This window comes from Nicotiana tabacum, chromosome 14 (genome assembly GCF_000715075.1).
Source record: "Nicotiana tabacum cultivar K326 chromosome 14, ASM71507v2, whole genome shotgun sequence".
In the NCBI taxonomy this organism is placed as follows: Eukaryota; Viridiplantae; Streptophyta; class Magnoliopsida; order Solanales; family Solanaceae; genus Nicotiana; species Nicotiana tabacum.
In genome coordinates this window covers 72,363,762-72,507,940 of record NC_134093.1, presented here as the reverse complement: position 1 = coordinate 72,507,940, position 144,179 = coordinate 72,363,762, and the positions used below count along the sequence as shown (strand labels likewise).

The following is a 144,179-nucleotide window of genomic DNA, read 5'->3' as shown; positions in this document are numbered from 1 at the left end:
TTAGCCTAGTATGCCCGCACATCTATCTCAACATCCTCATTTCAGCTACCTTCATCTTATGGACATGGGAGTTCTTGACTGGCCAACACTCCGCCCCATAAAATATAGCCGGTCTGACCACCGCTCTATAGAACTTACTTTAAGTTTTGGTGGCACATTCTTATCACACAAAATACCAGAAGCGAACCTATATTTCAACCACACTGGCCCAATACGATGCGTAACATCCTCGTAGATATCCCCATTCCCTTGAATAACTGACCCAAGGTATTTAAAACTTTCTCTCCTAGGGATGACTTGAGAATCAAGCCTTACGTCTTCATCCACTACCTGAGTCACACCACTGAACTTGCACTCCAAGTATTCCATCTTGGTCCTGCTCAACTTGATACTTTTAGACTCTAGGGTCTGCCTCCAAACCTCTAACCTCTAGTTAATACCGCCTCGCATCTCCTCAATCAGTACAATGTCATCTGTAAATAATATGCACCGTGGCACCTCCCCTTGAATGTGACGCGTCAGAGCGTCGATCAAAATTAGAATTGACTATACATATTGTAACGACCCGACCGGTTATTTTATTTTCTAGAACCCCATTCCCCCAAATAAGACTCCTTGTATGTGCTTTTACTGTTTTATGACTTGCGGAGATGGTTAGTTCGGGTTTGGAAGGGTTCGGGCTGAAATCAGAATACTTAGTTCCTTAGTATTGGCTTAAAAGGGTTAAGTTTGACTTGGGTCAATATTTTTAGTAAACGACCTCAGAACCGGGATTTGACGGTCCCAATAGGTTCATATGATGATTTTGTCTTGGGCGTATGTTCAGATCGGGTTTTGGATGACCCAAAATATTTCGGTGCTTAGTATTGAAGATTGGCACATTGAAGGTTTTTCAAGTTCTTTAAGTTTGGTTTGAAGCAGGTTTTGGTGTTATCGAGGTCCATTTGAAATTCTAAGCCTAGAGATAGCTCCGTATGGTGATTTAAGACTTGCACGTAAAATTTGGTGTCATTCCGAGTAGTTTTAAGTACGATTCAGCGCATTCGGAGTAAGTTGGAAGAACTTAAAGTTCATAAGTTGAATCTATTTGACTTTGGGTGGTGATTCTTAGTTTTAATGTTGTTGTCTGCATTCTGAGGGTACGAGCGAGTCCATTTTACGTTTACGAATTTGTTAGTATGTTTGGTCGAGGTCTCGGGACCCCCGTATAGGATTCAGAGGGTCGACGGAGCTTGTTTGCTCTTTGGATAAGAGTTGTTGGTGCCTGTCATCTGGTAGGTTCACGCCTGTGGTGGAACGGCCGCTGGAGCGCCACCGCAGGTGCGTCGCCTTGCTCACAGAAGCGGAAAGAGAAGGGGTCAGCGAGCTCCGCAGAAGCGAACTCGCTTCTACGATGAAGGGGTCCGCAGATGCGGAGAGAGGCAGCCTGGCCATGGTCGCAGGTGCGCAAGGCGAGCCGCAAAAGCGGGCTCGCAGATGCGGGACTTGGCCACATGTGCGGCTGGTCATGGGTCATGCGTGTTCCGCTGATGCGGACAATCGACCGCAGGAGCGGTCCCGTAGAAGCGAAGATCCTTCCGCAGGTGCGAAAAAACCGTTGGGCAGAAAGGGTGCATTTAAGTCGAGACTTATGCTCATTTCTTCATTCCTCTCACTTGTTGGTCTAATATAGAGCTCTTTGAGGAGAAATTTTCACCTAGAACCTTGAGGTAAGTAATTTCTATACAATATGAGTTTAAAACATAGATTATGGGTAGATTTTAAAATGAAAAATTGTGAAAATTATGGGTTTAGTTGAAAAACCTAAGTTTTTATAAAAATGGGATTTAGTCATGAAAATGATTATGTAATTGGGTGAGAATTATACATTTGAGTTCGTGAGGTTATGGGTAACACTTATCTTCGAAAATATTTAGAATCCGGGCATGTGGGCCCGGAGGTAAAGTTTAAGAATCTACCAATTTGGGTTGGGTAATTACTCTAATAGTTAAATTATGAACTTTTGAACATGTATTGATTAATCTATATAACATTTGACTAGTTTCGGATTTTTCGGCACCGAGTTGAGGCTTTAGAACGAATTTGTGGGTCGGAAAGTGAGCTTTGAAATGAGGCAAGTCTCTTGCCTAACCTTGTAAGAGGGAATTTATCCCATAGGTAATTTTAATTACTATTTACTTCAAATTGTGGGGGCTACGTACTCACGAGATGACGAGAGTCCGTACATATCTACTAATTATGCTTATGTCCGGGTAGCTTAGGACCCAAATCATGAAATATTTATAATGTTTGCACCCTACTTGTTAATTAAAGTGGCTAAATTATATTGAAACTTGTTAAGGAATTGGTAAAGACCGAATTTCTCTTACTTGAGTTTTGGAGGGTTACTTGACCGTTAATCGAAATTGTGTTTCTTTGTGTTGGACTCGTGATAGCTTTAAATAAGATGTTCATAAATATTCTCTCTTCTTGTGGAGCAGGCCGAACGCCTCGGCAGTAGAATAGATGCATCTATGGTTCGTGTCGCCCGACTCGCGGTAGTGTACATATTATTCTGGATCGGGCCGTACGACCTCGGCATAAATCATGTGTGTTAATGTTTGAAGCATGAACATACTTGATATTATTTTTCATAAAGCGAGGGATTATAATTTATTTATTTGTTTGGAACTTACTTGGAATTAGTATGTGCTAATAGAAGACTCTTAGAGTTTACTATTTGTTGAAGAATTATTTAACCACTGTTATTATTGTGTTAATATTATAGTTCACATACTCTATGTCCATTTAGCATTCATGTATTTTATTGTTAGCCCATAGTAAGTGTCGATGTCGATCCATCGTCACTACTTCTTCGAGGTTAGACTGCATACTTACTAGGTACATGTTGTTTATCTACTCATGCTACACTTCTGCACCAATCGTGCAGGATCTGAGGCAGGTGAATCTGACAGTCTTACCGGTGTGCTCCCCTGATACCCCGAGGCCTAGTAGCGAGCTATTTTTCTGAGTCCGTTCGGCAGCACCCGGAGCCTCTCTTTTGCACTATTTTCTGTCTACTCTATTTTTTTTTCTAGAAAATATACCACTAGGATATTCACCTAGTAGCTGTTATATAATATAAATTCCAAATTTGGACAAAGTTACACACCGTTCAATTGAAGCACAAACAATACGAAAAATAAATCCAAAGGCCATTGCTACCAAATACAATGTAGCAGTAGTAAAATTAGGGGTATCAGGGGTGCACGCCGAACGGACTCAAATTTCTAGCTTTCTAATAGTAGCCAATGCATGCTGCCATTCACACCTGATGCTCATATGCATCATGATTTTGAGGAAGCAGTAGACAAAGCATCGTTTTATTATGTTGTCATAACCCTCACAGCTAGAGGAATCACAATCACAGTAGCCCAGGTATGGTGTTGCGCAGATACAGTCCAATTTAATTCTTCTGTGAAAATATGCTCTGTTGATGTGTTCATAGAAGCCCACGTGTTGTATCTTTGTTGAGAAATCCATATTGTGTAGCAAGATGTCGATGGGATCTATTGCAGGCAGAAGCATTAATAAAGTTAACCTATCTATGGAACCTGTAAACAGTAGCAAACATGTTAGGATTAAAAATTCTGATTTTAGCTTCTTGGTTTTTCTGGAAGGAGTCATTAATATTGGGATTAGATTGTTGGAGGAATGTTGTGGCTGATATCTTATTGTTAATTGGGTGATGTAGCCATAACATCCAAGAAGACTGAATAGCCATAATTCATTGCCCTTGTACATCGTTGCAGCTTTAGAATTAACCATCTTCCTCGAGCAGTTGACCTCCAGCAGCCCAACTATTGTCCATCCATCCCTTGAATATGTATAGCAGAAAGCAGAATACAATGTTTGTCCAAACTTTGTCCAAACTTCCAATCTGTTGCAGCTTGTGAAACTCAAAGCCAAATGCTGGTGTATGTGTATATGTAGCAGTTCAGTGATTTGATAGCTGAAGTAAAATCTGTCCTTAATCATGTTAGACGACAATTTAATATTGTCAATCATGGAAAGTATTTATGTGTCTTGTGACCCTAATCCTTATATTAAGTATTTGACTCTTATCTTGATTAATCAATGTCATTCCAACACTTGGAAATTTATTGAATGATTGGAATTCTAATGTACCTGTACTACAAAAAGCAATGTTAGCTAAATAGTCTGCTACTGAGTTCCCTTCTCTTAGGACATGCTAAAATGTCACATTAAAATGGTCCTTCATGTCCTTGATCTTCTTTATTTCTTTCCCAATACTCCAAGGTAACTCCCACTCTCCTTCAATTATTTTCTTCATTACCGGAGAATTTGTCTCAATTATTAGAGGATGTAGATTTATTAGCACACAGTATTTTAATCCTTCCTCAATTGCCTTTGCCTCAGCCACCAGATTAGTTGAGGGTCATATTTCTTCTGCCTTGGCAAAGACCATATCTTCAGTAGCATTCCTCACGCAGAATCCATAAGATGCTGGTCCTGGATTCCCTCGACAAGCCCCATCAGTATTACATTTGAACCACCTATGATAAGGCATCTGCCATTGTACTATTTTGGTAACAACCCTTGGCTTGTAGCATTCAAAGTATTGAACCATATCAGGCCAACTGAGTGGTATGTTATGCATCCACTAATATCTATTTTTTGCCAGGTAGTGCAGAGTTTTGTTTACCTCATGTACTACCCTTTAAACTGATACTACACTTCCTTCATGCTTCATTTTGTTCCTTATTTTGCATAGTTCCCAAGTTATAATTGCTGGTGTTGCCTGGTAGAGTGGCCTAAGTTTAGCACAACAATTTGCTCCCCACCATGATCTGATAACCTGATTGATTTGAACTAGGTTTACCACCAGACATGCAGCCTGTAGGAACTGCTGCCACACCTTTGATACAGTGTTGCTGGTAAGGAAAATATGTCTCAAGCTTTCCTGTTGTGTGGGTATGCAACACCAACACTTAGACACAATTAAGTATCCCCTTCTCCTCCACATATCATCTGTTGGCAGCTTTCCTCTCCATAGTCTCCATAAGAAAAAGGATATCTTGAATGGTAGACCCCTTGTCCATATCATATTGTACTCTGCAATTTCTGCATGTCGATGTCTTATTAATTGCCAAGCACTGTTTAATGTGAACTTTCCTGAAGTTGTTGGCATCCATATAGGTGTATCCCGGTAGTCATTTGATTTGTCAAAGTACACCTCCTGCTTTATATGGTTTGCAATATCTTCTAGGAAGTTATTGTGTAGAACCTGATCATTCCATCAATTTCCTTGTGTTAGTACTGCTACCTCAGTCAGGTCTTCATTGATGATGAACTGTGGGGGTAGCACATGGTAAAGTGATCTAGACCAGTCCAGTTATCATGCCAAACACTAGTGTTACCTCTGTTCATTGCCCATAATATTTCATGATCGACCTCCTCTCTAGCCTCTAATATTTTTCTCCACACATGTGATCCCTCTCTAAATTGTACCAAAGTTGGCTGCTCTTTTTTGCAGTATTTATTCCATAAGAAATTCGACCACAGTGATTTGGTTGTCCTAAATCTCCACCATAGTTTGGAAAATAAGGCCTTTGAAACATCAAATAATGATCTGAATCCAATCCCTCCCTCCTCCTTAGGTAGACACAGATTCTCCCACTTTGTCCAATGTCTGCTCCTCCCCTCTTCTTTTGTGCTCCAAAAGAACCTAGCAAAGATCTTTTGCAAGTTCTCCATGATGTTTTTAGGTGGGTCCAGAACTAAAAGGATATGTGTTGGTAAGCTTTGTAGTACATTGGATATGAGAGTTGATTTGCCTCCAAAAGATAACAGCTTCCCTTTCCAAGAATGTAATTTTACTTTCACTTTCTGAACAAGGTCATTGTAGTATTCTTTCGTTCTCCTTTTGTAGAAAATTGGGGAGCCTAGGTAAGTGAAAGGGAAAGTTCCTCTATGAAAACCAGCGACTGAACCAACTCTATTAACCAATTGTCTAGCCACATTAGTGTCACGACCCAAACATATGGGCTGCAACGAGCACCCGGTACCTTACTCAACCGAGTACCAATATACTTATCTTTCTTATCGTACTCTCATGGGTAAATGGGCCAAACGGGCCGTCATGGGCTAACCAGAATAAACATAGGGGAATACTAAATATAGGATGACCCACCCTGATAAAAAAACTTATAAATGTGACATACGGGCCTATAAGGCCAACATGATCATTTGTAAACTAAACATAGGCCGACAAGGCCATACAAGTATCTGTATACATGGCATCTGTCTACAAGCCTCTAAGACTACATAAGTATCATAAAGGTCAGGACTGAGCCCCGCCATACCAATCAATACATATCCTAACTATACTGACCAAATAAGCAACTGCGGAGCAAATGGAGCGCACCAACATCTTCCGGTGAGCTGATAGCCTACTTGGAGGACTCTCGACCTGTCTATCGGGACCTGCGGGCATGAAATGCAGCGTCCCTAGGAAAAGGGACGTCAGTACAAAATAATGTACCGAGTATGTAAGGCACTATACTGAAAGTTGAAACTGAACTGATAATATAATAACTGAAAGCAACAGGAAGTCAATGATAATATGAAGATATGCTTACCTGCTGATACTGACTCAACTCTCTCAGTATAGTAAGTAAAATTGTTGTCCGGCCCTATAAGGCTCGGTATATATATATATATAACTGCTCTGCCGTAGTAGGCTCGCTCATAGGCACTCGGCCATACTAGGCTTTGTATCTCGACCAACTGGGCTCGCTCATAGGCGCTCGGCCACAGTAGGCTCGGTATATAACTTACCATCTGATCAGAGGTTGCCCAATAGGGGTCTGCCCATCGATTATAACTCGATGGTAATAAAAATACTGTAATACTGTATATATAGACTCTCTGCTCTCTTGACTGGAAAAAGAAAATACTCAATTGAATATGAAGTCCCGATAAAGAGTATATTGTAACTTACAAGCCTAGGAAAATATACCTAACTTCCGGAATATGAATTTCTCTTTATTCCTCGTTATCAAACTCGTGTAATTACGAGATCATGCCAAAATGAAGGAAGGGCTTAGCCTTAACATACCTGAGTCGATTCTCTTGACAATCCCTCTAACACACGTCAATTGTGACAACACGTAATGGCAAGATCGGAGTAGGAAAACATCCGTATGATATTCTTGAGAAAGATTGCACCGTACTCCATTATAATCGCAAAATCCAGTTGCTAATATGTTGAATAAGTTGCTGAATCTTTCCTTTGAATTTGATCATAATATTGTGCGTGACTTTTGCTGAAACTTTCATCAGTAAGCCTTTTTTTAAGCTTATGAAATTTTCTCTTAACTTATGCATAATCATCCTTATAGGAATTGGTTGGAATGTTATGGATTCTATTTATATATTCTAACCGTAGGCTTTGTAATCTTTGCAATAGGAAAGCATCATAAGATTACTTCCTTAAATATTTAAAGTCCAAATGCCAATCTTTTATCTTTACACGTAGGAAGATATATAGTGTCTTGTACTTAACCTCTTAGTTTGCCACCTTTCAAACAAATGCATGAGTCACTTAATGTGAAGTTGGGGCTACCACGTTTTTTCCTCTTAGGCTTATCCAATCCAAGATCCTAATTAAGTATTCACTAATTATTAATCTCCCACTAAAATCAATAATTATCCGATTATCCACATAATTAAGAATTATCTCAAATTACATAAAATACTACTCACTTTTAATACACTTTATACACCTTACTATCATAGCCGTATGGTACCTTGTATGGTACTAGTCCATAAATACCGGATATTTTAGCTCGGGCCGTATTTTATCCCAATATATCAAACTTCGACGAAATTTATTTTCTTTGATTTGCTTACCCTCTCACCTTCACGAATTTACTCATCACTTGTTTGAAATAGCATAATATTTGTTACCTCAAAATAATCTAATTCCCGAGCTTGCGTCGATAAACTTACGATGAAACTCTAACGTCTGAAAATGCGGGATGTAATATCTCATTTCCGAGCTTTCATCAATTTATTTCTAGCGTACTTTCACGTATGAAAACATGGGGTGTAACATCATTCCCCCCTTGGAACATTCGTCCTCGAATGTTGACTGATGCACTTATCATTTTCATGACTTATGCCTTTTGAATACTTTAGTACTTTCCTTGCCATCTAGGCAACTGTTCTGTGAACAATTCCAAAGGCCAGGGCATTCCCCCCTTTAGGCCTCTTTCTCACACCATGATTTATGGTCGGAATCCTTTCAATCTCGTAACTGTTGTTACCTTTTATCACGCAGCATGTATGACTTTTACCTTGTAAGTGCGCCTATGCGACTCTTCTCTCTTTTTTTCCATCAGCTTTTAGCCAATCTCTAGGCCTTACTTTGTAAACATATACAGAGTTTAATAAGATGTCTCTCTGGGCATCTATAGGTATACTGAAGTTCTTTGCTCGGTACTTTGTAGAACTTGCAAATATTGCTATATCTTATTTCATAGACCTGGTTATCCATTTGTATGACTTTACTGCATCTAGGTAGGTCATACTATACCATAACTCTTACTTTGATTTATCATTACTGAGATCTGTTACCGAACTCCAGGTTACTTTCATTACTTGTCCCATATGTATAAATCTAAGTCCTTTAATGCTTCCTCATTACTTGTTCATCTTAAGAATGACGGCCTAATCTCACCTCACACTTTGTGACTTATGTCCATCCATTGTTAATTCACCTAAATATTAATCTATCATCTACCACTGCTAACTTGATCTCTTATGTAACACTGCCGCTAGGGCTCACATCTCATTGGGGACATCTGGAGTAATTAGATTGATCTACCTAGAGGAGATACTATACTTCCATAACCGTATTTCATAGTATCCCAATGTGATTCACCTTACGTGGGTATTTTAATCCCGTACAACTCGTGAAATCCTCTACAAGTCATTACTCAATCGAAGGCCCAAACTTTATTCTTTATCCATCACAATTACACCCTCATTCTACTACTTGGGCAACATTCCATTTCTGCTAAATACCATTAGTCTAAGACTCCTTTTAGTTCATTCAGGCTATACTGAGCTTTGTATAACTTAGAGAAACCATCAACTCTTCTTGTTTTCATGGGCTTAATCGTGAGGACCTATCTATTCTCGTCACCTTCTCACTCGCCCTTTCTTATCCTTATTCCTGACTTCCTAAAACCTTGTCGCTTTACCATACTTTAGTTTGACACTTACACATATCCATTTATACTACTCGCAACCTCCTTTCAACTTGCTTGCACCATAGATTTCTTTATGTTATTCTGGAATTTCAAGTGAGACATTACATCGTCTCTAACTCTGCTTTACTCTCTTAACTAGACCTCTCGATGCCTAGAAACCATAGGCTGGAAGATATGCCACTGATGATGCCTCTATTATTCCTGGATATTGAATCACCGCGCTTCTAGCCTTCTATCCGAAGTATGGACTATTCACAACCTTTTGCATTTGGGTACCTCGTATGTTGTTCACTTTTACCTTACTTACCTTAAAATCTCGTATCACATCTTCTATCTCTTTCATGACCTCCTTTCCACATAGGTATAATTCATATTCACAACTTAAAGCTCTATTATAATACTTGCACCTCTGGTGTATACACAATCCGGTGAGAGCTTCATACAACTTCTTATAAGGTTGGTACTTCTTCTAACTGGCTTCCTTATAGAGCCATTATAGAATATGGTTGTTGCATTATCTCTCTTGCACCTCTGATATTAAGAATGATCCTGCCATGTTCTCAAGCACAATTTCTATAATTTTCTAGGTCCAATAATCAGACTCCTGATTTACTTCGTTGTTGTAACTCTTCAGTTTCCTCTTCCTTCTAATCAACCTTTATGTAGGCTTAAGTTATCTTCCAGTCTGCGGCTCATGGTAGTAGTTATTACTTTAGCCCTTCATGGACGCTATGGAATATCCATGATACAATCTTATAACAATTCAATCTTTTGTCTATGACCTGGGCTCAATTCTTTCTTTTAACCTATACCGAAATCTTCTGCGGCTGTATGATTGTCAACATATATGCCGCATGGATAATACTCCGAAATCTTAGGTACATTCATTATGTAATTATCTCTGGATCATTGATCGAATAATTCCTTTCATTCCTTCTCAACTTTCTTTAAATGCAAGCAATTGCTTTTCCTGGTCGATCTGCCTTCTTGTTGTGTGCATACTTAGCTTATTTTAGTGCCCACATATATTGGAATTCCATACAACCCATATGATCTTGAATATCACCTTTTGATTTTGATATATATATTTTTCTTTCTTCTTCCTGTTCATTAGCCACGATAGGTGCTACCTGCTGATGGAGTGCATACAATGTTGTTGTGAGACTGTTGTTACATGACCATTTCATGTTTAGGTGACTAAGCTTGGTTAAAGCCTTTTTCCTTATTTCCTCCGCTAGTCTTTCATTGTAGTACTTAGGGAGGACCCTCTGATTCTTGCAAGGCTGCGATCTTATTATATCGTATACTCAACGGAATTTTTAATGTTCGTACTCACATATAAAATTCCTTAGTTACTTACCTCCACACTTATATGCTTGTATGATTGCTCCCAAACTGAAGTTTTGACTGTCTTCCCTTAACACTCATATGGTATCTTTAACTACCCCAACTCCTATCCGAATATTTCTCAAGGTCACGATGTCATATCTGCGAGACTGAATTCCCCATGTTGGGGTTCACTCCGTTTATCTTGTACGATCTATTGATTTGTCTGTATCCTCTTGTCTGGCCATAACTAGGATCTTCCTGAATCAACTACTAACTACTCATTGGCTCATTCTCATATCAATATTCTGCGTAATCTTTCATGGGTCATTTTCATTATCTTAACTTACGTCCCGCACTGGCTCCTTATCTATCGATAACATCTCAGGCAGGAACCCTTACCTCCTCTCCTTGATGCCGTGTTTGTATAATGTTCTGGAATCGTAGCGTATCTGCAAGACTTGAATAAGTGCAATCTTATCCCTTTCTCATTCTTATCATATTCTTCCTTTACCATTTCCATAGTTACTAGAACCACTTAATTCTGACCTAATGCCACATCACACCATATTTCCCCCTTTAGGGGAGCACTAAGATTTAGTGCTACAATGATCAACGTATAGATGTTTTACCCTCTCATCTTTGGCATCTTTTCACATCATCGATGATCCTTACTCGCCTCGCGGTAATCCTTTAGTACCAAGGATAACGAAATTCCTCACTCGCGAGGGTGACACTTAGTGTAACTGGCACATACAGTCCCTTAAGCTTAACTTTACTCACCTTGCTTGCTTTAGGGAAGCGTCTTCCTGAATGACCATTCTCTGAATTTCTCATGAATCTTCTTCTGTTGTCCACTCTATTATCGCCGGAATGAAATCTGAAATTCTCATGATGCTGACTATTATCCAATCACTCAATCCCTAATTCATGTTTAGTTTATCTTGTTCACCAGCCTATACTGATTTCTATTGTTCTGGGGTCTAACTTTTCCTTCTGGTAGTTGCGTTGGAGTCACGAACTTATTTCTTGAAATGAGGATATGACTTTATGGCCTATATTCTTTTGTTGTCTCAAGGCCTGTCACCTCTCGTCTTTTCCTTCAATTGACAATAGACTCTATAATACTGTCATCTTTTTGATCCACCGTTGTCATCCATGTATCATATCTTACTCATAATGCTTCATTAACTCTTTTCTTATTTCCCGCTAACATTTAAGTCTATCACTTTATTCTGAAAACTCGAACAAGACATTCTTTTGCTTTTAGCCCCTTTTGCTCCATCCACTGGCTCCTCGAATTTCATAACATTCTCTTTCTACCAGGGATGGGAGCCACACTAAGGTAATAGTTATCCCTTCCAGGCTTCCAGTGCTTATCTTTGTAGTACTCATATCTAGCTGTACTATTTTAGGGTGCACCATCAAGGTGCCTCACAAGGATATCTATTAGCACCTTTGTAATATACTTTAGAAATGCCAACTAACATAAACAATCCATTTACCATTTTGGGTTACTCTAACCCCAGCCGGATCCTAATATCCTGTTCTTTTTTAAAACTACACATGTTAGCCCCCATTAGGCATAACTGAGATGGATGTGGCTGATTGCACATACCTTTGTTACTGTTGAAGGTAACTTAGAATGATTATATCTCTCTTCCTGAATTGTAAATAATGATCATCTTTATTAACTGGGTACCCCGTACCCTTCTTCATCTTGCTTCTTTTACTTCTTCAAATTTTATTTATCTTCTGAATCTCTCATTGTCTTTCACCATAAAGGTGGATAAATATTATTGCCTTAAAGTTCCTTATCAAGAGGCTTACACATCTTAGTATACACATGATCTGCTGAATACCTCATATTTATCCATCATAAGCATGATGCAAAAATTGAGTTCCTCTGACTCAACTCTTCCACAACTATATCTCTTACCAATTGTCTTTCTGGATGTAAGCATCATTGTATTACGAATAAGATAGAGTTTAGAAATTGAGTTCTTACAACTGATCTCTACCACACGATCTAGAGTAAGAAGAAATAGTGATAGTCCTAAATGCCCTGTAGCCTCCTGCTTATAAGTGTGGTGCACGACACACCCATAAATAAAACTCTACTAGACACGGCTTGTAGACTCCCTAGGATAGAACTGCTCTGATACCACTTTTGTCACAACCCAACATATGGGCTGCAACGGGCACCCGGTACCTTACTCAACCGAGTACCAATATACTTATCTTTCTTATCGTACTCTCATTGATAAATGGGCCAAACGGGCCGTCATGGGCTAAACAGAATAAACATAGGGGAATACTAAATATAGGATGACCCACCCCGATATAAAAACTTATAAATGTGACATACGGGCCTATAAGGCCAACATGATTATTTGTAAACTAAACATAGGCCGACAAGGCCATACAAGTATCTGTATACATGACATCTGTATACAAGCCTCTAAGACTACATAAGTATCATAAAGGTCAGGACTGAGCCCCGCCATACCAATCAATACATATCCTAACTATACTGACCAAATAAGCAACTCCGGAGCAAATTGAGCGCACCAACATCTTCCGGCGAGCTGATAGCCTACTTGAAGGACTCTCAACCTGTCTATCGGGACCTGCGGGCATGAAATGCAGCGTCCCTAGGAAAAGGGACGTCAGTACGAAATAATGTCCCGAGTATGTAAGGCACTATACTGAAAGTTGAAACTGAACTGATAATATAATAACTGAAAGCAACAGGAAGTCAATGATAATATGAAGATATGCTTACCTGCTGATACTAACTCAACTCTCTCAGTATAGTAAGTAAAATCTGAAGATATGCTCATTTGTTGATACTGACTCAATTCTCTCAATATAGTGAGTAAAATAGTTGTTCGACCCTATAAGGCTTGGTATATATATAACTGCTCTACTGTAGTAGGCTCGCTCATAGGCGCTCGGCCATACTAGGCTCTGTATCTCGACCAACTGGGCTCGCTCATAGGCGCTCGGCCACAGTAGGCTCGGTATATAACTTACCATCTGATCAGAGGTTGCCCAATAGGGGCTTGCCCATCGATTATAACTCGATGGTAATAAAAATACTGTAATATTGTATATATAGACTCTCTGCTCTCTTGACTGGAAAAAGAAAATACTCAATTGAATATGAAGTCCCGATAAAGAGTATATTGTAACTTACAAGCCTAGGAAAATATATCTAAATTCCGGAATATGAATTTCTCTTTATTCCTCGTTATCAAACTCGTGTAATTACGAGATCATGCCAAAATGAAGAAAGGGCTTAGCCTTAACATACCTAAGTCGATTCTCTTGACAATCCCTCTAACACACGTCAATTGCGACAACACGTAACGGCAAGATCTGAGTAGGAAAACATCCGTATGATATTCTTGAGAAAGATTGCACCGTACTCCATTATAATCGCAAAATCCAGTTGCTAATATTTTAAATAAGTTGTTGAATCTTTCCTTTGAATTTGATCATAATATTGTGCGTGACTTTTGCTGAAACTTTCATCCGTAAGCCTTTTTTTAAGCTTATGAAATTTTCTCTTAACTTATGCATAATCATCCTTATAGGAATTGGTTGGAATGTTATGGATTCTATTTATATATTCTAACCGTAGGCTTTGTAATCTTTGCAATAGGAAAGCATCATAAGATCACTTCCTTAAATATTTAAAGTCCAAATGCCAATCTTTTATCTTTACACGTAGGAAGATATATAATGTCTTGTACTTAACCTCTTAGTTTGCCACCTTTCAAACAAATGCATGAGTCACTTAATGTGAAGTTGGGGCTGCCACGTTTTTGCCTCTTAGACTTATCCAATCCAAGATCCTAGTTAAGTATTCACTAATTATTAATCTCCCACTAAAATCAATAATTACCCGATTATCCACATAATTAAGAATTATCTCAAATTACATAAAATACTACTCACTTTTAATACACTTTATACACCTTACTATCATAGCCGTATGGTACCTTGTATGGTACTAGTCCATAAATACCGGATATTTTAGCTCGGGCCATATTTTATCCCAATATATCAAACTTCGACGAAATTTATTTTCTTTGATTTGCTTGCCCTCTCACCTTCACGAATTTACTCATCACTTGTTTAAAATAGCATTATATTTGTAACCTCAAAATAATCTCATTCCCGAACTTGCGTCGATAAACTTACGACGAAACTCTAACGTCTGAAAATGCGGGATGTAACATCTCATTTCCGAGCTTTCATCAATTTATTTATGGCGTACTTCCACGTACGAAAATATGGGGTGTAACAATTAGTATGCATGTAGTATGAGCTCTTGGACTTGTTAATTAGCTATCCAGATGTGTGTTCATATTGTGTCAGAATCTTAACAATTGCTCTCCAACTCTATGTGTCAGCTAAAGTGAAGATGATTGTATCATCAGCATATGCCAAATGGTTCAATGGATCAGTCCATTTTGGCATGCCATACCCCATAAATTTTTTGTCTTTGAATAGTTTGTTCATAGATTTTGTTAGAACTTCAGCAGACAAAATAAACAGAGATAGTGAGAGAGGATCTCCCTGCTTAACCCCTCTAGTTGATTTAAAGAAACCAGTTGACTGGCCATTAACTAGGATAGAGTACCAATTGTTAGCTAGCAAGTTCCAGATCATGTTTATGAAATGTTCAGCAAATCCCATCCTCCTTAGTATATGCAGAAGATACTTCCATGAAACTCTATCGTATGCCTTAGCCATGTCCAGCTTAATCACCATATTAGCTGGCTTCCCTCTCAACCTTATATCAGATACTATTTCCTGTGTGAGCAAAAGGTTTTTAAAAATTCTTCTTCCCTTCACAAAACCAGATTGGTTAGGTGATACCAATAAAGGTAAGATCTTTTCCAACCTATCGTGCATTAGCCTAGAGAACACCTTGTTGATAAAGTTGCTTAGTCTTATAGGTCTTGAGTATGAAAATGTTTCAACATTAGGTTTCTTAGGCAGGAGAAGTAGGTTAGTGTGTGTGACTGATTTTGGTAGTGAAGCTCCTCCATAGAACTGTTGCACCATATGGAATATGTCCTCACCCACAATATCCCAGCAATGTTGGTAAAATAGTCCAGTAAAATCATCAGGTCCACTGGCATTATCTCCACTTAGAGTAAATACTGCCTTCTTCACTTCTTCTAAAGTTGGATAGTTCCATAGGTACAGGTTTTCAGACAATGGTTTAGTATATTTTTTTGTATATTCTACTAGTAGCTCATACACTTGTGACACCAGGTCCTGGAATTATGATAGTAGATATTTGATGGCTTTTGAGTATTCACTTCACCACACTTGTTCTTATATTAGTTTACACTTTATTTCTATTAAATTTTTGACCTCTTACTTTCTTAACAAATAGAAATCAAATATTTCAAAATGGTTAAAATGAATAAACACATGACTAGTTCACTGTTGGCTTGCTTAGCGGCGACATTGGGCGCCATCATAGCCTATTGGTGAAATTGGGTCGTGACACATACCCAAAAACTAAAATCCAACTATCGTGAGTACTGATTGAAAAAAAATGGGATAATTTCATAGGCCTAGTCTCAAGTTTTGCTTTATCACACTGACCTCCCTTGTGGTTTACGATATTATATTTACCTCCCTTTTTCTTATTTTTTATAATAATTCTTTTAACCTATTTTTTATTAATATAAATAAAATACAATTTGATAAATCTACCTTTTTGTATAGTAAGCTCTTGCAAGTAATTACTTCTATCAAAATAATGTATTTAACCATTTCCGAGAGTGGACGCCGACTTTGGGGTATGAATCTAACCTCCAATCTATTGCTCGCTTTGTTGCACCAATGATTCTCCATCAAGTTAGGTAGCTAGGGTATTTCTTGAATATGGATTTGGAACAAAGAATTATTGACATAAGCTTTTTCACCTTTGGAGGAACCACTCTGGGCATTTGAATTCCCATTTGCTAATCTTCTTTTACATTTCAATCATGTAATTGTCACGACCCAGAATCTCAACCCATCATGATGGCGCCTAACACACCGGCTAGGCTAGTCGAAGCATAACAATCAAGAACCGGAACAATGTAAATTATAGAAATAGCATAAGTCTGAAACCTCAATGTAACGAAATACCGCCAATACAAGGTAAATCCACTAGAAACTGGTAAATATAGAGTCATGAGCTCTACATCAGAATACAAGTCAGAAAACTAAATAGTAATACTGTCTGAACTGAAACAATGGTACATTAGAAAAGACAAGTCAAAATTACGGCCAAGATAGCAGCTTTATCTCACCTCTCGAAGTTGGGTCCAATAAATAAATCTACCGCTAATAACTGGTCCCCACACCTGAATCTGCACAATTAAGTGTAGAGTGTAGTATGAGTACAACCGACCCAATTCAATAAGTATTGTAACTAACTTCGGCGAGGTAAAATAAGCAAGAACTGTAAATGATACTAGCTATAACCTGTACAATTTTATTATCCTTTTACAAGTAAAGAACAATAATGAAATCAAGTCATAAAGCACAGGAACAAGCATCTGTGTGAATGTGTACAGTTACTCAAATACTCTACTTAGTGAATGTTCAGCATATAGAGATGATATGGAGATAGGTCAGATAATAATCCATGGAAATTTGCAAGTAGAGATGAAATGCAATTCCAAACAACACTGGCCAGACTTTATTTAATATCCGTCACCATCAAGAGAGAAACATGAGAGGGTGACTAGGGGGATGGATCTGTATCCATACACTGCACGGATAACTCACGTGCTGCACGGACAACTCACGTGCTAATAATACTAATATCTGGATCTGCACGGATAACTCATGTGCTGCACCGACAACTCACGTGCCAATAATATCAACTGTACAGACAACTCACGTGGCAACAATCATAATCCGCCCGGCGTGATCACAGGCTACCTGTCCAGCTCAAAACACAGAGAAAGCAAATATACGAGAATACACGTATATGATCAATGATTACCAATTTCATACTCCTGGACTGGTATATCTAGCATGCTATAGTGTAGGCATGTGCAGTGTGTGCTATCACAACTAAAATAGATAATTTCATCATAGAATAGGAGTTTATCAGTTCCAACCGGGAAAATAACCTCAATAAAACCTCAACGTGGTACAAATAGATCACAAAGGGGTACACATAGGAGAAACATCTCAACTGAAGCTTAACAATCAATTCGAGGCATGACATAGCCTAAACACCACCCCAAGCATGTAAATAGTACCCTGGTGCATGCATATGGGCTCAACCCCACACATATGCGCCACGCATAGCACGTAGCTATCACAAATAATTCCGGCAACTAGTGCCTCAACTAGTTTAGATAAGATACTTACCTCAAGCGAACCAAATCACTCCGCTAACAAGCCCTTCCCGCGCGTATCAACCTCTGGAAGGCTCGAATCTAGCCAAAATAACGTAATACTATCAATATAAGCTATAGGAAATCATTCCAATATATAAAGCTAAGATCTTTAACTCAAGTCAAAAAGTCAACCATGGACCCGCACCTAGAAACCTGACAAAATTCATAAATTTCGAAACCTATTCAATTACAAGTCCAACCATACCAAAATCATCCAATTCCAACCACAAATCAACCCTCATATTGTCACGACCCCAATTTTTCTCCGTAGGATGTCGTAATGGCACCTAGTCTTTAAGACTAGGTAAGCCTAACATACATGCATAATATAACTGAGATAATGATAAAACTCTTGAATAACTCAACAAATATCATAAAAGAAACTCCACAACTCAATAGAAAATAAACTCCCCAAAATCCCGTGATATCAAGTCACAAGCTCTACAAGAAAGTACTGAACATCCCTATACATCAGTATCTAACAAAGGGAAAGAAAATGTTATAGAACTAGATAGAGGGTGACTCTGAGGCCTGCGGACACCGAAAGGTATACCTTGAAGTCTCCAAATCTGAACTCAACTCACTGGTGCCTGGGCTGGTAAGAGGTACCTGGATCTGCAGAAAAATATGTGCAGAAGCATAGCATGAGTACACCACAATGGTACCTAGTAAGTGCCAAGCCTAACCTCGGCAGAGTTTTGACGAGGTCAGATCAAGGCCCTACTGGAATAAATAAGAAACTGTACAGGTATTTAATAGTGTAATAATGATAAACAAATGAAATGAAACAATGAAGAAATATACCAAGAATAACTACACTAAACTAAGGCAAATAATGCATCACGAAAGAAAACAAGCAATGATATGCCAAGGAAACAAAGCAACCAAAACACAAATGATGTAATAGGAAAGTATCAACAAGAATCACTACCAAGGTACCGCCTCGTAGTCTCATATCACAAAACGATTCAAAATATTTCCTTATATCACCGTGGGAGCCTTGCATTTAGTTTTGAAAATCATTTTTCCCGAAATAGCTTCCTGCGTTTTAGCCCACCTTATCACATTGCGTGGCTTCAAGTAGTTCCCCTACTAGCAACACGCATATCAAGCCCACCTTATCTCATCGCATGCGTTTCAACCCCAATCCTTGTACCACCATATGTGTATCAATATCACAACGTATCACAAATTACACCTCAAGTACCCAATATCACAACTTTCCAAGGAAGTCAACAATAATGGTGTTTCCACAACAAATAGCCCATGGCTCAACAAGAATAGTATTTCATAACTTTACAACTTTGCATCAATGTGAATCACGACCTTTATAACTCAATACCAATTTCAACAATAAGATATCCCAAGAAATAACAATTTCAAGTAAGGAACTCATCTGTTAAATAATGAATAAGGAATTGAGAAAACAATAATTTCAACTAGGCATATAAAGGAAATTAACAAGTAAGAGGTAAGACAGTAAATATGTGAAGATAGACTAATGATGATGAATATAACATATTATGGTAACTCAATTAAAGGTATGAAAGGAATCTACATATATAGAACCGGTCAATTACCACATTTAGCCCGTGTATACATTCATCACCTTGCGTACACGACTTCCACATATCACAATTAACACAAAACAACACCAATCCTATGGAGTAATTCCCCCACACAAAGTTAAGCAAGACACTTACCTCAAAACATGCTAACTCAATCCACTAGTAAGCCTTTCCCTCGATTACCCAACTCCGAACGGCTCAAATCTAGCCAAAACAACTTCATACCATAAATATAAACTATAGGTACTCCGAACAATAACATTATGATCTTTAAAGAGAAACAAAAAGTCAACTCAAAAAGTCAACCCCGGGCCCACGTCTCGAAACCAACTTACAAAATTCGAATACCCATTCGATAACGAGTCCAACCATACAAGAATTACTCAAATCTGACTTCAGATTGCCTTTCAAATCCCCAAACTTTAGTCTAAGGAGTTTTCATAATTGTTCCCCAAATTTCCAACTCAAATCACTAATTAAATGATGAAAATAACAATAGATTCATGTAATATAATCAAATCCGGGATAGAATCACTTACCCCGATGATTTTCTTGAAAAACCCTTGAAAATTCGCCACTAACCAAGCTCTCTAGGTCAAAAAGATGAAAATGAAAATAAACCCTCGAAGACCTCTTTTTCTGCCCAACGATTTTGCATCTGCGGGCTCTCACTCGACCTGCGACGCTGCACCTGCGAAAAATCCATCGCAGGTGCGATTCCCACTAAGATTAGAGAATTCCTCTTCTGCAGACCAAATCGCGCACCTGCGCATCCACTCTTGCTGAATCTGGGCTCATTAACACTCTCGCGTCTGCGGAAGGGCCTCCGCTTCTGCGACCCCAGGCCTGACTTTTCTGCTTATGCGCTTCCTCACTCGCACCAGCGAGTCCCCTTCTGCAGAATACTGATAGCACCTGCGATCCCAGCTGGGCAGGTCCAATTCCTCTTCTGTGGCTCGAGGGCCACTTCTGCGGTGTCGCACTTGTGGTCCAAAGTGCGTAGGTGCGATTGCACCAGACACAGAAATGCTTCAGCAATCACACAAGTCTAATATTGTTTCGGATTCAATCTGAATCACATCCGGGGCCCCGGGGACCCCGTTCGATTATACCAACAAATTCCAAAACACATAATGGACCTACTCGAGGCCAAAAATAACATCAAACAACATTTATTCAATGAATTGCAACCCAATTCAAGCCTCTATTAAAACTATTAACATCTGACTTCCCAAACTAACGCTGAATCCTACCAAAACAACTCCGATTGACCTCAAATTTTGCACACAAGTCATAAATGACATGAAAGGACCTATTCTAACTTCTAGAATCACAATCTGACCCCTATATTAACAAAGTCAACTTTCGATCAAACTTCTCAACCTTCCAAACCTTCAACTTTCTAATTTTCTCCAATTCAACCTGAAACGACCTACGGACCTCTAAATCAACATCCGAACACGCTCTTATGTCCAAAATCACCATACGGAGCTATTGAAACCGTCAAAACTCCATTTTGGAGCACAGAGACAAACTACAATCAACCTTTTAAACTTAGGCCTCCAACTTAGGGACTATGTGTCCCATTTCACTCCGAAATTCACTTGAAACCAAAACCAAACACCCTGGCAAGTCACATAACCTCAATACAACATAGAGGAGGCAATAAATAGGGTATCAGGGCTAAAATACTCAAAACGAACGGCCGGGTCATTACATCCTCCACCTCTTAAAACAAATGTTCGTCCTAGAACAAGTATAGAGACATACCTGAAGTGGTGAAAAGATGAAGATAACGGCTACGCATATCATGCTCGGTCTCCCAAGTCGCCTCTTCGATTGGTTGACCCCTCCACTGAACCTTCACTGGAGAAATGCTCTTAGATCTCATCTTTCATACCTGCCTGTCCAAGATGGCCACCGACTCCTCAACATAAGACAAATCCAAGTCCAACTGGACTGAGCTGAAATCTAACACATGGGACAGATCACCGTGGTACTTCCAGAGCATAGAAACATAGAATACTGGATGAACTACAGCTAGACTAGGTGGGAATGCAAGCTTGTAAGCCACCTCACCAATCCTCTCAAGAATTTCAAAAGGTCTTATATACCTAGGGCTCAACTTACCCTTCTTCCGAACCTCATAACACCTTTCATGGACGAAACCCGGAGCAAGACCCGCTCTCCAACCATGAATAAAACATCACGAACCTTCCAATCCACATAACTCTTCTGTTTAGATTAGGATATACGAAGCCAATCTTGAATCCATTTAACCTTTTCCAAATAGCCTAACCTCACCTGGCTCAAACCAACCCATCAGAGACCGACACAGCCTCCCATACAAGGCCTCATACAGAGCCATTTGAATGCTCGATTGGTAGTTGATTTTGTAGACAAACTCCGCAAGCGGCAAGAACTAATCCCAAGAACCCCCGAACACCATAACACATGCACTAAGCATATCCTCCAGTATTGTAATAGTGCGCTTGGACTGTCCATCCGTCTGAGGGTGGAATGATGTACTCAACTCAACCCGTGTGCCCAACTCACACTGTACGGCCTTCCAGAATCATGATGTAAACTGCGTACCCCGGTCAGAGATGATGGATACAGGCATGCCATGAAGTCGGACAATCTCGCGAATATAGACCTGAGCCAGCTGCTCTAAAGAATAAGTAGTCACCATTGGAATGAAATGAGCCGACTTGGTCAACCTATCCACAACCACCCATACTGCATCAAACTTCTTCTGAGTTTGTGGGAGCCCAACAACAAAATCCATGGTAACTCGCTCCCATTTCCACTCGGGAATCTCAAGCCTCTGAAGCAACCCACCTGGCCTCCTGAAGAATTAACTCACGCAAACCATCTAGGTTGAGCACACATAGCCGGCCTTGCATCCGTAACACACCGTCATCCCCAATAGTAACCTCCTTGGCATCGCCGTGCTGAACCGTATCCTTGACGACAAGTAAATGGGGATCGTCATACTGACGCTCTCTGATACGATCATATAGAGAAGACCGAGAAACCACGTAAGCCAAAACTCGACTCAGCTTCGAAACATCCAATCCAACAAACTGGTTGGCTAAGTCCTGAACATCAAATGCTAATGGCCTTTCTGTTGTCGGTAGATATGCTAAACTATCCAAGCTCTTTGACTTATGACTCAAGGCATCGGCCACCACATTGGCCATCCCGGGATGATACAAAATGGTGATATCATAGTCCTTAAGCAACTCTAACCATCTCCGCTGCCACAATTTAAAATCCTTCTATTTTAACAGATATTGTAGACTCCGATGGTCGGTATAGACCTCACAAGGGACACCATACAAGTAGGGCCGCCAAATCATCAAGGCATGAACAATAGTTGCTAACTCCAGGTCGTGGACAAGATAATTCTTCTTATATACCTTCAGCTATCTAGATGCGTAGGCAATCACCCTACCATCTTGCATCAACACCGCGCCGAGGCCAACACGTGACCCATCACAGTACATAGTGTAAGATCCTAAACCTGTAGGCAAAACCAACACTAGGGCTGGAGTCAAAGCAGTCTTGAGCTTTTGAAAGGTCTCCTCACACTCCTCGGTCCATTTGAACGGAGCACCCTTCTGGGTCAATCTAGTTATAGGTGCAGCAACAGATGAGAAACCCTCTACGAAACGTCGATAATACCCTGCCAAACAAAGAAAACTCTAGATCTCAGTGGCTGAAGATGGTCTGGGCCAACTCTGCACTGCTTCAATATTTTTTGGATCTACCTTTATCCCCTCACTCGACACTACATGACCCAAAAACGCTAACGAATCAAGCCAAAATTCACACTTTGAAAATTTTGCATACAACTTCTTTTCCCTCAAGGTCTGGAACACGATCCTCAAGTGCTGCTCATGATCCTCCCGGCTCTGGGAGTACACCAAGATGTCGTCAATAAACACAATGACGAATGAGTCAAGATAGGGTTGGAATACACTGTTCATCAAGTGCATGAATGTTGCTAGGGTGTTGGTCAGCCCAAATGACATCACAAGAAACTCATAATGGCCATACCGAGTCCTGAAGGCCTTCTTCGGAATATCTGGATCCCGAATCTTCAACGGATGATAGCCTGACCACCAATCAATCTTTGAGAACACTCTAGCACCCTGTAGCTGATCAAATAGGTCATCAATGAGTGGCAATGGATACATGTTCTTCATTGTAACCTTATTTAACTAATGATAATCAATACACACGGGCATAGAACCATCTTTCTTCTTTACAAACAAGACCGGAGCACCCCAAGGTGACACACTGGGCCGAATGAAAACCTTATCAAGTAACTCTTGCAACTGCTCCTTTAACTCATTCAACTCCTCTGGGGCCATACGATATGGTAAAATATAAATAGGCTAAGTACCCGACAATAAATCAATACCAAAATCAATATCCCTATCAGGCGGTATGCCCGGAAGATATACCGGAAATACATCTGGATAGTCTCTCACTACCGGAACTAACTCAATGGTAGAAGTATCAACACTAACATCCCTCACAAAGGCTAGATATGCATCACACCCCTTCCCAAGCATCTGATGTGCCTTAAGGAAGGACACCACCCTGCTAGGAACATAATCCAAAGTACCCCTCCACTCTAACCGCGGCAAACCTGGCATAGCCAATATCACCGTCTTGGCATGACAATTAAGAATAGCATGATAGGGCGACAACTATTCCATGCCTAAAAGAACATGAAAATATACCATACAGAGCAACAATAGATCAACTATGGTCTCAAAACCACCAAGAATGACTAAACACGACCGATACACATGGTCAACAATAATGGAATCATCCACAGGCATAGATACATAGACAGGAGAACTCAAAGAATCACGGAATATACCCAAATACGGAGCAAAGTAAGATGATACATATGAATAAGTGGAGCCTGGATCAAATAAGACTAATGCATCTCTATGATAAATCGAAACAATACATGTGATAACTGAGTCAGATGGAACCGCCTCCGTCCTAGTCGGAAGAGCATAACATCTGGCCTGACCTCCCCTCTAAGGCGATCCCTACCTGCCTGACATCCACCCCTAGCTGGCTAAGCAAGTGGAGTGGCAACTGGTGCGGTAACCATGGCCTGAGAAGTCTGGGGACCCTGTGGAATACATGGAGCCTGAGTGGTCTGTGGAGATGCATGCCTCATGAGTCTGGGGCAGTCCCTCACCATATGATGAGTATCGCCACACTCAAAATAAGCTCCCGGAGGTCATGGCTGCTGAAATTGGCTCAGGCCTGGTCAGTTGGACTGACCGCTGAAAGCACCATGTGCAGGAGGTGCACTAGACAGTGGTGGTGCATAATGGGAAACCTGAGACTTGGGAGTATCCGGAACACCACTGGAAGCTGGAAGTGTTGAATGACCTGTAGGGCTCACATAGCCTCAACCATGATGGGTTGAAATTGCAGCACCGGCACCGCTATATGTGCCAAACTCTCGAGGCCTATTGACCTCCCCGTCCTCTCTTTCCCGGTCTCGCATACCCTACAATCTCCGAGAGATCTCTACCACCTGCTGGTATGGGGTATCAGTCTCTAACTCTCGAGCCATTCTAAATCTAATACCATAGTTGAGCCCCTCGATAAATTGACGGACTCTCTCTCTAACAATGGAAACTAATATAGGCGCATGTTTGGACAACTCGCTGAACCTGACAGCATACTCTAATATGGTCATAGCACCCTAGCGCAACTGCTCAAACTCCACGCGCCATGCATCCCGAAGGCTCTGGGGAACAAACTCTCTCAGGAACATCTCTGAAAACTAAGACTAGACGAGTGAAGCTGCCTCGGCCGTGCTATCCAACTTGTATGCTCGCCACCACTAATAGGCCGCTCCCTTTAGCTGGAACATAGAAAAAGAAACCCCACTCATCTCCACAATACCCATAGTGCGGAGGATACGGTGGCACTCCTCAATAAAACAATGTACCTCCTCTTAATCTAAGCCGATGAAAGTAAAAGGGTGGTACTTCTTGTACCTCTCGAGCTTGAGTTGCTCCTCCTCAGATGTTGCTACCCTAACCCCTGGCTGAACTGGGACAACCGGCTGCACTGGTATGACCACTGGGATCTGGTCAACATGGACCCGTTGCAATGGGATGCGGGCTGCAAGAGTATGTGCTCCTCCCCCAGCCTGGGATGTGGCCGGTGTAAGTGGGACCAACCCAGCCTGAGCTAGAGTACCAAACATGCTCAAGAACTGGGCGAGAGTCTCCTAAAGTGCGGGGGTAGTAAAAGGCGTCTCAGGTGCCTGGCCTCCAACTGGAGCTACTGGTGGCTCCTCTGAAGTACCTCGAGCAGGTACTCTGGCTACGTCACGTGCCCGTCCTCAGCCTCTGCCCCAGCCTCGGCCTCTCGCGACTCTAGCAGAGGGCGCGGGTGTCTGATCGTCAGATCCAGCGGTGCGTGTCCTCACCATCTATGAGAGAATAGAAAGACAAGATTTAGAATTTCGAACACAACAAATTCGCACAATAAAGAATCAAAGAAGTGAAGTTTTTCCTAACAGTTCCATAGCCTCTCGAAGATAAATACAACCGTCTTCGTACCGATCCGCAAAACTCTACTAAACCTATTTGTGACTCGTAACACCTATGAACCTAGGGCTCTGATACCAACCTGTCACGACCCCAATTTCCGTCTATAGGATGTCGTGATGGCACATAGTCTTTAAGACTAGGTAAGCCTAACATACATGCAAAATATAACTGAGATAATGATAAAACTCTCGAATAACTCAACAACTATCATAAATGAAATTCCACAACTCAACAGAAAACAAACTCCCCAAAATCCGGTGATATCAAGTCACATGCTCTACAAGAAAGTACTAAATATCCCTATACATCAGTATCTAATAAAGGGAAAGAAAATGATATAGAACTAGATATAGGGTGACTTCGAGGCATGCGGACGCCGACAGGTATACCTTAAAGTCTCAAAATCTAAACTCAACTCACTCGTGCCTAGGCTGGTAAGAGGTACCTGGATGTGCACAAGCGTAGCATGAGTAAGCCACAACGGTACCTAGTAAGTGCTAAGACTAACCTCGGTAGAGTTTTGACAAGGTCAGGTCAAGGCCTCGAACTAAAGAAAATAGTGCATCACGGAAGAAAATAAGAAATGATATGCCAAGGAAACAAAGTAACCAAAACACAAGTGATGTAATAGGAAAGTATCAACAAGAATCATTATCGAGGTATCGCCTTGTAGTCTCATATCACAAAACAATTCTCAATCTTTCCTTATATCACCCCGGGAGCTTTACATTTAGTTTTGAAAATCATTTTCCCGAAATAGCTACCCGCGCTTTAGCCCTCCTTATCACACTGCGTGGCTTCAAGTAGTTCCCCTACTAGAAACACACATATCAAGCCCACCTTATCTCACTGCATATGTTTCAACCCCAATCCTTATACCATCGCATGCGTATCAATATCACAATGTATCACAAATCGCACCTCAAGTGCCTAATATCACAACTTGCCAAGGAACTCAACAATAATGGTGTTCCACAACAAATAGCCAATGGCTCAACGACAATATGCACAAGAGTCTCAACATTAAAAACAGGAAGTGAGTAACTCAACAAAAATAGTATATTTCACAACCTTACAACTTTGCCTCAATGTGAATCACGGCCTTTATAACTCATTGCCAATTTCAACAATAAGATATCCCAAGAAATAACAATTACAAGCAAGGAACTCATCGGTTAAATAATGAATAAGGAATAGAGAAAACAATAATTTCAACTAGGCATGTAAAGGCAATTAACAAGTAAGAGGTAAGACAGTAAAGCATGTGAAGATACACTAATGATGATTAATATAACACATTACGGTAGCTCAATTAAAGGCATGAAAGGAATATACATAGCTAGAACCGGTCAATTACCATATTTAGCCGTGTACTCACTCGTCACCTTGCGTACACGGCTTTCACATATCACAATTAACACAAAACAACACCAATCCTAAGGGGTAATCCCCCACACAAAGTTAGGCAAGACACTTACCTCAAAACACGCTAACACAATCCACTAGTAAGCCTTTCCCTAGATTTTCCAACTCCGAACGGCTCAAATCTAGCCAAAACAACTTCATATCATAAATATAAACTATAGGAAGCTATTCTGAACAATAACATTACGATCTTTAAAGAGAAACAAAAAGTCAACTCAAAGAGTTACCACCGAGCACACGTCTCGGAACCAACTTACAAAATCCAAACACCCATTCGATAACGAGTCCAACCATACAAGAATTACTCAAATCCAACTTCAAATCGCCTTTCAAATCCCCAAAATTTAGTCTAAGAAGTTTTCACAATTTTCCCTAAATTTCGTGCTCAATTCACTAATTAAATGATGAAAATAACAATAGATTCATGTAATATAGTCAAATCCGGGTTAGAATCAGTTACCCCGATGATTTCCTTGAAAAACCCTCGACCAACTGAGCTCTTTAGGTCCAAAAGACGAAAATGAAAATAATCCCTCAAAGACCTCTTTTTCTGCCCAACGATTTCTCAGTTGCGGTCTCTCAGTCGCACCCGCAACGCCGCACCTGCGGAAAATCCATCACAAGTGTGGTTCCCACTAAGATCAGAGAACTCTGCTTCTGTGAAAGAAATCGCGCACGTGCGCGTCGGCTACTGCGGAATCTGGGTGCATATGCTTTCTTGCGCCTGTGAGGGCCTACACTTCTGCGACCCAAGGCCTGGCTAGCCTTCTCCACTTTTGCGCTTCCTCACTCGCATCAGCGAGTCCGCTTCTGCAGAACATTGACCGTACCTGCAGTCCCAGATGGGAAGGTATAATTTTGCTTCTGCGGCTCGAGGACTGCTTCTACGCTGCCGTACCTACGGCCCAAAGTGCACAGGTGCGATTGCACCAGACAAAGAAATGCTTCAGCAATCATACAAGTCCAATATTGTTCCGGATTCAATTTGAATCACACCCGGGGTCCCTAGGGCCCCGTCCGAGTATACCAATAAGTTCCAAAACACATAACGGACCTACTCGAGGCCAAAAATCACATCAAACAACATCGATTCAACGAATCGCAACCCAACTCAAGCCTATTAAAACTATGAACATCCGACTTCCAAAACTAACGCCGAATCATACCAAAACAACTCTGATTGACCTCAAATTTTACACACAAGTCATAAATAACATAAAAGTACCTATTTCAACTTCCGGAATCGGAATCCGCCCCCGATATTAATAAAGGCAACTCCCGGTAAAACTTCTCAACCTTCCAAACCTTCAACTTTCTAATTTTCTCCAATTCAAGCTGAAACGACCTACGGACCTCCAAATCAAAATCCGAACACGCTCCTAAGTCCAAAATCACCATACAGAGCTATTGGAATCGTCAAAACTCCATTCCGGAATCGTCTACACAAAAGTCAAACTACGGTCAACCCTTTCAACTTATGCCTCCAACTTAGGGACTATGTGTCCCATTTCACTCTAAAACTCACCGGAAACCAAAACCAAACACCCCCCAAGTCACATAACCATAATACAACATAAAGGAGGCAATAAATAGGGGATCGGGACTAAAATACTCAAAAACACTGGCCAGGTCGTTACACATATCCTCAAATTTCACTCTCCAATAACATAGTCCAAAATCTCCAAATTCTAACTTAGATTCAAAAAAATTAGGTGTAATAAGGGTATTCAATATTTATGGACAAAAGTGATTAAAAGCCACTTACCTCTTCAATCTAGGTGGAAAACTCTCAGAAAATCACCTTAGTCCGAAATCCAAAATTCCAAAAATGAGAGAAAAGCTCAAACCTACATATGCGGACACGATGATTGCACTTGCACTCTCATTTTTACGGAAAAGGCTTTGCTTTTACGAAGTTCACTTAAACTCCTACCTGCCGCTTCAGCGGCCAAAATCCCGCTTTTGCGGGTCTGCTACTACTGTCAAACTCGTGCTTCTGCGCGTCCGCACCTGCGGATACCTTCTGCATCCGCGGTCCTTGGTCCTGCTGCTCATTTCTGCTTATGCGGAAACTTGCACGCACCTATGATTCCGTAGCTTCCAGCCTTCGTCCACATATGCACTCCAGTTGGCTATCCTGCGGCAAAACCAACACAGGTGCAATTGCATCAGGTGACAGAAATTTCCAGCCAACTCCCAAGTGCAACCATGATCCGACAACCATCCAAATCACATTCGAGGCCCCAGGGACCCCGACCAAACATACCAACAAGTCCTAAAACACAATACGAACTTAGTCGATGCTTCAAATGACATCAAAATCATGAATCACACCACAGTTCACACCTGATGAAACTAATGAATTTCCAACTTTAAAACCAAATGCTGAAACATATCAAACCAACTCCGATTGACCTCAAATTTTGCACACAAGTCAAATGAAACAACGGACCTATTCCAACTGCTGGAACCAAAATCCAACCCCGATATCATCAAAGTCAACTCTCGGTCAAACCTCTCAACCTTTTAATCCTTCAACTTTCCAACTTTCGCCAAATAGTATCAAACCAACCTACGGACCTCCAAATTAACATACGTACGTACTCCTAAGTCTAAAATCACCATACAAATCTATCGGAACCATCAAAACTACATTCTGGAGTCATTTACACAAAAGTCAAACTCCGGTGAACTCTTTCAACGTAAGCTTCCAACCTTGGGACTAAGTGTCCCAATTCACTTCGAATCGTCCCCACAACCAAACCAACTACCCTGACAAGTCACATAACTACTAAGGAATATAGAATAAGCAATAAACAGGGGAACGGGGCTACAATACACAAAACGACTTGTCGGGTCATCACATTCTCCCCCTCTTAAACAAATGTTCGTCCTTGAACGGGTCAAGAATCATACATGGAGTCTCACATAGGTATGGGTGAATGATCTACATCTCCCACTCGTCCTCCCAAGTAGCCTCCTCTACTTACTGGCCTTGACGAGCTCAAAACACACACTTAAATTATTCTCGCTAATCAAATATAGTATAGTATAATATCGCATCCACAGGGATTGGATTTAAATAGTATTTTCATAGTTTCTAGCTTGGTTGCTATCCAAGATGATCAACAATTGAGATTTATATGAATTTTAACTAAAATTAACTAAGAGTCTAAAGCTATTGACTAATGACAATCGAAGTAAGGAATAAGCAAAGAGGTTATCACTGGGAGAAGATAGGGTTTTGATAGGATAGGTGCAAGATAATTGTTTGGGATCTAACTCTAGATAATTCACTTCTAATATTTAAGTGAGTCTCTCGAATTCACTAAATTATTAGTTCACACGCTCAGCAAAAACTCCTCTCTCGATTAAGTCTCAACCTCGCGAGATGAACCAATTTAAGCACGTGAAGATATGCAAGAATGCGTAGTGGATTGGTCTTTAGGAGAACCTCTCTCGATTATCCTCCTAACTAGTTTTAATCAATGATTCAACTAGCCTCTTTCTATTACTAAGAAGAATTAATGAACTCAACCAACAATGTAATGCAAAGATATCACAAGTTATGCCTCTCTCGATTACATGAACAAGTGAATATAGATGCAATGATTAAATCATCCAAAAAAGCTTCAATACATAAAACTAGAGTTATAATCCACAAACAATCATCAATACACCAAATCCATCAAGCCCTAAAGAGAACTACTCCATAGATATGGAGCAATTCATCACAAATATAATGAAAGTATAGGAAAACATAAATTCAATCCAAACCCGGGTCTTGAGTGAGGAAGGAATGATGAAATCCTTGTGCTTTTGCTCCTCCAACTCCTTCTTAGCTTCCTTAGGTCCAAAGTATCTCAAAAGTTCAGAAAATAATGTTTTTCATGTATTTATACCAAGTAGGGTCGAGCCCAGACGAAACCACCTTCTCCTAACCGAAATAAGATTTTCACTCTGTAAACATTGCACAGGTGCACTGCATGGGGCGACGCGTCATGCGGGGCATTAGTGGAGAAATCCAGAGAGCTCAATATCTGTCAGGCGGAAAGTTTTGTACAGCCGCAGCGCGCCACGTGCCGCAGCAGTGGGAAATTCTCAGAGTACGGATTTTGCTTGCGTTTATGACGTCCAGACTTGGTCGTCGACCCCCAAACACGATCCCGGATTAATCCCTTGGGCTTTTACTCAGACTTCAAAGCTCCAATTAGCTAGAATTAGCTCCAAAACATCTACATAGCTCGGAATCACCCCTACAAGACATAAAATACACAATAAGTGCAAAACACTACCAATTAAAGCTCAAACACGAATAAAGTGCAGTGAATTAGAGTGCAATAAGTGACTAAAATACGTAATTATAACCTACCATCTGGCCTCTTCTCTGAGCTTTCACTGAAGTTGTATTCTTTGATCTCATCTTTCTAACTTGCCGATCTAAAATGTCCACCGGATCCACATCATAAGTCAAATCTCCATCTAATTGAACCATGCTGAAATCCAACACATGTGACGGATAGACTAGGTGGCAATGCAATCTTGTAGGCCATCTCTCCAATCCTCTCAAGCATCTCAAAAGGACCAATATACCGAGTACTCAACTTGACCTTCTTCCCAAACCTCACACGCCTTTCATGTGCAAAACTCTAAGCAATACCTTCTCTCCCACTGTATATGCAACATCACGAACCTTCCGATCAGCGTAACTTTTCTCTCTAGACTGTGTTGAACAAAGCCGATCCTGAATCAACTTGACTTTATCTAATGCATCCCGAACCAAATCAGTGCCCAACAACCTAGCCTCTCTGGGATCAAACCAACCAACTGGAGAATGACACCGCCTCCCATATAAAGCCTCATAAGGAGCCATCTGAATACTCGATTGGTAGCTGTTGTTGTAGGCAAACTCTGCAAGCGGCAAGAAATGATTCCATGAACCCCCGAAATCTATAACACAGGCATGTAGCTTATCCTTCATGATCTGAATGGTGCGCTCGAACTATCCGTCTGTCTAGGGGTGGAATGTTGTATTCAACTCAACTCGCGTGCCCAACTTTCGCTACACTGCTCTCAAAAACTGCAATGTGAACTGCGCGCCTCGATCAGAAATAATAGACACTGGCACCATAAAGGCAAAGAATCTCGAGGATATAGATCTAAGCCATCCGCTCTAAAGAATAGGTAGTCACAACCGGAATGAAATAAGTGAACTTAGTCAACCGGTCCACAATCACCCAAACTGCATCAAATTTCTTCAAAATTCGTGTGAGCCTAACAACGAAGTCCATGGTAACACGCTCCCATTTCCACTTGGGTATCTCAAGTCTCTAAAGCAAACCGCTCGGCCTCTGATTCTCGTACTTCACATGCTGACAATTCAAGCACCGAGCCACATACTCCACTATATCTTTCTAAATTTTTGCTCCACTAATAGTGTTGCCTAAAATCTTAATACATCTTAGTGGTACCTAGATGAATGGAATACTACAAATTGTGGGCCTCCTCAAGAATCAACTCACATAACCCATCTACATTTGGCACACAAATCTGACCTTGCATCCATAACACCCCATCATCTCCAATACAAACCTCCTTGGCATCACCATGCTGCACCATATCCTTAAGGACAAGCAAATAGGGGTCGTCATACTGACACTCTCTGATGCGCTCATACAAAGAAGACCAAGAAACCACGCAAGCAAGAGCACAACTAGGCTCTGAAACATCTATCCTCATGAACTGATTGGCCAAAGCCTAAACATCCAATGCTAGTGGCCTCTCACCAACTGGAATATATGCAAGGCTATTCATACTCTCTGCCTTTCAACTCAAGGCATCGACCACCACATTGGCCTTCCCAAGATGAGACAAAACGGTGATAACATAGTCTTTTAATAGATCTAACCAACTCCGTTGCCTCAAATTTAGATCCTTCTACTTAAATAATTGTTGTAGACTCCGATAATCTGTAAATACCTCACAAGACACGCCGTAGAGATAATGCCTCCAAATCTTCAATGTGTGGACAATGGCTACCAACTCTAGATCATGAACGGGGTTGTTCTTCTCATGGGGCTTCAACTGGCGTGAAGCATAAGCAATCACCCTACCCTCCTGCATCAAGACACACCCAATACCAATCTAAGAAGCATCACAATAAACTGTATATGAACCCGATGTTGAAGGCAAAACTAGAACTAGAGTTGTGATCAAGGCGGTCTTGAGCATATGAAAGCTCTCCTCACACTCATCAGACCACCTAAATGGGGCACCCTTCTAGGTCAATCTAGTCAAAGGTGCAGCAATGGATGAGAACCTCCCCCCCCCCCACACACACATACATAAAACAACGATAATACCCGGCCAAACCAAAAGAACTCCAAAACTCAGTAGCTGAAGATGGTCTAGGCCAACTCTGAACTGCCTTAATCTTCTTCGGATCCACCTTAATCCCCTCACTGGACACCACGTGCCCCAAAAATGCCACAGAATCAATCCAAAACTCACACTTGGAGAATTTAGCATATAGCTTCTTCTCCCTCAACATCTGGAGTACAATCCTCAGATATTGCTCATGATCCTCCTAGCTGCGTGAGTACACCAGTATATCATCAATGAATACTATGACAAAAGAATCAAGATATGGCTGGAATACAATGTTCATCAGGTGCATGAAGGCTGATAGGGCGTTGTTCAGCCCAAAAGACATCATAAGAAGCTCTTAGTGACCATAGCGGGTCCTGAATGCCGTCTTCAGAATATCAGAATCCTGAATCTTCAACTGGTGATACCCATACCTCAAATCAATCTTAGAGAGCACTCTAGCACACTGAAGTTGGTTAAATAAGTCATCAATGCGCGGTAATGGGTAATTGTTCTTAATTGTAACTTTGTTCAACTAACTGTAAACATCTGCACAGTACCATACTTCGTCTACACGCTAGGCCTAATGAATCCCTTATCAAGTAGCCACTAAAGTTGTTCTTTCAATTCCTTCAACTCTGTTGGTGCCATACGATACGGAGGAATAGAGATGGGCTGAGTGCCCGGCACTAGGTCAATACCAAAATCAATGTCCCTGTTGGGTCGTATGCCCGACAGATCTACAGGAAACACATCTGGAAAGTCTCTTACTACCGGAACTGACTCATCGGTAGGAGTATATGCCCCTAGCATTCCTCAAAAAAATGCTAGACATCCCTTCTCAACCATCTGCTGGGCCTTCAAATATGAAATCACTCTACTGGGAACATAGTCTAGAGAACCACTCCACTCAACCCTAGGCAACCCTAGTATCGCCAATGTCACGGTCTTAGCGTGACAATCCAGAATAGCATGACACGGTGACAACAATCCATGCCAAAAATCACGTCAAAATCAACCATGCTAAGCAGTAAAAGATCAACTCCCATTTCTAATCCCCCAATAGTCACCACACACAACTGATACACACAGTCCACAATAATAGAATCACCCACCGATATATATACATGAACAAGCATAACTAAAGAATCACGGGGCATATCCAAATAATGAGCAAAGTATGATGATACATATGAATAAGTGGAACAAGGGTCAAATAATACTGAAGCATTTATGTAGAACACTAAAATAATATATGTGATTACGGCATCAGAGGCAACCGCCTCTGGCCTAGCTAGAAATGCGTAGCAATGGGCCTGACCACCACCTAACCGACCTCCCCTTCTAGAGCGGCCTCGAGCTGACTGAGCCCCACACCCAGCTAGCAGCGTGGGTGGTGTAGCTGCTGGTGCTAGGGTCATAGGCTGAGAACTCTACTATGGAAGCCTACCCAATAGTCTGGGGCAATCCCTCTTGAGATAACTCAAGTCTATGCACTCTAAACAACCCCTCCTCTGATGGAGCTGTTGAACTTGATGATCTGAATAGCTGCCTGAGGAACCCTGTGTAGATGAAGTCATGGTAAGATCTCCGTGCCGACAACACATTGAATAATGACTGAGTTGGGCGGCCACTGTAGGATGTGTGGCATACTGAAGAACCACGAGGAACATGACAAACTTCCTGAACAGGTCTAGAAGAACGACCCATGCTATAATAGAACTGGCCTTCTGATGAGGCACTTCTAAAGCCACCTGAACTACGAGGCCACTTGGCCTCCCGCTCCTCACGCTTCTACTTGTGAATCAGATCTAAGTGTCTAGAAATATTGACCATCTCGTCAAACCTCACACCTGTCGCAACCTCCCGAGCAATAATAAAACGTAATCCATAGTTGAGGCCATCAATTAACCTCCTAATCTTCTCCCTCTCAGTGGGAACCAACTATACCGCATGACGAGCCAACTCTGAAAACCTACTAAGTCACAGTCATATCCTCCTGGCGTAGCTGCTCAAATTGCCTACGCAACTCCGCTCTGTGAGTCTATAGGACAAACTTCTCTAAGAAGAGAACTGAGAACTCATACCATGTAAGTGGTGCTGCATCGGCTGGCCTGCTCAACTCATAAGCCTTCCACCATCAATAAGCTACCCTCGTTAGCTGAAAAGTAGTAAATGAAACCCTACTGGTATCCAAAATACCCGTTATGCGAAGGATCCACTGGCATCGGTCTATAAAGTCTTGAGCATCCTCTGACTCTACTCCACTAAACTCTGGAGGCTTAAGACTCCCAAATCGCTCCAATCTCTTCTGCTCCTCATCACTCATATGGGGACCAACTGTGGCCCTAGCGACAGCAACTGAGTGAACTAGCAAAACACCCAGTATTTGGAGTCCCTGAGCTAGCTGCTTTAGGGTATGGGAGGCAGGAGTCTGGGCACCTCCTCTAGAATGTGAAGTGGTTGGTGAAACTAGAACTGAAACCGTTTGAGCCAGGCTCGTGTACACAGTCAAAGTATGGGGTAAGGCCTCCTGAAGGCTAAGAATAACAATGGGCACTACTGGTGCTTGAGCTGGTCCCAACGGCTCAACCATATCTGGTACCTGCTCCTGAGCTGGAGCTACTGGTGGCTCCACAGGTGCTGCTCTGGCTGTAGTGCGAGCCACACCTCGGCCTCTACCACAACCTTGGCCTCTCGCGGCCTTAGTTGGTGGTACTGGTGGCCGTCCGCCTGATCCGGTCACACGTGTCCTCACCATATGTGAGAGAATAGAAGAGCCAAGTCTAACTTTCGAAAATAACAAGTTTGTACGACAAGAATACTAGAGTGAAGTTTTCCTAACAGTTCTGTAGCCTCTCGAAGATAAGTACAGACATCTCCGTATCCATCTGCAAGACTCTACTAAACTTGCTCATGACTCATAATATCTATGAACCTAGGGCTCTGATACCAACTTGTCACGATCCAAAATCTCAACCCATCGTGATGGAGCCTAACACACCAGCTAGGCAAGCCGAAACATAACAATAAAGAACCAGAACAACGCAAATTATAGAAATAGCATAAGTCTGAAACCTCAAGGTAACAAAATATAGCCAATACAAGGTAAATCCCCCAAAAACTGGTAAATACGGAGTCATGAGCTCTACATTGGAATACAAGTCTGAAAACTAAATAGTAATATTGTCTGAACTGAAATAGCAATACATAATAAAAGACAAGTCAAAACTGCGGCCAAGATAGCAGCTCTGCCTCGCCTCTCGAAGCTGGGCCCAATAAGTACAAAGTTTAGTATGAGTACAACCGAACCAATGTACTCAATAAGTATTGTAACTAACCCCGGGTAGGTAAAAGATGTAAGAACTATAAATGATACTAGCTATAACCTGTATAGTTTCATCATCCTTTTACAAGTATAGAACAATAATGAAATCAAGTCATAAAGCACAGGAAGAAGCATATGTGTGTGAATGTGTACAGTTACTCAAATACTCTACTCAGTCAATGGTCAGCATATAGAGATGATATGCAGATAGGTCAGATAATAATCCATGGAAATTTGCAAGTAGAGATGAAATGCAATTCGAAACAACACTGGCCAGACTTTCTTTAATATCCGTGTGTACACCATCAAGAGAGAAACATGAGAGGGTGACCCTAGGGGGATGGATCCGTATCCACACGCTACACGGAAAACTCACGTGCTGCACGGACAACTCATGCAGTAATAATATAAACCGCACGGACAATTCACGTGATACACGAGCAACTCACGTGCTAATAATATCAATATCTGGATCCGCACGGATAACTCATGTGCTGCACGGACAACTCACGTGCCAATAATATTAACTGCATGGACAACTCAAGCAACAACAATCACAATCCGTCCGGCGTGATCACAGGCTACCAGTCCAGCTCATAACACAGAGAAAACAAATATATGAGAATACATGTACATGATCAATGATTACCAATTTCATATTCCTGGACAGGTATATCTAGCATGCTATAGTGTAGGCATGTACAATGTGTGCTATAACAGCTAAAACAGATAATTTCATCATGGAATAGCAGTTTATCAGTTCCAACCAGGAAAATAACCTCAATGAAACCTCAACGTGGTGCAAATATCTCACAAAAGGGTACACATAGGAGAAACATCTCAGCTGAAGCTTAACAATCAATTAAAGGCATGACATATCCTAAACACTACCCCGAGCATGTAAATAGTACCCTGGTGCACGCATATGGGCTCAACCCCACACATATGCGAAACTCATAGCACGTAGCTATCACAAATAATTCCGGCAATTAGTGCCTCAACCAGTTTAGATAAGATACTTACCTCAAGCAAACCAAATCACTCCGCTAACAAGTCCTTCCCGTGCGTAACAACCTCTGGAAGGCTCGAATCTAACCAAAATAACGTAATTCTATCAATATAAACTATAGAAAGTGATTCCAAAAGATAAAGCTAAGATCTTTAACTCAAGTCAAAAAGTCTACCCAAAGAGTCAAACCCGGGTCCGCACCTAGAAACCCGACAAAATTTATAAATTCCGAACACCCATTTAATTACGACTCCAACCATACCAAAATCATCCAATTCCAACCGCAAATCGACCCTCATATCCTCAAATTTCACTCTCCAATAACATAGTCCAAAATCTACAAATTCTAACTAAAATTCATAAAATTAGGTGTAACGACCCGGCTGGTTGTTTTGAGTATTTTAGCCTTGATTCCCTAATTTGTGCTCCCTCTATGTTATATTATGGTTACGTGACTTGCCAGGGTACTTGGTGTCGGGTACGGGAGAGTTTCGGAGTGATATGGGACACATAGTCCCTAAGTTAGAAGTTTTAAGTCGTATGAGTTGACCGTAGTTTAACTTGTGTGAAGGTGACTCTTGAATGGAGTTTTGATGGTTCCAATAGCTCCATAGGGTGATTTTGTCTTAGGAGCATGTCCGGATGTTGATTTGGAGGTCCGTAGGTCATTTCAGCGTTAGTTGGCGAAAGTTGAAAAGTTGGATGATTTTGGAAAGTTAGACCGGGAGTGGATTTTTGATATTGGGGTCGGATTTTGATTCCGAAAGTTGGTTGCCAATGAATCGTGAACGCATGGTGAAGGTCGCATTCGCGTAGAGGAATTGGGGGGCTACAGGTTCACGCGCTATTCTTCATCGCGGTCGCGTGGTGTATTATGCGATTGCGTAGCTTGATGACGCAGTGTTACGTGTTCTCATGAGGTTTTCTGCGATCGCGGAGTATTATTTTGGGCAGCAACATTTTTGTGCTTCATGAACGCTAGGCATTTTCTGCGTTCGCGAAGAAGAAATAACTGGGCAGCATAACTTAAGTTTGAAATCGAGGGTTTATTTCATATTTCACAATTTGGACTTACAGAGCTCGGTTTGAGGCGATATTTGGAGGGATTTTCAGAGGGATTGTTGGGGTAAGAGTTCTTAACTCTATTTTGATTAAATTTGTCATGCCCCGAACTCGGGGAGCGCGATCGGCGCTCAACCGAGTGAACCTGCCCGAGCAATCCTCTTAGATTTTCTTCTACCCAAACTCATTCATAAATAAAGAGGAGATGCACTCCATTAATCAAACACTGAAAATATTTCATTAACTACTCCCATTTCATTCCAATGGTAGTTTCATTCATAAATTCCAAAATAATAAAAGTTTATAGATATAATGAAAAATATGTTTGCCATATACCAACATTTCTAGTTCAATTCCCCACATCAAACACCGCCCACAACCTATCTACGGAGCCTCTAAGTATAACAGAAGAGTAATATGGAAATGCCGACAATAAGGCCCCGGATATACCTCAAAACAAAAAGTACAACATCAAATGATATCAGACCCGGAATAGAGTAGGGCTCACCAAAACCTACGGAATATGGAGTAACTGCTAACGAGGACCAAAGTTGCCCGCTGTTGAACCGCCTGCATCCATTGAAGATGCAGCGCCCCGGCAAAAGGGACATTAGTACATATGGAATAGTACTAGCATGTAAAGCTAACTGTCCTCTTTTAAAATAGAATGCCCAGATAAGAAAGGGAAAACCATAGAAACAACAAGTCACAATCAACAATATGCAAATGTCCAACTAAAACATAACAATTTTTAAAATACAAAATTAATATATATTATTAGTTGGGAGATCATTAGCACCGATATATCACCGTGTTTGTAGCACGGAGTCCGATCACGCCCGATCAGCTAGGCCATCTCCCCACGTACAATGTGGTTCGACATGTGATGTGAAAGAAAAGTGTTACCAAGATTAGTACCACCATGTGCGCAACATGGCATCCGATCTCCACCCGATCAGCTAGGCCGCCTTCCCGCATATGTCGTGTGGGTTAACTTCTCCAATCCACAATTATTACCAGTTTCATCCCAATTTAGGGGAATAATATCAACCCATCAATATCATCCCAAATAAGGGAAATAATCATAATCCACTCCTACACCGGCACGTGTAGTTTTAGGTGTGGGTTGTTACAACCCACCCTTCCTCGGTTTGCTAATGATACTTCCCAAAAATATTATTTTTTTATTTCTTCACACAAAGGTAACATAGGTACAAATGTATTTACCTCATCATCTTTCACATTGTATGAATCTCCACTAGTATTTTCAACCAATAACAACAACAATATTCCCTTGGCTCTTTTGGCCATTCACAAGATTCTTTATTCAAGGCACGGTGGCCGTATTTGATATTCCACACTTTTATTTCTTCCCTCTCATGTATCATCATTATAAATATCAACATATATAATATTCCGGAAATCACAACTTTAAGTTCATTAAAATTGAAGAATTTAAACGATAGATTTCTTTCCAAGAATGGAGTAAAATGATTGGCAATCGATGTGCAAGTTAAAATCATAAACAAGTAACACACCATTTATTCTTGAAATACTTTTATCCAAAAAGGGCAATACATAATTTCCACTCACGAATATGTAAGAACACAAAACACATTGAAAATACTCACAAAGCATAGCATTAGTTAAAACATCCACATATGGGCATGACTTGAGTACATAAGCTTTTAGGCAATTCTATTTTTGAAATAATTTTGAAACAGTTGAATCAAAGCTCATTTCATATTCTTTCTCACATCATCTTATTTCATTGGCACCATTAGCCACAAGTATAACTTTCATTCTTGGCATGTTGGCCATACTCTATATCCCCAATTCACTTATTTCATTTTCAAGCATCTTTATAGATTATCAACAAGACATTTCCAATCAAGACTTTAGGTACACATATGAGCAATTAAGAGTCTTAGGCATATCAAGTTTTTCTCACACAATTTGGCATACTAGCTTTCATTTGAAACACGACTCAAAGCCATAACATTTTAATACGCAATCAGTATTTTGAACATATATATTTCGACATAAGGCTCATTCGGAATAGTCAAGTTTATAAGGGATAACCCGGACATAGGAATTAGGAACTTGAGACAACCATACTTGAAACTTAGGGGAACACTATGGAATTCAATTCTAAGAGAGTAGTTTAGCCAACATATCTCGCTTTGAGCTTTCCTTAAATTACTGCAACGTTTCGGAAATCCTAGAAACTTCAATCTATTTTGAGACATAACAAAATTGAATACAAATTAGGAAGATATTCATGGCCTCGGCTCATTTGAGCATTTTATCAAACACCAGATGTGCAGATTGGTTATAAGGTTCTTCTACAAGATTTCCTTCATTCCACAACCCAATCTTTACTTATTTGAACTCAACAATCTTCCCACAAACCTTATTGGTACATACATGTATAAATAATACTCTCATACCCAAGAATCATACTCCTAATCAACCATCTTCTACCCAAATTCGAAATTGAAAACTAGGGTATGGAACCTTACCTCTTAGATGAAGAACTTGAGGGATTTCTTGTTGGATTTCAAGGCTTGAGCAAGATTTGATGAACAAGGGCTTAGGAACTCCTCCTCTCACTCTAGGTCACTTTCTCCTCTCTAAAAATATCATATTATCCATCCAAAATGACCCTAAGATTGTTTTATAGGAACTAGGGTCGGGTTATGAAATTAGAAAAACAGACCCTCCAAAATCCGGACCGGGCTACAGACCAGGCTTCGCGAGCTCTATAGCACGGTCTACCATGCTATAGACCATGCACTGCGAGGTATATAGCCTGGTCTACCGCACTACAGACCTTGCGCCGCGAGGTATATAGCACGGTCATATTCTTCCAGCCTTTGGGAACTTGTAAGAGTGTCCAAACGACAAACGGTTTGAAGCGTTAGAAGCTAGACTCAAAGAGATTTAATTTTATAGGTAGGTCACCTCATAAGTCGTTATAGTTTGGTAGCAGCATGCATTTGAAGCGGGATCTTGTGCGAATTGAGATATCCTTTCCACTTAATGTATCCAACTTGTTTCACACGAATTCTTGCCATTCACAAAACTCCTTAGTATGTTCCAACACCCCTTAAACATATATTTTTCATTTCAAAATAATGTGGTTCCATCCCATGGGTCTCCTTTAATACTCGAACACGTTATTCCCAAATACCGTTGGCGCACTTTAAAATCTTAAATCATTAGGAATGTTTTAACGGAGCCTTACAAAATTCCACTAATCTATCATTGATTTTATCATGTAATTAGGGATTTGGGTTGTAAAAATTGAGGAAAAGTGATCAAACTTCTTAGGCTAAATTTTTGAGTTTTGAAAGGCGAAATGAGGTTGGATTTAGTTTCCTATAGTTATATTTATAGTATGAAATTATTTTGACTATATTCGAGCCATTCAGAGTTGGAAAATCGAGAGAAAGGCCTTCTACTTGATTGATTTAGCGTGGTTTGGGGTAAGTGACTTGTCTAACCTTGTGTGAGGGAAATTCCCCTTACGATTTGGTATTGTTATGATAATTGTGATTGTGGAGGCCGTGTACGCAAGGTGACGAGTGCGTACACGGGCTAAATGTTGAAATTCCGATTTTAGCTACGTATTTTTATTTGCATGCTTTAATTGAGTTACTTTAACATGTTATAGCTACCATGTTTATCCAAATTTCACATGTCTACTTGTCTTACCTCTTATTTGCAACTTGTCCTACATGTGTAGTTGAATTACTTGCTTTCTTAATTCTGTATTCAATATTTAATTATGGGATTCTTTACTTGAAATTTGTTATCCTTGAAATATCTTGATGTTGAGTTGCAAAGGTTGTGGTTTCTATTGAGGCAAAGTGTAAGTTGTGAAATATCATTTTATTGAGTTGTTATGTTTTGGCATCTTTGTTATTATTGAGAGGATTGTTTGGTTGATTGCACGAGGTTTCTGTCATGTTGTTGTTACTATTTACACGAGGTTTTTGCCGTGTCGTTGTTACTATTGATACGCATGCGGTGGTATAAGGTCTGGGTGTTGAAATGCATGCGTTGAGATAAGGTGGGCTTGATACACGTGGCTAGTAGGGGAACGACTAGAAGTCATGTGGTGTGATAAGGTGGGCTAAAACATGGGGTGCCATTTCGGGAAAATGATTTTTAAAACTAAATGTAAAGGCTCCCGCGGTGATATAAGGAAAGACTGTGAGTTACTTTTATGATTTGGGACTACGAGGCGGTACCTCGGTAGGGCCCCCTGTTGATCTTCTCTATTTGCTGTATTGCTTGGTTGTTGTTTCCTTAGCATGTAAAATCCTTGTTTTCCTTTCGTGTTGTATTAACTGCCTTGATTGCGTGTTGTTAACTTTCCATAAATTCTTTATTGTTTCACTTCCTTTGTCATTATCATTATATCATTATATTTTCTGTATTTTTTCTTTTTATCTCCAGTAGGGCCTTGACCTGACCTCGTCACTACTCTATCAAGGTTAGGCTTGGCACTTACTGAGTACCATTGTGGTGTACTCATAATACGCTTCCGCACATGTTTTGTGCAGACCCAGGTACATCTTATCTGTCCTGGTACTAGCGCGCTGAACTTGCTTTTGGAGACTTCAAGGTACACCTACCCTCGTCTGCAGGCCTCGGAGTCCCTTTTATCCTGTTCTTCCTTATTTCTTTATACTTTTATAGACAGTGATGTATAGGATAGTCCAGCACTGTATCTAAAGCTTGTGACTTATATTTCACCAGGTTTTGGGGAGTTGTATGCATTGTGTTTATAGATTCTATTTATGAAATTATTGGAGTTTTGAGATTCTAAGTTTTATTTAATGTTTTCGCATATTGTTAGGCTTACCTAATCGTAGAGACTAGGTGCCGTCACGACATTTTACTGAGGGAATTTGAGGTCGTGATATTAGGTATAATAATTAATATATATTCAATATTTATGGACAAAAGTGATTAAAAGTCACTTACCTCTTCAATCTAGGTGGAAAACTCTCCAAAAATCGCTTTGGTCCAAAATCCAAAATTCCAAAAATGAGAGAAAAGCTCAAACCCTCATTTTTAAACAACTGCCCAGCGAACCCGCATCTGCGGACACAATGATCGCACTTGCGCTCCTGCTTTTGCGGAAAAAGCTCCACTTCTACGAAGTTCACTTAAACTGAAACCTGCTACTTCAGCGACAAAAATCCCGCTTCTGCGGGTCCGCTAGTGCAGTCGAACTCGCACTTCTACGTCAGCACTTGCGGATACCTTCCGCATCTGCGGTCCTTGGTCCTCCTTCTCATTTTCTCTTCTACGGTTCCATCCTCGCAGAAGCGACTACCCATCAGCAGAAACTTGTACTCACCTGCGATTCCATAGCTTCCAGCCTCCGTCCGCATCTACGCTCCAGCTGCCTCTCCTGTGGCCTCGTACCTGCGGCAAAACCATCGCAGGTGCAATTGCATCAGGTGACAAAAATTTCCAGCCAACTCCCAAGTGCAACCATGATCCGACAACCATCCAAATCACACCCGAGGCCCCCGGGACCGCGACCAAGCATACTAACAAGTCCTAAAACATGATACAAATTTAGTCAAAGCTTCAAATCACATCAAAATCATGAATCGCACCCCAATTCAAGCCTAATTAAACTAATGAATTTCCAACTTCTAAAACAAATATCGAAACATATCAAACCAACTCCGATTGACCTCAAATTTTACACACAAGTCATAAATGACACAATGGACCTATTCCAACTTCCGGAACCTAAATCTGACCCCGATATCGATAAAGTCAACTCTCAGTCAAACCTCTCAATCTTTTAATCCTTCGACTTTCCAACTTTCGCCAAAAAGCATCAAACCAACCTACGGACCTCCAAATAAACATACGTACATACTCCAAAGTCCAAAATCACCATACGAAGCTATCAGAACAATCAAAACTACATTCTAGATTCGTTTACACAAAAGTAAAACTTTGGTTAACTCTTTCAACTTAAAATTCCAACCTTGGGACTAATTGTCCCAATTCACTCTGAATCGTCCCCAGAACCAAACCAACCACCCTGGCAAGTCACATAACGACTAATGAATATAGAATAAGTAATAAACAGGGGAACAGGGCTACAATAGACAAAATGACCGGCCAGGTCATCACATTCTCCCCCTCTTAAACAAATGTTCGTCCTTGAACGGGTCAAGAATCATACATGGAGTCTCAAATAGGTGTGGGTGACTGCTCTGCATCTCTTACTCGTCCTCCCAAGTAGCCTCCTCGACTGGATGGCCTCTCCTATGAACTTTCACTAAAGCTATATTCTTGGATCTCAACTTTTGAATCTGCCAATCCAAAATGGCCACCGGCTCCACGTCATAAGTCAAATCTCCATCTAACTAAACCGTGCTGAAATCCAACGGATCACCATAATACTTTCGGAGCATAGAAACAAGAAACACTAGGTGAACACCCGATAGACTAGGTGGCAATGCAAGCTTGTAGGCCACCTCTCCAATCCTCTCAAGCACCTCAAAAGGACCAATATACCGAGGACTCAGCTTTCCCTTCTTCCAGAACCTCATCACACCCTTCATGTGCTTAACTCTAAGCAATACCTTCTCTCCCACCATAAATGCAACATCATGAACCTTCCGATCAGCGTAACCTTTTTGTCTAGACTGTGCTGAACGAAGTCGATCCTGAATCAACTTGACTTTCTCCAAGGCATCCTTAACCAAATCAGTGCCCAATAACCTAGCCTCTCCGGGCTCAAACCAACCAACTAGAGAACGATACCACCTCCCATATAAGGCCTCATAAGGAGTCATCTAAATACTCGATTGGTAGTTATTGTTGTAGGCAAACTCTACAAGTGGCATGAAATGATCCCATGAACCCCCGAAATCTACAACACAGGCATGTATCATATCCTCCATGATCTGAATGGTGCACTCGGACTGTCCGTCTGTCTGTGGGTGGAATGTTGTATTCAACTCAACCCGCATGTCCAACTTTCGATGCACTGCTCTCCAAAACTGCAATGTGAAATGTGTGCCTCAATCAGAAATAATAGACACTAGCACCATAAAGGCAAAGAATCTCATGGATATAGATCTGAGCTAGTCGCTCTGAGGAATAGGTAGTCATAACCGAAATAAAATGTGCGAACTGAGTCAACCGGTCCACAATCACCCAAACTGCATCAAATTTCTTCAATGTCCGTGGGAGACCAACAACGAAATCCATGGTAACATGCTCCCATTTCTACTTTGGGATCTCAAGTCTCTGAAGCGAACCGCCCGGCCTATGATTCTCGTACTTCACCTACTGACAATTCAAGCACGAGCCACATACTTCACTATATCTTTCTTAATTCTTCTCCACCAATACTGTTGCCTGAAATCTTGATACATCTTAGCGGCACCCGGATGAATGGAATACCGCGAACCTCAAGAATCAACTCATGTAACCCATCCGCATTGGGTATACAAATCCGACCATGCATCTACAACACCCCATCATCTCCAATAGAAACCTCCTTGACATCACCGTGCTACACCGTGTCCTTAAAGACAAACAAATAGGGGTCGTCATACTGACACTCTTTGATGCGCTCATACAAAGAAGACCGAAAAACCACGTAAGCAAGAACCCAACTAGTCTTTGAAACATCTAACGCCACGAACTAATTGGCCAAAGCTTGAACATCCAATGCTAGTGGCCTCTCACCAACTGGAATATATGCAAGGCTATCCATACTCTCTGCCTTTCTACTCAAGGCATCGTCCACCATATTGGCCTTTCCGGAATGATACAAAATGGTGATATCAGAGTCTTTTAACAGCTCTAACCAACTCCGTTGCCTCAAATTTAGATCCTTCTACTTAAACAAGTGTTGTACTGATAATCTGTAAATACCTCACAAGACACGCTGTAGAGATAATGCCTCTAAATCTTTAATGCATGGACAATGGCTGCCAAGTCTAGATCATGAACAGGGTAGTTCTTCTCATAGGGCTTCAACTGGCATGAAGCATAAGCAATCACCCTACCCTCCTGCATCAAGACACACCCAATGCCAATCCAAGAAGCATCACAATAAACTGTATATAAACCCGATGCAGAAGGCAAAACTAGAACTGGAGTTGGGGTCAAGGCGGTCTTAAGCATCTGAAATCTCTTATCTCACTTATCAAACCACCTAAATTGGGCACCCTTCTGGGTCAATCTAGTCAAAGGTGCAGCAATGGACGAGAACCCCTCTACAAAACAATGATAACAGCAATGGACGAGAAACCCTCCACAAAACGGTGATAATACCCGGCCAAGCCAAGAAAACTCTGAATCTCAGTAGGCGAAGATGGTCTAGGCCAACTCTGAACTACCTCAAACTTCTTCGGATCTACCTTAATCCCCTCACTAGACACCACGTGCCCCAAGAACACCACAGAATCAATCCAAAACTCACACTTGGAGAATTTAGCATATAGCTTCTTCTCCCTCAACATCTGGAGTACAATCCTCAGATGTTTCTCATGATCCTCCTGGATGCGTGAGTAAACCAGTATATCGTCAATGAATACTATGACAAAAGAATCAAGATATGGCTGGAATAAAATGTTCATCAGGTGCATGAAGGCTGATGGGCTGTTGGTCAGCCCAAAAGACATCACAAGAAAATCGTAGTGGCCATAGCGGGTCCTGAATGCCGTCTTCCGAATATCGGAATCCCGAATCTTCAACTGGTGATACTCATACCTCAAATCAATCTTAGAGAGCACTCTAGCACCCTGAAGCTGGTTAAATAAGTCGTCAATGTTCGGTAATAGGTACTTGTTCTTAATTGTAACTCTGTTCAACTACCTGTAAACATCTGCATAGTACCATCCTTCTTCTCCATGCTAGGCCTAATGAATCCCTTATCAAGTAGCCACTGAAGCTGTTCTTTAAATTTCTTCAACTTTATTGGTGCCATACGGTACGGAGGAATAGTGATGGGCTGAGTGCCCGACACAAAGTCAATACCAAAATCAATGTCTCTATCGGGTGGCATGCCCAGCAGGTCAACAGGAAACACATCTTGAAAGTCTCTCACTACTGGAACTAACTCAATAGTAGGAGCATCAGTACTAGAATCTCTCACAAAAATACCAGACATCCCTTCCCAACCATCCGCTGGGCCTTCAAATATGAAATCACTATACTGGGAACATAGTCCGGACAACCTCTCCACTAAACTCTAGGCAACCCCGGCATCGCCAATGTCACGGTCTTAGCGTGACAATCCAGAATAGCATGAGATGGTGACAATAATCCATGCCAAAAATCACGTCAAAATCAATCATGCTAAGCAGCAAAAGATCAAATCTCATCTCTAATCCCCCAATATTCACCACACACGATTGATACACACAGTCCTCAATGATAGAATCACCCACCGGGGTAGATACATAAATAGGCATAACTAATGAATCACGTGGCATATCCAAACAACGAGCAAAGTATGATGATATATATGAATAAGTGGAACCAAGGTTAAATAATACTAAAGCATCCCTATGGCATACTGAAACAATACATGTGATTACGGCATCAGAGGCAACCACCTCTGGCCTGGCTAGAAATGCGTAGCAACGGGCCTGACCACCTGATCGACCTCTCCCTCTAGGGCAGCCTCGAACTGACTGAGCCCCACCCCTAGCTGGCAGCATGGGTGGTGTAGCTGCTGGTGCTAGGGTCATAGGCTGAGAACTCTACTATGGAAGTCTACCTAATAGTTTGGGTCAATCCCTCTTGAGATGACTCATGTCTTCACACTTTGAACAACCCCACCTCTGACGGAGTTGCTGACCTCAATGATCTGAATAGCTGCCTGAGGAACCCTATGCAGATAAATCATGGTAAGAACTCTGTGACGACAATGCACTGAACGATGACTGAGTTGGGCATCCACTATAAGAACTATGGCTAGCTGAAGAACCACGAGGAACATGACAAGCTTCATGAACAAGTCTAGAAGAACGTCACCTGCTGTAATGGGACTGGCCTCCAGATGAAGCACTTCGAAAGCCACCTGAACTACGAGGCCTCTTGGCCTCCCGCTCCTCACGCTTCTCCCTGTGAATAAGCTCTAAGCGTTTAGAAATATCGACCACCTCGTCAAACCTCGTACCTATCGCAACCTCCCGAGCCATAATGAAGTGTAATCCATAGTTGAGGCCATTAATGAACCTCCTAATGTTCTCACTCTCAGTGGGAACCAACCATACTAGAGGACGAGCCAACTCTAAAAACCTCATCTTATAATGAGTCGCGATCATATCCTCTTGGCGTAGCAGCTCAAACTGCCTACACAACTCCTCTCTGCGAGTCTGTAGGACAAACTTCTCTAAGAAGAGAACTAAGAACTCATGCCATGTAAGTGGCATGCATCAGCTGGCCTGCCCAACTCATAAGCCTGTCACCATCAGTAAGCTTCCCCCATCAGCTGAAAAGTAGTAAATGAAACCCTAGTGGTATCCAAAATACCCGTTGTGCGAAGGATCCACTGACATCGGTCAATAAAATCCTGAGAATCCTTCGACTATACTCCACTAAACTCAGGAGGCTTAAGACTCACACATTGCTCAAGTCTCTTCTACTCCTCATCACTCATATGGGGACCAACTGTGGCCCTAGCGGCAGCAATCGGCTGAACTGGAAAAACACCCAATGTTTGGAAACCCTGAGCTAGCTGCTCTAAGGTATGGGTGGCAGGATTCTGGGCACCTCCTTTGGCCTGTGAAGTGATTGGTACAACTAGAACTGAAACCGCCTAAGCCAGGCTCGTGCACACAATAAACATCTAGGCTAAGGCCTCCTGAAGGCCAGGAATCACAATGGGCACTGCTGGTGCTTGATCTGGTCGCACTGGCTCAACCACATCTAGTACCTGCTCCTGATCTGAAGTAATTGGTGGCTCCACAGGTGCTGCTCTGACGGTAGTGCGAGCCATACCTCGGCCTCTACCGTAACCCTGGCCTCTCGCGGCCCTAGCTGGTGGTACTAGTGGTCGTTCTCATGATCCGGTCGCACGTGTCCTTACCATATGTGAGAAAAAAGAAGAGTCCAATGTAAATTTCAGAAATAACAAATTCGTACAAAAAGAGTAGAAGAAAGTGAAGTTTTCCTAACAGTTCGGTAGCCTCTCAAGGATAAGTACAAATGTCTGTGTATACATCTACAAGACTCTACTAAACTTGCTCATGACTCGTAATATCTGTGAACCTAGGGCTCTGATACCAACTTGTCATGACCCAAAATATCAACCCGTCGTGATGGCGCCTAACACACCATCTAGGCAAGCCAAAACATAACAAAAAATAACCAGAAAAACGTAAATTATAGAAATAACATAAGTCTAAAACCTCAATGTAAAAAATACTGCAAAATACAAGGTAAATCACCCAGAAACTGGTAAATACAGAGTCATGAGCTCTACATTGGAATACAAGTTTGAAAACTAAATAGTAATACTGTCTAAACTGAAAATACAATACATAACAAAAGACAAATCAAAACTACGACCAAGATTGCAGCTCTACCTCGCCTCTCGAAGCTGGGTTCAATAAGTAAATCTACCGCTGCTAACTGGTCCCCATACCTGATCTGCATAATTAAATGCAGAGTGTAGTATGATTACAACTGACCCAATGTACTCAATAAGTATCATAACTAACCTCGGCGAGGTAAAATAAGCAAGAACTATAAATGATACTACCTACAACCTGTATAGTTTCATCATCCTTTTACTATAACGACCCGGCCGGTCGTTTTTAGAGTATTAGCCCCAAACCCCTATTTATTGCTCCCTCTATTTCATTTTGTGGTTATGTAACTTGTCGGAGGATTTGTTTTTGGTTTTGGAGAGAAATGGGACATATAGTCCCTAAATTTGGGAGTTTAAGTTCTAGAAATTGACTGTAGTTCGAACTGTGTGAAGACGACCTCAAAATGGAGTTCTGGCGGTTCCAATAGCTCCGTAGGGAGAATTTTGTCTTGGGAGCATGTTCGGATGTTGAATTGGAGGTCCGTAGGTCATTTTAGCATCAATTGGCAAAAATTGAAAATTTTGATTATTTTGGGGAAGTTTGACCGGGAGTGGACTTTTTGATATCAGGGTTGGATTTCGATTTCGGAAGTTGGAGTAGTCTATAATGTCAATTATGACTTGTCTACAAAATTTGAGGTCAATCGGACTTGATTTGATATTTTTTGACATAGGATGTAGAAGTTTGAAGTTTTAAAGTTCATTAGGCTTGAATCGATGTGCAATTCAAATTTTTAGCATTGTTTGATGTGATTTATAGGCTTGACTAAGTTCGTATGATGTTTTAGGATTGGTTGGTATATTTGGTAGAGGTCTTGGGGGCCTCGGGTGAGTTTCGGATAGTTAACGGATTGAAATCGGACTTAGAGCAAAGCTGGGATTTTTTTTCTGCCTTCTGGTGCAATCGCACCTACGGAAGTATTCTCGTAGGTGCGCTGTCGTAGGTGCGGCTGGCAAGGCGCAGAAGCGAATTTGGGGCTTGGCATGGGGCTGTGTCACAGATACATGAAGGCTTCCACATCTGTGAGCCCGCAGGTGCGAGCGAGGCTCCGCAGATGCGGAGTGAAGGAAGGGCAACCAGTGTCGTAGAAGCGACCGCAAAAGCGAGGCCGCAGAAGCGGACCTCTTGTCCGCATAAGTGATAGAAGTCGCAGAAGCAGGGAGGACCTCGCATATGTGAGATGGCAGATGCGGTTAAGTTTCCACAGAAGCGGAAGTTCTGGCAGAATACTTAAATACAAGGGTTCGCGATTTTGCTTCATTTTAAATATTTTGAGCTCGGGTCTTGGCGATTCTTTAGAGCGTTTTCGAGGGATTTCTTGAGGTAAGTCTCTTGTACTCATTTTTTATCAATAATCTTGTTTCCCCATTGATTTTCCCACCTAGTTTGTATGTATTTAAGGTGGAATTTGGGAGTTCGAGGTTAGGGATTTGGAGAGTTTAATTTGGGAATTTGAGTGGCGACTTGGTGTCGGATTTTGGTTAAATTGGTATGGTTGGACTCGTGGTCGAATGGGTGTTCGTATTTTGTAACTTTTACCAGATTCTGAGATGTGGGCCCGGGTCGACTTTTTAGGGTGATTTTTCAATTCTTTCCTAAAGTCATAGTTTTATTATTTAAATTAGTTCCTTGTAGTTATATTTATAGTATGTAATTGTTTTGGATATATTCGAGCTGATCGGAGTCGGAAAGTCGAGGGAAAGGCATTCTTATCGATTGATTGAGCGAGATTTGAGGTAAGTTACTTGTCTAACCTTGTGTTGGGGAAATTCCCTTGGGATTTGCTACTGTTGTAACAATTTGTGATATGTGAGCGTCGTGTATGCGAGGTGACGAGTGAGTACACGGGCTAATTACGGAAATTTTGGTTCTTGCTGAGTAGACTTCTTTTAAATTCCTTAACTGAGTTGCCTTAGCATGTGTAGTTATCATATTTAGTCTAGTTTCGCATGTCTACGTGTCTTAACCTTTACTTGAAATTCGTGCATCATGCTTAGTTGAATTTCCTGTTTCCTTGATTATTGTATTCGGTCTTTAATTGTAGGATTCCTTGTAGTAACTTTCTTGTTCCATAATTTATGAGTTGCATGTTTACTTTTGGGACTACGAGGCGGTATCTTGGGAGATCTCCTGTTGCATATTTACTTTTGGGACTACGAGGCGGTACCTCGGGACATCCCCCTGTCGTGTATTTACTTTTGGGACTACGAGGTGATACCTCAGGAGATCCCCATGTTGCATATTTACTTTTGGGACTACAAGGCAGTACCTCGGGAGATCTCCCTGTTGTGTATTTATATTTGGGACTACGAGGTGGTACCTCGGGAGATCCCCTAGTGTCGAATTTTGGTTAAAGCTTAGTATATTGTGGTACGTCACGCATTGGTCTCGGCGCGGTGTTGATGCAAGACGGTAGGGTGATTGCCTACGCGTCTAGACAGCTCAAAGTGCATGAGAAGAACTATCATGTCCACGACCTTGAGTTAGCAGCTATTGTCCATGCCTTGAAGATCTTGCGGCATTATTTGTATGGTGTCCCTTGTGAGGTTTTCACAGATCACCGGAGTCTACAGCATCTGTTTAAATAGAAGGATCTTAACTTGCGGCAGTGGAGATGGTTGGAACTGCTTAAGGATTATGACATCACCATTCTCTATCATCCCGGGAAGGCCAATGTGGTGGCTGATGCCTTGAGCCGTAAGGCGGAGAGTTTGGGCAGTTTAGCATATATACCAGTAGCAGAGAGGCCTTTAGCCTTGGATGTTCAGGCCTTGGCCAACCAGTTTGTCAGATTGGATGTTTCCGAGCTGAGCCGAGTTTTGGCTTGTGTAGTTTTTCAGTCTTCTCTTTATGATCGTATCAACGAGCGTCAGTATGGTGACTCCCATCTGCTTGTCCTTAAGGACACGGTTTAGCACGGTGATGCCAAGGAAGTCACTATTGGAGATGACGGTGTATTACGGATACAAGGCAGGCTCGGTGTGCCTAATGTAGATGGTTTGCCTGAGTTGATTCTCCAGAAGGCTCACAGTTCGCGGTACTCCATTCATCCGGGTGCCGTGAAGATGTATCAGGACTTGAGGCAACATTATTGGTAGAGAATGAAGAAGGACATAGTGGAGTATGTAGCTCGGTGCCTAAATTATCAGCAGGTGAAGTATAAGCATTAGCGGCCGGGTGGATTGCTTCAAAAACTAGAGATTCCAGAGTGGAAATGGGAGCGGATCACTATGGATTTCGTTGTTGGGCTCCCGCGGACTCAGAGGAAGTTCGATGCAGTTTTGGTGATTGTGGATAGATTGACCAAGTCAGCTCATTTCATTCCTGTAGTTACTACTTATTCTTCAGAGCAGCTGGCTCAGGTTTACATTCGCGAAATTGTCAGGCTTCATGGCGTGCCGGTATCTATCATCTCTGACCAGGGTACGCAGCTTACATCACCATTTTGGAGAGCCGTACAGTGAGAGTTGGGTACTCGGGTGGAGCTGAGTACAGCATTTCACCCTCAGACGGATGGGCAGTCCAAGCGCACTATTTAGATATTGGAGGATATGCATTATGCGTGTGTGATGGACTTTGGGGGTGCTTGGGATCAGTTCTTGCCACTTGCGGAGTTTGCCTACAACAACAATTATCAGTCGAGCATTCAAATGGCACCGTATGAGGCTTTGTATGGTAGGCGGTGCCAGTCTCCGATGGATTGGTTCGAGCTGGGCGAGGCTAGGCTATTGGGTACAGACTTGGTTCATGATGCTTTGGAAATGGTTAAATTGATTCTGGATAGACTTCATACAGCCCAGTCCAAACAAAAGAGTTATGTCGATCGGAAGGCTCGCGACATTGCATTCATGGTTGGAGAGTGGGTCTTTCTCCGGGTTTCGCCTATGAAGTGTGTTATGAGGTTCGGAAATAAGGGAAAGTTGATCCCTAGGTATATCAGGCCTTTTGAGGTTCTTAAGAGGGTTGGAGAGGTGGCTTATAGACTTCCACTACCACCTGGTCTCTCTGCAGTTCATCTAGTGTTCCATGTTTCTATGCTCCAGAAGTATCACGACGATCCGTCTCATGTGTTAGACTTCAGCTCAGTGCAGTTGGACAAGGATCTATCCTATGTTGAGGAGCCGGTTGCCATTTTGGATAGGTAGGTTCGAAAGTTGAGGTCAAAGAACATCGCTTTTGTGAAGGTTCAGTGGAGGGGTCATCTGGTCGAGGAGGCGACTTGGGAGACCGAGCATGATATGCGCAGCCATTATCCTCATCTTTTCACCACTCCAGGTATGTCTTTATACTCGTTCGAGGACGAACGTTTGTTTTAAGAAGGGGAGGATGTAATGACCCGGACGGTCATTTTGAGAGTATTAGCCCCGAAGCCCTATTTATTGCTCCCTCTATTTCATTTTGTGGTTACAAAACTTGTCGGGAGGATTTATTTTTGGTTTCGGAGTGAAGTGGGACATATAGTCCCTATATTTGAGAGTTTAAGTTCTAGAAATTGGCCGTAGTTCAAACTATGTGAAGACGACCTCGGAATGGAGTTCTGGTGGTTCCAATAGATCCGTAGGGTGATTTTGGTTTTGGGACCGTGTTCGGATGTTGAATTGGAGGGACGTAGGCCATTTTAGCGTCAATTGGTGAAAGTTGAAAAATTGGATATTTTTGGGAAGTTTGACAGGGAGTGGACTTTTGATATCGGGGTCGGATTCCAATTCCGAAAGTTGGAGTAGGTCTATAATGTTAATTATGACTTGTGTGCAAAATTTGAGATCAATCGAAATTGATTTGATAGGTTTTGGCGTCAGATATAGATGTTTGAAGTTTTAAAGTTCATTAGGCTTGAATCGATGTGTAATTCGTATTTTTACCGTTGTTTGATGTGATTTATAAGCTCGACTAAGTTCGTATGATGTTGTAGGATTGGTTGGTATATTTGGTCGAGGTCCTGGGGGGGCCTCGAGTGAGTTTCGGATGGTTAACGAATCGAAATCAGACTTAGAGCAAAGCTGGGATATTTTTTCTGCCTTCTGGTGGAATCGCACCTGCGGAAGTATTCTCACAGGTGCGCTTCCGCAAGTGTGGCTGGCAAGGCGCAGAAATGAATTTGGGGCTTGGCCTGGGGCTGTGTCGCAGGTACGTGAAGCCTTCCGCATCTGTGAGCCCGCAGGTGCGAGCGAGGCTCCGTAGATGCGGAGTGAAGGAAGGGAAACCAGTGTTGCAGAAGCAAAGAAGCGACCGCAAAAGCGAGGCCGTAGAAGTGATAGAAGCCGCAGAAACGGGGAGGACCTCGCATCTGTAAGACTGCAGATGCGGTTAAGTTTTCGCAGAAGCGGAAGTTATGGAAGAACACTTAAATACAAGGGTTCGCGATTTTGCTTCATTTTAAACAATTTGAGCTCAGGTCTTGGCGATTCTTTAGAGCGTTTTCAAGGGATTTCTTGAGGTAAGTCTCTTGTACTCATTTTTTATCAATAATCTTGTTTCCCCATTTATTTTCCCACCTAGTTTGTGTGTATTTAAGGTGGAATTCGGGAGTTTGAGGTTAGGGATTTGGAGAGTTTAATTTGGGGATTTGAATGGCGACTTGGTGTCGGATTTTGGTTAAATTGGTATGGTTGGACTCGTGGTCGAATGGGTGTTCATATTTTTTGACTTTTACCAAATTTCGAGATGTGGGCCCGGGTCAACTTTTTAGGGCGATTTTTCAATTCTTTGCTAAAGTCTTAGTGTTATTATTTAAATTAGTTCCTTGTAATTATATTTATAGTATGTAATTTCTTTGGCTAGATTCGAGCCAATCGGTGTCGGAAAGTCAAGGGAAAGGCATTCTTATCGATTGATTGAGCGAGATTTGAGGTAAGTGACTTGTCTAACCTTGTGTGGGAGAAATTCCCTTAGGATTTGGTACTGTTGTAACAATTTGTGATATGTGAGCATCGTGCATGCGAGGTGACGAGTGCGTACACGGATTAATTACGGAAATTTCGGTTCTTGCTGAGTAGACTTCTTTTAAATTCCTTAACTGAGTTGCCTTAGCAGGTGTAGTTGTCACGTTTAGTCTAGTTTTGCATGACTACGTGTCTTAACCTTTACTTGAAATTTGTGCAACATGCTTAGTTGAATTTCCTGTTTCCTTGATTATTGTATTCGGTCTTTAACTGTAGGATTCCTTGCCGTAAATTTGTTGTTCCATAATTTATGAGTTGCATATTTACTTTTGGGACTACGAGGCGGTACCTCGGGACATCCCCCTGTCGTGTGTTTACTTTTGGGACTATGAGGCAATACCTCGGGAGATACCCTTATTGCATATTTACTTTTGGGACTACGAGGCAGTATCTCAGGAGATCCCCATGTTGTGTATTTACATTTGGGACTACAAGGCGGTACCTCATGAGCGCCCCTGTTGTTTACCTGTATTTGTTGTGTTGTTACCTTTCTGTAATTTTTTATTGTTCATTTCTTAGAAATTTCATTGTATTATCATATTTTCTGCCTCATTTCCTTTTATTCCAGTAGGGCCCTGACCTGACCTCGTCACTACTCTACTGAGGTTAGGCTTGGCACTTACTGGGTACCGTTGTGGTGTACTCATACTACACTTTTGCACATCCTTTTTGTGCAAATCCAGGTTCTTCCTACCAGACCAGATACAAGTGAGCTGGACCGTACGTGGAGACTTCAAGGTATATCTACCAACGTCTGCAGACCTGGGAGTCCCCCTTTCCCCTATTCGCTTTAGACTTTGATGTATAGACACTTAGTATTTTCTCTTAGAAGCTTGTGACTTATTTCTACCGGGTTTGGGAATTGTATCTATTTTGAATCGCAATTTGATTTATGTTATATGTTGAGATTTGAGTTTCAGTTTTTATATTTCCGTTATTCCACAAAATTGTTAGGCTTACCTAGTGTTAGAACTAGGTGCCATCACGACATCCTACGGAGGAAAATTGGGGTCGTGACTAGTTAGTATCAGAGCACTAGGTTCATAGGTGTTATGAGTCACAAGCAGGTTTAGTAGAGTCTCGGGGATCGGTATGGAGACGTATGTACTTATCTTCTGGAGGCTATGAAACTGTTACGAAAAGCTTCACTTCTTTGGTTCCTTATCGTGCGAGATTTTGACTTCGGATTCTAAATTTCTGTCTTTCTATTCTCTCACAGATGGTGAGGACACGTACAGCTAGATCAGATGACCATACACCTGCACCCCCTGCTAGAGCTGCGAGAGGCGGGGGTAAGGGTAGAGGCCGAGGACATACACGTGGTGCAGCCAGAGCACCCGCACGAGCTACTATAAAGGAGCCACCAGTAGCTCCAGTTAGAGGGCAGGCACCTGAGACGCCTGTTACTGCACCAGCTCTCCAGGAGACTCTAGCCTAGTTTCTGAGCATGTTCAGCACCTTGGCTCAAGCAGGATTGATACCACTTGCTCCTGCCACATCTCAGGCCGGGGGAGGAGCACAGATTCCCATCGCCGGTACCCTAGAGTAGCGGGTTCAGGTTGACCAAGTTCCATATATCATACCGATAAAACCGGTAGCTCCAGTTCAGCTCGAGGTTAGGGCAGCATTTTCTGAGGCGGAGCAGCTCAGGCTCGAGAGGTACAAGAACTACCACCCTCCTAGTTTCAGTGGCTTGGAGTCAGAGGATGCCCAGGGTTTTCTTGAGGAGTGCCACCGTATCCTCCATATTATGGGTGTTGCGGAGACTAGTGGGGTTTATTTCACTGCGTTCCAGCTTAGAGGAGCGGCTTACCAGTGGTGGTGAGCATATGAGTTGGGTAGTCCGGCCGAGGCAGCTTCACTCACCTGGACTCAGTTCTCATATATGTTCTTGAGGGAGTATGTTCCCCAGAGTCTTAGAGATGCATGGCGCGCAGAGTTTGAGCAGTTGCGCCAGGGTTCTATGACCGTGTCAGAGTATGCGGTCTGATTCAGTGATTAGGCTAGGCATACACCAGCCTTGGTTGCTACTGTCCGGGAGCGGGTTTATCGATTTATTGAGGGGCTCAAACCCAGTATCAGATTCAGTATGGCCTGAGAGTTGGAGATGGATATTGAGTACCAGCAGGTAGTAGAGATTGCTAGGAGGTTGGAGAGTATGCTGACTCGGGAGATTGAGGATAGAGAGGCCACAAGGTCTCGAGAGTCTGGCACTTATAGTGGTACTCGTTCCCCAGTTGTATCTCGTCAGGGCAGGGGTTATATGGGCCGCCCTATTCATTCAGCACTTCCAGCCGACAACGGTGCTCCAGCCACTCCTAGGCCCCAGGATCGCTATTATGCACCGCCAGTGTCTAGTGTACCTCCTATATGGGGTGCTTTCAGCGGTCAGTCCAGCCGATCAGGCCTGAGCTAGCCACATCAGCCATGTCCTCTGAGAGCTTGTTTTGAGTGTGGTGACACTCATCATGTGGTGAGGAATTGTCCCAGACTCAGGAAGGGTACACCTCTACAGATTTCTCAGGCACCGCGTGCTCCACCGGGTCCTTAGGCTATGGTTACAGCACGAACTACCACCCCAACTGCACAGCCAGCTAGAGGTGGAGGTTGGACGGGTAGAGGTCTCCCTAGAGGCGGAGGCCAAGCTAGATATTATGCCCTTCCTGCTAGGACGGAGGCAGTTGCATCAGATTCTATCATCACGGGTATTGTTCTGGTCTATCATAGCGATGTATCAGTCTTATTTGATCCAGGCTCCACTTATTCCTATGTGTCATCTTATTTTACTCCGGATTTGGGTGTATCCCGTGATTCTCTGAGTTTACCTGTCTATGTGTCTACACTCGTGGGTGATTCTATTATTGTTGATTGTGTGTATTGATCATATTTGATTGTTCTTAGTGGTTTTGAGACCAGAGTCGATTTATTATTACTCAGTATGGTGGATTTCAATGTTATTTTGGGCATGGACTGTTATCGCCCTATCACGCTATCCTTGATTGTCATTCCAAGATGGTGACATTGGTTGTGCCAGGTCTACCGCGGCTAGAGTGGAGAGGTACCTTAGATCATGTTCTTAGTAGGGTTGTCTCATTTCTCAAGGCTCATCGAATGGTTGAGAAGGGGTGTGATGCATATCTGGCCTATGTGAGGGATGTTAGTGTTGATACTCCTACCGTCGAGTCTGTTCCGGTAGTGAGGGACTATTCAGATGTATTCCAGGCGGATCTTCCGGGCATGCCGCCCGACAAGGACATTGACTTTGGCATTGATTTGTTAATGGGCACTCAGCCCATTTCTATTCCACCTTATCGTATAGCCCCAGTAGAGTTGAATGAACTAAAAGAACAGTTGCAAGAGTTGCTCGATAATGGCTTCATTCGGCCCAGTGTATCGCCTTGGGGTGCTCCTGTCTTGTTTGTAAAGAAGAAGGATGGTTTTATGCGAATGTGTATTGATTATCGCCAGTTGAACAAGGTTACAGTGAAGAACAGGTATCCATTGTCATGATTGATGACCTATTTGATCAAATTTAGGGTGCCAGAGTGTTCTCTAAGATCTACTTGCGTTTAGGACATCATCAGTTGAAGATTCAAAAGCTCAAGACTTCTTTGACTACAGCCCCAATGTTGGTGTTGCCTACTAGTTCGGGGTCCTATACAGTATATTGTGATGCGTCTCGCATTGGTCTCGGTGTGGTGTTGATGCAGGACGGTAGGGTGATTGCCTACGCGTCTAGACAGCTGAAGGTGCATGAGAAGAACTATCATGTCCACGACCTTGAGTTAGCAGCTATTGTTCATGCCTTGAAGATATATTTGTATGGTGTCCCTTGTGAGGTTTTCACAGATCACCGGAGTCTACAGCATCTGTTTAAATAGAAGGATCTTAACTTGCGGCAGTGGAGATGGTTGGAACTGCTTAAGGATTATGACATCACCATTCTCTATCATCCCGGGAAGGCCAATGTGGTGGCTGATGCCTTGAGCCGCAAGGCGGAGAGTTTGGGCAGTTTAGCATATCTACAAGTAGCAGAGAGGCCTTTAGCCTTGGCCAACCAGTTTGTCAGATTGGATGTTTCCGAGCCGAGCTGAGTTTTGGCTTGTGTGGTTTATCAGTCTTCTCTTTATGATAGTATCAGAGAGCGTCAGTATGATGTCCGCTATCTGCTTCTCTTTAAGAACACGGTTCAGCACGGCGATTCCAAGGAAGTCACTATTGGAGATGACGGTGTATTACGGATGTAAAGCAGGATCTGTCTGGCTAATGTAGATGGTTTGCGTGAGTTGATTCTCTAGAAGGCTCACAGTTCGCGGTACTCCATTCATCCGGGTGCCGCGAAGATGTATCAGGACTTGAGGCATCTCTATTGGTGGAGGCAGATGAAGAAGGACATAGTGGAGTATGTAGCTCGGTGCCTAAATTGTCAATAGGTGAAGTGTGAGAATCAGCAGCTAGGTGGATTTCTTCAGAAACTAGAGATTCTAGAATGGAAATGGGAGCGGACCACTATGGCTTTCGTTGTTGGGCTCCCGCAGACTCAGAGGAAGTTCGATACAGTTTGGGTGATTGTGCATAGATTGACCAAGTCAACTCATTTCATTCCTGTGGTTACTACTTATTATTCAGAGTAGCTCGCTCAGGTTTACATTCGCGAGATTGCCAGGCTTCATGGCGTGCCGGTATCTATCATCTCTAACCAGGGTACGTAGTTTACATCACCGTTCTGGAGAGCCGTATAGCGAGAGTTGGGTACTCGAGTGGAGCTGAGTACAGCATTTCACCCTCAGACTAATGGGCAGTCCGAGCGCACTATTCAGATATTGGAGGATATGCTTTGTGCATATGTGATGGACTTTGGGGGTGCTTGGGATCAGTTCTTTCCACTTGCGGAGTTTGCCTACAACAACAGTTATCAGTCGAGCATTCAGATGGCACTGTATGAGGCTTTGTATAGTAGGCGGTGCCGGTCTCCGGTGGGTTGGTTCGAGCTGGGCGAGGCTAGGCTATTGGGTACAGACTTGGTTAAGGATGCTTTGGAAAAGGTTAAATTGATTCTGGATCGACTTCGTACAGTCCAGTCCAGACAGAAGAGTTATGTCAATCAGAAGGCTCGCGACGTTGCATTCATGGTTGAAGAGCGGGTCTTGCTCCGGGTTTCGCCCATAAAGGGTGTTATGAGGTTCGGAAAGAAGGGCAACTTGAGCCCTAGGTATATCAGGCCTTTTGAGGTTCTTGAGAAGGTTAGAGAGGTAGCTTACAAACTTGCACTACCACCTGGTCTCTCTGCAGTTCATCCAGTGTTCTATGTTTCCATGCTCTGGAAGTATCACGACGATCCGTCTCATGTGTTAGACTTCAGCTCAGTCCAGTTGGACAAGGATCTATCCTATGTTGAGGAGTCGGTGGCCATTTTGGACAGGCAGGTTCGAAAGTTGAGGTCAAAGAACATTGCTTTTGTGAAGGTTCAATGGAGGGGTCATCTTGTCGAGGAGGCGACTTGGGAGACCGAGCATGATATGCGTAGACGTTATCCTCATCTTTTCACCACTCCAGGTATGTCTCTATACTCGTTTGAGGAAGAACGTTTGTTTTAAGAGGGGGAGGATGTAACGACCTGGCCGATTGTTTTGAGAGTATTAGCCCTGAATCCCTATTTATTACTCCCTCTATTTCATTTTGTGGTTACGTAATTTACGTAACACAGCTGGGATTTGTTTTCTACCTTCTGGTTCAATCGCACCTGCGGAACTATTCTTGCAGGAGCGCTGCTGCAGGTGCGGCTGGCAAGGCACTGAAACGGATTTTGGGCTTGGCCTGGGGCTGTGTCGCAGGTGCATTAAGGCTTATGTATCTGCGATCCCGCAAGTGCGAGCGAGTTTCTGCAGATGCGGAGTGAAGGAAGGGCAACCAGTTTCGCAGAAGTGAAGAAGCAACCGCAAAATCGAGATCGCAAAAGCAGACCTCTTGTCCGTAGAAGTGATAGAAGTCGCAGAAGCGGGGAAGACCTTGCATCTGCGAGACCGCAGATGCGGTTAAGTTTTCGCAGAAGCGAAAGTTCTGGCAGAACACTTAAATACAAGGGTTCGCGATTTTGCTTCATTTTAAACATTTTGAGCTCGGGTCTTGGTGACTTTTGAGAATATTTTAGAGAGATTTCTTGAGGTAAGTCTCTTGTACTCATTTTTGATCAATAATCTTGTTTCCCCATTGATTTTCCCACCTAGTTGTGTGTATTTAAGGTGGAATTTGGGAGTTTGAGGCTAGGGATTTGGAGAGTTTAATTTGGGGATTTAAGTGGCGACTTGGTGTCAGATTTTGTAAAATTGGTATGGTTGGACTAGTGGTTGAATGGGTGTTCATATTTTGTGACGTTTACATGATTCCGAGACATGGGTACGGGTCGACGTTTTGGGACGATTTTTCAATTCTTTACTAAAGTCGTAGTTTCATTGTTTAAATTAGATCCTTGTAGTTATATTTATAATATGTAATTGTTTTGGCTAGATTCAAGCTGATCGGAGTCGGAAAGTCGAGGAAAAGGCATTCTTATCGATTGATTGAGCGAGATTTGAGGTGACTTGTCTAACCTTGTGGGGGGGAATTCCCTTAGGATTTGGTACTGTTGTAACAATTTATGATATGTGAGCGCCGTGTACGCTAAGTGACGAGTGCGTACACAGGCTAATTGTGGAAATTTCGGTACTTGCTGAGTGGACTTCTTTTAAATTCCTTAACTGAGTTGCCTTAGCATGTGTAGTTGTCACGTTTAGTCTAGTATCGCATGTCTATGTGTCTTAACCCTTATTTGAAATTCATGCAACATGCTTAGTTGAATTTCATGTTTCCTTGATTATTATATTCAGGTCTTTAACTGTAGGATTCCTTGCCGTAAATTCATTATTCCATAATTTATGAGTTGCATATTTACTTTTGGGACTACGAGGCGGTACCTCGAGGAGATCCCATGTTGCATATTTACTTTTGGGACTACGAGGCGGTACCTCGGGAGATCCCCCTGTCGTGTATTTACTTTTGGGACTACGAGATGGTACCTCGGGAGATCCCCCTGTTGCATATTTACTTTTGGGACTATGAGGCGGTACCTCGAGAGATCCCCATGTTGAGTATTTATATTTGGGACAACGAGGCGGTACCTCGGGAGATCCCCATGTTGTGTATTTACATTTGGGACTACGAGGCGGTACCTCGGGAGCGCCCTTGTTGTTTACCTCTATTTGTTGTGTTGTTACCTTTCTATAATTTCTTGTTGTTCATTTCTCAGTCATTTCATTGTATTATCATATTTTCTGCCTCATTTCCTTTTATTCCAGTAGAGCCCTAACCTGACCTCGTCACTACTCTGCTGAGGTTAGGCTTGGCACTTACTGGGTACCGTTGTGGTGTACTCATACTACACTTCTGCACATCTTTTTGTGCAGATCCAGGTTTTTCCTACCAGACAAGATACAAGTGAGCTAGACCATACGTGGAGACTTCAAGGTATATCTGCCAGCGTCCGCAGACCTCGGAGTCCCCCTCTATCCTTATTATGTTGTTTCCCTTATTCTCTTTAGACTTTGATGTATAGAGACACTTAGTATTTTCTCTTAGAAGCTTGTGACTTATTTCTACCGGATTTTGGAAGTTGTATCTATTTTGAATCGCAATTTGATTTATGTTATATGTTGAGATTTGAGTTTCAATTTTATATTTCCGTTATTCTGCATAATTGTTAGGCTTACCTAGTCTTAGAGACTAGGTGCCATCATGACATCCTACGGAGGGAAATTAGGGTCATGATATTTACAAGTGCAGAACAATAATGAAATCAAGTCATAAAGCACAGGAAGAAGCATCTGTGTGTGAATGTGTACAGTTGCTCAAATACTCTGCTCAGTCAATGTTCAGCATATAGAGATGATATGCAGATAGGTCAGATAATAATTCATGGAAATTTGCAAGTAGAGTTGAAATACAATTCCAACAACATTGGCCTGACTTTTCTTAATTTCCGCGTGTACACTATCAAGAGAGAAATATGAGACGATGACCTTAGGGGAATGGATCTGTATCCACACGCTGCACGGACAACTTTAAAATTGGTCATTAGATTTTCCTGATTAGAAAGTCCTAATATTTCGGACTTTAAAATCAATCAAAATTTTACTTATACAATTTTCTTTTTCTCATTTGAATTATGTAAGATAACTACAATACCTTCCATATAATCTTTTCTAATATTTAGCATTTTGATATCGACTAAATTTTTTAAATACATATTGACATAACTTTACTGAGTTTAACTACAACTCTACACGATGCCAATGTAATGGTACCTACTACTGAAATAATAGAAGTGTTCATCACTTAGTAATTAGCACAGACTAAGCGCCTAGAGTTCTATTAATAACAACAGAAATCTTTGTTCATAAAATGAGTTTAGAATTAATATTTTTAAAGATATAACTTTGTTTACCCTAAAAATTGAGTAACAATTAAACTTATATTGTAGTTTTAAGGATATGTGATTTAAACCGGCACAAATTGATAAACAGCGAATTAAATAGATAAATTGGACAATAAAATAAATCAAACCAGTCTGCAAACAATGCCTCGATCTCGATTCGAGATAGTCTCGAGGTTTAGTTAATAAGAATAGCAGAGGATGGAATAAGTAGTGATGAACAGTAAGTAAGACAAAGAAAGCAGCGTATATGTATATTCTTATCAGTGAATCATGATGCCCTACAAATGATTGGAACTCCTCTTTATATAGTAGAGGAAACCTAATTATGGTATGTCTCTAATTACATAAGGAAATTGTATAAACAGCTAGTTAACCGCTTCTGATTTGGTCTGTTCCGAGATTCACGCCATGATCTTGGACCAATCATGGATATCTGTCCCGAGATTCACATCGTGATCTTCGACCGGTTACTGATATCTCTCCATTCCGTTATTATGCTCCCCTCAAAGTCGGTCATACTTGATCTCGATTGTTGTTGGCCTCGGTCTCAACGTACACTTTGATCTCTAGGCTTGATGTCTCATCTTCGAGCTCGGGTCTGATTTATTACGTGGCTACCCCCGATGCAAAATCGGGTAGGCCTAATTTTGACCGTATACAGATAGTCCCCTCGTTTCTTGGTGTGTAATGAGAAGAAACGAACTGAGTCTTTGATTTAGTACCTCGATCAATTATGACTTCAACATCATGACGTAAGCGATAGAAGTGATTGAAGCGTTGTGTCTGTGTAGTTCCCAAGGTCATTAATTAACGCATGTTGATGGTCGGCCACTAGTGCTTTCAAACCGTCAAAGTGGATATAATAAATAGACCACCTTCATAATCTTTTCAAACTTTACTTTCAAACTTCTTCAAATCTTCAAAAGCTCTTCTATTCTCTTCAAGTCCATCAACTTTGTTGGTTTCTGTTTGCCAATATCTTATTAAAACACAAATTCCGCCTTTTCCTTCCTTAAACCTCATATAGCAATGGCAAAAATATCAAAGACCATTCCTCAAGATGAAAAGGCCTCCTCATCGCGGCCGGTCGGTAGCAAAACACCGGTGGAGCCACGTATCGAAGAGTGCATCCACGGGCCATGTGAACTTACTTCCGACTTTAAAGTCGAAAACCCCTCTTTGGTTCTTGGCCGATGCGAGCCCATGTCTAAATACATCTGCTCGATATCTGAAGGCAATCTCGAGCAGGTGAAAAAGGACTGCCACTGGGAGAATAAAGAGGTGGTGATTCCTACCCCCGAAGAGGACATCACCACTCATGTGAAAGGGTTCTTAAGTGTGTATACTTACCCTTTCACACTAGGTTCCGTCGATCCCGTCATAATCGACTTCTGTCTCCAATACCGGGTACGCCTAGGCCAGATCTACCCCTCTTTTTGGCGTATTGTCAGTTTGCTCAGATTCTTCTCGAGAAAGATCGAGGGGATGTCTTTCACCCTCGATCATCTCATTAGGCTGTATAGCCCCCATATTTATCGGGGCGGATTGATAAGGCTTCAGCACCGGGCCACGAAGGTGCTATTCTCGAGCATAGATGAGGATAGGGACCGAGGATGGATGTGCCGATTTTTCTGGGTCAGGACCTCCGATTTAATCCCCGCCACCGAGAAGATGTCATTCCCCAAAGAATGGAACATGAAGCGTAAGTAGAACTTCACTGATAACGTTTGCCTAATTGTTATGTTTCCTTTACCTCTTCTCATCTATATTCTTCTTCATGGTGCAGCTTCCCCTGGTTTCCTGGTGCAATCCCGGACCTTGCAGGTTGGGTTCGACAACTGGTTTCAACCTCTTCGTATGCTGAGCGCTCGTGGCGTGATTTGGCCAAGGGTCGATGGGACGCCAAAAATCATGGCAAGTTCTCTTGTCCGTGTTTGATGCTTTCCTGTGAAATACTTCCTTTTAACTTGATTTCTTCTCATAAAGGTCTTGGAGATAATGTCATTTTGAGGCCGCCTCCCCTCGGGGAAGAGGAGGTCCCGATGCTGACCGAAGATAAGAAAAGGATAAGGGCCTCGCCACTAGATACCCCAAGGCCCAAGAAAAGTAGGGCTTGAAAGTCGAAGACTGATCTCACCGTTCAGCCTGCCGATGTAGTCCAAATGCTACGAAATGAAGACGAGGAGGGAGAAGATACCGACTGCCTGCTGGTGGCTCGGAAGAGGGAAAGCATCAAAGCTTCGAAAGTTGTTGAGCCGGTGACGGTCGAGGAGGTTCGGCCGTAGACCGAGGTGGTCTCGGGGGAAGGTCCGAGTAGAGTCCCTGAATCATCGGGTGTTGATGATGCCTCCTGTTGTGAAGAGCAACCGGCGGGTGTACCCGAAGAGTCTAGTTCTGAGGCCCTTAAAAGAGAAGAGAATGCCCCAAGTGACTCGCTCTGGGAAATTAATATTGACGATTCGTCGCCCGGTCCCACGTTCTTTGAGGGGCAGTTTCGGGATGCCCGGTCCATGGGGACCCCCGACGTGGGGACGGCCCCCGAAGGGGATGATATATTTTGTGGTTGCTTCGCGGGGGTCGATGATGTTTTCGACCTTGACGTATCACTCATTTTTGATGACGCTCAGTGGCTTCTGAACCAAGTGAGTTTTAGCCTATGCTACCATGCTTGCGTTTGTTCTTATTTCTCTAAGTCTGATTTCCTTTCTTTCTATACAGGCTACAGCGCTCCATCGAGAAGCACCTTTTAAGTACCGAGCTGAGAAGCCCCGATGTGAGGCTGATCTTAAAAAGCTTACGGAGGAGAGAAATGCCCCCAGACTCCTCTATGTGCAAAAATAAGAGGAGATCATGAGCATTCGAGCCGAGCTGACAAGAACTCATCAAAATCAGACCGAGCTCATTGAACGGGTAATGTAAATTTTTGGGAGCTTGTTATGTATTAACTTGATACTGGAAACTAACACATTGATCTTGGAGGTTCAGCAGAAGGCCGAATTGGTTGAGCAGCTTTATGAGGAGGCCAAGATGAAAGAGGCAGAGACTTTGGGTTGGAAGCAGAACATGGACCGTCTTATCTAATCTTGAAAGGATTTTTGGAAAAAATTACTGTTTTCAAACTTACTCATATTTTCGGCAACTTCGGTAAACGACTTGGGTTTTCACTGATATACTTGAAAGGCAGAACTATTTTGAGAAATCATGATTAAGCTGAGCATTTTATCTCTGAGTTACTTCTTTTATTACTTGCTTTACGTTGTTATGGACAGTTGTTGGCTATTGATGTTGGACCCGACCTTTGTTCCAGCTCGTCACTACTTTCAACCTAAGGTTAGGTTTGTTACTTATTGAGTACATGGGGTCGGTTGTACTCATACTACACTTCTGCACCTTGCGTGCAGATGTTGGTTGCTGCTGTTGCTGTGATCGACAGGAGCTGGAATTGAAGACGTACCTGTGTTCCGGTTGTAGCTGCCTCTTGTTCATGGTAGCCATAGATTCATAAAAATCTGTGTATGTACATTTCGAACAGATGATGTATTTATTTCATACCATCTTTGTAAATTCTAATCTTAGAAGCTCATAATTTGTACTACCAGTCCTTGGGAAATGTATAAGATTCAGATAATTTCTTTTACTTAATTGTCTTATTAAATATTATTGGAATTGGATAGTTATTAGTTGGCTTACCTAGCGGGTTGGGTTAGGTGCCATCACGACTAGTTGGATTTTGGGTCGTGACAATACACATAGGACAATTCATTTGTGTTCTACTTGGACTCTTCACAGAACCTACTAGAAGTTAAAGCTACATTGATTTTACTTGAACAATAGCTTGTGCAACTCCATATGGGTTGGGAAAACTTTTCACCGCCTCTAAGAATATAATCCCTTTAGGAGTCCGGCTATTAAATTATCCCACGTTGAGCATAAACTTCCAGTAGCCACCCTTAGGAATCTATATAAACCCCTTACTCTCATGTAGTTTGAGCATTAATCTGTGGTTTTTGGAAGCCGCTCTGATAAGTAGTAACGAGAAGGTAAATTTTTTACTTCTTTTCTTCTGCGTTTTCTTTGCTTGTGCTTTTCCCTTTTTTTTATATGTCAAACGAGAAGGATATGTTCTTGCTTAACAAGATGATCCATGCACGACGAAGACAATCATGGGGTGTGAGGGGATGGGTACTCATCCCTGCCCGAATATCAGAGAGATTACTCTCAAGGTGGCCCGACTATCGGAGAGATTACTCTCAAGGTGGCCCGACTATCGGAGAGATTACTCTCAAGGTGGCCCGACTATCGGAGAGATTACTCTCAATGTATCCTGACTATCGGAGAGATTACTCTCAAGATAACTTGACTATCGGAGAGATAACTCTCAAGGTGGCCCGAATATCAGAGAGATTACTCTCAAGATGAACTGACTATCAGAGAGATTACTCTCAAGGTGGCCCGACTATCGGAGAGATTACTCTCATGATGTGAAGGGATGGATACTCATCCCCGCCAAAAACCGGAGGTCATTTCAGGACGCAAAGGTTCATACGGCATATCGAAGCACAAGTCCATGGCAACAAATAGATGGAGAAATCCTCAACATCATATGGAGGACAAATCCATGGCAGTATATAGAAGGGTAAATCCATAAAGAGGCCAACATAAGGTGCAAATGGACTAACATGTCCACCTTAAGATTGAAAAATTATAGTTCCTTTTAAAAATAAACCCGTGAAGAAGCCAACTTAAGGTGCAAAGGGAGTAACATGTCCACCTTAAGATTGGAAAATTAGAAAGCTTCAACTCGAAGACTTGGTGGACTTGATGACATCAACTTGAACACTTGGCGGACTTTGCAGACTTCAACTTGAAGATCGACAAACTTGAAGATTTGATGGACTTGAAGATTCAGCGGACTTTGACACTTTAACCTGAAGACTTTGAGGGCTTAAATATTTCAACTTGAAGACCGGCGAGTTTGTGGACCCCAACTTGAAGACTGACAGACTTGAAGACTTTAACTTGGAGGTTTAAATATTTCAACTTGAAGATCGAAGAATCTGAAGACCGGCAGACTTAAAGATTTGGCGAACATGGCATAGCGAATTCTCGAACTTTAATGCAAATGCTTGGTAGCCTCCTAAAAGATATTAATCATTTCATTGAAGACACCAATTTACCATAGGGGCTTGCCCCCTTTAAATCAAATGGGATCCAAAGTTTAACAGAAGAATGGTATCTCAGCTCGATTTTCAAGTGATGATTGAATGGATTACATTCTATCGTACTTCATTAGGACAATGATTGGGGGATTATGTATCTTTTGAACTTATGCGTCTGAACATAGAGTGAAACTCTAAGATGCCTACGTACCTCGGTGAAAAGGATCAAGTCATACCGTAGTTCAGAATGGGTGATTGTTTTCTTTTATTTATGTCCTAACTTTTTTCCTAGGGCACCTCTTTCGAGGTTTTTAACCTAGCGGATTTTTTTGTGTGGTCCGTACATAGTTTAGACTCATGCGGGCCAGGAGTGTAGGAACATGCAGTTTAGGCTCGTGCGTCAAGAAGCGTAATGACTTGTAATTTAAGCTCGTGTTTTGAGGAGCTTTGCAACTTGAACACTTTTCTCGAATTTGAAGAGCTTTACAACTTGAAGACTTTGCTGAATTTGAAGAGTTTTACAACTTGAAGACTTTGCCGAATTTGAAGAGCTTTAAGTCTTGAAGTTTGGCTCTAATTTGAAAAACTTTGCAATTTGAAGTCCTTGCTCGACTTTGAAGAGCTTTCGACTTGAGTGTTTGATCGTATTTGAAGAGCTTTGCGACTTGAACACTTTGCCCAAATTTGAAGAGATTTATAACTTGAAGAATTTGCTCGAATTTGAAGAGCTTTACGCCTGAAAGATTTAGTTCAAAATTGGGGAACTTCGTGACATACAATATATACTCATGTATCAAGAAGCATTATAATTTGCAGTTTAGGCTAGTACGTTGAGGAGCATAATAACTTGCAGTTTAAACTCGTGCATTGAGGAGCATTATAACTTGTAGTTTAGGCTCGTCCGTTGAGGAGCATTATAACTTGCAGTTTAGGCTCGTGTGTTGAGGAGCATTATAACTTGCAGTTTAGGCTCGTGCGTTGAGGAGCATTATAACTTGCAGTTTAGGCTCATGCGTTGAGGAGCATTATAACTTGCAGTTTAGGCTCGTGCATTAAAGAGCGTTATAACTTGCAGTTTAGGCTCGTGCGTTAAGGAGCGTTACAACTTGCAGTTTAGGCTCATGCGTCATTGATGCATAGACTCTTAGGTTTCATTCTCGGGTGAAAACTTGCCCCAATACTTGCCGTCTTCTTCTTCTTCTTCATCGTAAGGCTCAAAGACAGGTAGCTCTTGGTCTCCACTTGTCGCCATACTTAGTTCCATATCATGAGCATGAGTTGCTAGTTCTTCAAATGTTTTGGGCTTTATGCCTTGTAAGATATAGTGAAGACCCCAACGCATGCCTTGAATGCATATTTCGATGCTAGAAGTTTCGCTAAGGTGAATTTTGCAGTTGAGGCTTAAGCTCCTCCAACGGTTGATAAAGTCAATAATTGGCTCATCCTTTCGTTGATGAGAGTTTGTAAGTTCGATCATGCTTACGATGCATCTTGTGCTATAGAAATGATTGAGAAATTCTTGCTCCAACTATCGATGGAACCAGATTCGAGATCTGTGTACCAATCAAATGCATTACCTTTGAGAGATCGCACAAACTGTTTGACAAGATAATCGCCATACGTTCCAGCATTGTTGCAAGTTTCAACAAAGTGTGCTATATGTTGTCTTGGATTTCCCTTTCCATCGAATTGTTGCAACTTAGGAGGTTGATAACCAACATGCATCTTCAAGTTATCAATTCATTACGTGTACGACTTTGCATATGCGAGAGATAATTTGGACGACTCAGGCTATCAAATTGATAGCCTCCATGATGAAGTTTTTTAATTTCTCAACGGGAATCAGACCTTCAGCGGAGACTTGAATCTCCTTGGTTGTTATTGCTTGCTTTTCGGAGGAGTCCCATTTCTCTTGTAACCTTTGAAGATTTAAAGGTGTTTGCATGGATTCTCCTTCTACTATGCTATCCAACTTATTTGTTAAATTGGAAAGTTTAGCTTCTTGATCTTGCACGCGCTTTGACAAGTCTTCAACTGCTTTCGTCAAATTTGCGAGTTGTTCTTGTATGGTAGAAACTTCAATAACCATTGCTTGCACGATGTCCGTAGAGGATGAAGAATGAAATAGATCATTATTGGGATAGAGCTTGGAGGTCGCACTAATGGAGACTAAAGTAGATCCAGCGCTCAAGTCATCATCATAAGCTTGCATGAAAGGTTTCTCAAACTTAGATAAACTAAGTTGGGCAAGAACCTTTTCGATCCTTATGGCGACATCATTCCATTTTCGGGTCATGCTTGTAGAGGATTTTGCTCCTTTTGAAGATGAAGATCCGAAAATAGGGGTTGACGTGGACGACACTTGGAGTGCTTGTTGTCCTAAAGAGCTTGCTTTGCTCCTTGTAACTGGCCCAAAACTTCCAAAGGTAACATCGAGGATGCTTTCCACATCAACATAGAACTTAGAATTAGCAGCCTCACTAGAAGTTGATCTGGAGTTAATTTTTTGTGAAGGCATTTCGATATTCTTGAACTTTGGTGATTTAAAAGTTGAGATGAGAGGTAGAGATTGTCCCACTGGGCATGCCAGAATTTGTAGACAATAAAATTGCGTCGAGAAAATAATCGAGATCGAAAAATATTACAACAATTGTAGTATTTGATTTCAAATAATATGAGTGTATAATCTCTATGAATCCTCTGATTCTTCTTTTCAATAGTAAATAAATCCAAGGGCCTTTGAGTTTGATCTTGAATATGTAGTTGTCGCCATGAACGATGATCTTGAATTCGACTAGCACGAACTTTGATTTGAACTCGCACTCCTTGAATCTTGATTTGTTCTTCGTTCTTGAGTTTGAACTTGATTTCTTGAACTTGAACTTGATTGCTTGAAGCTTGAAACTTGTAGAGAAATTTGCGGCGTTTGATCCACGAGCTCTCTCTTGCTTCTTGTTATAACTTATGGTGTCTTTTCTAGGTTATGAAGACCCCTATTTATAGTTGTGAGATGGAAGAGTTATGATAATAACAAACTCTTTCCGACCAATCAAATCGAAATGTGACAAGGCCGCATTTGATTGGCCAGAACATGTCACTTGCACACGTGGCGCGATTTCATTAGCCTTTTAATGAGACTTGGCATGCCTTGTCATTTTGACACGTGGCATGATCCTATTGGCTCTTCCGCTTGACTTGGCGTGCCACGTCATATGACACATGGCACCAAATTGGGCCTCTAGGAAGATGACATCTTGGGCTTAATGAAGCGGGCTCATCACTTTAGCCCAATTAAATGGGTTAGTCCAATGCATTTGGACCTTATATATTGGACTTATATAATTAATCTAATTAAATTAGCCCATAATATTTATTTGGATAAATATGTTTAATATATAGTCCAAATTATTTTATTGAATTTAAATCCAATAAATTTTGTATGCCTACAGTAATCATGTGAGATTCCTAACGTGTAGTATTATGTCCTAAAACTGATAGGATTATAAGGCTAATATATAGAATTTCGATTATGTCCTTTTATTACGAGTTATTATGCTTAATATTATAAGGTTATTTTTATAAACCGACATTATATTCATACTTTTATAATAATATATATATATATATATATATATATATATATATATATATATATATATATATATATATATATATATATATATATATGAGAGAGAGAGAGAGAGAGAGAGAGAGAGAGAGAGAGAGAGAGAGAGAGAGAGAGAGAGAGAGAGAGATACACATAAATAGATACAGTTTAACACTTTTTTTAAAAAAAAAATTTCTTCTCACTTTGCTTGCTCAAACAAAATGATATGGACAACAACATTAGAGAAAAAATTATTAAGTTAAGAGGAAAAAACCACAATAAAGGGGAGACAACTTTGGACCTGGAAACGGCAGTTAAGTTATGAGAAAGCGGGCAAACGTGGTGTCGTCCAAAATTGAACTTTTCATGGGTTAGCAATTCCACGGCCCATCCCTGAACTTGACTTATTAGTCGTACCTACTCCAATTCGAAGAGGAAGATTGATTGATTGATAGAATACGAAGAAGGCAACTGCGATCGATTTCAAGAACTTTTGATAAGTACACACGCACACACATACACACATGGGGGCGGACAAACAACTGATCGTAGCCGTTGAAGGCACTGCTGCTTTGGGCCCTTTCTGGCATACCATCGTTTCCGATTACCTTGATAAAATTATCCGGTACACTCTCCCTCCACTTCATCTTTGGATCAAATAAAATGTTTAGTTTAGGGCTACCAATTAATTCCGTATTAGTATTACGACTATTACTCCTTTGCTATTTATTGCTGTTTTGTTTTGGTATTCACGTTTTGCTATCAAAGTTGAGTTGTTGATTCAGCGATTTAGGCAGTCCGGTGCACTACGATCCCGCTAAGCGGGTCTATTGTACGCAACCTTACTCTGCATTTCTGCAAAAGACTGTATCCACGGCTGCTTGAACCCGTGACCTCCTGCTCACTTGGCAACAACTTTACTAGCTACGCCAAGGCTCCCCTTCTTGATTCAGCGATTTGGCGTATATATAATCCACAAGCTGGTCGGTTATGTGGTATAATGCCCATTTTACTAGAATCAGATTTACTTAGAAACGCTTTTACAAGCACCATTCCAATCAGGGGCGGATTTACCTTATTAGCCCATCTTAGCTCACTGGTCAGTGCTTCACCTTTAGGACGGGAGTTAGAGCCTCAACCTCTACCTGTATTTTAAAATTTTGGTTAACAACATGAGGCCAGAAGGGATCAAACTCCTGACCTCTTTTATGGTGGGTTTAAACTAAACAACTGAGCCTAGAGTTGGTGCTTGTATCAACAAAAACTTATTTATAGCAATGCATCTTTTTTTTTTATGACCGAGAAATCCGTCTTGAAATGACCTTTGGGCCAACCGCAGCTTTTGAAGCTCGAGGATGATAGGCGTGTCCCTCTACCCTTCTCCACTTAAATTCCAGAGTTAGTTCACTTGGCGCATGGCCTGAACCTGTGATCTAAGTTTAAAGCAATGCATCTTAAATAAGGCTATTATGAATACATTTTGGGAAGTGAAAATTCATCGACGTGAGTTGTAATAATGTACTTGAATTATCATTTATTATTATGATCGGAATTGTGCTTTCTAAGTACAATGTCGTTGCAATGATTTGTTAATGTGAGAAAGCACGGGAGAAAATATGTTATTGATATTGGATGATAAATATAATACAAGAGGTCCCTATTTATAGCTATACACTACAATGAGATATTACTCCTCTTCCAATGTGGGACAAGACTACACTATACATATCTGTAAACTAACACTCCCCCTCAAGCCGGTGCATACACATCATATGTACCGAGCTTGTTACATATGTAGCTAATACGAGAACCAGTAAGAGACTTAGTGAAAATATCTGCTAGTTGATCATTCGACTTTACAAACTTTGTAACAATATCTCCTGAAAGTATTTTTCCTCTGACAAAGTGACAGTCGATCTCAATGTGTTTAGTCCTCTCATGGAACACCGGATTTGACGCAATATGAAGAGCATCTTGGTTATCACACACTAGTTCCATCTTGCTGATTTCTCCGAACTTTAACTCCTTGAGCAACTGCTTGACCCAAACTAACTCACACGTCGCCATAGCCATGGCCCGATATTCGGCTTCGGCGCTAGATCGAGCAACTACATTCTGTTTCTTGCTCTTCCACGAGACCAAATTACCTCCTACTAGAACACAATATCCAGACGTAGAACGTCTATCAAAAGGTGATCCTGCCCAATCAGCATCTGTGTACCCAACAATCTGCTCGTGGCCTCGATCCTCGAATAGTAATTCTTTGCCTGGAGCTGACTTTATATACCGAAGAATGCGAACAACTGCATCCCAGTGACTATCGCAGGGAGAATCCATAAACTGACTGACAACACTCACCGAAAAAGAAATGTCAGGTCTAGTCACTGTGAGGTAATTCAATTTGCCAACCAACCTCTTATATCTCGTAGGGTCTCTAAGAGGCTCCCCCTGTCTAGGCAGAAGCTTAGCATTCGGATCCATAGGAGAGTCAATAGGTCTACAACCCATCATTCCAGTCTCCTCAAGAATGTCTAAGGCATACTTCCGCTGTGAAATAACAATACCCGAGCTATACTGAGCGACCTCAATACCTAAAAAATACTTCAATCTGCCCAAATCCTTAGTCTGGAAGTGCTGAAAGAGATGTTGCTTCAGATTAGTAATACCATCCTGATCATTGCAGTAATAACAATATCATCAACATAAACCACTAGATAAATACATAGATTATGAGCAGAATGCCGATAAAACACAGAGTGATCGGCCTCACTACGAGTCATGCCGAACTCCTGAATAATTGTGCTTAACTTCCCAAATTAAGCTCGAGGGGACTGTTTCAAACCATATAGTGACCTGCGCAATTTGCAAACACAACCATTAAACTCTCCCTGAGCAACAAAACTAGGTGGTTACTCCATATAAACTTCTTTCTCAAGATCACCATGGAGAAAAGCATTCTTAATGTCTAACTGATAAAGAGACCAATGACGTACAACAGCCATGGACAAAAAGAGACGAACAAATGCTACTTTAGCCACGGGAGAGAAAGTATCACTATAATCAAGCCCAAAAATCTGAGTATATCCTTTTGCAACAAGACGAGCCTTAAGCCGATCAACCTGGCCATCCGGGCCGACTTTGACTGCATAAACCCAACGACAACCAACAACAGACTTACCTGCAGGAAGAGGAACAAGCTCCCAAGTGCCACTTGCATGTAAAGCAGACATCTCATCAATCATAGCATGTCGCCATCCTGGATGAGATAGTGCCTCACCTGTAGACTTAGGGATAGAAACAGTGGACAAAGAGGATATAAAAGCATAATGAGGTGACGACAGGCGATGATAACTTAAACCGACATAGTGGGGATTGGGATTTAGTGTGGATCGTACACCTTTGCAGAGTGCAATTGGTTGACTAAGAGGAGACAAGTCTGCAGTAGGTGCAGAATCTGATGCGGGGCGTGAATCACCTGGGCCTGATGCTGGATGTGGACGACGATGATAAGTCAAGAGTGGTGGAGCTGCAGAAGGTTGAACTGGATTTTGTGGAGGAACTGGAGCTATAGGTGGTGGAGCTACAACTGGAACTGTAGGCGGTGGAACTGGAGCTATAGGTGGTGGAGCTACAACAGGAGCTGTATGTGGTGGAACTGGAGTGATTGAATCTCCAAAAGATGAAACTGGTAGTACCTCAGAAATATCTAAGTGATGACCTGAACCTGTGAAGTATGATTTGGTTTCAAAGAAGGTAACATCAGCAGACATAAGGCACCGCTGGAGGTCAGGAGAGTAGCATCGATACCCCTTTTGTGTTCTCGATAAACCTCGAAATACGCCCTTTAGAGCACGAGGAACTAACTTATCTGTTCCTGGAATAAGGTTATGGACAAAACAAGTGTTTCCAAAGATACGGGGTGAAGAGAGAACAAAGGTAAGTGGGGAAACATGACAGAGAATGGAACTTGATTCTGGATAGCTGAAGATGGCATACGATTAATAAGATAGCAAGATGTAAGAACTGGATCCCCAAAAACGTAATGGAGCATGAGATTGTATGAGTAGGGTACGAGCAGTTTCAATAAGATGTCTATTCTTTCTTTCAGCTACCCCATTTTGTTGAGATGTGTACGGACAAGATGTTTGATGAATAATCCCATGAAATTTCATAAACTGCTGAAATGAGGAAGACAAATACTCTCGGGCATTATCACTACGAAATGTGCGAATAGAAACCCCAAATTGATTTTGAATTTCAGCGTGGAAGGTCTGGAAAATAGAAAATAGCTCAGATCGATTTTTTATCAAAAATATCCAAGTGCACTTGGAATAATCATCAATGAAACTGGCAAAGTAGCGGAATCCCAAGGTGGAACTGACCCGACTAGGACCCCAAACATCTGAATGGACTAAAGTAAAAGGTGACTCTACTCGATTATCAAGACGCCCAGGGAAATGGGAGCGAGTATGCTTACCGAGCTGACATGACTCACACTCTAGAGCTGACAAGTGAGATAAACCAGATACCATTTTCTGAAGTTTTGACAAACTGGGATGTCCCAACCGTTTATGTAATAAATCTGGTGAATCAGTAACGGGACAAGTTGTAGAAGCAAGACAAGATGTGAGTCCATGTGATTTAGCAAGGATAAGGTAATAAAGTCCGTTTGATTCACGCCCGGTACCAATGATCCGCCCCGTACTGCGTTCCTGTATAAAAACATGGTCATCAAGAAATAAAACAGCGCATTTAAGTGATTTGGCTAAGCGACTAACAACTATGAGATTAAAAGGACTATTGGGAACATAAATGGTTGAATCTAAAGGTAAGGAAGGAAGTGGACTTGCTTGACCTATTGCAGTTGCCATGGTTTGAGACCCATTGGCCATTGTGACTTTTGGAAGAGATAGAATACGAAATAGTAGTGAAAAGAGATTTGTTATCGGAAATATGATCTGATGCACCTGAATCAATGACCCAAGACTCAGAGGATGAAGATTGGGAGAAACAAGTCACGCTATTACCTGTTTGAACAACAAAAGCTATCTCAGAAGATGTCTGCTTACATACTTTGTACTGAAGGAACTCAATATAATCTGCTAAAGAAACCATCCGACTATTCAAAGCATCGGTTCCCATGTCGCTACGAGATGTCTGCTTACATGCTTTGTACTAAAGGAACTCAATATAATGTGCTAAAGAAACCATCCGACTATTCAAAGCATCGGTTCCCATGTCGCTACAATTTGTAGTAGTAGGGTTAACTTGAAATAGTGGAAATAAGTAACTCCTGTGAGAAAATTGAAGAAATAGCTTGAAAAACACTGTTTACAGCAGGAAAACAGAACACTGTTCACGCTAGGAACACTGTAGCTCGCCGGAATCTACTGTAGCTGACGGAAAAACTCAAAGTGGTCGGAATGAAACAAAACCAGTGAGGGTAGGATCGGAATTACCAGGCGATCCTATTGGTCAACTGGAACTTTTTCAAAATCTAGCCGGAACAGTGCTCACGCGACGACGCATGGGTCAGATCTCGCCGAATTTTTTTTTCTTTTCCTGGCGCGTGAGGACGCGTGGACGTGTGTTTTCCGGTGGGGTTGACTGGGGTTTGGTCGCCGGAGTCTTGTGGTGGTGTTGATTTTTGCACAACATCAACAGAAAGTGATTTGCTTACGGACAACCTTCTAAGTCGCCGGAAAATTGCACGGCGAAGAGGTCTTTCTTCCCGGAAGTCGCTGGAATGATGCACAACGACGGGTTTCTCACTAATGCTCTGATACCATGTTAGAAAGCACGGGAGAAAATATGTTATTGATATTGGATGATAAATACAATACAAGAGGTTCCTATTTATAGCTATACACTACAATGAGATATTACTCCTCTTCCAATGTAGGACAAGACTACACTATACATATCTGTAAACTAACAGTTAATTTTTTCATATTTTTAATGTCGACACCTCTAACAGGAACTTAGGCATGCCACTGATTACAATGCTAGATCATCATTAAGAAAACACCATTCTAGGGAAGTACCACCTGTTTATGTGATAATCGTGTGCGAACATGGCGTTTGAGGTTCTCTAAGAATCAAAATAATAAATTTGAATGGCAAACTTTGAGGCCTTGATACCAAAGTTGAACTTTGAAAAAGAACGTAACAAGAATGAATGGCTTACGTAAATTTTGACGCCTGAGGCATGGGGGTTAAAGAACTCATATTTATCTCCAACGACTGGAATTCCAACCGCTACATTACCCCCACCCTCCCTTCTTTAAGATGTTTTCTTTACATGATTCTCTCAAACCCCTAAAACTATGTAAATCCCACTTGCAATTTCATATTGACGCTAGTGTTATTTCTCCATTAATTTTCTTGCAAGCTTCTCAGATCCCATATCTCTCTCATCTTTCAATTTTTAAGGCTCTCAATCAGGGATTCTACCATTCAAGTTTCAACTGCCTCCATCTTTGTTTAATTTCGGCAATTTGGTTACTCTGTTCTATCTCTTTTGTCTTTACTTTAACTACTTATCTTATTTATGTTTATTTGTTTATGTTTTGTATTTATAGTGGCACCATCGTCTTGCTAATCTGCTTTCTTTAAAAGAGACTGTAATGCTGCAACAATAGAGATTGAGGATGCTAGACAACTTAAATATAACACATCAATACATTCTAGATACGCAAATCCAGTTATGGTGAATTATTTGGACCGATGGATTTCCCCTCTTATTTTAGAAAAATATTATATGGGCCAAGCCCTTAGGTATACAAGAAGCATGAATAAGGGAATGTGACCATTTTTATAAAAAAAGAGACCGTTTACCTTTTTGTATAACTTTTTTGGTCGCATATTAATTAAGTCTGCGGAGCTTGGGATCAACAATGCATTTTGATCTTTTGCATGGATGGAGTGATTTCTTTAAGTAGATAAGTAAACTAGGTTAATGTTATTTTAGAAGATGCATTTCAGCGATAAAGTAGTTTATAAATAGGCTTTTTGGGGTACAAACTGGAAAACGACTTTCTACTTTATTATTTTCTTTCTTGGGTTGAATGAAATTAGGAGAAGATACATTATGTCAATTGGAAAACTTATGTTGTGTACGACCAAAGGCCAGGATTTCAAGACGATGGATGTACTATTATGGATAAGCGAATCCAACATTTAAATTTGACTGCCCTCAACCTTTAGGTTCTTAACATTGAACCCATTAGACTTTCGAATAATAGATTCAAAAGAAAACATTGAGATTTTTGTGATTTCTCTGTCTCTCTCTCTCTCTCTCTCTCTCTCTCTCACACACACACACACCGTGTCGAAAATGTTGGGATTGGTTATTGAATCCATTGACTATATGCTACATCCTTTATTGGTTTTAATATAGACATTTGCTTTACAACAACAACAACAATCCTAGTGTAGTCCCACAAGTGGGGTCTGAGGAGGATAGTGTGTACGCAGACCTTACCCTTACCTAGAAGGTAGAGAGGTTGTTTACGATAGACCCTCGGCTCAAGGAAAGATAAGAGAAAATAATAGTAACAAGTAGTAACAACAACAAGATAATAAGAAAACGAAGCGGAAGGAACAACATATAATAGTAGAAATCTTACAATAATAGAATATAATACTAACACTAGTACTACTGGTATGGGAAAGAAACACTCTCGGCTACTTATTAGCCTTCTATCTTAATTCTCGATCTCCACACCTTCCTGTCAAGGGTCATGCCCTCGGTAAGCTGAAGCAACGCCATATCCTGCCTAATCACTTCTCCTCAATACTTCTTTGGCCTACCTCTATCTCTTCTCAGACCTACCAAGGCTAACCTCTCACACCTCCTTATTGGGGCATCTATGCTTCTGCTCTTCACACGCCCAAACCATCTAAGCCTCGCTTCTCGCATCTTGTCCTCCACTGGGACCACTCCCACCCTGGCCCGAATGTCTTCATTCCTAATTTATCAATCCTAGTATGCCCGCACATCCATCTCAACATCCTTTTCTCTGCTAGCTTCATCTTCTAAACACGAGAGTTGTTGACTGGTCACTCTGTAGAACTTACCTTTAAGTTTAGGTGACACATTCTTATCATATAAAACACTGGATGCGAGCCTCCATTTCACCCACCCCGCTCCAACACGGTGTGTAACGTCCTCGTCAATCTTCCCATTTCCTTGGATAATAGACCCAAGATACTTGAAACGATTTCTCTTAGGGATGACTTGTGTATCAAGCCTTACGTTTACGTCCTCTTCATTGGTCTCGTTACTGAACTTGCACTCCAAGTATTCTGTCTTGGTCCTACTCAATTTGAAACCTTTGGACTCAAGGGTCTGTCTTCAAACCTCCAGTCTCGCGTTGACACCGCTTTTCGTCTCGTCAATCAGTACAATATCATCCGCAAATAACATACACCATTACATCTCCCCTTGAATGTGGCGCATCAGTGTGTCCATCGCCAATGCAAATAAAAACGGGCAAAGAGCTTACCCCTGGTGCAACCCCTTCATAACTGGAAAGTGGTCTGAGTTCCCCCCACTGTCCTCACTCGGGTTTTAGCTCCATCATACATGTCTTAATCACCTTAGTGTAAGCAAGAGGAACACCTCTAGCCTCCACACATCTCCATACCTCCTTTAGGACTTTGTCGTATGCTTTCTCTAGGTCAATAAACACTATATGCAAGTCCCTCTTTCTCTCCCTATACACCTCCACCAACCTCCTTACAAGGTGAATGGCTTCCATAATCGAACGTCCCAACATGTATCCGAACTGGTTTTCGAAAATAGACACTCCTCCTACCCCTCGCTTCCACCACTCTCTCCCAAACTTTCGTAGTGTGGCTCTACAACTTGATACCCTATAGTTGTTGTTTGAGATTGTCTACCAACCTTGAACCCTTGACCTAGTAGTTTGGAGAGAACTCCCAAACCACTATGAACAAGGATGGCAGTTGTTGCAATTTTGGATGTCACCCTTGTTCTTGTACGACGAATTATTGTACTCCACCTCTATTCTACATGCATGATCTTCGTCCTAAAAATAGTGTTAAACAATCCAGTGAGCCATTCCAAGCCTGCCCTGCCCGCGCTCTTTCAAAATTCCACTGGAATTTCATCTGGCCTGGTCGCTCTTCCCCCGCTCATCTTACGCATAGCCCCCTCGACCTCCTCAATTTTAATACGACTACAATAACCAAAATCTCGACTATTCTTGGAGTGTTCCAAATCACCCAATACAATATCCCTATCCCCCTCTTCATTTAGGAGTTTATGGAAGTATATCTGTCATTTATGTCTAATATGTGCCTCTTCTATCAATACTCTGCCTTCCTCATCTTTGATGCACTTCACTTGGTCCAGGTCACGGGCGTTCCTTTCTCGCACCTTGGCCAGTCATGTACAACTTCTTGTCCCCATGTTTGTCCCTCAGTTCTTCATACAAACGTCGAAACGCTGCAGTTATACAGACACTTGCTTTAATTATATAAAATTTTGTTATTACAAAAGGAGAATAAGGATTTCAATACACTTGCGAATTTTGAAAGAATAAATTAAACAAACAAAGAAAGACAAAGAAAAAAAATACTTAATCAAAACGCAAAGTGGATGTGAGAATTAGATCCTTGACCTCACTTGTAGAGGTGCACCCATTGATTATTGCACCATAAGACCTTTTAGGCCTCATTTGTTTTTTTAAGATTAAGACGTGTGAATCTGAATGCACATTTCATTATTAAGATGTGTGTTAAGATTAAAGCGTCTGAATCTGAATACACGTCTGAATATTAAGATGTGTATTAGTATCTGAAAAATAAATGATTAAGATTGTTTGTTTTTTCAATATCTGAATATTTAAAAATTATCTTTATTTAAAATTATTAAATAAAAAATTTAAATAAAATACTAATTAATTTAATATTCTATTAACAAAATATTTTTTTTTTAAAATAATATGGTAGTTGGTGGTGGTAATTGCTAACGGTGGTGCATGTGGACGCCGACTGGAGGCGGTGACTCGTGGTGGTCTGGCTAGTAGTTAGTGGTGATTGGTAGTGGTAAGTTGTGGTTGAGGAAGGTGGTGGTGGGTGGTGATAATTTATAATGGTGGATTGTGGCGACTATGGCTGATGATGGTGTTGGAGGTGGTTGGTGGTGGTAGTTGAGGTGGATGGATGGGTGGTTGTGATTGAGGATGAAGGTGGTAGTGTTAGTTGATAATAATGGAGGTGGTGGATGGTGGTAGTCGATTATGGTGGGGTGGTAGTGACGGCTATGGTTGAGGATGGTGGTAGTCGCTGGTGGTGGTTAAGTATGGTGATGGTCGTTGGTGGTGGTTAAGTATGGTGATGGTCGTTGGTGGTGGTTGAGTGTGGTGGTTGTTGTTTGATGGTGGTGGGTAGTGCATGGTGGTAGGTGATTACAGTGGCCGATGGCTGCAGTTAATAGTGAATGTGGATGATAGTATCTTAATGAAATTAAGTCTTTGTTATAGATCTTAATCATTCGGACCTATGCAAACCCATTCAGTGGTTGTGAAATAAAAAAAACAAACACACTTAATGATTAAGATCTGAATAATTAAGATTCAGACTTAAAAAACAAACACAGTTAATAACTAAGATCTAAATAGTTAAGATTTAGACCTTCATTGAGTGCAAACAAATGAGGCCTTAAGTTTGGGTGCGCACACACTCACACACACACACATATTATATATTTAATTAATTTTGAAGAAACATACCATTCAAAATTTACCATTACTATACTTGATTTAGGGAGCGGAGCATGGGTTGCACGTGAACCCACTCCCTCCACTCAGATTCACCCCTGTTTATGACATTATTGTTTTGTCAACTATTTATGCATGCTTTAAAGTTCTGTTTCTGGCGCATTATAAACTTATTGAGACCTGCAGTTTCTTAGATTGATTGTCTCCTCTCCCATTAGTTGACTTGCTGGCTTACTGCATTCCATGCTTAGTGAAATATATAAACTTTGAAGAAGTATTAAATGCAGATTTTACTTTTAAATGGTAAGATTAACTATTCAGAAATCTTAAATTTGCATAACTATTAGGATGTTTTTAGAACATTTCCACATTTATATGGGAGTATCATCTTTCCAAGATTACCAGGAAAAAGGCTCTAGCCATATGGTGTGGAATGTGGATGCAACTCAACGTTTAGGAGTTTGCAGTTACTTCCCTTCATTTGAGATGCTTCTAAGTTCTTTCTTGTACTGGTATTTCTAAAGGGTGAGATTGTCCAATTTGAATTGATGTTAGTTTGTTTCTCCTCAAATATACAGAGCCGCATACATGCAAGCAAAAACATGTGTATTGTTGAGGAAATGGCTGAGAATTCCACCTCCTCCACCTACAGGGCTCTTCATTTTGTCTAGCTTTACTGTGGCTATCATACGTTTGGCTTTTTTCGCATTTAGCTTGGATAGTTGAGAGATTTACTTTAGCTTGGATGGTTGATACATATACCTCCGCCTTGTGGTTGTACTAAACTTTGATGTTTGCTTAGTATTTGAATCAATGCTGATGAAACATTGTTATCTGCCAAAGGTGGTTCTATACAGCTTGTTCACGCTTGTTCCATCCTTTCAAAGGAATAAAATCCTTCTTAAAATCTTTATATGATGATTGGACGGTTTTTAACTAGTCATCCATTTCATTCTTCTTTATATTTTATTTTTCAATGTTTTTCCTGGAAGAGGTTTTGGTTTAGGTCCTCTGATGCTTGGTTTTGGAACTTAAAAGTGGTAATAGAGAGCATTGCCCCTGCAGCCACCAAACAGAGAAAATTGCAGTGCTTCCAGTTTCCCCTAAAATTTAGATTGATATAATGCAGTTATATCTTTTATAGCTTCTTAACAAGTATCAAAGCTGTTTTTAATGTTGATCATATTAAATCCTGCAAGTAGTTTTCAAGATAAAAGTTTTACTGAGTAAGAGCCTTTTGTAATTTGCGCAGTTGCTTTTTTGGAGCTGAGTCGACTTCACAGGTTTGCATATCTAAATGGCTCATTTACTATACTGTTTATTCTTCTCTAGTGTTATATGATGGTTATTTTGTATAAGCTTAATATCTCAATATGTATCATGACCAATGCAATTTATAATTCATTTAAGCACAACATTATATTCCATACTACTGATAAAAAACAGTATATTCCATACTGTCTGAGTTGAGACTTGAGTGCAATTAATTGTATGATTTCTACCTAAGCTAATTTTACCTTCCACTGTTGAAATTCCAGAAGCCATCTGCCGCCAATGTGGAGGTCTCCTTGGTCATGTTTAATGCACATGGTTCTTACAGTGGTTTGTATTTTTCTTGTTCTTAATCCCTAGATTTGTTTGCTGATTCAATTGCAAATTTAAGTACGAGGGCTTGTTGAGTCATGCACATAGAACCATATTCTAGCCCTATCTCAAATTTCAACCTGGGAAAACAAATGGAAGGAGCAAAGGAAAATAAAATTTTCAGTACTGATCTCCAATTGATTTTGTGGCATGTCCACATGAAATTGGCATCATTCCATGATTTTAGGACCTTTTTCGCATGATTCCTACAATAATGTGATTCTTTACGTGGAGAATTATTTAATAATGTGGAGAATTATTTAATAATGTGATTCTTACATGCCAATTCTACCTATGCAGCATACAGTTCCGTAAATTAATTGCGACTCTCTTGATCCATGATTTAAAAATTATAGTTTCTGATTTTATGAGTCTGTCTATGCTCATAGGATTGATATCCTCTTTGACGGTGTCTTACAGTCAATTTGGATTTTTTTTTATAAAATATCCCAGCTCTTTGAAATTGATTTTTCCAGTAATATTCTAGTGGATTTGATGGTCTGTTATAATTTCTGAAGTAGCAATATCCAATGTACTAGTAAATGTTGTGTGGTTGTTGTCACTTGTTGGTTGTTGAAGCGTTTGTTAACCTATATTTTATACGAGATCTCCCCTCACTCTTGAAGTTGTATTTCAAGGCTGCCTCTGACTTCTCTTTGTTGTTAAAGACACAAGACACATATTTTCTCTTTCTTTTTCTTTCTGCCTGACGTTTTTATTTTTATTTTCTTCTTCCATTTTACTTCCTTTTATGCAGCTTGCCTGGTTCAGCGCAGTGGCTGGACAAGAGACATGGATATCTTTTTCCAGTGGCTTTCGGCTATACCTTTTTCAGGAGGTGGTTTCAGTGATGCCGCAGTTGCAGAAGGACTTGGTGAAGCATTGATGGTGCGTTTTACTGTTTAAGATGTTCTAAAGACGAAGTTTGCACCTCTGTTGTTGTCAAATTGTGATATTATAACTAATCAAAATGGGAATCACGCGTTATATGCATTAGACATAGAATAATACGTATAAATAACATTTTGGTGAATAACCCACCAATTCATGTAGATAGCTCAGGGAATTACGGTGAAACCCCATTTTGAAATAATAATGTAGGCAGAATGAAGTTACTCTTAAAAAAAATATAGGCAAAATCAAGCTATGATTCTCTGTGTAAGAGTGCATCTCGTGATGTGTGGTTCGACACATATCATGGGTTCGAAAGCTGCCGCAGACAAAAGCCTGGTTTTTAAGAGGAGAAGGGTAGAGGCGGTACCATAATCCACCGAGTTTAGAACTGTGCGCCACTGCCCTATGCTATTTCTCGATTATCAAACAAAATATATTGGCAAAATCAAGCTATGCTTCTACAAACAAAATACTAGGAATAATTTAAAAAATTGCAAAACCTTTGAATTAACTAGATTATCCAAATTAACATCAATATCATCATTAACATGAACCAACCAAGGTCAAACGTGACCCAAGAAATTTTCAAATCACACGAATTATACCTTTCATTCGAGAATTGTAGGATAAAGTTGGAATTGTAAGATGTCATTGAAATTCTTACATTGAATAGATAGGATATATTTTTTCCAGACTTCCTTAAACTACAAGTGTGTTCCACCAACCCTATCATGTCTTTAAAGCTGCCGACCTCTATTCACATGTTCTTAACTTTGAAGTATGAGTTTCTTTTTTCTGAATCCCCACATTGCAAAAGTAATGGAGTATGATTAGAGGAGATCCTCAGAAGTGTTGATTTCTTTATGTATTTAAGCTCTTCATCTCACTCCATGGAGAGAAGGAACCTGTCAATTCTAGATGTTGCACAATTTCTGTTCCTTCTTGTTCAAATAAAATTTCTTCCAAATAGGAGTCAATCAACCTCACTTCCTTCATGCAGTTCTTTTTTTTTTCTTCTAAAAAGAAAAAGAAAGAACTGTACCTTGTCTTTGAATCTCTGGATCTTCTGCTACTCTTTCTTCTTTTCCCAGCACTATCTTGTTATGTTAAAGCGTGGCCCATGACATAAACCTCTAGGCACTGCCATTTGGAACCATAAAACTACTCTGCCTCTTTCCGTATTGGTCTATGTATTCATGTCAGATTCCAAATTGCCAACTGCAGTAACATAGGAGCCCCTTGAACTTTACTGTGACACTGCACTCCCCTTGTGGATTTGTTTCCCCGGTTCACATTCGGTTGTGCCAAAGGATCAGTTTACCCCCCACCCCAACCCTCCCTTCAGCATCCAAAACAATGTGGCTGACCCATCTACTGGCCCATTTCTTTGTTTGAACAGTGCTGGAGTAGTGTTATTTAGATTGGTCTCGTTCTCGTAGAAGCTATAAATATCAGCATTCTACTTGTGTACTTGAATCTTCAAAAGCCTTCTTTCCTTCTACTGTTTAAGCTACTGTTTAAGCTCCTTACATTCCAGCTGACTATTTTCAATTTCACTTATATCATTGTCTGACAGCTATCTTCTCCTAAACCTTTCACACCCCTCCTTATAAATGATGTTGAACTCAAGAGTTCTGAATTCCCTTCTGGAGCTCCTGGGACATTCCATGCAGCTCGTTTGTCACCTTTCTTCCCTCTTTTTGTCATTTATGAAAATAACTTAATGCTTCCCCTTCACGGCCTTCAAAATCTATTCCCATTTGCTTACTCATTTTTATAATGTTCCTTCAAACCCAGGCTGCTTCTTCCGTCTGATTCTGTTCGAATCCTTGCTCATCTTCTTGCCATTCAGTGAGGAGATTTCGTTGTCTATCTCCAGAGGTTATGCTTCGAAGCTGACGATTTCCTCCCCCTCTTCCGGTCTTGCTTTTATCAACTTCGGACTCAGTGGAGTCTCGCGTCCCTCGTTGCTATAAAAATCAGAGTCAGCAGTGGTGGATGCGAGCAATTACTAGGCTGTCTGAACTCCGGAAGCTTCGACTTCGAAAAAGAAAGGATTCGTGATTTTTTTGATTTTGCACCGGGTGTCCGAGTCTCTTTGAGACCCGACTAATCCCGGGGGTGCACAGGCCCTCGGCAAGGAGTTTCCCGCAAGTGCACCACGGTTAATTCAGGTTTTACCCAGTCCGATGGCCCTCAGAAATTGTTTGCACCCAGTGGGTTTCGAACTTGAGACCTTGAAAGGGAGCAAACCCCAAGGCTCAAGTCAATTGCCACCAGGCCAACCCCTGAGGGTTAAGAAAGGATTCGTGATGTGTCCTCACTGATATAAACGAGGCATTAGTTGGAATAATGTTCGCTGGGTCTAACTGATTTATACTTCTATTTCCCCCCTTCTCTGTTTTGCTCTATGATAGCTGGCCCAATTGTTTGGTTTCTTTTTCGCTGAACGGAGTCAGTCTTATCCGCCATTCTAGGCCCAGGTATGACTGGCAGATTTGTGTCATCTTGGTTGTTATAAAGAAAGAAGAGGCCCAAGTGTTTTAAATCCTTTTCCATGTGACTGCCATGCGTTCATCTCTAGAGATTCAAAATTTGAACTTCCCAGGTGAGTGGCCTTTCCCGAGAAAAGGTTGCCGCTCTATAGCTTGTTGCACCAGGCTTACGCGAAGGACTGGTCTGTATTGCTTGCCCACAACAGCAGCTGTCCCTGATCTGGCTTGGCAAATTTTATGATGGTTACCCTTTCAACTCAAACAGGGACATTGAATACCATATCCTCTTTTCTAATAACAATCGCGTTCCCCTGACTCTGATTCTGATTCTGATTCTTGCCCAGCGAAGGTGGTTCCTTAGGGTTGTTTCTCATCTGTTTCTGGCCACCCTCCACATTCCTCACCAATTTCCTTGAATACCTTCACAGACCAGAGATGTAATGACAACTCTAGTAGTCGTACTGATATCCAATTTGATTCGAAACTAGCCGGAAGCCGTTCTAGAGCTTGTGACTATCTATCCAAAGTTCCAAGTTTTTCCATTGCCATTTTCCAACGTTAATTCTAGCTGCCTCTCCCTTTGAAGGAAGCTCGAAAAGAAACTACGTGCTGTTCATCTTGGGGTATCTCCCCTGATTTCCTTCTGCTTCGTACCTATCTTCTAATTTCTGAGCATGTGGGTATTTCTTTGTGATTACCTTCAAACTTCCTGATCAGACAATTTTGTTGATTTTGTAGGAGCTTTGTTCTGTGCCCCGTGATAATCTGACATCTTTTTGCTTTCGTTGGTTCCACATAGCTTATTGCTGGGACTTGATTTGGTCCATCACCATTTCAATTTTGCTTTTTCTAGATAATTTTTACTGTAATATTTTTCCCTCTAATGACATATTAGAACTCTGATACTATTTTGTTGCTTTTCCTAACCATTTTGCTTTGCTGTAACTGCGATGAATCTTATGTGGATATTGAAGTTCTGAGCAGTAAGATATTTTTCGATCTTAGCTGCCTCACATCTTCTAAATTTGTTCCTTGTGTTATCCGATGCCACTATCATTAGCTGTCCTACCCATAGTAATACCCGTCTGCTTTTTGTCAATCTCCTAATGAAGTTTCTTCTCCTCTCTACCCATTGACATCGATTTGTTGAATCGTTTATTGTTTATATTATTTCAGAAGACTTGTTCCCTGCAATCTTTGTAGCACCTAGGTTTTTCCTTTGGTTAATTTTGACTATGGTTGACTATTTGGGTATCCGGCTAAGTTAATTCGAGTTAGTAAAGTTGTTACTTTTTCCCCCTAAGTTCATATGTGAACACTTTGGTCTTTCAGTTATTTGCAGAGTAGTCCTTTAGTTTGTTAGGGAAGGGGGAACACATGTCTCACTTAGTAATTGCTAGCTGTGTTGTTGTTGCTTTTTAATTATCTCCGTATTGGACAAACGGATTATGCTGAATGAAGAATTTCGTTTTGTCCTATTTCTTTCTAGTCATTTTTAGCCTAGGCGTTTTACTGTTGCATTGCTCATTGACGAGCTTTGTAACATTTTGGAATTAGAGCCTACCGATCCTGCTGTGGTATTGCTACCATGGTGGAATCTAGTCGTCACAAGATACTGAGGATGGACTGCAGCGCTTGGGTGCTCAGCTGCAGGCTTTCATGGAGGAAACCCCGAAACATGTGGCTTAGATTCGTGAGAATCAGGAGAGGGTCGACACATTGAATGTTCGATTCGACTTGTCGAAACGAAGAGGCTAACAGGCATATTGTAAATATGCTGTTGCAGTGGGAGCCTGGAAATAAGGATGAACCCGCTTTTGCAGTGAGGTCGTACGCCACCATAGCTGCTGGTGGTTCTTCAGTGCAAGGTAATTTTAGATCTCCTTTACCATCTTCTCTATCACCGACCAGCCCTTTACCAACACCTACTCTTAGTGGAGTCGTGGTGTCCTCTTCCCCTTATACTCAACCATTGGTGTTACCTTCACAACAAACAACACTCCCTGTACAATCTACAACTTTTTCAACCCTACAAACCACTGCGACGGTCCACCGCACTTCATTACCAGCTCACACCTTTTCACCACCAACCCAAACCTTCTCGACCCAGCTCTTTTCGTTCAATCCTAATGCTTTCCAGCCAAAATATGGAAGATCATGTGGCACATTTGAAATTGGTCTTTGAGGTACTAGTGCAGCATAAGCTATTTTCTAAAGGCTTCCAAGTTTAGTTTTGCCAAGCCTAATATCGAGTATTTAGGCCATATCATTTGAAGGGAAGGGGTCAGTACTGATTCAACGAAAGTAGAGGCAATGGTGAATTGGGCTTAGCCCAAAATGGTGAAAGAATTAAGGGGATTCCTAGGACTGACTGGTTATTATCGCAGATTCATTAAATTTTTTTGAATAATAAGCAAGCCTTTAACTTCTATGCTCAAGAAAGAAGGTTTTGACCGGAATGAGGAAGCTACAACAGCTTTCATGGGCCTTAAAAATGCAATGGTCAAGTCCTCGGTGTTAGCTTTCCCAGATTTTACTGAGCCTTTTGTAGTGGAGGTCGATGCAAGTGGGAAGGGGATTGGTGCAGTCTTAATGCAAAGACAAAGGCCCATAGCTTTTCTGAGTCAGGCTTTGAGACCAAAACACTTGGACCTGTCTACCTACGAGAATGAGCTAATTGCACTTTTAGTGGCTGTGGAGAAATGGACGCACTATCTCCAGCCAGCCCATTTCATTGTTAAAACAGATCACCATAGCTTGAAGTTTCTTAAAAATCAAACGGCTACTACAGCCTTGCAGCATAAAGGCATAACTAAACTTCTTGGGCTACAATATTGCTGCTAATGCACTGTCCTGTAGGTTTTGATGAAGAGGCATAAGGAGAATGCAAAGGCTTGTCAGCAGTTCAGCCCAAATGAATGGAGCAGAGGAGTTTTCTCTGTGAAGTCAGCCTATGGGGTGCTAAATAGATACGATATTCAACACATTGTGCCATGGCATTGGAAACACATCTGGAAGATAAACATCCCTTTCAAAGTGGCATGTGTTTGCTGGTTAGTGGTTAAAAAGGCTGTCCTGACACATGATAGTTTGGTGAAAAGAGGAATACCACTGCGCTCTGGATGCTTTATGTGTGATAGGGAGATGGAAACAAACAGTCACTTGTTTCTACACTGCAGAGTAACCAGCAGGTTGTGGCAGCTGTTTATGAGTTTGAACAGCCTAAGCTGGACAATGCCTAGGACAACTGCAGAAATGATAACATGCTGGAATGATCCAGGCAACTTATTAAGGAACAAGTGTTGGTGGAACATGGTACCTGCAGTCATCTGGTGGACAATTTGGAATAGAAGGAGCTCTAGATGTTTTGAAGGGATAGCAAATTATGAGCAGAAGGTCATCATGAATTGTATATTTCTGTTTCATTTTTGGTGCAAAGAAGCTCTTGTAGAATATGTAGATTCTGTAGTTGACATCTTGGGATCTTTGTAACTAGCACATGACTATCTTTTTGTTTCTTTTTTCTTTTGGGGTCCTGTAACTTTCTTTGTAACTTTCTTTTGGGGTCCTGCGATCGTGAGAAGTGTCTGGGAGGATGTTGGGTGAAATATGACTGGGTCCCAGCAGCGGGAAGTGCCGGGGGCATTCTTCTTATGTGGGATGATAGAAGCTTGGAGGTAAAGGAGATTAAAAAGGGAGTTTTTTCTTTAGCAGCTCTCGTCAAAGATAGAGTGAGTAGGGTGGAGTGGGGATTTGGGGAGTGTACGGACCGGTAGGGGAAGGGTCCAAGGTGTTTTTCCGGGAGGAACTGGCCAATATTATGGGGAAATGGGACATTCCATGGGTTCTAGGGGGAGACTTTAACACTATTAGATTCCCGGAGGAGAGATTAGGGTGTAGTCTGATTTCGAGGGCCATGGAGGAGTTTTCTGACTTCTTCAATGATCACTTTCTCATTGATCTTCCTCTATCAGGGGAAAGGTTTACTTGGGCCAGGGCGGAGGATTCCAACTCAAGGTCTAGACTTGATAGATTTCTGATATCGCCCTCCTGGGATGAGTTGGTGCCGAATATGCTGCAGATTCCTTTACCTAGGCTGACTTCAGATCATTTGCCTATCTTGCTAGATGGATACAGAGGGAGGGGGGTGCGTGCTCCCTTCCGATTCGAGAACATGTGGTTGAAAATGCCAGGATTTGGTGACAAAGTGAAAGAATGGTGGACAAGCTACGGGGTATCAGGGTCACCTTCATTCTGTCTTTCGAAGAAACTCAAATTGCTCAAGGGAGATATTATTAGGTGGAATAAGGAGGTTTTTGGGAGGGTAGAGGTTAAAATGAGGGAGCTTATGTATGAATTAGGGGAATTAGAGAGAGGGGAAGGGGCGAGGGAGCTAGATGAATCTGAGAAAGCGAGATTGGGGAGGTTAAGAGGGAAATAATCGAGTTAGCAATAGCTCAGGAGACTAGCTGGCGGCAAAAATCGAGGGCGCTTTGGTTAAAGGAGGGGGATTCGAATACCAAGTTTTTCCACAGGGTTGCGGTCACAAATTGAAGGAGAAACTTCATAGAGTCCTTAATTGTGGACGGGGTGAGGATTGAGGGAGAAGAAGAGGTAAAATGGGCGATAGTGGGGTTTTTTGAGAATTTATACAAAGAGGAAGTTAGTTGGAGGCCTACTTTGGGGGATAGAGTTCAACCACATAGGGGAGGGAGACAGTGAGTGGCTAGAAAGGGCTTTCGAGGAGGAGGAGGTGCACGAGGCTATGTCGAGTTGTGCTGGTGATAAGGCCCCCGGGCCTGATGGTTTCTCCTTGGCCTTCTTCCAGCTCTGTTGGGACACCATTAACGAGGAGTTGATGGAAGCCATTGAATACTTCCACGTGAATGGTGTTTTCGAGAGAAGTATCAATGCTTCTTTTATTACTATTGTGCCTAAGAAAGAAGGCGCATCTTGTATCAGAGACTACAGGCCTATCAGTCTCGTGGGGTGCATTTACAAGATTATTTCTAAAGTGCTCTCCAACAGACTCATGAAGGTTCTTGACGTGTCTGTTTCGTCCTTCCAAAATGCGTTTGTGGAAGGTAGGCAGATCCTGGATACTGCTTTGATGGCAAATGAACTTGTAGACTCCAGAAGGAAAAATAGAGAACCCGGCTTACTGTGTAAGTTGGACCTTGAGAAGGCTTTCGACCATGTCAATTGGGAGTTCCTGGATTTCATTATGATGCGAATGGGGTTTGGGGAATGATGGAGGGGATGGATCAAGTTCTGTATTTCCTCAGTCAGATTCTCTGTCCTGGTTAATAGTAGCCCGTGTGGTTTCTTTGGCAGCTCCAGGGGTATCGGGCAAGGTGACCCCCTATCCCCCATGCTATTCATTCTAGTGATGGATGCTCTGAGTAAAATGATGGATCGTGCGGCGGGTGGAGGCTTCATAAGAGGATTCTCAGCTACGATCGGGGTGCTCAGTGCCCGAAGTCTCTCATTTGCTTTTTGCGGATGACACCCTGGTTTTCTGTGATGCCGATATGGACCAGTTGACGTGCCTGAAGCAGGTCCTACAGTGGTTCCAGATAGTATCAGGACTCAAAATCAACCTCGGCAAGTGTGAGATTTTCCCGATGGGTGAGGTCACTAACATTGATGCTTTGTCTCATGTTCTCAGATGTAAGTTGGGCTCTTTTCCCACTACTTACCTGGGTCTACCATTGGGCGCTTTGCATAAGGATACTACGGTTTGGAATCCAGTCATTGAAAGGGTTGAAAAAAGATTAGCAGGCTGGCAGAAACGGTACTTGTCAAAAGGCTGTAAGGAAGTGCTTATCAAAAGCACTTTGTCGAGTATCCCTACCTATTACTTGTCCCTGTTGCAAGCTCCTGTGAGCATCACAGAAAAACTGGAGCGGCTTCAAAGGAATTTTCTTTGGAATGCGGCAGATGGAACTAGAAAGTTTCATCTAGTGAATTGGCAGACAGTCACTTCCCCAAAGAAGTGGGGTGGACTTGGAGTAAAAGATCTTAGGGTATTCAACAGAGCTTTGTTGGGGAAGTGGCTGTGGAGATTCGGGGTAGAAGAGCATGCTCTATGGAGGGAGGTCATAGTAGAAAACTACGATTCCACGGGGAGGGGTTGGAGGACCAAGGCAATCACAGCACCGTTCGGGTGTGGCATGTGGAGGAGCATCATGAAGAACTGGGAAACTTTCTATGGAAACATCACTTACAGGGTGGGAGATGGAAGGAGAATCAGCTTTTGGAATCACAGGTGGTGTGGAGAGGATACTCTGAGGGTCTCTTTCCCCCACATCTTTAGAGTTTCAAACCAGAAGGAATGGATGGTCCAACAGATTCGCAAGGAGCATGAAGGGGTGTAGTATGAGACCTCTCTTTTAGAAGGAACATGCAAGATTGGGAGATTGTGAAGCTCTAGAATTTGTTGGCACTGCTATATGGGCAAGACAGGCCCCATCCATCTTGCGATTCTTGGAGATGGGGGTTGCGTGGCGATGGTTTGTTCACCGTAAAGTCCTTTTACTAGAGTATGTTGGTGAGAGAGGAGGCTACTTTTCCATACTCCTCGATCTGGATTCCTAAGGCGCCCACGAAGGTGTGCTTTTTTGCATGGCTAGCGGCGAGGGGAGTGATCTTGACAGCTGAAAATCTGCGAAAGAGAGGAATTACACTTGTTAGTTGGTGCTACATGTGTAAAAGCTCAGGGGAAGAAGTCGATCATCTTCTGTTGCATTGCCCTGTGTCCTCGGGTTTGTGGAGGGCAATCCTGAATCTTTTTGGTGTTCAATGGGTGATGCCAAACACTGTAAAGGAAATGCTTTATAGCTAGGCCGGTTTCCGTAGAAGAAGCAAGCAAAAGGCGTGGAAGTTCGCCCCGTTAGCTCTTATGTGGAGGAGAGAGAAATAGGAGAGTTTTTGAGGGGATTGAGTTTCCTTTTTTACATCTTAAGAATAGTCTTTTATCCTTGATCGCTTTTTGGTGCACCCATATAGCCCCTACTTGTGTAGAAGATTGGGCGTCTTTTGTAGAGAATCATGTTCTGATGTAAATTCTCTACTTTTTGGTATACTTCTTGTATACGGAAGTTTTTTTTCCCTTTTGATTAATACAATTTACCTTATCAAAAAATAACTTTCTTTCTCCCTGGTTGTGCTAAGGACTACTTTAATTGTTAATAAAATACCAGTTACCTTGCTTAAAAAAAAACAGAAGTTGGCCATTGATTCAGCAGCTGGGAACATCACTGCCGTACAAGGAGTCTTAAGGAATGATGGGAAGATTTGGGGTGGGCTCTCATGAAAATTTGAGGGCACAAATTATTTCTGGAATGTACCTTTCTCCATTGGGGGGGGGGGGAGGGGGAGGGTGGACATTCAGGAGTTTTGGCAACTCAACAGAGAATCTGGAAGCTACTCTATTGGCCTGGTATGCTCAAAGATATCAAAGAAAAAGTAGTGGAGTGTGATGTTTGCCAAAGAAACAAACATGAAAATGTGGCTTATCCAGGTCTCCTACAACCTTTGCCTTTTCCAGAGAAGCCTTGTGAGTTGTGAGCACATAGCTATGGATTTCATAGAGGGCCTACCAAAATCACAAGGGAAGAATATCATCTTGGTGGTAATTGATCGTTTCACTAAGTATGCTCATTTCTTCTCTTTAACTCACCCATTTTCAGCGGAACAGATTGCCCAGCTATCTATAGATAATATCTGTAAATTGCATGAAGTACCTAGTTTTATTGTGTCAGATCGAGATCCAATTTTTACTAGCTCTTTCTGGAAAGAGCTTTTCAAGTTTCTTAAGGTGCAATTAAGGATGAGTTCAGCCTATCATCCTCCATGAGAGGTTGAATCACTGCCTGTAAACCTATTTAAGATGTATGAGTGGCCAAAAGCTATCTGACTGGATTAAATTCTATGGCGGAATTCTAGTATAATTCTAACTTCCATTTTGCAATTCAAATGACACCTTTTATGGCTCTCTATGGATACGACCCTCCACAACCTACATTTGAGCTTATTGCCCAGACCAAGCTAAATTTAGTAGATGAATTTCTAAAGGAAAAACAGGTAATTACAAAGTTATTACAGGACAATTTGAAGAAAGCTCAGAATAGGATGAAACAATTTGCAGATAAGAAAAGGTTAGACCGCCAGTTTGAAGTCGATGATTGGGTATACTTAAAAATCCAGCTTTATTGGCAATCTATAGTGGCGGTCCGCAAAAATCTTAAGCTAGCAGCAAGGTTTTTTGGTCTTACCAAATTGTGAAGAAAATTGGTTCAGTGGCTTATGAACTGAAGCTACCCGTTAGATAGAAAATTCACCCAGTTTTCCATGTCTCTCTCACTTCAAAATGGTGGGAGAGCAAGCAGTGGCCATCGACCCTATTGCACTGACGACGACCAGATCAAGGTGGAGCCAGAGGCGATTCTGGATCGACGTTTGGTCAAACGCAAGAATGCTGGGGTGGTTCAGGTCCTAGTTCAATGGACTAATCTTCCGCCGGAAGAGGCGACCAGGGAAGACTTCATCCAATCACAGTTTCCGAGCTTCGAACTGAGATAAAGCTTGGATCTTTGAGGAGTATGGAATGTTGCAGCTAGGATTTTCCTTTTGTTAGTTTTGACTATGGTTGACTATTTGAGTATCTGGCTAAGTTAATTGGAGTTAGTAGATTTTTTACCTTTTTCCCCTAAGTTCATATGTGAACACTTTAGTCTTTCAATTATTTGCGGAGTAGTTCTTTAGTTTTTAGGGAAGGGGGGACACCTGTCTCACTTAGTAATTGCCAGCTGGGTTGTTGTTGCTTTTTAAATATCTCTGTATTGGACAGATGGATTATGTTGAATGAAGAATTTCCATTTGTCCTATTTCTTTCTAGTCTTTTTTAGCCTAAGCATTTTACTGTTGCATTGCTCATTGACGAGCTTTGTAACAATCTTTATCAAAAGACTTGTTTCTGGCGATATATATGTCTTTCTCTCCATGATGTTGACTCAGTTTTGATCCAATAATTTTTTGGAGAGTGATTGTCTGAAAACTCAGTTTGATCGGATTTAGCTTGAGTGTACACCTTCTCTCTCTTGATTTTTCATGTGGGCCATGATAAGTTGGCATTTTATCTCTAATTCCTGATGTTCAGGTGTACTTGAAGTTCCTCTAGTCTGTTCTTAAGCCATTCACTAAAGGAGGATGTTGTTTATATAGTTCACACAATAGTAATGGGGTGTGTTGAATCACATTAAAAAATGAGTTGCTCCTGGTTTGTTTTATTAACTTAGCCTACAAAATATGTTCTGGGTTTCTTTTTTACTTAAACACACACACACACATATATGTATATATATAAAACTAAACTGATGCTTTATTCAGATGTTTTCTTCTCCAAATGGAAACCAAAGTCAACAAAACATGGAAGGAAAAAAACATTGCCTACTTATTTCTGCCAGCAATCCTTATCCGTTGCCTACACCAGTTTATCGACCACAGATGCAGAAACTGGAGCAGAACGAAAATACTGAAACACAAACAGATAGTCGACTATCTGATGCTGAGACAGTTGCGAAGGCATTCCCTCAGGTACTGATCTAAAGCCTTTTGCATTTTCATAATCTTGGTCTTCCCCTCACATATTTCCTCCTTCACTGACAAGTTACTCTTTCCCTTGCAGTGCTCTGTTTCCCTGTCAGTTATATGCCCAAAACAGCTTTCAAAACTAAGAGCAGTATATAATGCGGTAATTGTGGCCAACTTCATTGAATTCTTTCCGTTTCTTTATTAGGGTCAAAGCCTGTCTTTATTGTGTTGAAACTTGACTTCTTTTTTTTTTTTTTTTTTTTTTTTGTTTCTGTGACCTACAATAATTATTGTCTTCAACTTTACCTAGTTGCGGATTAACTTCCTGCGTGCTCTTTCCGACCTCTCTAGAAATTATATTAGTACTCTGTTGAACTGGGAAATTGCTAACTTTGGTACTCATTTACCATAATACTGTGTTCAGGATTGGGGCAAGTAACATGATTTTGAATGATTTCTGTACCACATATAATATATTCTTGGAATGTCGTTAACGGAACAATCTTTGGTGTGCTTCTCACTCTTTCGATACTTATGTTGTGGCAAGCATTTCACTAGTTAAAAACTATGAATTTATGACGGAACTCTCTAATTTGATTCAGCCTTCATGATTATCACTTGGTCTTAAATAGAGAAAAGTGATGCATGTGGACTTTATATTTCCATTTGTTTCAAACTCTATGCTTGTTCATTAGAAGTAAGAATATCCATGAGCTCCACAATAACATCCTCCTATTAACTTATCCGTTTAAGGTTAGTTAAAGGAAGACGCAGGTCATGGGATGTTGTTCCTCTAGCACTCATGTGGGTTCTTTGGAGTGAGAGGAATAGGAGAGCTTTTGATGGAGTAGAGAACGATCTTGTACACTTGAGGAGTAGCCTCTTTTCCCTTTTTTATTTTTGGTGCACCTTTGAGGTTCCTGTTTGTATAGAAGATTGGGTGTCATTCGTAGAAAACCATGTTCTCTTGTAAGGTTTTCTACTTTTGGGTATACTCCTTGTATACGGGCATCTTTTTGCCCCTTTTTAATGAAATTTATTACCTTATCAAAATAAAAAACTTATCCCTTTAAGGTTGACTGTTGCAAAAATACTTCTTCATTTTCGGAGTCCAAATTTGAGAATATGCAGCATACTATAGCTATGGAGAAACATTTAGCTTTAGTAAGTGCTTAAAAATGATCAGCCTTTTAATCGTGGATAATGTATTTATCGTCTTAAATTATCTTTGAATCACCCATGATATTATGTTCTTTCATTCTATTAATTCAATGGTTCTCGACAGTAGGTTCTGTCTTCCATGAAAGGGAGATGGACATTTAATCCTCCTCACTCAGCACACACTCCTATCCTGCTAGTCTTAGTGCCGGAGCTTTGAAAAATGGAATGCCCCATTTTCCAACTTCTCATTTAGTTTTTTACTAAGTGTGAATTTGTATGGATACAGGGAAAACGCAATCCACGAGCAGCTGACCCGCCAATTGATACAGCTAAGAATCCAAACTTTCTTGTTTTGATTTCTGAAAATTTCATCGAGGCTCGTGCTGCTTTTAGTCGCCCTGGAATGACCAATTTGACGTCAAACCAAAGCCCTGTCAAAATGGATGTGTCTTCTATTCCACCAGTTTCTGTGCCACCATCAATTTCTAATTCAGCAGGTTTGTGTAATTTTTTTGAACTTATTTTCCGGCTTTATCATCCTATAGGAACGTTTGCTCAGGCTAATGTTACCTTATTCATAGATTTGCATGCTTCTTTTACTCTTCCATGTTGGACATGGTATTTTGGTGAATAGAAATTGAGGAATGCACACCAAGAGGATATGTTCGAATGCGCAAAAGAGGAAAATGAACAATTAACAGAAGTATCCCTCACTTTCTTTGGAAGTTGGCACACTTAATTTGGTAGTTGGCAGGGTCAAGCTGTTGAATAGACTAACCACTTAACACCATAGAAAAACAAGTAAAACCACTGTATAAACTTTTTTATGAAGAAACCCACTGTGTAAACTTTATTCAACCTGATATATCTTGGGAACAGTTCACATTGCTGTGCATTTTCTTTGTGTTAACTTGCTTATGCTTGATTAGTTCAATTTTTAGAGTTCAAGCTTGGCCTGTTGGATAGACAACTGATTGCTAAACTATTCAACTCTCAGTTCAGCTGTAGTATCTTCTGTCTATTGCTAAAATGTCAATTTATACTCTCCTAGTCGTTCCTCGATTAGGTTGAGGTGTACATGTGGGCATGTGGTGATGATACTTTTGGCTTCTTTACATTTATCTCTTTTTATCTTTTCTGAGGAATGAGGATTAGTAAGTTACATCATCTTGAATACTGTTTAAAATTACAGTTTTAGCTAATAACTTAATATATGTCCAAAAAATCGATCTCCTCTGGTACGACATGCATACTAGATCAATTTTTAAAGTGATACTCGTGTATTCTAATATAGAGCATCCTGGGATATATGGATTACTCCCCAATGGTTTTGTTGAAGGATACTGATTTTCTTTTCTATTTACCTCTCAGCAAATGGATCTGTTATGAGCCGACAACCAATTTCTGCTGGAAATATTCCTCCTGCAACTGTAAAAATTGTAAGACTCAACAACTTGTACACCTGCTTGGTACCCAGACATTACTGTAGATGTTATGATCTTATAACATATGTTTTCAGGAGCCCACCACCGTGACCTCCATGAATGGGCCTGCATTTTCACATATTCCATCTGTTCGTCCTGCTCTTCAACCTGTTCCAAGCTTGCAAACTTCTTCTCCTCTTTCTGTTTCTCAGGAGATGGCATCACATAATGAGAATGTTCAGGAGATGAAACCCGTAGTCAGTGGCATGACACAGTCCTTACGTCCAGTTGCTGCAGCCGCAGCAAATGTCAGAATCCTGAACGATGTTGCTCAAGCACGCCAAGCAATAGCTGGGGCAACTTCTATAGGCCTGCAATCTATGGGTGGCACCCCTATGCTTTCAAGTATGATATCTAGTGGAATGGCATCTTCCGTCCCTTCTGCCCAAACTGTATTTTCATCTGGGCAATCAGGTGTCACAACAGTAAGTGGGTCAGTTCCATTAGCAGGCAGTGGGCAGAATACGCAAAATTCAGCTCCTGCTTCATTCACTTCGAGTGCTCCCAGTATGTCTGGGAATCCAAACATTAGCATTTCACAGACTTTGAGTGGCGTTAGTATGGCTGGTCAAACAGTTCCTGGAATGTGCCAAGGTAATCTACCAGGCACACAAATGATGCCAAGTGGGACAGGGATGAACCAGAATATGCTGACTGGGTTGGGTGCAACTGGTATGCCTTCCGGAACCGGCACAATGATGCCTACTCCAGGGATCTCTCAACAAGGACAGCCAGGCATGCAACCTGTTGGTAATAGCACAGGAGCTAACATGCCTCTATCTCAGCAGCAAACACCTGCTGCATTGCCATCAGCTCAATCAAAATATGTAAAGGTTTGGGAGGTAAGACCGATTAATCTGTAGAAATGCTGAAGTTGGACAGTGACTCCGTTCTTATAAAAACTAACTCATCCTTTTAATTTTTCCTCGTCTTAACAACAGATAAAATAGGAATCATATTTAGATCTTCTTTAAGTATGTCAGGTTAAATTTTCCTGATGGGTTCTGCTGGCAGTTTTTGTTTTGCTTTAAATGAGTTAGTCTCTAATTTAGAAATCCTTTGGCAGTACAATCTCTGCTGAGATTTCTATATCCGACTCTTCAAAAAATGGAATTTTATGCTTTTTTCCAACCATTAAAAGGCCAATATAAGCTTGATTTAACGTATGTGTTTTTATGACAAAGAACTCTATCGATTTCTGTTCTGTTATGTGGTGTAACAATATAGTGATTTTAGTATAACAATTCAGGGCCACAATGCCAAAGATTTTGTATTGTGGTGGTAGCAGTTTAGGTGCGATATTTGGTGATTATGATTTAATGGGAGCTTGTAAGGGCTCTCCCTTGGTCTTTGGTGGGTTGCTGTGGGCTGCAACCTTTTCCGGGGGAAACCAGCTATTACGTATCACAACCAATCTTCATCCTTTTCATATGCTGTTGGATTTACAACTGTAAATTCTAAATTTATGTTTTTGGGGTGTTGTACCGAAAATATTTTGCACCATTTCCCAGGATACCAGCCATGAAGTATCACAACCGATTTCATCCTTTCATATGCTGTTGGATTTGCAACTGTAAATGTATTGATGTTTTTGGGGTGTTTGGTACCCAATTGCCTATATTACTTGATTATTATACTGCAGCTCTATTCAAGAGGGGTATTTGAGTAGTTTCCTTGTAATTATGTAAATTGGCAAAGACAACTTTAAACTTTATTTAGAAATGAATGTATGCTCTACTAAAGTAGATTTTGTGGAAAATCAGCTTTTCAATCTTGGTTGGCTCTTCACCCCTCCACTACCGAGTGTTTAGTCTTTGGATTTCTTATCCGTGACTCGTTTCAGATGTTAATCTTAGAATCATGTACCTAATATGCCTGATGTAAATACAACAGAGAAAATCAAGGATGGCATATTGAAGGTAGGATGGAGTTTGATTTTGCGGATAGGGTGGGGTGGTTGGTAGTATGTGGGTTGTTGAAAATAGTATAATTCATGCTTTTCATAAAAAAATTATATATTTCATGCTGGTGCTTTCCAGTTGCATTTTTGGGAAACTGAAACAAAAGCTTTGACATGCAAAAGTTAGTCTGATTATGCTTCCAAATTGATGGTAAATGTTGAAGAATGCTTACACATAAACTTGCATATGAGTAATCTTTTAGAATAGTTGACAAGATGACGTCCAAAGTGAAGTGCTAAACATGCCATCTTGAGATGCTAAGTGTGAGACCAAAATTGTAAGCTAAAAAACCATTTGGGTTTGGCATGTCATCAAACACTTCTACCAGGAGCATTTGCTTTCGTTGATTCAGTGATATGCATATTGTTGAAAGGGGCTGTTAGAGTTAGTTATGTATAAAGTGTGTTGCCTTTATAAGTCACATTGATAGTGAAGGTTTTAGGTATATGTACACACCTTATATAAATAGGGCTCCTTGTATTATAGTAAATTAACAAATATCAATAATATAATTTTCCCGTGCTATTCTCACATGGTATTAGAGCTACCATGAGAGATTCATCGTTGTGCAAAAATACCAGCGACTCCGGGAAGAAGAAATCAGTTAACCGAATAATTTTTCGGTGACGTAGGTCTGTCTGCATGGAAGTCCTTTTTTGTCATTGTTGTGCAAAAACCAATACCACCACGAGGTAGATCAGCTTCCTGCGACCAACAACAACAAAAAACCCAGTATAATCCCACATAGTGGGGTCTGGGGAGGGTAGTGTGTACGAGAGGCTGTTTATCAGCTTCCTGCGACCAAACCCTAAAAGTTCCTTCGGCAGAACTCCTCTCATGTGCTGGCAACATGAACTTTTCCAGCGAGATTCCAACTCACGCGCCGGCACGTGAGGCATCTAACAACTTTTTTTATTTTCCGGCGACTTGTTGCAGATTTTGGCGACTGTTTCAAGTTTTCGGTGGCTACAATGTCCTTTTTCTGCTGCTTCTTGACTTTCTACGAGTTACTGCTGCTTCTTGATTATTTGGTTCAACAATGTCTTTGGGAGTTATGTTTTTGGTTCTAAAAGCGCGTGTTCTGGAAATTCAAGCGCGATGATTGCTTCGGAACCTTTAATGGGAGTTGTGGTGCAAGGGTCAAGGTGTTCAAAATCACCTAACCAAATAGGCGGGTGACAGAGATGAAAAGGCCAAAGCACTTTGGGAGAAAATTGATGCTCAATTGTATAGTCTCCTATGGCGATCTATTGATCCCAAGATAATGCCTTTCTTTCGTCCATTCCAGACTTGTTATTCAGTTTGGGAGAAGGCTCATACTTTACACACTAATGACATATCCCGTTTTTATGAGGTAATATCTCGGATGACAAACTTAAAGAAACAATAATTGGATATGTCTACTTATTTGGGACAGGTGCAGACAGTCATGGAGGAATTTGAGAAGTTGATGCCAGTTGCTGCTAGTGTTGAAAAATAACAGGAGCCGACAAAAGACTGTTTCTAGTTCTTACACTTGATGGACTTCCTAATGACCTCGATTCGGCAAGATCACCTTCTGATAAACGTTCCACATCTGGATATTGTGATGTTATAGGAGGTAATTTGGTCTCTTGGAAAAGTAAGAAATAAAATGTAGTTGCTCTATCTAGCGCAAAAGCAGAATATCGAGCCATGGTTATGGCAACATGTGAGCTAGTTTGGATCAAGCAGTTGCTCAAAAAATTAAAATTTGGAGAAGTCAATCAGATGGAACTTGTGTGTGATAATCAAGCTGCCCTTCATATTGCATAAAATCCAGTGTTTCATGAGAGGATTAAACACATTGAGATTGACTGTCACTTCATCGGAGAGAAAGATACACTCAGGAGATATTGTTACAAAGTTTGTGAAGTCAAATGATCAACTTGCAGATATTTTCACCAAGTCCTTCACTGGTTCTCGTATTAGTTATATATGTAACAAGCCCGATGCATATAATTTAGATGCTACCAGCTTGAGGGGGAGTATTAGAGTTAATTCATGTACAAAGCTTGTTGTGTATAAGTTTCCCACATTGATAGTGAATGTTTTTGATATATGTACATACCCTATAAAAATAGGGCTCCTTGTATTATACTCCCTCCGTTTCAATTTATGTGAACCTATTTCCTTTTTAGTCCGTGCCAAAAAGAATGACCTCTTTCCCTATTTGGAAACAATTTACCTTTATGTAATGATTTATAACCACACAAAATATATGTGCCTCATTTACACCACAAATTCAAAAGTCTTCTCTCTTTTCTTAAACTCCGTGCCCAGTCAAGCGAGTTCACATAAATTGAAACGGAGGGAGTAGTAAATTAACTAATATCAATAATATAATTTTTCCGTGCTATTCTCATAGGGGCAACAATTTAGAATTCAGCAACGTCCATTACTTTACATGGTAGAGCTAGGTCTATCCCTGTTTGAGCCCCTGTGTTATATTGTTCACGCTCCAGTTGGCAGGTCTGGGTTTGGGGAGGTGGGGAGGGAGTGAGGTTGTAGAGTGGGTTAGAGTCTCAAAAATTGGTTGGGGAATGGGATGGTTGTCTCATTATATGAACTTGGGCAATTCTCCTCTCTTGATATAACTTTTAAGGTTGAGTTAGCCCCAAGGTTCATTTCTTCACGAGCTCTTTCACTTTTCTTCTTTCTGGTTCAGTTATCTCGATTAGTTAGAAGACAGCTGAGGCCTATAATGCTTCTTAAATCGTTTTGGAAAAGGAAACTTGCACTATTTTCCAAAGCAATTTGCAGTTTAATTTGCATGAACGATAACAAAATATTGCTGAATTACTAACTATGATGCTCTGATATTTGGGGGTGGGGAGGGAACTGATTTGTGATGCAGAACCCAATACTATAATTCTTTTGAGACAAAAAATAGATTGAGACCTTGTGCAGAACCAGCAAAATCATACTTTGAGGTTGTAAGAACACAATTTGAAACTTAATAGTGTTTACCGAGGATATTGTGTACACTTGAATATTGATGTTATGCAAGTTATATATGATGTTGAGAAATTAGGTTGGTATATGCTGATATTACTGCCCGTTCTTTTCTAGAACTCTGATTATTTTGGTATAACTTTTTAGTCATCCCCATAATTTTCATGTTTTCCCATATATTGTTTTTTCTTGGAAACTCCTACAGGCGACTATATTTTCTGTATGATCTTAATGATGTACTCCTGATATTTTATTATGAAAATGTTGCAGGGGAACTTATCTGGTCAGAGACAGGGCCAACCTGTATTTATTACCAGATTAGAGGTATGGTTTTAACTAGTCTAATCAGATTTTCTAGTTACTACAAGTTGTTTAAGTGATAGTGTTTTAAAGAAGGCACTCCGCTTTCGTGTTGACGGATGAAATATTGTGTAATTATGTCTTCATATTGTAAAATGGTTTGCTGAATCCCTACTGATTGTGTAAAATCTTCTGATCTAATTTCTTGTGGCAGGGGTATAGGAGTGCCTCAGCTTCTGAATCGTAAGTTTTCATTTTCATGAGTGCTTGGTTTAGTGATTTCCCAATGAATAACTCTTACAAAATTCAAGTTGTTGCAATGGCGTTATCCTGTATGTTGGCTTGTGAGGAGAATATACTTTGTCCTCCATAAGTTGTAATGCGAGTATGTTATGTCACGACCCAAATCCCATCTAGTCGTGATGGCACCTAACCTAACCCGCTAGGTACGCTAACCAATATATAACATCACCCACCTGAAGATCAATAAAATAAATAAAGAAATAAGAATGCGAAATTCAATACAAACTACCTCAAGATATGGTAGTACAAGTCATGAGCTACTTCAATGTTGGTATGAAAAAATATTTTATCTATTTGAATATATATAAACAGAAATACGAGTCCTAAACTACCATGATCAACTAGTAGCTTGCAACTGGAACGCTGGCGCATCTTCAATGCTAGTCTTCGGCTTCCACAAGGCTCAGCTCTACACGTGAGATGCAGGAGTTTGGTATGAGCACAATCTACCCCATGTACTCGGTAAATATCAAGACTAACCTCATCGAAGTAGTGGCGAGGTAATCTAGATAACTCACTTATATAACCTGTGCAGCTCATAAGCATATACGATAACAGAGAGTAGCCAAGTAATAACAGATATCAATAATAAGGTGCACAATCAAATATAAAGGTAATAAGCAATGCTTTTTCAAATAATCAAATCAAAATCATATACAAACGCACCAAATCCGCATATAAAGGAAATATACACCAAGTATAATTAACTCGAACACTTCTACGTGAATGTTGAGTGTCTATGCAAGATAAATATCTAATTTTAAATCAATTCCCAAATAGCATTTATACGAATGCTCCTATATGAGTCTAAAATATCTATGTGTGATGAAGACTCAACCTTTACATCAATCCGACACTCTCCAAGTGTCCAACAATTCACAATCAAGTTCCATGCATGTGTAAAATGCATGCATGTGCATATGCAGATGATATGCATGAATATTTCTACACAAGCCTAGAATGTCAATATATGAGAAAGACTCAGACTTCACAACAACCGGCACTCCCAGTGCCCGACATTCCGGTGTCAAACTGTGCACACATGGCCCAAGATAAAATGGGTGATCACGTGACTCCGAAGGGATGAATCCAAATCCATGCGCCAGAGCATTATAGCTCTCTAATCAAATCATCAATATCTCAGAAATCAGTCATTAATTCACACGAAATGAACCATCGTGCCATCATCATAAAAACCGCACGGCATAAACCATTGTGCGATAACAATATTAACCGCACGACATAAACCATCGTGCCAATCTCAGTCCATATCAGAGAACCATATGCAAGAATGTATGCATATGAACAAGAGATAAGCATGTATGATGCATATGGACAGAAAAATAAACATGTAGGGATGCATGCATGTGTACAACTGTGACTACGACTGCAACATATAATCCAATATACAAAATAGCCCATCATGTCCAAAAGGGAATCAAAGGCTAGACATGATCTCTAGCATGAATATAGTTGCTCAATTAGTCATACAACAATTAAAGCATATCACAAGAAAAACATGTGTCCAAACAAGGGATAACAACAACAACAACAACAACAACAACCCAGTAGAATCCCACTAATGGGGTCTGGGGGAGGGTAGTGTGTACGCAGACCTTACCCCTACCCCAAAGGAGTAGAGAGGCTGTTTCCGAAAGACCCTCGGCTCAAGAAAACAAAAAGACAAAACGACAAGAGGAGACAACATTAGTATCACCACAACAATCATAGAAAAAATAGGAACACCATGAAATGCAGAAGAAAGATGCAAAGCAAAAACGATAGCTAGTAAATAGGACATGCACTGAAAAGCGAAGTAGTAAAACACATTGTCACTAGCTACCCTAGACAAAAACCCTACGTGGTCAGTCCCACAATGGTACGAAGTAAGTCAAGACTCAACTACATCCTAACCTACAACTCTAATACTCGACCTCCACATCTTCCATCAAGTGTCATGTCCTTGGAAATCTGGAGCCTCGCCATATCCTGTCTGATCACCTCTCCCCAATACTTCTTAGGCCGCCCTCTACCTCTTCTCGTGCCCTCCACAACCAGCCGCTCACACCTCCGTACCGGAGCATCTGGGCTTCTCCTTTGAACATGTTCGAACCATCTAAGCCTCGTTTCCCGCATCTTGTCATCAATGGGAGCCACGTGCACCTTCTCCCGAATAACATCATTCCTAATCTTATCTATCCTAGTGTGCCCGCACATCCACCTCAACATCCTCATTTCTGCTACTTTCATCTTCTGGATATGTGAGTTCTTAACGGGCCAACACTCAGCCCCATACAACATGGCTGGTCTAACCACCGCTTTATAGAACTTACCTTTGAGTATTGGTGGCACTCTTGTCACACAGGACTCCAGATGCTAACCTTCACTTCATCCATCCTACCCCAATACGGTGTGTGACATCCTCGTCGATCTCCCCTCTCCCCTGGATAACCGAACAAAGGTACTTGAAGCTGCCTCTACTCGGGATGACCTGTGATTCAAGCCTCACATCCACGCCCACTTCCCCTGGTTCGGCGCTGAATTTACACTCCAGGTATTCCGTCTTCGTCCTGCTCAACTTGAAACCCTTAGACTCAAGAGCCTGTCTCCAAACCTCTAGCCTCTCGTTAACACCGGCTCGCGACTCATCAATCAGAACTATGTCATCGGCAAATAGCATGCACCATGGCACCTCCCCTTGAATATGGTGTGTTAACGCGTCGATCACGAGGGCGAATAAGAACGGACTGAGCGCAGAACCTTGGTGTAACCCTATTACAACCGAAAACTGCTCAGAGTTGCCTCCTACTGTCCTAACCCGAGTCTTAGCCCCATCATACATGTCCTTAATCGCCATAATGTAGGGAACCGATACACCTTTTGCCTCCAGGCATCTCCAGAGAACTTCTCTAGGAATCTTGTCATACGCTTTCTCTAGGTCAATAAAGACCATGTGCAGATCCTTCTTCCTCTCTCTGTACAGTTCCACCAACCTCCTAACAAGGTGTATAGCTTCTGTAGTCGAACGACCCGGCATGAACCCGAACTGGTTGTCGGATACAGACACTGTCATCCTTACCCTCACTTCAACCACCCTCTCCCACACTTTCATGGTATGACTCAGTAATTTGATACCCCTATAATTGTTACAACTCTGGATATCACCTTTGTTCTTATACAATGGGACCACCGTACTCCACCTCCACTCATCCGGCATCCTCTTCGCCTTAAAAATAACATTAAACAACCTAGTCAACCGCTCCAAACCTGCTCTCCCCACAGACTTCCAAAATTCCACCGGAATCTCGTCTGGCCCGGTCGTTCTGCCCCTACTCATCTTACGCATAGCTCCCACGACCTCATCAACCTCGATACGCCTGCAGTACCCAAAGTCACGGTGACTCTCGGAATGCTCCAATTCGCCTCGCACAATATCCTGATCCCCTTCTTCATTCAGAAGTTTATGAAAGTAAGTCTGCCATCTCCTCTTAATCTGGGCATCTTCCATTAATACTCTACCATCTTCGTCCTTGATGCATCTCACTTGGTCCAAATCTCGAGCCTTCCTCTCTCTCAACTTGGCCAGCCGGAATAACTTCTTTCTCCCCGCCTTTTTTCCCCAATTCCTCGTACATACGACCATATGCAGCAGTCTTAGCCTTTGTGACCGCCAACTTAGCCTCCTTCCTAGCTGTCTTATACCTCTCCATGCATGCCGCCTCTCCTCCTCATCTATGCTCCCCACTAACTTCAGGCACACCACCTTCTTAGCTTCCACTTTACCTTGAACCACTTCATTCCACCACCAGTCTCCTTTGTGCCCACCAGAGGCGCCCGTCGAGACTCCTAACACCTCTCTCGCAACCTCCCTAATACAGTCTGCTGTCGCTGACCACATAGTGCTCGCGTCACCGCTGCTCCTCCAAGCTCCTATAGCCGACAACCGCCCTTCCAACTCTTGGGCTTTATCCTTAGTTAAGGCTCCCCACCTGATTATCGGACTTCCTCGAGGAGACCTTTTCCTCCTCTTTAATATAATACCAACGTCCATCACCAAGAGCCTATGTTGCGTCGCGAGTATCTCACCCGGAATCACCTTGCAATCCTTGCACATTCCTCTGTCACCTCTCCTGAGGAGAAGATAGTCAATCTGAGTCTTCGCCACCGCATTTTGAAAAGTAACCAAATGCCTCTCCCTCTTTGGAAAGCTAGAGTTCACAATCACCAACCCAAAAGCCTTAGCGAAGTCCAACAACGATGTACCTCCTTCGTTCCTCTCCCCAAAACCGAAGCCTCCATGCACCTCGCCATAACCACCTGCAGTCGACCCAATATGCCAATTGAAATCCCCTCCTATGAATAACTTCTCAGTAGGCGGAACCTGACGCACAATCTCATCTAACCCCTCCCAGAAGCGTCGTTTAACCTCCTCATCTAGGCCCACATGCGGCGCATAGGTGCTAACGACATTTAGGGTGCACTCTCCAACCACCAACTTAATAATCATCAATCTATCATTCACTCGTCTAACCTCGACCACAGACTCTCTGAGTTCCCTATCCACCAAGATGCCCACTCCATTCTTACCTTTCTGGACTCCTGAGTACCAAAGTTTATACCCGTCCGCGTCCTTCGCCCTCGACCCTACCCATCTAGTCTCTTGGACACACGCTATATTGACCCTCCTCTTCTGGAGTATCTTCGCCAACTCTATAGACTTACCCGTTAATGTACCTACGTTCCATGACCCAATTCTCAACCTACAGACACCCTTGTTCCCTTTACCTCCCTTGCCTCCCGCCCCACCCCCTAACCCCTGCCCTACCTCCTGTCCTGCCCCCCGTTCCCCCCGAGGACATGACCTCACTCGACCATCCCAGACCACTGTCACTATACCTACGGCAGAGTAAGGGGAATCACTATCACGCGCAATATAACAGACCAAACCAGAAGAAGACAAGTTGCAACTTTAGGCACACTAATACGGTGAATAAACTAATACGAACTAAGTTGACAACAATTTAACTAACACAACAAAGGGAAATTGGAAAACGGGAGGTACCAACTCACACGAGTCCAATATTAACAAATAGCAAATTTTAAGCAAGAACAATAGAACCTGAAGTCACAACAAGTGTTGAGAAAGGTGTTGTCCACAACAGCTATGTTTTGGAAGTTCCCGCCCGCTTCGTCCGAGGCTCGCTGGAAAATAGTCTCCGCCGCCGCCGCCGCCGCTAGGCTAGGTCAGTGCGCCAAAAAATAGGGGGACGAGGTGGAAGAGACGAGGTATAGGGGAGAGAAAGAAGGGAGAAGAAGAAAAGGGAAAGGGAAATAAAAAGGGGGGGCAGGGGAGATCTGGGGAGCAAAAAGGGGGACAAGAAAACAAGAAAGAAAGGGAGGGGGAAAGGGAAGTAACGGGAAGAAGGAGAAAGCAGGAGAGAGGAAAAGAAGACAAGGGGTGGGGTGGGGGCCGGGGGTCTTACCTGGTCCGCCGGAGGTCCGGTGATTTAGAGAGAGAGATGTGTGAATATCAAAACAAGGGATAAAGAAGCCTAAAATCTACTCCAAACATGGTATAACCTTAAGTGACCGCATATACACTAGTCATCTTGCATATACGTCATCTCCAACAAACGTAGCATTTAGCATATAAGTTCATTTGAAGAAAATGCTCCCAAGTCGAGGCTAAGCAAGATACTTACCTCATCCCAAGATATCTCTATTCTTCAAAATCCGCCTTTTCTAGCTCCAAAACCATCAAACGAGTCCATTCTAGCCCATACAATACTCAACGGGGTCAGGTAAAGCTATAAAAACTAACTCCAAACAATAAAGCTTCAATCTTTAATCAAATCTCAAAAGTCAACAAAAAGTCAACCCGGGCCCACACGGTCAAAATTCGAGTCCAAGGTTGGATGTAGTTGACCCATAACCCCACAAGTCCAAATATGTGATTAGTTTCCAAATCCGAGTCCAAATTGGTGTTCAAAACCTCAAAATCCATTTTCTTACGCTTTGGTCAAATAACCCAATTTCTCTTGTTCAGTCCCATGTTTTGATGTTAAATCTAGTGATAGATTCGTGTATAACTCATAGATTTGGGTTAGAATCACTTACTCCAAGCTTGTTGATAAAATTACTCTAAAAAATCACCTCAATCTAAGCTTCCCATCTCCCAAAATCATCAAAATAAACTCCAAGTACTAACAACAATAACAACAACATACCCAATATATTCCCACACATAGGGTCTGGGTAGGGTGGTGTGTACGCAGACCTTACCCCTACCTTATGCAGGAAAATGACTGTTTTCAAGAGACCCTCGGCTCGAGCAAACACAGTCACAACAACAAGGAAAATTGAAATATAAAAATAGTAGTCATATGAAAAAAAAACGAGATAGTAACTAACCAAGGAAACTCCAAGTACTAAATGGGTTTATATATAACAATTGCAGAAATTTTCAGAAATGATAGCATGTTTTTGTACAAATGTCGGAATGATGAACAATTTGAATTTCTGAAAACTAGATTCAAAAGGCTATAACTTTCATTTGAACCTCATTCGCAAATTCGTCGTAGATAGAGAGCAATACCCTTGTGAAGTCAGGTCAAGTGCAGGAAAACCTCGTTTCAACACTTTTAAATCTTTCAATACTCGCTCCAAACACGTCGAAACCCAGCCGAGCCCCTCGGGACACCGTCCAATCATCCCAACAAGTTTGTATATCCTATCCAAACTTGTCCAAATTCTTAAACCACATCCGGAAACATCATAACTAATTTCCCATTTGGCCATAAAATTTTGGAGCTTTTTTTCAAATTTTGTTTTCAATATCTGTTTGTTTATAGATTTTAACCATTTTTTGGCAGATTTTGAAAATAAAATATTCAAATCCCAAAAATAGCTCTAGAGTAGTTTTTGAAGTTTTTGAATTTTTCTACGCACAAAACTTCAAATTCTTTTCAAGTAAAATGCATATCCAAACACAATTTCAACTTTCAAAAATCATTTTGTATCTCATCTTCAAAAACTCGTTTTTTGAAGTTTCAACCAAATCTATGTTCAAACGCTAGCTAAGAATCAAGATCCAAACCAAATATGAACTTTCTTAAGTTCTTCAAGTGTCAAATTTTACAAAATTGGTACGAATCATTTTCAAATCCTTTGAACCACCTCTAAACTATCCCAATAAGTCCAAATGACCTATATGAACTTATTCAAAGTCTCAAAACACGAATCGAAGTGCAATAACACAAAAGTCAAACTTGAGTCAAACTTGTGAACTTTTAAGTTATTCAAATTGTCAACTTTCAACTTATAGCGCCAAATCAACCCCGAGCCACTCTAGACCCGATCTGAACATACATACAAGTCTAAAATCATTATATGAACCTATTGGAACCTTCAAATTTCGACTCCGAGTCCGTTTACCCAAAATGTTGACTTTGGTTAACACTCTTAACTCAAAGCCTGTAGTTTTCAACAAAGTATCCCAAATCAGAACCTGAACCAACCATACATGCAAGTCATAAAATATAATATGAACCTACTCAAGGTCTCAAATTGCAGGACAGGATGCTAGAACTCAAAACTACCGGTTGGGTCATTCCAGTTGTTGAGTTTGAAAGTCGAATTTTACAGAGTAGGTTTAGCGTTACTGTCTTTTCCATCTTCAAACTGCAAGAAGTTTTATTCTACACCTAAAGAACTCATATTACAACTTAAAAGTAAAAGGTAAAGCTGAGCTCTACTGTCATGATGCACTTGATCTCTCAAATTTAGCAAGATCAGCAAATGGTAGAGCGACCAAGGATTTCATGATTAAGCTTTAAGAACTTGTTTCTTTGTGAGAGATCAGTCTTTTATAAAGTTCTTTCTCTACAACTGAGACATTATTCAGTTTCAAGAATGCGAAAGGCAAGTGTAGACGTCACTCTGCACAGAGAAACATTTTAATTTTTGTATTATTGGTTGTTTGCGCTCCTATGACAGTGCCAAATTATTTGCCTTGAGTATTTGGAAAGCCAAAGGACACAACATAGCTATATGCGGAAGTTCTTTGCATTTGCATCCTTAATCTATGCACCATTTTGTGATTTGCACCTTATCTTCTTTTTCTTTTTTTGTAATTTTTCCCTCAATCTATTCATTTTTGTTCAAAACAAAAATAAAGTTTATTAGCTGAGGGTAAAATAGGAAATAGTGTTCCTATAAAACAAACCTTTCAACCCCCTTTTTTTTGGATATCCTAATAATGTGTTTACATGTCATCAAACTCGATATTTAACAATTGTAACTTCATAGTGCCTTATGACGATGATCAAATGTAATAACACACTTGAAGGATCGGATTTTATCTACTTATGTTGTTTTATCATGAAAATTTTGTCTCTACTGTTTATATTTGGCTTTTAAATTTGTTTCGAAAACAAATGTTACCATTCTCAAAAAAAAAAAATTTGTTTCGTAAACAATTCAAGAAAAGATGAACCAAAATTTGTTGGGTTAGAAAAAATACACTAAAGTAATCTTCTGACAACCAAACAAGTTGATTTTCAAGAATTGATTTCAATCAAGACCATATTTTCCAGCAAAACCAAAATAATTACTAAAACCAAAAGCCTCCAAACACAATAATTTGGATAAAAATACTTTTAAATGGAAAATAATATCTTATAAATTATAAATATTTCTAATTAAAATAAAAAGTTTACGAAGTAAGTAATTCTAAGCTTAATAAGGTGATTGCCAAATCCAAAAAGACTTTTCGTTAAACAAACACTTATTTGAGTTAGGCAACAAATAGCTAATTTGCTGGTGATTGTTCGATGTAAAAGTACAACTTTTTTGTGACTATCGTCTAGAGTTAATACATTGTTTACAGAAGAAAAATGAAACTTCAATTTTTAATAAATAATTTTAAGTGTTTTATAAGTTTTTTAAATAATTATATATGATACTTGTTAAATACCGAGTTCGGTGACTTATAAACACATTAGCATATTAAAAAGAAATGGATCGGTAGGTTCATTCTGCAGGGACACTATTTTCCTATTCTACCCTTTAAAAATAAAATTTATTATGATTTAGTAAAGAAATGAATTGGTTAGGGGGCATTTTACAAAAAATAAGAGGATATGGTGCAAATCACAAAAGAGCATAGAATAGGGCTCCAAAATGTGAAGAATATGGTGGCAATTCAAATAAGTGAAATCAGAAGAAACGGGGATTGGTGGGCCGTGGGCCTTTGACATCAAAGGTACTAAAGGAATCTCGGAGAGATAATGTGCCTATAAAATTACAGATAGGATAATATTTAGGGTTTACGAAGAGTGGGCTGCCTATGGATATGAGAGAGGAAAACAGGAATATAATTAGTCTAAATTGTACCCTTCACTTAGATGACATCACTGGTTCGACAAGCATCAGTCATCTTTTGCTTCACTGTGAGGCAGCTGCTGATTTATGCGCCTTCTTACTTTTAATACTGGAAAATGAGTAAAGTAGAGCTGCTTGGAAAAAAATGAGCACTAATAGAATTGCAATGGGTAATAGAGAGTTTAGAAAGGTAGCTTTTTGTCTTTTTTTTTTTTTTAATAACCCTGTGGCAGGAAAGTTATTAGAAATACTCTTAAGGTGTAGGAAATCCAATTTGAAGATCAGTCCTCCTTTTCCACATTTTTGGTGAAGGGGGGAAAGCACCATGTTATTGATTCTTGATGGATTTTGTCGAGGCATTGAACTTGCATATTTATTCTGTGGTAGTGTGTCTATTTGGTATAGATATTATCTAAATGCTATAAAAATTGGAAGCAGTGGTTAATGAAGGGTGGACTTTCCATCAAATTGAAGATAAGCAGCAGAGAAACCTTCCAAGATCTCCTCTAGCGTTAGATAGAGAGATGAGATCTACTACCAAGTTTGAAGTGTTTGAAAAACAGGATTAAGCTAGATGCAAATTTCTGGGGTGTGCTAGCGGCATTAGTCGGACGCTTGCGACTCCTTTTGATGAAATCTGGACTTTCTCCAGATTGCATACTGGCTGATTAGCAGCGATCTGGAAGGAATCTGATTTGTTATTTTAGTTCTCAGTTAGAGGCTTTAGTCAAGGTGAAAGTTTTCTAAAGAAAATGTACTTTCTGTCATCTTTTGGCTTCCAGCACAAGCTTTGTGCTGAAGATTTATTAATATACTGATACATGTTACATTGTAAAGAAAAAAAATGTACTTTCTGCTATAGATTTCTGGAAGCTACGTAAGAATGACATCCAGGATGCTCTTTTATGTATTTGAAGTAGATGATGTCAATTCTGTATGCTTATGTGGAAAATCGCCTTTTTGTTCCTCTGTTATGCATCTTTGAGTCTACTTTTTCACTGCTATAAATCAGTGTTTATTTACCTATATTAACACCTTGAATTGATTTGTCCTTTGTCTTTGATCAGGCTTGCTGCAAATTGGCCCTCAACAATGCAAATTGTTCGCCTCATTTCCCAGGATCATATGAATAACAAGTAATTCTTTTTAGACAAATTATAGTTTTGCTTGTTGGATCTTTTTCATGTTAGGAACAGATTCTTCTTAAGTCATGCACAGTGCAATTTATCTGAAATTTACATTTTTGTTTTGTATCAGACAATATGTTGGGAAGGCAGATTTTCTCGTTTTTCGGGCAATGAACCAGCATGGATTTCTTAGTCAACTGCAAGAAAAGAAGCTTGTAAAGTTTTCTTAATTTTAAAGCTTGAGTTTCTGCAGCTAGAGAAAAGCCCAATTTCATTGTAGTTCTTTCATTGGTTTCCTGCGTCTATGTTGCAGCCATATAAACTGCAGTGTTCTTGTTTATGGTAGTGTTCTTTAGTTATAAGATTGAATTTCTGCAGCTAGGAAAAAAACGGATCTCATTGTAGTTTTATTAGTTTACTGCGTCGGTCTTGCAGCAATGTAAACTGCACGCGCATATGCAAGTTGAGAAATAGTTTAGTGTTCTTGTTTATGGTGAATGATTTGAGGTTGATACTCTTACTCTGATATACATGTATGTATCTCCACCGCATATGAACGTGCATCTTAAGTAACAGTATAACAGATTAAATAGCCCTTTCAAGTAATTCTAAATTTGTATATTCCATTCTGTAAAGAAAAAGGACTTGGGCCTAACTGAACCCAAAAGATAGCTAGGATTGTCCAAGACCACCATATAAGGAGACTTCAAGCAATGTGAGACACTTAACAGTTAACATCCCCCATATGCCTTGGGTTGGACATTTAAAGCGTGGACAATATAACATAGGGGTCCAACATTGGGTAACCAAGAATAAGGTTGGGTCGGGCTCTAATACTGTTAAAAGAATAGACTTTGGGCCAAACTCAACCCCAAAAGGTAGCTCATGAGGTGAATATTGTCCAAGACCGTGTAAGGAGACAACAAGTTGTAGCAGGTTCTCAAGTTGAAAACTAGCAGATTTGAGGCTTATGAAGTAACAATATGATTGATTGAATAGCTATTCGAAGAGAAGCTATATCTTTTGACAAATTGGTCTTTGAAACATGGTGAAATAGGGTAACCTTGTGGTATTACATCATGTGGAAGTTGGCATTTGCCTGTTAAATGATTTTTAGGTTTGTCATCATCACCTATGCTGTTATCGTCATTATTTGGAGTAGATGAATCAGTCTTTTGCTTTTCCTTTCCCGTGGATTTAAGAATGGGGCTTATTCTAGTGCATCAATAGTAAAACTGTTGGAATTTTGATGCATCGGCAAGCAGCAGAAATAATTGTTGGCTGGTAACTAAAGGAGTCATGCGGGTATTTGATATTATCTCCAGAATTGGAAAGTTTACTGCAAATGTTAGTTGAAATCAAGTGCAGTGCAAGTGAAATCTACTTTTCCTTTCTGCTTGGTTGATGGGTTGAAATTTTCTTGCTGAACACCTGATAACCTTGCTGAAATCTTATCAAGTATAGCAATTTTGTTTTTGCATCATTGTGAGAATTTATGATTTAGTGTCATTCCTGTCCTTAATCTCTTTTTTTGAGGAAAAAGGATAGCATTCCTATCCCTTGGTAATTTCGTATCTTTAAGCAGAGCATACATATTCAACAGCTTAGAACATCTATTTTTTCCAATGAACCATGTATCTCTTTCTCTCTGCCACTTCAAATTTATTAAAGATTTACTATGAGAGTTGAATTCATTTTACAGTTAAAATCTGCTTCAGAACTAGCATGCATTCTCAGGAGAAATTTTTGTGAGAACGTATTGTTATTCTCTTGAAGGCCTATGTACAGGTGGCTTGCATGTCCTTTTCCGAACCTTCTGTTGTCAGTATATGCTATGTGTGAATGTGTCTATCTGGAGAAGGGCTGGCTATTTTTAGGAAAGCAGTTCTGTAGATCTACATCGATCTTGTTCTTTATTTTATAAATCGTTCCAAAAGAAGCTTTCTCAGTCTTATAACAGGTCTGATGAACTAAACTTGTGCTTTTCTATAACAAAGTGTGCAGTAATACAACTACCTTCACAGACGCTGCTTCTCTCTGTGTCTGATAAAGCCTGCCGCTTGATTGGAATGCTTTTTCCTGGGGTAAGAATTGTTTTGATTCTTATCATAATTTTTTTGATGATCAATTTTTTAAGAAGTTTTCAGAATGAACTCACAGTGCATGAACCTTCAGTGTAATGCCACTTTGGTGTTTTCAGGATATGGTAGTGTTTAAGCCACAGATACCAAGTCAGCAGCAACAACAGCAGCAGCTGCAAGCACAACATCCGCAGCTACAGCAGCAACAGCTCTCCCAGCAACAGCAGCATCTTTCACAGCTACAACAGCAGCCCCTTCAACAGCTGCAGCAACAGCAACCTCTCATGCAATTGCAGCAACAGCAGCAGATTCCATTGCAACAACAATCACAGATTCCCCAAATGCAGCAGCAACAGATTCACCAAATGCAGCAGCAGCAGCTCCCTCAAATGCAGCAGCAACAGCAGATTCCACAAATGCAGCAACCACAGCAGATTCCACAAATGCAGCAACCACAGCAGCAGCAACCAATGGTTGGGACCGGGGTAAATCAATCCTACATGCAAGGTCCTGCAAGGTCACAACTAATGTCTCAGGGTCAAGTCTCATCACAAGGGTTGCCAACCATGCCAGGAGGCGGCTTTATGAATTGAAAATGTCGTTGAATTAGGCAGCTATTGTACAAACTGTGAGATCAAGCAGTTGATTCCTAATTTATGATTAAGCATTCGGTACGTATCTTATAAATGAAGGTTTAAGTGTTCAAATTCGTTTAGTCTCCAGCGTAGAGAAGTACCTCCTCCCTGTTATATTATAATGGCTGTAAGGGCAAGACAAAAGAGGACTTTCCTGGGTTTATTCTGTCCAACCTCTTAGTTTTGCGCATACATATTTGATTGTTGACCAATTTTCCATTGAAGGCAGTCGAAGTTCAATACCAGTATTGCGTTTATTTATGTTGACTTTATTGTTTGACATCATAGTTTTCCATTGAGATGACCAAGTTGCAATTCACTAGCTTTCACTCTTATAATATCTTACTAATATGTGCTTGAGTGTGTCCCTTCGAAACATCCTGCTTTTTAGGACTGAGTTCCAGGTTGCTTATGTAGGATGACTCAGTTAATGAACGCACGATGTGAATTAATCTATCAAAGAGAGTAAGGTCTGTTATATAGGCATGTATTCTAAATGATCACATCTATGGGAGGTTGTAATTAGCATGCAAAAGTATAAAATGAGAGATTGCGTGAAATGATTTCCTTATAGCTTGCGTAAACTTTATCATTTGCTTGTTTGACGATTATTGCCAACTTAGTGTAACAACTCATTGATCCTTGATGGTTAAACTCGAGCAGGGAATGCTGTGAAGTTTACTTTCGCCTGAAATCCTACATCATAATGGGAGGATAAAGTTAGGAGCAATGAAAGGGCGAGTTTAGAATTCAACTATTGAGGCGCCTCTCCCTTAAAATCTAAGGGGGCAAAATCCTGAGATCCCAAATGTTGAGCCTAACTAAATAATAACTTAGCTGTTCGGTGTCACGTTTCAAATTATCCAAGTTGTAATAGCACACAATAAACCCCATGGCAGACAAACCCAAACATATTTAATAGTTAATCGCATTTTCAACATTATATAACAAATTCTAAAACAGAAAAATAACATAGATAAAGATAATGTCTAAAACCGATACAATACTGAATAATCTCAAAATACCCCACTAACTAGCAATACAAGTCGTGTGCTCTGAAGATAAGATAATACAATTGTCTCAAACTGAATACATAAGACCTGAACGAAACATAAGACCAAATATGAACTTCGCTACTATGAACTATGCATATAGCTCAGCCCCTTAATCAACAACGACATCACGACCTCAATCACAAACACCACTAGTACCATGATCCGTATCTGCGCACATAGTGCGGAAGTGTAGTATGAGCACAGAAAGTATTCAGTAAGTATCATTGACCGTTCCCTAACAAAGAAATGGATATTTACTGTATAACCTGTGTAGTTATTACAAATAGTAATAACAGTCTAAGCACATAGATAATGCACAAATCTGACCTACACAAGTACAATATTTAATAAAATGCATGAAATAAATATCAAGAATTAATATACAAGACAAATATTAAACTCTTACTCAAAAAATAATTGTATCACATATCAAACCTGCGCGCACATTGCCCTTGGTGATTAGACATAGTAACTCTAGAAGGAATGATCTAACTTATGTGCAAATAGAAATGTGAGTCCACATGCCCTAACTGATATCAAACCGAATATGAATCCACATACCCAACATCAAATCAGGTATGAATCCACATATCTACAATAACCCAAATATAAACCCACATATCTATAATATCATCTCGTATAGGTAGTGTGAATTACATATGCAAATCAATGTACATATGCATAGTGTATGACTAAAATAGTCTAACCATTTATATTAGTGTACATAAATGCTATATGTCGAAATAACACATGAATGATGCTTATAATATTATACTAGTAGGAATAAGAAGCTCAATTAGTTATACGGCAGGTATAACAAGTGATGCACAACAAGTATAGCATGATATATATATATATATGGTATCCACATATATACTCGTTACCTTATATATAGTAATGGTAAAAGTAATATTAATTTGGAAATATTTCCTCATTAAGGTCAAATTCTTAACTTACATTGTTCCAAGAAAGTCCTATCTGAAATCACCCGATCGGTTATTTTGAGCTTTAACATATTGTTCAGCGATTTGAAACCTTGAGTAATTTTACTTTATACATTATGACTCGTGTATATGATTGGTTTCGATTTTCGAGAGGTTTGAAGTTGATTTGCGAGAGAAATTCTCAACTAGGGAGCTTTAAGTTGGAAGATCTGACCAAGGTTTGACTTTTAAGTAAACGACCTCGGAATCGAGATTTGGTGGTTTCAATGGGTTCAAATGATGATTTCGCACTTGGGCATATGTTCGGATTGATTTTATTTGTTGAAAGTTGGCAATTTGAAGAATTGGAGAGTTCACAAGTATGACGTGGAGTTGACTTTGAGGCTATCAGTGTCGGATTGTCGTTCCTGTAATTCGAATAGGTCCATTTTATCATTTGAGACTTGTATGAAACATTTGGATTCATTCCAGATTGGTTAGACTTGAATCAGGTGTTTAGTTGGAAGTTGAAAGTTTATGAACTTAAGAAATTGATCTTGATCGACGATTCTTGGTTTTGATGTTATTTGTGGCATTTTGAGCCATTGGATAAGTTTGGACAATGTATTTGAATTTATTGGTATGATTGGACGGGGTCCTATGGGGCTCGGGTGTGATTCGGGGTGGTTTTAGACCATTTTGGTTATGTTGCATTGTTGATTTCTGGTGCTGATCTGCTGAGCATCGCAATCGCGGTTGGAGTTTCGCGATCACAAAGTGTGCTTTCGGGTCCTTGGTGGTTTATGCATCGCGTTCACGGCACATTCACGGAGTATTATGGGCGATGTTCATCGTGTTTGCGTATATGGATTTGCGGCCGCAAAGCGTTGGGAGTCGGTGGTCAGTAGACCTCTGTGTTCGCGACTCATCTTCTGCATTCATGCAATTGGGGAGGCCAGTTGGCCTCCGCGTTCGCGTGCTGTAGATCGCCTCCGCGAAGCAGTTTCTGAGCAGTGTGGACTTTGTGCATCGCGATTGCTAGGGTACTAACGCGATCGCGTAGGGTACTGCTTGTCAGTGCATTTAAGTTACAATGATGGCAATGTAAACATGACTTGAATACATAAGTATTAGATAAATCATTTGCGTGGGACAATTCATAGCAAGGAGTAGGATTTAGAGCAAACCATACTTGGAATGTGGGAGGAGTTTATGGGATTCAATTCTATGGAAGGAGATGAACAAAACATACCTTGATCAAATTTTACTTAGAATCCTTACGACGTTCCACTACTCTTAGCAACTTCAATCTACATTAACATAATTCAATTGAACAACTATTAGTAAGCATTCTCATATTTGAGTCTTTTAGATATTTTATCAAACACTTAGTGTGCATAGTATTTACCACCTCTAATATGGTGTTTCTTTAGTCCTACAACCAACTTCCAAACAATCAATTCACCCACAATAGTCCCAAGACAAACCACAACCTCTATTAGAACATGCATGCCCCACCGTTCATATTCCAACCCAAGAACCACATCTCCTTTTCTCCACACACACCCAAATTAGAGATTGAGGGCTTATGGATTTCAATCACCATCCCATAAGCCCCAACAATAAAAATCTTGCTTACAACCTTATTATTAAACTTTGCATGAGAGTTAGGGTTGTAGTGTATTCTTTTCAGTTATTATTCCAACCAATTGAGCAAGATATTGTAGTGTATCAAGCTTGAATCTCATCCCCCTCCCTCTAAATTGATGCACTCTCTTCATAATAATCTTATTTTCCTTCTAAAATAACCCTTAGGCTCTTTTATTAGAATAGAATCGGGTTAGGAATTTCGTAACAAAAAAGCCCCTCCGATTCTATGACGACCCAACTGGTTGTTTTGTATATTTGAGCCCTGTTTCCCCTTTAGATGTTTTCGTATGTGTATTTATTATTATGTGACTTTCGGAGATGGTTGGTTTGGTTTCTGGGAGGTTTTGGATTGATTTGGAACACTTAGTTCCTAGTTTGGAAGTTTAAGTTGTGAGTGTTGATCAAGGTTTGACTTTGGTGAAAATGACCCCGGAATAGTATTTTGACTGTTCCAATAGGTTCGTATCGTAATTTTAGACTTAGGCATATTCCCGAAAAGGAATTTGTAGGTTCCTAGGATGAATTGGTTCTTTTTGCCGAAAGTTGATAATGTGAAGGTTTAGAAATTTTCTAAGTTTGACCATGGGTTGACTTCTTGGCTATCAGGTTTGGATTTTGGTTTCGGGATTTGGAATAGGTCCATTTTTTCATTTGGAACTTGTGTGCAAATTTTGGTGTCATTCCAAGTTGGTTTGATAGGAATCAGACGCTTGGTTGTAATTTTAGAAGTTCTTGAGTTTCATTGCGAATTCGATGCGTTTTGGTGTTTGATTCGTGGTTACGGATGTTATTTTGGTCTTTAGAGCTCACGAGCGAGTTTGTATGATATTTCTAGACTTGTGTGGATATTTGGTGTGGAGTCTCGGGGGATTAGGTGAGTTTTGGACGTGTTTTGGATTGAGGTTCAGTTTTACTGGTGCTGCAGGTCTCGCAAATGCGAGCACCAGTTTGCATTTGCGACGTACATGGTCACAATTGAGAAGGTGGGCTGGGGATGGAAGGCTTCGCATTTGCGATGCCAGCCTCACAATTGCGATGCGGGAACTGGGCAGGGGAGACCGCATTTGTGATCATATGATCGCTTTTGCGATGGAGCTGACTTCGCATTTGCGAATTGTTTGTCGCATTTGCGAATTTTCAGGGCTTGGTAGTCTTCGTATTTGCAGTAAGTTAGTCACATTTGCAAACCTATGGCCGCAAATACGACATTTGTAGCTGGGTTAATAAGTGGAATTTCGGGACTTAGACTCATTATTTCATATTTTGAGATTGGGAGTTCGGTTTGAGGCGATTTTGTCACACCCCTACCTTGGGGGGTGTGGCCGGCACCCGGCACCCGAAGGTCCAAGAGGACCAACTATAGTACCTAGAACCTCTGACACGGAACCTGGGCCGACAAGGCCTCCAAATAACATTAACAAGACAAGAATGTACAACAACCTGCAAGCAGAAGAGTCCCGGCACAGTATATACAAATAACCAAGGCTGAGAAGGCCGCAAAGAGAGTATCGTCAACTAACAAGAAGACCGACAAGGCCAAAACAAAATGTATACACACTTAGCGCTAGTCTGCAAGCCTTTAAGAGCGCTATAATACATAATTACGTCAAGGCAAGGCCCCGCCATACCAAAAATGCCTGAAGTATATACAATAGTACATATCAACTCCTGTATAGCAACTCTGGAGAAGAGGAGTGTGACAACCAATAGCTGAGACGGGAACCCTACTGAGGAGGTATGTCGCCCTGTCTATCTATATCTGTAGGCATGAACACAATGCCTCAAAAAGGGGCATCAGTACGTAAGATATACTGAATATATAAGGCAGATAACATGTGTAAATAAAAGATATAGTACAAGAGATATGGGTACAGAAATCAACCTGAACTCAGAAAAAGGCCGCTGAAGGAATACAACTGCTATAACCATGAATATATATTGCATGTTTGTAAAAATTAAGCCACTCAATGGGGGCATATAATATAGTATCAAGCCGCTTTGTGGGGCAAATCATATCATATCATAAAGTACCCGACCTCGAAGAAGACTCGATTTTATCATACCCGGCCTTAATAGGACTCGGTAATGTCAAAACCAACTACAACGGTGTGCACATATAAGTTCCATACCCCGCCAACTATAGCGCGGCTCGGTAAGAAAATAGATACATATATACGTGCAATGCAAGACCAATCGCAAGAGATATCACAATTAGAGTCGGAGTGACCTATTGTCGTTATCCTCTGACTATCGTTATTGTCGCTACGTTCTTCAACCTCAAGATAATCATTCTGAGGCATATCGAATCCGGAAAATGCTATTGATAAGGAATACACAAGAACAATTTCATCAAGAAAGGCTTAGGGTTATTCAATCTTATGACATGAAGATTGTTTTAAAGGAATATTTACATTAAGTCATGCCAAGAAAGAAAGTTTTCCTACATACCTTGTTGATGAAGCTAATAATGTTCCATGGATCCTCTCAGGTCCCACGGGCGATTATATACATCATACGAATGATTTGAATCAAAATAAAATCAATAACTATAGGTAGCCTTCACTTAGACAATTTGTCAAACACTCCGAGTACATAGAACTCTCAAGTTCCTTAACAATGGTAGCGTAACATCAAAACCACACCTTTTGCCCTATTGTATAACCACAACCAACCAAATCCAGCAATTTAACACCAACTTACAGTCAGTCTCAAATGAGCAACTCACAACACACAACTAAATTCCAAGTTCCTCCAAGAATTTGCTTTACAACCTCTTAGTAATAACACTCCTACAACTTGTATAAACTTAAGAACAAGAAGGAGAAGATGGAACTTAACTCCAAGAACAAGAATACCTCCAATTTCAAGATCACTTCACTACCAAGGAGTCTCCAAAATCATCACAAAAAGGAGAAAAGTGATAAGACGACGACCACGGGATGCTTCATGTTGAAGTTACTTGGTTTGCCTTTGCTTTTGGCCTTGGATCATATGAGAACTCTTAAAGAGGGTTTGGGAGTGTTTTGGGTCTGTAAATAGTAAACAATACAAAGGAAAATGGGCTGTAGGCATTTGATATGTATCTGAATACTTCCACTATCCAAAGTGGGTAGGGAGTTGCTTGCGCAGTCTCGCGAAAACACGAATATCTCTCTACTCCGATGTCGTATAGACAAGCGGTTTAATGAGTTGAAAAATAGAATTGTAGAGATTCATGTTGGTGGGTAGATCACACCATAAATCCAAGTACACTGAGAGGAAAGCTCAATGACATTAGACCCAAATTTCAGTAAGATTATGAACGTATCTTGCGACAACTTTTGCACATTTTTGTTTTGCAACTTACTTGACTTCAAAGCTTAACATAAGACTATTGTACGATTAAAATAACTTATAACAAGACCTTATTTTGATATTAAGCACTCTTATTCTTACCCCAAAAGTAAGGCTATGGCAGTCCACTTCCCTTTGGCGAATTTCATCAAAAAGTATTTTCTTTGATTCGTATAACCCTGAATTCTTACGAAACTTAATTATCACCTCAATAAAACTTTCTCAACCTTTTGGAGGGATCTTAAACTCTCCGGGATTATTTTATTTAACTAACTATGCAATCAACGTCAAAATTATAGGGTGTAACATCATCCCCCTCCCTTAGAAACATTCGTCCTCGAATGTTAAATAATATTCTAACTAACAAGATTTTCAAACATTTTGGCAGAGTTTCCTTTGTAAATAGGGCTATTCGAAACCTGATAAGTAGCCTAAACATACAACCAATGCCACATAAGGCTACATAAATAGCATAATAACATCCAATTTGCCTCACACGACCGTCTATTTATGCAGAAATAAAAAAGGGTTAGCCATGACTCACCTCAATTATCATCCGTTGTACTCTGAGTTGTGCCTGCCATATTTATCTCAGCATTATCACCTGAACAAGATATGTGTTGATATAAACCTGCATTCTGAAATAAATGAGGATATCTGGATTTTATATCCTCCTCGGCTTTCCATGTCATTTTATCTACATTGTTGTTCCTCCAAAGTACCTTAACTGAAGCCATCTCTTTGGTTCGCAACTTACGAACTTGGAGATCTAGGATAGCTACCGGAATTTCCTAATAGGATAGGTCTTCTATGACCTGGACATCCTCAATGGGGGTAATGCGGGAGGGGTAACCCAAGCACATACGAAGCATAGATACATGAAACACAGGATGAACTGCTTCTAATTCCGGGAGCAAGTCAAGCTTATAAGCTACTTGGCAAATTTTATAGATAATCTGATATTGTCTGATAGACGTGGGGCTAAGCTTGCCTCTCTTGTCGAACCTCATCACGCCTTTCATATGTGACACTTTGAGGAACACCCAGTCTCCCACAGTGAACTCTAATTCTCGATGCCGGTTATTTGAGTAGGACTTTTGTTAGCTCTGAGTGGTCAACAATCAATCCTGAATCACTTTCACCTTTTCTTTGCCTTGTTGCACCAAATCAGGGTCTAATAATTTTATCTCGCCAATATCGAACCAACCGATAGGAGACCTGCACTTCTGCCTGTATAGTGCTTCATATGGTGTCATCTGGATACTGGAATGGTAGTTGTTATTATAAGCAAACTCAATGAGCGACATATGATCTTCCCAACTTCCTTTGAAGTCAAGAACACAAGCTCGCAACATGTCCTCGAGTGTCAGAATAGTGCGCTCGACCTGACTGTCTGTCTGCGGAAGGAAAGCTGTGCTAAGACGGATCTGCGTACCCAAAGCTTTTTGGAAGGACCTCCAGAATTTAGCTTTAAATGGGGCACCTCTATTCGATATAATAGAAATTGGGACTCTATGAAGTCGAACTATTTCCTTAATATATAATCTGGCATAATCCTCGGCCGAAAATGTAGTTTTGGTGGGTAAGAAATGAGCTGACTTTGTAAGTCTATCCACAATAAACCATATAGATTCGAACTTCCGATGAGAATTTGGTAATCCCGTAATGAAATCCATATAGATTATCTCCTATTTTCAGGTCGGAATCTCAATATTCTGAAGCAACCCCTCTGGGCTTCTGGTGATCAATCTTAACTTGTTGGCAATTCAGACACAAAGCGACGTATTCGGCAATATTTCTCTTCATATTGTTCCACCAGTATATCTGTCGATGGTATGATACATCTTAGTAGACATAGGATGAATAAAGTACCTGGACCGATAAATCATCGCCATAATATGTCCTCGGAGTTCCCCAACATCAGGCACATACAACCGGCCCTTATATTTAAGGACTCCATACTCGGACAACTAGAACAACTGCTTTTTTTTGAAAGGGAATGCTTTCCTTTATTCTCACCAAGGCTGGATTGTCAAATTGCTACGCCTTTACTTCTGCCACTAGATTCAGTGACATTCTAAACTATGGCACCCATGTCGCCTGCATCAAGCAATCGTACACTTAAACTAGACAATCGATACAAATATTTAGTCATTTCCAATTTATCAGCTCCCACATGCCTTAGGCTACCCATAGATTTCCGACTTAACGCGTCGGCCATAATATTTGCCTTGCCAGGATGGTACATAATATCAACATCATAGTCTTTCAACAGTTCAAGCCATCTCCGCTGTCTCAGATCCAATTATCATTGCCTAAATATGTATTGCAAGATCTTATAATATGTAAATATATCAACATGATCTACATACAGATAGTGACACCATATTTTCAGAGAAAATATAACAGCAGCCAGTTCAAGGTCATGAGTCGGGTAATTCTGCTCGTGTTTCCTTTGTTGTCTTGAAGCATATCAATAACTTTACCATGCTGCATCATAAAACAACCCAACCCCGCTCTGGAAGCATCACAATATACAACATAACCCTCTAATCCCTCGGGAAGGGCTAGAATAAGTGCTGATGTTAATCTCTTCTTTAACTCCTGGAAGCTCTTTTCACAAGTATCGGTCCACTGGAACTTAGCCACCTTATGCGTCAACTTTGTTAATGGATCAACAATTGAAGAGAAAGTTTCTACAAACCTCTGATAGTAACAAGCTAAGCCTAATAAACGACGCACTTTCATAGGAGTTGTGGGAGTCGACCAATTCTTAACTAACTCGATCTTTTAATTATCAACTTTGATGCCCTCATCCGATACTATATGCCCAAGAAACGCCATCGAGTTCAACCAGAACTCGCATTTGGAGAACTTAGCATACAACTTACGATCCTAGAGTGTCTGTAATACCGTTCGCAAATGATCTGCATGCTCTGCTTCTGATCGAGAATACACCGGAATATCATCAATAAACACAATCATAAAGATGTCCACAAACATCTTGAACACCCAATTTATCAGATCTATAAAAGTCGATGGTACATTGGTTAAGCCAAAGGACATAACGAGAAATTCATAATGGACATATCTGGTCCGTAAGGCTATCTTTGGGATATCTTTCTCCTTGACTCTTAGTTGATGGTACCCAGATCTGAGATCGATCTTTGAGAAATACTTGGCACATTGCAATTGATGTCGATCCTTGGAAGCGAATTGTGATGACCCGAACCTGGGGGGCGAGACCGGCACCCAGTGCTTCACTTATCCTTGCGTACCAACTTGCGATTAAGGGACTCTGAACATATAATGTCATACTTTGTCCATGGGCCACATTACAAGACAATTGAGAATATTGACTAAACATCAATATAAAGCTGGGCCGACAAGGCCGTCATAACTACTACGGCTGGCAAACCATCAAAATATACATAAAAGGCCTACAAGCCCAACATACTATACTAACTAACACGATATGTCTACAAGCCTCTACTGATTGATATACTGTGATCGGAACAGGGCCTCGACCTACTCATAACATATATACATATATACACAAGATGTACATAAAGCTCTAGACCCAACAACTCCAAAGGGCATGGAGCTTACCGATCAAGCTGAACTCGAGCAACACATAATGAGGAGGTCTACCTGTCTGTCTGTCTGAACCTGCACGCATGAAATGCAACGCCCCCAGAAAAGGTACGTCAGTACGAAATAATGTACCGCGTATGTAAGGCAATATACTCAAAGCTAAAACTAAACTGATAATATAATAACTGAAAGTAACTGGGAGTCAAAGATAATCTGAAGATATTCTTACTTGCTAATACTGACTCAACTCTCTCAATATAGTAAGTAAAATAGCTGTCCGGCCCTATAAAGCTCGGTATATATACAACTGCTCTGCCGTAGCAGGCTCGCTCATAGGCGCTCGGCCATACTAGGCTCTGTATCTCGGCCAACTGGGCTCGCTCATAGGCGCTCGACCACAGTAGGTTGGGTATATAACTTACCATCTGATCAGAGGTTGCCCAATAGGGGCCTGCCTATCGATTATAGCTCGATGGTAATGAAAATACTATAATACTATATATATAGGCTCTCTGCTCTCTTGACTGGAAGAAGACAGTACTCAATTAAATATGAAGTCTCGATAAGGAGAATACTGTAATTTATGAGACTAGGATAATGTATATAAATTCGGGAGTATGAACTTCTCTTTATGCCTCGTTATCAAACACATGTAATTACGAGATCATGCCAAAATGAAGGAAAGGCTTAGCTTTAACATAGCTGAGCCAACTCTCTTGACAATTCCTCTAACACACATCAATTACGACAACACGTAATGGTGGATCGAAGTAGGAGAAAATCCGTACGATATTCTTGAGAAGGATTGCACCGTACTCCCTTAGAATTGCAAAATCCCGTTGCTACATTTCATACGAATTTGTTGAGCATTCATCTGTTACTTTTTTAGTGCAGTATGAACTTGATGAAGTAATTCACATTACTATTGAAAAATCTGATCATTATAAGTGTGACCCTTCTTTATTTGGTGATTTTAGAGAAGATTTAGTATTAGTGGGTGTGGGCCCCACTTGTGGCATAGTTGGCCAAAGACACCTCCAAGTTTTGCCACCTTTTTCTTGAATTCAAGAGTCATGTTTATGTAAGGTATTTGGCTACCACGTTAATCTCCATTAGGCTTATCCAAAATATTTTAACTAACTACCAATCCCTTAATTAACTTGGTAATTCCCCACTAATTCAATAATTAACCAATTACCCACATAATTAAGAATTATCTCAAATTACTTAAAATATTACTCACTTTTAACATACTTTATACACCTTACTATCATGGCCATGTAGTACCTTGTATGGCACTAGTCCATAAATACCGGGTATTATAGCTCGGACCGTATTTTATCCCAAATTATCAAACTTCGATGAAACTCATTTTCTTCGATTTGCTTACCCTCTCACCTTCACGAATTTACTTATCCCTTATTTGAAATAGCATAATACTTATAATCCCAAAATAATCTCATTCCCGAGCTTACGTCGATTAACTTACGATGAAACTTTAACGTACAAAAATACGGGATGTAACATCTCATTTTCGAGCTTTCATCAATTTATTTATGGCGTAATTTCACGTACTAACATTCATCCTCGAATGTTGACTGATGCACTTATCATTCTCATAACCCATAGCTCTTGCGAATACTTTAATATTCTCCTTGCCTATTAGGCAACTGTTCTTTGAATAAATCCAAAGGCCAGGGCATTTCCCCCTTTAAGCCTTTTTCTCACACCACGACTTGTAGTCGGAATCCTTCTAATCTCATAACTGTTCCTACCTTCTATCATGCAACATGTACGACTCTAACGTTGTATGTGCGCCTATGCGACTCTTCTCTCCTCTTTCCTCTAGCTTTTAGCCAATCTCTGGGCCTCACTTTGTGAACATATACTAAATTATGTCAAGCTGTCCCTCTGGGCATCTTTAGCTTTACTACATCTAAGTAGGCCATAATATACCATAACTCTTACTTCGATTTATCGTTACTGAGATCTGCTACCAACTCCAGGTTACTCTCGTTGCTTATCCTATATGTATAAATCTAAGTCCTTTAATGCTTCTTCCTTACCGTTCATCTTAAGAATGATTGCCTAATCTCATCTCATACTTTGTAACTCTTATCCATCCGTTGTTGATTCACCTTAATGTTGATCTGCAATCTACTACTGATAACTTGAAACCTCTTACGTAATACATTGTCACTAGGGCTTACGTCTTATCGGAAGTGATTAGACTGATCTACCTGGGGGCGATACTATACTTCCATAACCGTATTTCATAGCATCCCAATGTGATTCACCTTACGTGGCTATTTTCATCCCGTATAGTTCATGAAATCCCTTTTTTCTTTCTTCAAATTATTACTTAATCGAAGGCCCAAACGTCATCCTTTATCTTTCACAATTACACCCTCATTCTACTACCAGGGCAGCATTCCATGTCTTCTAAATGCTATTATTCTTAGACTCCTTTGAGTTCATTCAGGCTATACGGAACATTCTATAACTTAGACAAACCATCAGCTCTCTTGTTTTCATGGGCTTAATCCCGAGGAGTTATCCATTTTCGTCACCTTCTTACTTGCCTTTTCTTATCCTTACTCTTGTCTTTCTAAAACCTTGTCACTTTACCATACTTTAGCTTGTGACCTACATATATCTATCTATATTACTTGTAACCTCCCTTCAACTTGCTTTCATCACAGACTTCCTTATGTTATTCTGGAACATCAAGCAAGAAATAGTATCGTCTCCAACTCTTCTTTACTCTCTTGAATAGATCTCTCGGTGCCTAGAAACCATAGGCTGGAAGATATGCCACTAATGACACCACTATCATTCCTGGATACTGAATCCCAACACTTCTAGCCCTCTATCTGAAGTATGGATTATTCATAACCTTCTGCACCTGAGTATCTCGTACGCTGTTCATCTTTAACTTACTTACCTTAAAATCTCGCATCGTATCTTCTATATCTTTCATAACCCCACTTCCACATAGGTATGATTTACATCCACAACTTGAAACTCTATTATAATACTTGCACCTCTGGCACATACGCAATCGGGTGTGAGCTTCATACTGACTTCTTATAAGGCTGGTACTTTTCTAATTGGCTTTATCGTAGAGCCGTTATAGAATATGGTTGTTGTGCTATCTCTCTTGCACCTCTGATATTAAGATTGATTCTGCTATGTTCTCAATCATGATTTCTATAATTCTCTAGGTCCAGTAATCAGACTCCTGATTTACTTAGTTGGTTAAACTCTTTAGTTTCCTCTTCCTTCTGATCAACCTTCATGTAGGCTTAAGCTATCTTCTGATCTGCGGCTCCTGGTATTAGTTATTACTTTAGACTTTCATGGGCGCTATGGAATATCCATGATACAATCTTCTAACAATTCAATCCATTATCTATGCCCTGAGCTCAATTCTTTCTTTTAACTTATACCAGAGTCTTCTACGGCTATATGAATGTCAACATATATATTGCATGGATAATACTCTGAACTCTTAAGTGTGTTCATAACGTAACTAACTCTGTATCATTAATCAAATAATTCTTTTCGTTCCTTCTCAACTTTCTTTAAATGCAAGCAATTGCTTTTCCTGGTCGTTCTGCCACTTGTTGCGTGCATACTTAACTTATCTTAGTGCCCATACATATTGGAATTCCATACAACTCATATACTCTTGAATATCACTTCTGATTTTTACTTCCCGTCCATTAGCCACGGTAGGTGTCACTTTCTTATGGAGTGCATACAACGTTGTTGTGAGACTGTTGTTATAAGATCACTTCCTCTTTAGGTCACTGAGCTTAGGTTGAAGCCTTCCTCCTTACTTCCGCAGCTAGTCTTTCATTGTAGTACTTAGGGAGGACCCTTTGATTCTTGTAATGTTGCGAGCTTGTTATATTGTATACCCGAAGAAGTTTTTGATGTTCTTACTCGTCTATAAATATCCGTAGTTACATACCTCTGTGCACTTGTGCTCGTGCAATTGCTTCTGAACTGAAGTTTTGACTGTCTTCCTAGTGGCATTCTCTTTTATTTCCGTAATACTAATACGATACCTTTAACTGCCTCAACTCCTATCTGAATATTTCTCAAGGGTTCCGATGTCATATCTGCGAGACTGAATTCCCCATGTTGGGGTTCACTATGTTCATCTAGCATGATCTGCTGATTTGTCGGTAACCTCTTGTCTAGCCATGACTAGGCTCTTCCTGAATCAACTACTAATTACTCGTTGACTCATTCTCATATCAATATCCCGCAAAATCTTTCTTGGCTTATTTCCTTTGTCCAACTTACCTCTTCACACTAGCTCCTTATTTATCAATAACATTCCGGGAAGGAACCCTTACTTCCTTTCCTTGATGTTGTGATTGCATAATATTCTGGAATCGTAGCATATCTGTAGGATTCGGATAAATGCAATCTTATTCCTTTTTTTATTTTTATCGCATTCTTCCTTTACCATTCCATAATTACTAGAACCACGTAATTCTGACTTAATGCCACATCACTTCATATTCCCCCCTTTAGGGGAGTACTAAGATTAAGAGCCACGACGATCTACCTATAGATGTTTTACCTATTCCTCTTTGGCATCTTTTTACATCATCGATGACCTTTTCCTGCCTTGCGGTAATCCTTCTATACTAAGGATAACAAAATTCTTTATCCACGAGGGTGACACTTAGTGTATCTGGCACACATAGTCCCTTAAGCTTAACTTTGTTCGCATTGCTTGCTCTAGGAAAGCGTCTTCCTGAATGACCTTTAAAGGTTATTTTTCTATCGTCCATTCTATTATCGCCGGAACGCAATCTCTGAAATTTTCACGATGCCGACTATTATCAAATCACTCAGTCCCTAATTCATGCTTAGTTTATCTTGTTCACCAGTCCATACTGATTTCTATTACTCTGGGGTCTAACTTTTCCTCCTGGTAATCACGTTAGAGTCACGAACGTATTTCTCGAAATGAGGATATGACTTTATGGCCTATACTCTTTTGTTGCCTCAAGACCTGTCATCTCTCGTCTCTTCCTTCACTTGACTATGGACTCTGTAATACTATCATTTTTTTTGATTTACCATTGTTATCCATGTAACACATCCTACTCATAATGTTTTATTAACTCTATTCTTATTTCCCTACTAACATCTCTGTCTATCATTTTATTTTGAAAATTCCAACAAGACATTCTTTTGCTTTTAGCTCCCCTTGCTCCATCCCCTGGCTCTTCGGGTTGCCTAACATTCTTTTTCTACTAGGGACGGGAGCCACACTAAGGTAATATTTATCCCTTCAAGACTTCCAGTGCCTATCTTTGTAATACTCATATCTGGTTGTACTATTTTAGAGTGCACTATCTGGATGTCTTACAAGGAGATCTATTAGCACATTTGCAATATCCTTCGGAATGTCAGCTAACGCTAACAATCCATCCAACATTTTGGGTTACTTTAACCCCAACTGGATCCTGATATCCCGTCCTTCTCTTAAATTATATTTGTTGGCTCCCATGGAGCATAACTAAGATGGGTGTGACTAATTGTACATACCTCTGTTACAATTGAAGGTAACTCAAAAATGCTTATATTTCTCTACTTGAATTATAGATACTATTAATCTTCATTAACTGGGTACCTCATACCCTTCTTCACCTTGATTCTTTTACTTGCTGAAACTTTTGTCAACCTTCTGATTCTCTTATTACTTTTTACCGTAAGAGTGGATAAACATTCTAGCCTTAGGGATCCTTATCAAGAAGCTTAAACATCTTAGTACACACATGATCTACTGAATACCTCATATTTATCCATCATAAGCATCATGCAAAAATTGAATTCCTCTGACTCAACTCTTCCACAGCTATATTTCTTACCAACCGCCCTTCTGCATGTAGGCATCATCGTATTATGAATAAGATAGAGTTTAGGAAATTGAGTTCTTATAACTGAGCTCTACCACACGATCTAGAGTAAAAAGAAAGAGTGACAGTCCTAAATGACCTGTAGCCTCTTGCTTATAAGTGTGGTGCACGACACACCCATAAAAAAGACTCTACTAGACATGGCTTGTAGACTCCCTAGGACAGAACTACTCTGATACCACTTTTGTCACGACCCGAACCTGGGGGGCGAGACTGGCACCCGGTGCCTCACCTATCCTTGCGTACCAACTTGCGACTAAGGGACTCTGAACATATAATGTCATACTTTGGCCATGGGCCACATTGTAAGACAATTGCGAATGCTGACTAAACATCAATATAAAGATGGGCCGACAAGGCCGTCATAACTACTACGGCTGGCAAACCAACAAAATATACATAAAAGGCCTACAAGCCCAACATACTGTACTAACTGACAGGATATGTCTACAAGCCTCTACTGATGGATATACTGTGATCGGAACAGGGCCCCGACCTACTCATAACATATATACATATATACATAAGATGTACATAAAGCTCTAGACCCGGCAATTCCGAAGGGCATGGAGCTTACCGATCAAGCTGAACTCGGGCAACACCTAATGGGAAGGTCTACCCGTCTGTTTGTCTGAACCTACACGCAAGAAATGCAGCGCCCCCAGAAAAGGGACGTCAATACGAAATAATGTACCGAGTATGTAAGGCAATATACTGATAGCTGGAACTGAACTGAAAATATAATAACTGAAAATAAATGGGAGTCAAAGATAATCTGAAGATATGCATACCTGCTGATACTGACTCAACTCCCTCAATATAGTAAGTAAAATAGTTGTCCGACCCTATAAGGCTCGGTATATATACAACTGCTCTGTCATAGTAGGCACGTTCATAGGCGCTCGGCCATACTAGGCTCTGTATCTCGGCCAACTGGGCTCGGTCATAGGTGCTCGGCCATAGTAGGCTCGGTATATAACTTACCATCTGATCAGAGGTTACCCAATAGGGGCCTGCCCATTGATTATAGCTCGATGGTAATGAAAATACTGTAATATTGTATATATAGGCTCTCTGCTCTCTTGACTGGAAGAAGATAATACTCAATTAAATATGAAGTCCCGATAAGGAGAATACTGTAATTTATGAGACTAGGATAATGTATATAAATTCGGGAGTATGAACTTCTCTTTATGCCTCGTTATCAAACACATGTAATTACGAGATCATGCCAAAATGAAGGAAGGGCTTAGCCTTAACATACCTGAGCCGACTCTCTTGTCAATCCCCCTAACACACGTCAATTGCAACAACACGTAACGGCGGATCGAAGTAGGGGAAAATTCGTACGATATTCTTGAGAAGAATTGCACTGTACTCCATTAGAATTGCAAAATCCCGTTGCTACATTTCATACGAATTTGTTGAGCATTCATCTGTTACTTTTTGTAGTGTAGTATGAACTTGATGAAGTAATTCACATTACTGTTGAAAAATCTGATCATTATAAGTGTGACCCTTCTTTATTTGGTGATTTTAGAGAAGATTTTGTATTAATGGGTGTGGGCCCCACTTGTGGCTTAGTTGGCCAAAGACACCACCAAGTTTTGCCACCTTTTTCTTGATTTCAAGAGTCATGTTTATGTAAGGTATTTGGCTGCCACGTTAATCTCTATTAGGCTTATCCAAAATATTTTAACTAACTACCAATCCCTTAATTAACTTGGTAATTCCCCACTAATCCAATAATTAACCAATTATCCATATAATTAAGAATTATCTCAAATTACTTAAAATACTAATCACTTTTAACATACCTTATACACCTTACTATCATGGCCATGTAGTACCTTGTATGGTAGTAGTCCATAAATACCGGGTTTTATAGCTCGGACCGTATTTTATCCCAAATTGTCAAACTTCGATGAAACTCATTTTCTTCGATTTGCTTACCCTCTCACCTTCACGAATTTACTTATCCCTTATTTGAAATAGCATAATACTTATAATCCCAAAATAATCTCATTCCCGAGCTTACGTCGATTAACTTACGACGAAACTTTAACGTACAAAAGTGCGGGATGTAACATCTCATTTCTGAGCTTTCATCAATTTATTTATGGCATAATTTCACGTACAAAACAATATGGGGTGTAACATGGATATATCTTCTTAATAGTTGCTAAAACTACTAACAGTGTTCCAGTTCAAAAATGGTTTGGTATACTTACCTCAAAGGTGAGAAGTAGCTTGTGGCTCAACTAAGATAAGTATTGTTGGTGATTTGGTGGGAGAATTTTGATGAGAAAAGAGGAGTTTTGGGGTTTTCTTTAGCTGGAGAAAATGAAATTAGAGGAGGTGATTAAGGATATCTCACAAGGATGATATATATCACCTTGGATAAGGATGAAACAAAAGAAGGCTGCCCAAACATTTTCTTCTTTGGATAGATATAAAAGGGTGGCTTCCCAAAACATTAAATATCTAATGTATTTCATAACAATTTATCAAAATGATATTAAGTGTTAAGTATAGCAATGCCATAAAACTTACATATTAACACAATCTAAAGTAAGCAATTTTCAAATATCGTCAAATTCACGTTCAAGAAGTGCAAGTAAAATCTTTCCTCATTATAAATATGGTCAATTGCGAATGCAAATATTAGTCAAAAACTTTGGCGTGTTACACATTGGGTCATGTTCCTAGTAGGGTGGTGTCTTTTCTGAAGGCACATCGGATGGTTGAGTAGGGGTGCTTGGTATACTTAGCCTTTGTGAGGGATGTTAGTGCTAATAGTCCTACTGTTGAATCAGCTCCGATAGTGAGAGTTTCCAGATGTGTTTCCAGTAGACCTACGGGGTATGCCACCTAATTACGACATTGGTTTTGGCACTGACTTGGTGTCGAGTACTCAACCCATATCTACTCCACTGTACTGCATGGCTCCAGTGGAGCTGAAGGAGTTAAAGGAATAACTTCAGGAGTTTCTTGATAAAGGTTTCATCAGACCGATTGTTTCACGTTGGGGTACTATAGTTCTATTTGTGAAGAAGAATGACGGCTCTAAGAGGATGTGTATTGACTTTAGGTAGTTGAACCAGGTTACTATCAAGAACAAGTACCCACTACCGCGTATTGATGATTTATTTGATCAGCTTCAAGGTGCCAGGGTATTCTTGAAGATTGACATGAGATCGGGGGTACCATAAGTTGAATATCAGGGCTTCAGATATTCCTAAAACTGCCTTCAAGACCTGCTATGGGTACTATGAGTTCTTGGTGATGTCTTTTGGGCTGACCAATGCCCCAACAACTTTCATGCACTTGATGAACAACGTGTTTCAGCTGTATCTTTATTCCTTCATCATTGTGTTTATTAATGATATACTGGTGTATTATCGCAGCTGAGAGGAGCATGAGCAGCACTTGAGGATTGTGCTCCAAATATTGAGGGAGAAGAAACTATATGCTAAATTCTTCAAGTGCTAGTTTTGGTTATACTCGGTGGCATTTCTAGGTCACGTGGTGTCTAGTGAGGGGAATAAGGTGGATTCGAAGAAGATTGAGGCAGTTCAAAGTTGGCCCAGACCTTCTACCACTACTGAGATACTAAGTTTTCTAGGTTTGGTTGGGTATTATTGCCGCTTCATGGAGGGCTTCTCATCCATTTCAGCTCTCTTAACTAGATTGAATAAAAAGGGTGCCCCATTCAGGTGGTCTGATGAGTGCGAGGAGAGCTTTCAGAGGCTCACGATTGTCTTGACTACAACACTAGTTCTAGTTTTACCTTCAGCATCTGGTTCATATACAATCTATTGTGATGCTTCAGGGGTTGGCATTGGGTGTGTTGATTTAGGATAGTAGGGTGATTTCTTATGCATCACATCAATTGAAGCCCCATGAGAAGAACTACCCAGTGCATAATTTGAGTTAGCAGCTATTGTTCATGCGCTCAAGATTTAGAGGCACTATCTTTATAATGTGTCTTATGAGGTGTTCACGGATCACTGGAGTCTAGAACACCTATTCAAGTAAAAGGACTTGAACTTGAGGCAACAAAGGTGGTTAGAGCTGCTAAAGGACTATGATATCACCATTCTTTATCATCCCAGGAAGGACAATATATTGGCCGACGCTTTGAGCAGGAATGATGAGAGCATAGGGAGTCTTACTTTTATCCCAGCTGGGGAGAGACCGTTAGCTTTGGATGTTCAGGCTTTGGCCAACAGGTTCGTGAGGTTAGATGTTTTGGATCCAAACAAGGTTCTTTCTTGCATTGTATCACAATCGTCTTTGTTTAAGCGCATCAAGGCGCGTTAGTATGATGATCCTCACTTGATGAGTAGGGCACACAATGTAACACCCCGGAAAATTTTGAAGTATTTCAGTGTAAACTCCAGTAATTTTTGCAAGTGAATTCATGTTTTCGTGGTGCCGGAGTAGGCTTACGTGTTTGAGAGACTTTTTGGGTTGAACAATGCACCGGAAAGTAAAGAAATTTTTTTTGGTGGAAAAGCGCATTTATGCGGCCCATTATGTGGCCGCATAATCACTCTGCGGACCGCATAATGGCCGCAGAGTGAAGCAGTAAGTTTGGCCGCATAATCGATATACGGACCACATATCGATCGCATAATCCCTCTTAGGTTTTTGCGGAGGGAGTTCTGCGGTGCATTATGTGACCACAGAATAAGTACGCAGACCGCATACTGGCCGCATACCTGTGCCGTAAGTTCAGGCCCCTGAGGGCCATTTCTGCGGTCACTTTGTCATATGTCACTTCTTATGTTACTATGGAAGTTAGGGTAGAACCGAAACAACTTTATGAGTCGTTCTCTGTATCTACTCTTAGAACAAGACACAGTATTCGTGAAGCCTCTTTATCATAATTCCTTATATTTACAACCTCTTGAGAAATTGAGTTCTATAAAGGGTTCCTTGAATTGCGTTATAACCCTAGGTTAATACTTCCCACTGCTTCCCTAAATTCTCAACAAGGGACAATACCTGATGAATTTCGTACAGAACCTTTTGATTTAAATGGATAACATCTGCTCATTTGTGCCTATACATGCATCACCATAATATTTACCTATGCGGTATCATATCCAATGGAAAGCAGCCTAGTGTTGAGATCCTTCTTGAGTCACTGTTTTCCTCTCCGGTATATGTGACTTCTATGGTTGGAACAATTATTCTACTCCTTTATGAATAGTATCATGAATCCTTTTCATTGTCTAGTAACATGAGAGTATATCTTAGCACCTATCATGTGCGTACATGCCAATTGAAAGGGGCCACTTATCCGCATAAAGTTTCTGAGCAACTTGAGATTTATCACAAATTCGTTACAAGGAGGTCTTGTTGTTCACCCATCTCAGTATGACTTTCATGTCCACCTAGATCATGCCTCTGTGAGTAACTCACCTTGTTCCCAGTATTGTGGTTGCCCGTGAATTGGCCTGAAATGGCAACTTGAGAGTTGTTATGGCAAAAACATGTCTAGCTCATGACAAAGTGTTCATTCTCTCTAACTAATACATGATTTCATCCAACATTAAGACGTCCTAGTTACATGATTCCACTTGTGTGAGATTGAAAGTTGAGCAGCCTTATGATGAGCATATTGAATTGAAAGACAAACTCGTCGTATCTCTAGTCCTCTCACATAGGATCAAATATTGGCAAAGGTTAAGCTGTGGGAATGATAATAATCTCACAAGTGTTCAACTTCTTTTCATCCTCATAAGCTTGTGGCATAGATTCCTTGTGCTAGTTACTGTTAAGAGTGTAATGCAACTTTGTGTATCTTGAAACCCATATCATATTCAGGGTGCTAGAATATTCTCATTTCGAGTTAAACTGATTTTCCCTACATTCCAAGAGCCGACTGGTGTCACATAAGTGCTATCTCTCTTTGAGGCCTACTATTGCCAAACAAGGCACGTATGGAATGAAACAATTGTTGTTGTCCTTTTCCTGGCTCATAGTATTCCAAGAATAACTGACGCTAATGTCTTTATCCTCCAGACCATGCCTCCCATATGTCATGTCTATGACTCGTTTGTTGAACCGATGATGTCACCACAACGAATCACCATGTCAGCACTATTGGTAGTGACCTTCATGTCTCTTAGGATATAACCTCCTGAAATGCCGTGCTCATCACGTGATGGATTCTTGAATATTTCCAGCGAATCTCGAACCTCGTTGTTCCTGTTTGTAGCAAATCTATCGAGTATTGTAGGTTCAGGCATGTCAAACAAGAAGAATCATCCCGTGATCAAATATATGGGATAGGAAATTTTATGGTCATAGTCAAGCTAGCACATCTTAGAGAAATTGTTGGAGGTTGCCAAAGGTTTAGTTTGGGTGTTCGGCGTGGATATTTAGAGTTGAAGAAAGTGAATGGGTTATTCTAAATATTTTTTGCATGAGGATGCTATGTGAATTGTCAATAAAGGTAAAGTATGTGAAGTCACATTAGGCCTTATGAAATTTTGAAAGGAAATAGGCTAAACTATAAGTATGATGTTTCCCTATTATTGTTCTTCGTGTACCCGGTGTTTCATGTGTCTATGTCTAATAAGGTAAAGATAAGGGATAATGGGATTGTGAGGAGCAACTATTTGCTATCCTTGTTAGAAAAGTCCGGGAGTTGAGATTGTCTCCATTAATGTGTTATGGCGAAGTCTGTAAGTTGAGGAGACCACATGTAGG

The 144,179-nt window shown here is 40.7% G+C and overlaps 1 protein-coding gene across 1 annotated transcript; it reads left to right on the top strand.

Moving 5' to 3' along the window:
- Nucleotides 1-74,257: 74,257 nt before the first annotated feature.
- LOC107787732 (mediator of RNA polymerase II transcription subunit 25) lies at nt 74,258-121,201 on the top strand. The gene is made up of 15 exons (XM_075229659.1): nt 74,258-74,800; nt 86,176-86,206; nt 86,462-86,525; nt 87,325-87,455; nt 99,347-99,553; nt 99,645-99,710; nt 100,998-101,208; nt 102,083-102,150; nt 102,231-103,037; nt 107,400-107,453; nt 107,644-107,672; nt 118,181-118,249; nt 118,371-118,455; nt 120,238-120,324; nt 120,441-121,201. Exons 1-15 carry the CDS (start codon nt 74,700-74,702, stop codon nt 120,912-120,914), a joined length of 2,484 nt encoding a protein of 827 aa, XP_075085760.1. The 5' UTR covers nt 74,258-74,699; the 3' UTR covers nt 120,915-121,201.
- Nucleotides 121,202-144,179: the final 22,978 nt, after the last annotated feature.

Coding starts and splice junctions, on each gene's coding strand:
- LOC107787732 (XM_075229659.1), top strand. CDS start 74,700: ATGGGGGCGGACAAACAACTGATCGTAGCCGTTGAAGGCACTGCTGCT. Junction 107,673..118,180: donor AGTGCCTCAGCTTCTGAATC/GTAAGTTTTCAT, acceptor GTCTTTGATCAG/GCTTGCTGCAAATTGGCCCT. Junction 120,325..120,440: donor TTGGAATGCTTTTTCCTGGG/GTAAGAATTGTT, acceptor TGGTGTTTTCAG/GATATGGTAGTGTTTAAGCC.